We start from the raw sequence: 144,179 nt of genomic DNA, 5'->3' as shown, positions 1-144,179 counted from the left end.
AAAGAGAGGAAGACGCACATGACCCTGAGCAAGATATTCCTGAACAAAATCTACCAGAGCAAAACATCCCTGAGAAAAACATACCATTCCATACACCATTTCAACCTAGGATTAATGCAAGGGAAGAAATCTTCCCTCAGCAAAATAATGCACCTTTGATTGCCCTTACTCAACAAATGCAAATGTTACAAAGACAAATGCAAGAAATGCAACAAGGGACAACAGTACGGTATTCCTTAAATGAAATTTGTCCTTATCCATTTGACAGAAGATTGAACATGGTGCCCTTTCCTCCAAACTCAGATGTTCCCAAATTTGACAAATACGATAGGAAAAGCAATCCTCGTGATCATGTTTGAGAATTCTACACCATGAGTCTTGAATTTTCTCATGATGACACATATTTGACGAGGTTATTCCCAAGAAGCTTGGGAGGACAAACAATGGAATGGTTATCCAAAATCACACCTCTTGTCCGGTCATTTGATGAACTAGTCAACAAATTCATAACTCAATATTCCTATAACATTCAACATGCTATCACCATGCTAGACGTCTGTAACACCAAACAGAAAAACAATGAAACATTCATGGTATTCCTTCAACGTTGGCAGCGTATGGTTTCATGATATCCTTGAGATATCCCTGAAAAAGAGAAAATGGAAATTTTCATCGATAACTTGAATGGTGAGATGAGTTATAGGCTCAAACTCCAACGCATACCATCTTTTGCTAAATTGATTGAGAATGGCATTCAAGTAGAAGAAGCATGTGTCAAGAAAGGAATGCTAAAATTCTTCAAAGAAGGAACAAGTTCATCAAATTACAATAACCAAAACAACAACAACTTGGACAAATCTAGATTCTGGACCAGAAACAAAAACAATGGAAACGAAGTAGGCAAGGAATCACATGATCCAAAATCTAAGCAGCCCGTGCTCGCGTTATCAAGAAATCCTCAAGCTACAAAGAACCCCAAAGGTGCTAACCCAGACACTAACACTTATGCACCAAATACCAATCAAGGTCAACCCAACACCAACAACACCAACAATGCTCAAAACAATCACACAAATTGAGCACCTAATAACAATTCACGAGCCAATAGCAACAATTATAAAAAACGTGTCTACACACCACTGGGACAATCACTGGAGCCAGCATTCAGAGAACTCCTGGTAAACAAAATTATCTCTTTACCAGCAATCAGCAACTATGAACCACAAATCAAACCACCTTGGTGGAATGACTCGCACTTTTTTTATTTTCATCGCAACAAAGGTCATCAAACAAATGATTGCATGAGACTGAAAAACATTGTTCAGGACATGATTGATAGAGGTGATTTAACAATGGATGGTCTCAAGACAAATGGTGACCATGGAGCCTTTAAGAATCCTCTTCCAAACTACAACAAAGATGGAGCTTCAACCTCAAACGATACACGTGGGGCTCGTATCAATCACATCTACAATAACACCATCAATCATATATCAGTTGTAGACAATCATGTGAATGTCATCACAATTAGAGATCTGCATGATCATGAATCTGTCAATGTAACAACCAGAGCTAAAAAATATGTCTTTAAGGGACATACGTCAACAACAAACACCATACCTAAAATTCAATATGATCTAGTCAGCCAACTGCGCAAAACTCCTGCTCAAATATCTATACTAGAGTTGCTGAAAATTTCTCCAAAACACAAAGACATATTAGAACAAGCGCTATTAGAAACAAATGTACCTCAAGATCTGGATGCTGACAAATTCCAGGCCATGGTCGCTCATATGACAAGACCTCATAATCTTACTTATTCTGAGCATGATAATATCTCATTGAGTCATCCACATAATACTCCTCTCCCTATTGAAGGCATAGTCTATAAACATCGAGTAAAACGAGTATTAATAGATGGAGGAGCTGGGCTTAATATATGTACCTTAAAACTTATCCATGCATTAGGCTTCTCGGAGGAGTCTATTGATCCATGCAAAAAGATTACTATAAAGGCATATGATGATGAAGAAAGATCCTCTAAAGGAACAGTGGTGTTGCCAATTCAAGTCGAACCGATACAAAGAGATACTATGTGCTAGGTCTTAGACATAGACCTCACATACAATATCTTATTAGGTAGACCCTGTATACATGAAATGCAAGCAGTGCCTTCTACGTATCACCAGTGTATCAAATTCCCCTATAATGGGCAGGAGGTTTCTATATCTGCCGATCACAATCCATTTCAACATTGTAATGCAATGGGAGTAGCCCAGGACAATTTGGTTCCACATAATAGAGAGAAATAGATTTCCTCACCACCAGATCTTCAACAAGAAAAGCCTCATTCATTACCTAGAGATTTCAAGCAGAAAATGAAAATCAAAGAACAAGGCATGGGGGAATACTCTTTGGAACCCATGTGTTTGGCTAACTTACAACCATCACCTAGATCTCATGGATTACCTACTACATCAACACATCAAGCAACTTAGCCCATCACCAAGTTTGATGGTACATTTATCCAACTCGGCACTCTAGCACATGAATCAGAGGAAAAGGAAATCCTTAGCTAGTTATACAAGGATGAAGAAGAAGATAACAAAGCAGCAACTATAGATGTAGTTATACCAACAACCTATATGAAAAGGGATACTTAATCATGCAACAGATGGGATATAATGGCAAAGGACCTATTGGAAAGCGTAAAGAAGGCATCACAAAACCAATAGATCTTCATTCATAGTTCAGTAGAGACAAAAAGGGATTGAGCTTTGAACTCACTCTACTACCAAGAAGGATACCATGCAAATATCAAAAACCTCAGTAGAAAGCAAAGAAGAAGTACAAAGAAGAATCCTCGCAAGAAGCACTATTTGAGTCAGCAGAGACAATCCGTAAGGAACGTGAACATCAAGAAAGGAAGCAACATCAAGGGGAGCCCATCATTCACAAGAAGACAACATCTACAGAAGTAGATCATATTCAAGAACCAATATCCAACAAAGCCGAATCATCTCCTGATAACATCATTCCTCCCCAAGGAGGGACAATATATGAACAAATACAAAAGGTAGAAGTAGGATCTGACACAGAATCAGAGAAAACTATCAAACTTGTATCAATCATTAAAGACCTATTCTCACCATACAACATACCAGTTCACAGCACTAATAGAATCTAGGATGATACCTCTGAGACTTATTCCAATGAATATGAATGGGGCAGTTGTTCTATATTACTGAAGATATTGCTGAAAATAGCAGTCATACACCCATTTCTAAAGAAGCATGTAGCACAGAATATAGAACACTTGAATTTGGTCCACAAAATATCTATGATGCCAAGGAAAATGAGTAGTGACATTATGAGAAAGTCTATACGAAAAATGATACCATCAAAGACCTCGAAGAAATCCTTGACTTCTTTAACACCAAAACCAATCATGATGAAATCTCTATCCTAACACTTATAGTAGCAGAACTTGATTTGCCAAACGATTCCTTACCACTTGTCTTTCCTGACCTCATAGACTAGGATGAACCTAAAATACATGATATACCAATTTTCCCGAATGATGAATCTATTATCCATTACTTATGTACCGTTAACCCAGAAATAGACTCTACCAGTGAACAAAGTAATAATGTCTACAACCAAGGGAGTGCCAAGTCTCTCAGTCACAAAAATGAACCAAATAAAGGATCTATTGCTGAAAACAGTTCAATGGCAGCTATGGATCACAAAAAAGTAAAAATAAAGGACGCATCTGAGGGTGAAAACCTTTTTAAGGAACCTAAAGATGGGAGACTTGACACTCTTCCTGAATATTATCATGAGTGATCACCCATATTGATTGAGCCCACTCAATCAATCAACATTGGTACTATAGAAGCAGCCAAAAATATACACCTGGCAGAATCTCTGACAGAGGAAGAAAGATTAGAATTTATAAAAAAATTTAAAGAAAAGCAAATCAACTTTGCTTGGTCATACGTAGATATGCCCAGAATTGATCTCCAATTAATCATGTATCACTTATCTATTACTCCAGGAGCTAAGCCAGTTAAGCAAAAATTGCGAAAGATGAATCCACATGTGGCACTCATGGTCAAAGCTAAACTAAAGAAACTATTAGATGTTGGATTTATCCGACCCATCGACTATGCATAATGGATTTCCAACATCGTACCAATATCAAAACCAGATAGCAATATCAAAATATGTACTGACTTCAGAGATGTCAACAAAGCCTGTCCAAAGGACAACTTTCCTTTGCCCAGTATTGACATAATTGTAGACCTCATAGTAGGCCATGCAATGCTCTCACTAATGGATGATTTTTTAGGCTATAATCAAATAAAGATAGCCCCGAAAGATCAAGATAGAACAACGTTTACCTATCCTTGGGGAATGTACTATTGGAATGTTATGCCCTTTGGCTTAAAGAACGCAGGAGCTACTTACCAACGAGCAATAACATGATGCATACCTTCATAAAAGACTATGTGGATGATTTACTATCTAAATCCTTCACCAGAGCGGAACACCTAAGCATCTTAGAAAATATTTTTGATTGATTGGAAAAATTCCAAGTCAGGCTCAACCCTAAGAAGTGTGTCTTTGGGGTTACATCAGGCAAGTTACTAGGCTACATAGTTTCAGCTAAGGGTATTGAAGTGGATCCAGCAAAGGTACAAGCCATTATGGAGATGCCACCACCAAAGAATATCAATCATCTTAGATCTCTACAAGGATGACTCCAATCAATCAGGCGATTCATCACTCAACTAGCAGATAAAAGTCTCCCATTTAATCATTTGCTACATAAAAATGTATCATTCAGATGGGAAACCAAATGTGCAGAATTTTTCTATCAAATCAAACAGTACCTAATGAACGCACCAGTTCTAGTACCACCAATAGCAGGAAAGCCACTCATTCTATACATTTCAACAACAGATATATCACTAGGGGCACTGTTAGCACAAGAAGATCAACAAGGCAAGGAACGAGCTATATACTACATCAACAAGACATTGAACGGATATGAATTAAAGTATACATTCATTGAGAAGGCTTGTCTAACAGTAGTATTCACCTCTCAAAAGTTTTGACATTATATGCTAGCACACACAATTAAGCTAGTTGCAAAAATTGATCCTCTCAAATATATACTCAATAAGGCAGCTCTTACAGGCAGATTGGCTAAATGGGTCATGATTCTCAATGAATTTGATATCCACTACACTGAACGAAGAGCTATCAAAGGACAAGCAATTGCAGATCAGCTGGCTGAAGCACCACTACCTGGAAAACAAACTATGGAAATTGAATTTCCGGACAAGGATGTTCTTGCTATTTCTACCAAACAATGGACCCTATATTTTGATGGATCCTACACGCAACATGGCTTGGGCGCTGGCATTTTGTTCATCACTCCTGAAGGACACACTATACCAAGATCATATAGGCTTATGTTCCCATGCATAAATAATGTGGCTGAATATGAGGCGTTGGTTATAGGCATCAAAATGGCCATAGAATGGAAAATCATAGAGTTAAAGGTCTACGGAGACTCACAACTAGTCGTCAATCAAATCAATAATGACTATCAGACAAAGGACAATAAGCTGCTACCCTACAAGCAAATGGTGGATGACTTCAATCAATATTTTGTACACATCACCTTTGAACAAATACCAAGGTTTGACAACAAAGAAGTCGATACAATGGCTACTATCGCTTCATTACTACAAATCCCAGAGCAACAAAGTCGTTACGAGTTTCGGGTAGAGCAACTGTTCTCCCCAGCCTATGACCACTCTGAATCCCATGTTATATATGCCTTGACTGGTTTGGATTCTCCTTTATATGGATCAATATATGATTATCCTAAGAACAACATCCTACCAATTGATCTATCCCAAAACCAAAAACGTAACTTTATCCGACAAGCCGCCCATTATACCCTTACTGCTGATACTTTGTACTGTCGAGGTCTAGATGGTACTCTTCTTCATTGCCTTAATCGTAATGAATCTGACTCCGCTTTACATGAGCTTCACGAAGGTATTTGTGGCACACATTCAAGGGGGACTACTCTTGCTAAAAAGCTTCTAAGAATGGGATATTACTGGCCAACAATGGAAAAATACTCTTATCACTTTGCAAAGAAGTGTCCTAAATGCCAGATCCATGACAATCGTATACATGCACTAGCATAGGAACTACAACCATTCATGACATCCTGGCCCTTTTGTCAATGGGGACTCGACTTGGTCGGAAAAATTCATCCTTCATCTTCAAATGGACACAAGTTCATTATAACTGCAACGGAATACTTTACCAAATGGATTGAAGCAGTCCCCATGACCATAGTGACTGGGAAACAAATTGCCTCTTTTGTCCTTAATTATCTGATCTACAGATATGGTATTCTAAGTTCCATCATCACCGATAATGGACGACCTTTCAAAAACCAAGATGTATGAGAACTATGTGAAAAATTCAAAATACAACATCGTTTCTCTACACCGTACTACCCACAGGGGAATGGTCAAGCAGAAGCATCCAACAAGACAATATTGAAAATCCTAAAGAAAATAGTGAATGATGCAGGCAAAGATTGGCATGTACAACTCAATCCAGCACTTTGGGCATATAGAACTAGCATCCGCACACCTACAGGAGCTACACCATACTCATTGGTATATGGATCGAAAGCTATTTTACCCCTGGAGGTAGAAATTCCATCTCTCATAGTCTCTCTAAAAGGCTTAATTCCAGATGAAGAGTATCGAGTTAACCGACTGCAAGAACTTGAACTATTAGATGAAAGACGCCAGCATGCTTACATTCATCTCAAAACATATCAATAACGCATGTGCAGAAGCTACAACCACAAGGTCATTCACCAGATTTTTAAAGTTGGTGACCTAGTACTCAAAGAAAATCCTAGAAATCAGAAAGATCGGGAAAAGAAAGAGAAATTTGAACCTAATTGGTTAGGTCCCTATGTCATCATATTAGCCTATGGATTAGGCACTTATCAGCTAACAACTTCAAAAGGAGATGTGCTCGATGAACCAACTAACAGCATCCATCTGAAGAAATACTACACTTGAGTAGTCTAAATGCACGGCAAAGTTAAAAAAGTCAAAAAAATCAAAAAATCAAGAAAAAGAAAATAAAAAGGTACAATAAAAGCAACTGGTGAAAACCTGGTAATAGTCGCTATTGTGAGAGGATGGCTCCTCTATCTATATCCATATCATTATATCCACAATAAAGCACTATTGGCCATCGCCCTACATTTTTATCACAAATGTCCATTCAAGACATACTTAGCATAGTCACTATCCTAATTTATCCATATATTCTTTCACCACATCTCACCATGGCTTAGTAATCACTATACATATCCACATCAAGAGGTACACTTAGCTAGGGGCAATACTCATCAAACACTTGCAGCACGTTCAAGCCATCAAGACTAGTTGCAAACTCAGAACATCATATCTAGCAACCAAAAGCTCACACAATCACAAAGCAAAACATTGATCGCTTAACAAGATTCACAAAAAATGATGGATGATTTTCTGAAGTATCAAATGTTGCATCTTGCATAAAATTTTGACTATTTTGCACTTGAACTTTTTGAATTATTGGATTTTTTGAATTTTTCTCCACAATGCTTCAAAGCTAGAGAACATCAGGAAACTCCAATATTTTCTTAGTTTTCTGTCTGTGAGACGATCATTTGTACTATGTAAATACTTGTCTCAAGTTGTGATTCACAACATATCACTGAAGACATGAATCCACTTTACGCATACAAATGGTTTAATCTTGTCTATTTATACGCAATCCACACTCCGGTCGTCCTCGTTCAATTGTACCTTGACGCTTGTGCTATCTTGCAAAATCAAACATCATGTAAATTTTTCTTGGGTCATTATGGTTTAATTATACCATTATGCTTGTATAAATTTTCAACATATCCCAAAACAAATCAATGCTCAATGATGATACATACAAAGAAAGCAAAAAAATATGTGGCTATACCGGTATGACAAATGTAGAATGAAGATGCTCAAAAACAATTAGTTGCATATCATTTTACAATTAGTTGCATATCATTTTACAATTAGTAGCATATCATATCATACATCTCATTTTTAAGATACATCTCACAGCATATCATATCATACATCTCATTTTCAAGATACATCTCATAACATCATGCATTATTACATCATATTCATTGAATATCACATCACATGCATCTATCTAAGCATTGCATCATCATAGAATAAACAAAAGCATATAGAAAGCATAATCCACAACACATCACATGATCAAAGAAAATGGTGTCATATATATCAACAAATGATCACATATACAAAATTTATCATGTCTATGCCCAGTACAACAAAACAATGATCAAAATACAATGGAGAAAATGTCTCTTAGGTATGACTATCTCTTGAGGGAGACGGTCTCGCTGCAGATGTCCCAGCCCCTAGATCTCCAGGTGGATCATGTCTAGAAGGCCCTGTCACACCTCTACCCTATGTCATCGACGCAGTCTCTTAGGATTGACTGGATCTCAACTATGTGAAACTCTACACTCGGCGCTCCCTAGGCACCACATCCTCATAATGTCTCATGTAGTACTCTGCCTCCCTGACTCTCAAAGCTATCTCTCTCAAGGTGTCTCTCATAGGGCCACCTATCACCGCTTTCTCTAAAACCTCTGCTCGAGCCTCTGCTTGACCCAACCACTCCAAAGTAGTATCTCGCTCTTTAGTCAACTGTGTGATTTGATGCTGTTGTACCAACATCTGTGTCTGCAAATGTTGCACTGACAACTACAGTGATCTAATCTGTGTGTCCTCCACATGTGTAGGAATCTGCATCTGCAGGGGTACCTGTGAAGGGGTACCACCTGTCCCTCTACCTATCCTCAGTGTTGGTGGAGGTAACACATCTGACCTCCTCCTCTAGGTCAGTCGCCGCACATCCTCATACCCTCCCACTACCACTATCACCTCCTAAACATGCTCCTCCTCTCCAGCTCTGATCACCAAACCCCCTCTCCCTCTATCCAATACCACCCGCCGCATAGCTCTCTCTGCCCGTATCCCCCTCCCACCATCATCTCCACCCCTATCTCCTCTCCTCCTCAACTCCAATCTCCCTCTAGCTCCTCGTTGACCTCTACCACCTCCTCTATCATCTTCTCCATCCCCTCCTCCTCCATCACCCCCTCCCTCATCTACCTCCTCATTGTCATCAAATGTTGGAATCATCTCAACTAGATCAGATATCCTGGCTACTGCCTGTGCTACGAAGAGTGCTGCAAACTCATGATTCATCCCTGCATCCACGATCTCAGGGGCATAATCCCAAATCTGGTTAACTAACTGAAAGAACTCCTCTACTGTCACCATATTGTTAATCATAGGCCCCCAATCTAGGATATCCTGTCTCCGTTGAGTATATAAGCATGCTCCCTATGGTATACCCTATTGTCGCCCATACTGCCACAGGACCTGGCTGTGCAAAAACCTCTCTATGACAAAGGGTGTCTGCCCTATCAGATATCTGGACATAAACACATGAGGCATCTCCATCCCATCCTCATCCCATACCTCACACCCTGTATATGGTCGCCAGACGACTGTATCAATGTCATCCAACACTCTCCTCCAATGCTCTAGTTTTCCCAACTTACGCTGGACAACTATCCCTTTGTATCCATATGTGTATGCGCATCCAATAGGCCTATCTCTATCTGCCAGTGGCCTAGCTGCAGGGATATGCTCCCATGCCCATACCTGAAACAGTGTCACACCAGCTGATAAAATGTTGTAACTGAGGTACACTACCTCATGCAAATCCCTGTATAAATGGGCCAGCATAGCCAACCCCCATGCAAATCGGTGACCCTGCATCACCATATCCTCTAGCACCAATCCCCATCCCACAGACAGTCCCTTCGACCTACGGTTGGGACATAGAAAACCACCAATAAAGCCTGCTAGAATTGATGGTAGAGGAGCGTAATCCAAATCCAAAAACTCCTACCAAGGGATCTCATACCCACAAATAGTGTAATCCTGGAATATCCAACGAAGTGCCTCAATCCCACTCTCCTTCGTTTGCTCATAGGGTAGCAGTGCACCTACTACAGGAATCCGCAAAATCCAGTAGCAATCCTTAGGTATCACTGTCATCTCGCTTGTAGCCAAATGAAAGGTGTTCGTATCGCTATGCAACCTCTCTGCCAATGCTATCAATAAACCCTGATTTATGATAAACTGAGGCATCTCTAACAAAGAGGTCAAACCACATCTATCAATAATGTCCCTTTCTCCCTGTGTCAATTGTGGTATCAATGACCACGGTCTCGGAAATCGCTCACGTGACTGTACTACACCAAGACACTCCTACCAAAAACAATGCAAGTCCAATATCAGTTCCCTCATCAACACATGGATATCAAAATCAAAATCATCTCAAAAACTTAAAAACTTTGAACAAATCTAAATCAAGTTAAACATCATATCAATCCATCAAATCATATCAACTTGTAATACAACTCAAGTTTCAAATCATATCAACTTGTAATACAACTCAAGTTTCAAATCATATCAACTTGTAATACAACTCAAGTTTCAAATCATATCAACTTGTAACACAACTCAAGTTCCACAAACATATCAACTTGTAATACAACTCAAGTTCCATATCAGCTTGTAACACAACTCAAGCTCTATAATTCATATCAAACACATTCATATCCAAAACTTGAAAACTTTGAACAAATTTAAATCAAGTTCCACAACATATCAAAATCACCTCAAATCTATATCAACTTGAAACATTGCAAATCAAATTAAGTTGTCTCAAAACTCATATTGGACACACTTATCACATCAATGACAGCAGACACAAAGACTAGCAAAAATTCACTTATCCCAGCAAACCTGACATCAACCTACAAGCTTTTCTCATTCACAAATCCTACTTTACCAACAAATTTTCCTATATGCGCTAACTCATCCTGTCTAAGCGCTAAGCTGCTTCTCATGCACTAACCTATTTTCTCTATGCACCACCCGATCAACCCTATGTTCTAGCAAAACCCTACGTGCTACCCTTTTATTCGAATGCACCCTCTAAAAAACCCTACGTGCTAAAACCTCTATGCGCTATTCTATCCCCTCTATGCGTTACGCACTTAACCCTATGTGCTAGGTCACACCTACGCGCTATCTAGATCTACCCATGCGACCCCCTAGAAGCCCTATGCGCTAACTTTACCTTGTGCGCTACCCATTTTTCCCTCTGCACTACCCTGTACACCCAGTGCGCTAACCTAATCCGATGCGCTACCCTAACCTAACTATGCACTAGCCTAAAATTTTTGGACGCTACCCTATTCACTAAACCCTACGCACTACGAAATTTTTTGTATGCGCTACCCTTTCAACCCGATGCGCTAAAATGAAAAATCCGCATGAAAAATTCAAAAAATTACCAAAAATGACAAAATCAAAAATCCAAAAAGGGTCAAAAAGGTTGACTTACCGATGATCCATATGTAGCGGGCCTCCGATATCACCGCCCGTGCTCGAATTGATGAGTAGAATACAGAATCGACATGTTATTTCTCTCCAAATGTCACTATCTCCAAAGTCAACAAGCACAAATGAGACAAAAAGGAATTATTTTTCCCTTTTATAGGGTAAATCAAAATTAGGGTTCCGTAGAGGAACGTAAAAATCGCTCGTGGTCTCTCATACAAACCTACCCAACATCATTATCAGGAGATAAATCAAATTAATGCATTCAACATAGACCAAAATTTAAAATGCTATTATCCAAATCAAATCAAATTTTCAGAAATTTTGATTCATCTCCCGAGGGGGCATTATCAACATCGATTATCAAAACTGGGGCATGAAATATCTCAAAACGATATAAAAATTGATCATAACCAAATCACGACGACACATCATTTTATTTGAATCAACATGTGCACACAAGCCACTTCAAAGAGGGGCAAAATGTAGACATATAAAAATGACCATATTCCTAAATGAATATTTTATGTTCATTCCTCTATTTAATTAAATCACCCACATTCCCCTATTTAATTAAGTAAATTACTCAGTTTATTTAGTTAAATTCACTAGAACCCCTTTTTACCATTTAATGGGATAAATCATTTTATTCAATTAAATCCCTTCTCTCCACTTTTAATTAAATTCACATGTAATTAAATAGTTTACCCCAAATAAATAAATCTAATTTATTAAATTTCCCAATTTGCAACCAAATTGAAATAAATTAACTTTATTTTAATTAAATTCTATTTTCCTCATCCACTTACAAAATCCTACATCTCCCACTTGCATACTAAACCCTATTCCTAATTTCTTCTAGAATTCATCTAATCCTAATCAATTAACCCTAAACCCATTAATTATCCCTTTTCCCTAAATTTGAGAAGGTCACTTCTCAAATTTGGAGTAAAGTCTCCAAAAGGCATTAAAGCCTTTATCCATTCAACAAGCCAACTTGTTGAATCCCCCCAAACTTGGAAGGACTCTTACAAGTTTGTCCCCAAAGTCTTTAAACCATTAATGGTTAACTAACCCTTAGTGGCATGGTTAGAGACTTTTTGACTAGCTTAACCTCCATGTAACCCAAGGGTCTCATCAAGCATTTATTGCTTTGACCATGGTTATTCCTTTATCCTTTGCACAAGAGTTTACCTCTTGGGTAAAAGCTTTATCCAATGGATAACCTTAACCTAACCTTAACCCTTACCCCCTAAGGTAACCATGAGGTCTTCTCAAGCATTTAATGCTTCTTACATCTCCTCTCAACCAACCTTATATTGCCAATTGTCACCATTTAATTGGTGAAAATTGTAAACATGGATTGATTAACTTTCAAACTTGACCCTTGATTAACTCTTTCAATCCTGGTCATCCATTGCCCTATTTTTTCTATAAATAGAGCTCTCATTTCTCCATTTTAGCATCCATGCAAGCTCTTAGTATCACACCTATGCTCAATTTTAACACATCTAGTCTCTCTTTGCAATAAGAACTAATCTAATAAACATTTTAGACTACTTCTTTCATCATTAGCTTAAATCATATAACTAGTATATCATGTTAGGATAGTATTACTACTAATCTTGTCATCTTATAATCTAGTTTATTGCATTTGTAGAATCATACATAGATAGGATGCATTCTCATGGTAAAATCAATCAAAAGCATCCCTCATTCTTGCATTTTTCATTCCTAAACCGCTTTGCTCAGTGATCTGAGAGAAAAGGCATTGGTTTGAGGGACCTTGTGAGATAGAGAACCATGGAACCAACCTTGGGAAGTTGAGTCATCCTTCATGACTCCATAGCTTGCACCAAGAAGTCTTGTGGGTGTGTGGACAAGTCTCTTTGGGCTTCACTTTTCGTATTTTAAGTTTCATTGACCCACTTTTCCCGCATACACATCAATTTTTGCATTATTGTTGATCATTTCATAAGCACTATTAATGCAAAGACTAGAAACTGAATTAAGTCTATTTGCATGAGTAGTTTTGTAACCTAAAATCATACTTATGAATCTCACATTGATGTCCTTGATGTCATTTACTCTTAGAGATCTACTATCAGATGATGCGTCGGTTAGGGTCATGACTTTTTTGTTAGGAACCTTCTTAGTTTTGTCTGGTCTGTTGTCGATTGAGGGTAAACCCGTTACTGCCCTAATAGCTTGCCGGGTGAATTTGCAGACTGAATCTAACCAAAGAAATTCTCCATGTGCCCTACTTAGGAAAATTCTCACTACTTCCTCCGTAAATTCAGGGATGTTCAAAATTTCCACAAAACCTAAAGTCTCAATAATCTTGTGCTCGGGTTTGACAATGCCATTTTCATCACAAATTATGGTTCTAAACATTTTTAACAACTCCTCAAAACCTAGTTCTTCAATATTGCAGTGAATATAAATCCTAGGGTCTTCAGCATAAGCTACACCTTTAGGAATCTTTGAAAATGTGCCTATGGAATCATCTAGCTTAGCTATCTCGGGAATAATTTTGAATATGGGCCTAGAGAATTTTATGTTTTCCACAATAGTAGGGTTTGCAATAAATTCTGGAGAAGAAGAGGAAGCCATTTGAAAAATACCTTTATCTACCTAATAATGTCTGAATGCTTGAAAGAAATTGCTTCACACCTTCACCTTGATTGCCTTTGCTCAGATTTCGCGCTCTCTGCTAATTTCAATGCTTGGTGAATTAAAAATAAGGGAAAATTGATGATTTATAATGACTTTCCTTTCAACAACTGCATTAAATGCTCGTCGGTTAAGTGAAAACTTAACACATCTGCCAGTAGAGGAGAAATCTATCTTCTCACCATCAACCGAGGGTAATTTGCATGATATTCAATTTTCTACAATACCCCCAAAGGGTTACTTCTCAGTTGGATGAAGAATCTCCTATCGGTGGAGTAATACTCTATTCTACCAGTGAGGAAATAGTCTCATCAACATTCTGATCTGTCTTCCTAATCCATTGTTTTGAAAATTCTTGCTTTACCGCATCTACCTTTTCTTTGCCTTTCAAACTGGATCCTTTATTATTCGTTGGTGAAGCTTTGCTTCTACAAAATTTTGCAATATGTCCAATTTTGTTACAAGCATAACAAGTCACATTATTCTTCTGAATAGCCTTTCCATATCCTATGCCAGATTATGTTTTGCATTGATTAGATAAGTGCCCAAATCTTCCACAAACATAATATCTCACATTCATTCTACAGTTTTCTGAATTATGACCAATTTTGTTGCATTTGGAACATTGATCGATGGGTGCATTAATGCTCTGATTGTTTCTAGATCTACACTAATTTTCTCTATGACCATACTTGTTATAGTTAAAGCATTTCCCATTAAAATTTATAAGCACTAGGTTATCTTACTAGTTTGTTGTGATCATGATTGTTTGTAGTGCCAGAAATTTCTCCAATTTCAAATCCAAGTCCATTAGTATCTCCATTAGGTTTCTGACTTTTTAGCATATCATCAAATTCCTCTGAACTTTTCTTGAATTTCTCTTTGTATTGATTTGCAGTAGCCAACTCATTTTCCATAATTCCCTTTTGTCTCATAAGTTCAGTTTTATCATGTTGCATGTGAATCAAATCTGTCTTCAACATATCATTTTCATGACTGAGTCTTAGATTTTCATTTCCAGCATCATTGAGTCTCCTAGTCAAGTCATCTTCATTCTTCTTTCTATCTTCAATGTCTTTACAAAATCTCATAGTCATATCTTGCATCATTCCTCATAGTATTGTTTTCTTGTCTCAACTTGTTCACAAGTTCATTAAGAGTTTCCTTTTCAACATCATCACTTTGCATCTTCTCATGAAGTTCTTTTCTTTTATTTCGAGCTATAGTAAGATTCTCCTAAAGTCCTTGAATGAATTCCTGAGCAATCCTTAGATCATCTTCAAGTTTGTTATTCTTCAACTTTTCTGCATCATAGTCTACAAGAGCTTCTTCCAATTGTTTTCTTAAGTTCTCCATCTGTGCCAGTGTCAAAATCTTCTTCAAGTTGTTAGGCTTTTAAAAATAGAGGACCAGGCTCTGATACCAATTATTAGGATTAATGATAGTCCCAAAGATACTGAGAGGGGGGGGTGAATCAATATCTAACTAGTTTGTAGAATATCTAACCTTATTAAGAACTTCGCATTCCAAAACAGTGTACTGGTAAATAAGAATTAATGCAGTAAACAGGAACAATAAAGACAACATAGAAACACACCATAACACAAGATGTTTAACGAGGAAACCCGGTGTGGGAAAAACCTTGGTGGGATTTGTGAGCCACAATATTCACTCACTGGCCAATCAATAAATATTACTTACAATGAGGGGTCTGCACATGTAGGAAGGCTAACTGCCTAGAGCTCACTGCTCAATTTACAAGATAGAAATCTCACTGACTTACAAAATGGATTATCAAAATCCAATACAATGTATTGCTTCAAATCAGCATCAACTATGCCAAGTTCAGTACCGGTTTAAGATCATTCTATAACCAAAACCTTCGCTGTCAACTATATCTCCTTCTACAAAATATCATCTATATATTCTCTCCATGCATATACCTTCTCCACAAAATGATCTATAAGATCTCATACATATATATGAGTATTTTACAATATGCCTTGTTGGCTTTACAAAAGATAATTACAATTAAACAAAATTTTATTCCTTGTTGGCTGGGGTGTCAGTATGCATTGTTGCTGCTATCGGTGAAGTGTCTGCCAGTGTATGTAGATGTCTATGCTGGTGCCGGTGGCTTTACCAAATGAGTGCCAAAAGGTTGCCAGAAGGTTGCCAAAAAGTTGCCATCAATGACAACACCATCATTCTCATAAGAGTGTAGAATGCCAACAAAAATAGGGTCTAGGTTGCTTGAGGTACGTTGAGGTCAGGCGCCACTATAAACTAGATCAAATACCCACTTGATCTATTCACCTTAAACAGGGTTTAGTTTGCCTAAGTGATGATAAGATCGAGTGCTTTCTTGACATTAAACAGGGTCGAGGTTTCTTGAGGATTGACAAGGAGAGTGCATGTTTGACCTCAAAGGGCTACAAGGATTGCCCTTCCATGTTTAGGGCCACATTGTATTTCTGGGGTTGCTCTAGCATTGGATTGTCAGAAGGGGCCAAGTTTGATATTTCAAGAGGGATTGGCCAATGATTAGATAATGTTGAGTGAGAATTTTGTAGTCGTGATAGTCCTTTGGGCAGAGAACCAATCTGCTGATAGTAGGATTTTCTCAATATTTTGACTCTTATAAATTCTATCTTTCCTTGAATTGTACCATGTGCAATGTCTATTCACAAACAAATGATGAACTATGGGAAGTTCACTTTGTTATTTGTTAATTTATTTATGTTATTTTCATCTCGTAAGGGCATTAGAGAGCCTTTTTGAAACCTAATCTCAACATACTATGTCTACTGCAATTTGAATTCTCATAAGGGCTTATGTGGACCCATAGCTCATTGCTTGATCATACTAGTAGTTGCTTACTTATGCCTTTTGTGTGAAGCTGCATTCCCATGCACCTTCGAATTTATTGTATGAGAGTTTGAGCAAGGATAGTCTCCCTTAGTCTTCTATCTTGGAGATTGTCAAAAAACAATTGATGGTGTTCTTTTCTTTTGCATTTTTCAATTTCCTAGAGTATGTCTTTGATGTAGCATTCCCTTGTTAAGCTTGTAATTTGAAGAGATTTGCCAACTTCGACAGTAGTGGAGTTTACCTTTTGGTTCAATTGAATTGGAGATGAATGGGAAGAAGAAATTTACTGCTCATTGAGCCCCTTCACTTGGGGTGGGTGTCCCTGAAGATGGCAAAGTTTCCATTAGAGCGAAATGTTCTCGAAGTCAACTATTTCTTCCCGTGTTTGAGAAACATTCCATCACATAGAGGCATTTCTAAATTGATTTTGTCATAAATTCTAGCTATAAAGTGGAAAAATCGAACCCTAGTTGTTCTCCCCTCCCCAACTCCAAGGAGAGAGAAGGGAGAGTCACTAGGGTTGATGGTTTTCACTTAGGAGAGACTTTACATTCAAAAGAGGGGTTGAAACCCACAAGATCCAATCCCACGCAATGCAAGATTAGATTCTAAATGAGTTTCAAGGGTTATGATAGCAAGGATACCCTCTTTTGTAAAGAATGTGGATAGAAAGATTGAACTAGGAATGCATGTAGAAGCAAGAAAGATTCACTTATAAACAGAGATAGGGATATGGGATGAAGCTACGGACCTGGAATTAGTAGTAAAATGTCGAGATGGTGTTGTTCTACAAATTTGAGCGAAAGTTGACAGGACGATGGCGCCCGACATGCACACGGTCCTCCAAAAAATCCGCGAAACGGAGGGGGATCTGTTCGTCTCTGCACAAGGATTCCAGATCTTCAATTACAACCGCGTACCTACAACCTACACACAGAAAAGATAGGACGATTGGGGGGTTAGGGATGAGGGGTTTGCCTTTAGGTCAAACCCCGGTTTTGGAATTAACCAAGAAATGAGAATGTTGTAAATGTAAATGTTTGTAATGTAAACAAGTACCGATACCTTGTTGTAAGAATGTTTGTATTCTTACATGCGAAGGTGTAATGTATGTAGTATGTTGTATGTTGCATGTGATCTCCTCTTCAATGGTTGAATCCTTGTCTTGAATGCAACACTTAGCCTTGAATGGAGACTTAGAATGCTCAATTGCTTGAAGGAATGCTTGAATGCTTGAATGCTTGAATGTTTGAATATTGCTTCCGCGTCTTGTTCTTGCTTATTTCCTTCTTTTTTCCTACCTCCTCAAATGGGAGGGGAAATGTAGTTTATATACTTGTCAATTAGGGCTGATAGACTGATTTTCCTGACCTTAGGCCGACCAGGAAACATTATTTTCCAATTTGCAAACTTAAAGACCTGATGCCCACAAGAGACCAGGCCCAAAATAGGGCCAGGGACCAGGGCGCTAGGCACCATGGTCCTGCCTCCCGGGACAGCAGGGTGCAAGGAGGGATCAGGCCAGGGTGCAGAAAAATGCAGTTTTTGGTGTTATAAACAGGTTTCAGGGTCTCCATTCAGGTTCAACATTGCGCCGCCATCGTGAAGACCCAAATGCAGTCAAAATTGCAAGTGTCACAATTTTAGGACGCTACACTAGCATAATTGAGAGCATCATTCTATCTCGCTCACATTTCATGATTAGTGAATTTTTCATATTTAATGTCACATATGCACAAAATCCATTTTCTAGAACCTGGCCCCTTAGGACAAGCATATAGTGCAGAGGGAGTCTACATGAATGGATTTAAAAATGACTCTAAATCAGTATAAATATTCACCTGATAAGGGGGATACGTCACTAGGGACTATATCTTCTTCTGAGACTCATTGACCTACTTTGTTCAATCATGGATATTAATATAATTTTATTTTTTTCTATCTAAATATTTTTTTAACTCTGAACACCCTCTAAGCAGCAATTATGGCCAGAAGAGCAAGAATTATCCTTCAATCAGGACAAGACAAAAGCTAAAATGAATTGTCCTTCACTTGTGGCACTTGCCATTTTTTTTTGGCAATTGTAAGCTAGTGGTTTCTTATTTATATGAGGTTACTCCTTGGGTTCTTACTTTTCTAAACTTCTCTCCCGGAAGTGATCTATAATTAGTGTGGCTATTCCACTTCATGAATCATTAATATGAATCCTTCCCAATCAAAATACAAATTGACTAAAGAAGTTGTTGTTATATGTGAAAAATTATAGAGAACCTTGTTGACTTACTTCCATTAACTTATCAAAATAAACTTTGAATTACATAAATGACATAAATAATGCCAAAGCATGTTGACCTATCTTAGGAAACTTATTTACATTTTTAATGTTGTTGACATTTACTATTGTTTAAAGCATAGTGAAATTTTACATAGAATCAACAACAAAACAAAAGCACCATGTTTATTACCGAAGTACTACAACTAGATTTTGGTATGTAAGCTTTTTGCATGTGTTTTCATACTTATTTTTTATTTTTGCAAGTCCATTGTTCTCTATCTTTGATTCCTATTTGTATTGGGATGGCCCAATGTTCTCTCTCTAGTACTTAGTTGACAGTCTTGGTCTTGAATGTAAGATTTTATTAATATTAACTTTACCCAATCTAGAATTTCATATTGGGACTTCTACAGAAAACCCTGAAATTTGGATTTTTCATGTTCAAGAAAGCTTATGATTTCCATTTTTCTATTTTCCAGTTGTGAGATAATATTTTTCATTTTTGAGCTGACATGAAAATCGATAATTTTATTTAATGTTCTATTGGGCTTGCAGCTCAATTAATTTAATATATTTGTACTCATTATTGGTTTATCATTTTTTGTGTTAGATGTAGTTCGCATGTCACAGAAAAATGTCTCTTTCTAGTTAGATCCAGTTGAATCAACATGTATAAAAGGATTGAAGGCAGAAAAGGAGTTTGGAAAAAAAATTGGTTCTCAAGACAATTATGAGTGATCACTTCCATCAAAGACTCAGGTGTTACCCACTTTTCCTTCTTTCTATGTGTTCTCTTTGTTTACAGTGTCATGGAGTATAAGAAAGTGAAAAGCATAAACAGTAAACCACTATCTTGTATTGTTATATAAGTGATACATTATTTTTGTGTAAGTTCAGTGTTAAAGCATTTATTCACCGAATATAATAATCAAAATTGGCAATGGCTATATAGTTCTTAGGATGCATCAAACATCTATTACAATGTATTAATAATATATGAAAGGTATTAATATATTGGTGCATCCTAAGGGCTGGATAACCATTTCTGATTATCTTTTGTCATTTAGTTTATTAATTGGATATATATAGTTGAAAATTAAACAACAACAGAACAAAGCCTTTGGTTGCTGGTGCAGTGCCGCTAATTTATAGTATTTATTTGCAAACATTTTGATGGCATTTTTTGAAAACTTGTTAATTTCTATAACCCAACTATAGATTAATTGTTAAACAAATATCACAGAAAAGGAACTGTCTAATTTGTAACAATTAATACACCAAGTTAATTAACAATAATGAACAACAAAAGTAAATTCACTTGAAACCAATCACACAAATGTCGATAACATAGATAACATTGATATACCTAGGAAACCCCAATGTGAGGAAAAACCTACAAATGTTGAATCTTCTATTCATCCTCAAGAGCAAACTTTCCTTTTGAATACCATCCTAGTTGCTACAACAATTTTACATATATTGCCTTCTTGATGAAAAGATCAATTATGAAAGATAAGTGAAACTTTCCTTAGTCAACACAACCTAAGAGAAACAAATGCAAACTGGAACTTTCCTTATATGAAGTGAGAGAAAGGAAACTTGTCTCACACAACTCAAACTATCTCACACATAAAATTGCTTTTGGTGTTAGCCTCACCACCTCAAGAAATATTCTAACTACAGAATAGAAAATATGTTAATGTTGAACATCCAACATGAGCTACACTTAAGCAACTTCCACAACCACACCTTCCGAACTACAGAAAACTCAACACTCCCTTTTAGTGAGGAAGGTATTTTGCACACCAAGTAGTTTATCCCTGAAGAATAGAAACTTGCTCTTCATCAAGGTCTTCATCAAGATTTATGCTATTTGCTCATCCTTATGAATGTATTGTAACTTCACTGTCCCCTTCTCCACACAATCTCAGATGAAGTGATATTTGATCTCAATATGCTTTGACTTGTCATGAAACAATGGATTCTCAAAGAGTTTGATATAATCTTGATTATCACAGTAAATGATTGTCAGATCTAACTCCTGATCAAAGAGCCTAGCTAGAATCTTCCGAATCTAGATAGCCTCACATGTAGCCATACAAGCTGCCATATACTCGACCTCTACATAACTCAGTGCAACAACTTTTTTTTCTTGTTGTACCAAGAAACTACTCCTGATCCCAAGATGAAATAACACCTTGAATTCATCAACATATAACACCAATATGAGAAGCTTTATCTTCACCTAAACATAGTATAGGTTTGGATCAACCTCACTCTTGGTGAAGCCCACACTCTACAAGTAACCATCAATACATGCATACCATGCCCTAGGAGCCTGCTTGTGCCCATACAATTCTCTCTTCAATCTACACACATGAGAATCCCTCCCAGGAACCTCAAAACCCTTTGGTTGTTCTATGTAAATCTATTCCTCAATCACTCCATTGAGAAAGGTTGTCTTCACATCCATCTAGTGAAACCTCCAACCTATCTGTTTTGCTACAATAATGATAGCCCTTATGGATGGGTACTTGGCTACTAGGGCAAAGGTCTCATCATAGTTGATCCCTTCCTTCTAAGAAAACCCCTTAGCCACAAATCATTCTTTGAACTTTTCCACACTACCATCTGCAATATACTCGATCTTATACAACCATCTTGACCCCACCAATGACTTGTTTTCGGGTCATGGCACTACCTCCCACACACTATTCTTCATGATGGAAGAATACTCTTCCACGATGACATCCCTCCATACCTAATGCTTAGATGTTTCTCGAAAGATGGAAGACTCCACCTCAATTAGTTCACTCATGAGTGCAATATAATCAGAATAACGTTTGGGAGCCTCTCTCTGTCTAACGAGATTCTGAGGATCACCAAAATACTCCTGGGCCTCTCTTTGTCTAATGAGATTCTAAGGATCACCAACATACTCTCGGGCCTCTCTCAGTGTTTGCTTAGCTACCTTGTTTCTCCTGCACCATGTGATAGGAGGCAGAGGCTAAGGAATCCTCTGTTCTTCCTCTTTATCAACTGCTCAACCTGCCTGCCTGCTCTGCTCTCCAACTTGTGTGACAGAAGTTTGAGGAATTTGTGCAACCTCAACCTTGGGTGCCTTCTCCTCCTCTTGAACCTCCATCAAGCTTCCAAACTTCTGAAGATCTCTTTCCTCCTCGAACTTCACATCTCTGTGAATAACTATTTTCCTAAGGGAAGGAATGTAAACATGATAGGCCTTAGAATTTTCCCTATATCCAACTAGGATACCCTTCTCTCTAGTTGGTTCCAACTTGGTTCTCTTTTCCATGGGAATATGGCAATACACAAGGCATCCAAAGATGTGAATGTGCTCCAAATTTGGTTTATTCCCAGTGAATGCCTCTTCTAGAGTCAATTTGCCCAGCACTTTGTGTGGGCTCCTGTTCTGCAAATACACAGATGTATTGTAATCTTTTGCCCATAAAAACCAAGGTAGATCTTGATCATGAAGAATGGCCTTGGCTTCTCCAAGTATAGCCTTGTTTTTCCATTCAGCAATCTCGTTCTGTTGAGGGTTGTACAAAACTGTCAACTCATTCTTGATACCTTCCTGAGCACAAAAAACTTTGAAGGCATTTGAGGTATACTCGCCTCCATTATCAGATCTCAATATCTTGATCTTCCTCCCTATTGGGTTCTCCACCAAAGCCTTAAACTCTTTGAACCTACTGAAAACTTCATCTTTATTCTTCTTAATATAGATTTGTGTCTTCCTAGAGAAATCATCAATGAAGGTAACATAATACTCATACCCATTCAAGGATGTTTTTGACATAGGCCAACATACATTTGAGTGTATGAGATCCAAAATCCATTTGAATCTAGTGTCACTGCTTGGAAAATTGGTCTTGGCATATTTCCCAAGCATACAACCCTTGCACACCTCATGCTTTTTGACTTTCATCTTAGGCAGCCCAGTCACTATTTCCTTGAGCACATTATGGTGAAGACGAGTCATCCTCTTCTGCCATAATTCTCCAATCCCTCTACAACTTCTCACCAACACATGTGTTGGCTCAAACTGTAACCGAAAAAAATGCCATGCTTGACTCCAATCACTTTTGCCACTTTAGAGTTCTTAGGATGGATATAGATTTTGCCCTCTTCAAAGTCAAAATGTAACCCTTGTCATCCAAAGTAGAAACAAAGATTAAATTCTTTTTCATGCCAGGGACATACAACACGCCCTCCACCAACAGAGGTTTGTCAGACTCCCTTTGAAACTTGACCATGCCTACACGATTTGCTTGGTACTTGACATTGTCTCTAAGCTTAATATATAAGTCCAACTTCTTCTCTTCCAACTTGAGAGACAAGCAATGAGTGAAAAATCATGCATTGACTCTTGGTACTCCCGTCATGTGGCAAGAAGCCCCACTATCAATATACCATACACTCTTGGCAATTGAACTTGAGAGACAAGCAATGAGTGAAAAATCATTCTCAAACCATGTTGCAAACTCGTCAACCTGTGTTGTAGCAGCAACTTGCTTCTTTTCTTGCCCTTGTTTTTCTTATTCGGGCATTGACTAGTGTGGTGACCCATCTGATGGCAGCAAAAACACTTTATCTTTCTCAAATTGTTCTTCTTCCCATCCTTGCATGAAGACCCTTCAGTTTGCCCTTTTTTGAATTTTTGCTTACCCTTACTTGCAAGAGCAAGATTTTCTTTGTCTTCAACCTTCTTTGTCTAGCCTCCCCGATGAAAATTTTCACGGATCTCTTCCTTGACAAAATCATCCCAAAGACTTGCCCAATCGGGTAGGCGATCTCTGCCAACAACACACTTGACAAATACTTCCCAATTCTTCGAGAAACCATTTAGGGCTATCTACACAAGCTCGTCATTAGCAATCATCTCTCCAACAATAGCTAACTCGTCTTTGACCTAGGTCAATATCGACAAGTAAGATGTCACATCCTTAGACATCTTGGTGATATGCAACTTGTCCTTGAGCATCATCTAATGACTTTGATAGTCGCTCTGATATTTTTGTGAGCGTATCCCACATTTCCGTGGTGATGTCTTTCCGAGATTGATAAGGAATCAAATGATCTTTTATCCCATCAAGAATAATCCTCTGAGCCTTGGCCTCCTTGATTTCATGCGAAACTAGGGTAATAGGATCATTTGGTGGTGGAGTCATTTCTATACTAACATAGGCCCACAACTTGTTCTCCTTGAGGAAAAATGTAATCTGAACCTTCCACTGTAAGAAGTTAGAGGTACCCGCAAGCCTATCCTCATATCGAACATTGGTTGTCACTGCAAAATAAAACCCTCAAAGGAATTGAAAAACTAAAATATGAAGAAATCTATGATACATTGTGATACAAAACTTGGCTTCATATTCAAATTTTAGAGCTCTAATACCATGTTAATTTCTATAATCGAGCTACAGATTAATTGTTCAACAAATATCACAGAAAAGAAACTATCTTATTTGTAACAATTAATACAGTAGGTTAATTAACAATAATGAAAAGTGGAAGCAAACTGACACGAAAACAATCACACAAATGACAATAACATAGATAACGCCAATATACCCAGGAAACCCCAATGGGAGGAAAAACATGCAAAAGTTGAATCTTCTATTCAACCTCAATAGTAAACTTTCCTTCTGAATACCATCCTAGTTGCTACAACAATTTTACATATATAGCCTTCTTGATGAAAACATCAATTATGTATGAGAAGTGAAACTTTCCTCACACAACAAAGCCTAAGAGAAACATTCCTTGCATGATGCAAACTGGAACTTTCCTTACATGAAGTGAAAGAAAGGAAATGTGTCTCACGCAACCAAACTATCTCACACATAAAATTGCTCTTGGTGTTAACCTCGCAACTCTAAGAAATATTCTAATTACAGAATATAAAGTATGGTAATGTTGAACATCCAATACGAACTCCACTTAAGAAAATTACACAACGACACCTTCCAAACTACAAAAAACTTAACAAAAACAATACTGAATACATTTCTATATTGAAAGAAAAATGAAGGTTCAAGGGAATTATTTGTAAGTTTAATACATGAATGTGTTTGCTTCAATTTGTGGTATTGATATCATTTCTAATAGTTAAGGCAATGATACTCCTATCACTCTGGCCAAATCTTTTCTAAATAATTATACCATATGCAAATTTATTTTGGAGAAAATTAAATTTGGAGAAAAATAACCAGATTTTATTTTGGAGAAAAATAAGAAAGTACAAAAACAATATCTGACTCAGAAGCCAAGGCAAAACTGAAAAATGGAACAAGGCAAAATGTGAGAGCACTCAGCAAAATGCCTCACGAGCACCCACAAGATGCCTTGCACCAAAAACCAATTTGATGGCCAATATTAGATGAAAATAAATATTATCTAATTGCAAGAAGTAAACAATAAAAGCAATCTATATTCTACATTGCAAGAATAATAAACAAAATATTAACAATGCTTTTGTTTTTTCAATTTTTTTCAGAATAAGTATAAAATGCATGCAACCAATTTAAAGACAGTTAATTATATTTTTCAAAAAATTTCTTTTCTTTTCTTTAAATACAGGAAAACCTTTTAACTTTTTTTGAACAAGAAATGAAATCTTCTGTGAACCCAAGTTTGTAACAGAGAATCAAATATTCAATGAGAACATGAAATGGAAAGCACTCTAAAAAGAACACTGCAACAAATTTTGCTATTTCAGAAACTGTATGAGAAGATTTAAAGTTAATTTGCAGTGAGGATTTAAACCCTAAATCTTTCAGAAGAAATTACCTTTGAAATTGGTTTTCTAGAAATCCATGGGGGAATCCTCTGGGGAATGTGAATGAAGTGAATCAACACCGCTGATTTGTTATGGTAGTTCTAAGTTAGAAATTGCTTGAAGACAACAGAATAAAGCACCAAATTGCTTGAAGACAACCAAATTTTTTTTTCTTGTGAGGTTTGGATTATACAACTCAATGTTCTGCAGGTTTTGAAATCTAAGAAACAACCTATTCCCAATCAATTTAAATCTAAAAGAAGAAACGAATTATTCTTACATAATAATGCAAACTAATAACACAAAATTTTGATCCATCTTGAGCTAAACAAAGAAACCTACAATAAGAAAAGCTAGAAGTCTAAACAAATTAAAAACAAGAAGTCTAATCTTAGCTAAATATTAAATGCAGCGGATTTGATCAGGTTGTCTAGTATTTAGCTTCAAATCCTCTTCTTATGTTCTTCTCCCTGTGAATAGCTGATTGTGGATGTATCTCCAAAGCAAGGTAGGTAGGATGGGGGAATTTGAGTACTAAGGAATGGGAATGTTTTAGGCATATTCGTATATAAGAAACTAGGAAGAAAGAGAAATGACTTTCTTTTTTTCCTTTTTCCATAAATGTTGTGGATTCTGGATCTTGTTTCTAAGTATCTAGGGCATTTTTACTGTATGATTTGTTGTTTCAGTTTTGACTAAAATTATTTTTCGAGGAAGAATATGCAAATATCATATAATGAATGGTATTTGTTAACATCTGGTTGCAGGCTTCGAAGGATCCTAAAGTTGAACACGAGGAAAAAAGACAAACCGATGCAGTAAACTCTATTCTTCACCTTGTTTGTAGTTTTACAAAAGCATATGGAACTCAACCATAACAAGGGTTGAGTTGGAAGACATGATGAGGGGCCCCAAGTATCCTCTATCCTAGGTCCAACAACAAGACCTTATCCTTTGTGGCCTCATGTGGTCCATAACCGATGGTCTTTAACCATCATCATGAGGTGGCATACCTAGTGAGGGCTTTACACAGTTCCCCTCCATCATATCAACCTCTCATCTCTTATGATTGATTCAATTCAACAATTGATCTATGTAGAGATAGTAGGGAAGACATAATAGGGTGCATTTGACCCTCAACCCTAGGCCAAGGTTAGGACCTTATCCTCCTTGGCCTCATGTGGTCCTTAATCGATGGTCCTCAACCATCATCATGAGGTGGCTCGGTGGTCCTTAACCAATGGTCCTTGACCATCTTTACAAGGCAATGTGCCTAGTGAGGAATCTCTCATCATTCCCTCTATTGTGTCCCTTCTATCACAATTGCAAACAATAATAAAATATACAAATTATGCATCACGATCCTCAAGCATTAAAAAAATTATCAATATTGACAGTGCTTAAATGTTAACAACTTTGTCTAATATTAAACTCATATTAATTTCTCATTCTCATTTCCTTAATCAAGTAGTGCATCTAGATTTGTTTTATATTCGTATGTCTCTTATATAAATTTAGAATTGATTGTTAATAATTATTGTTACAATTGTATTAATAATAATATTAAATTGTATCATTAGTTTTAATCGTATTTGTATTAACAAAATTAAATTGTATCCAAAGTAATGATTGTATCAGTGAAGTTAAACTATATTAATAGTAGCATGCTATATTATCAATTTTCCTCATACTCATACTCGCAAGGTGTTGTTGATATCTCTTATTTCTTCCCATATACTCCTCGTATTCTCTTTTTCCCTTCCTATTCTCCTTTTCCTATCCGTTCATCTCCTCTTTTCTTACTTCCCTTCAGGCCTAGAATTTGACGGTCACCCTTGCCTGTCATATGAATTTTTTATGATGGTTTAGTCATTCTAACGCCTTTTGTTTTACATTTTTTTTTAAATGTGAAGTGTCAAATTTTTTTTTAATTTGGGAATAGTTCAATATAAATTCTTTAAGCTTCACAGAATTTAAAATTCTATTGTCGTGAAAAGATATAATTTCATACAAAAAAATGTAATAATAAAAAAAGGACAATGATTAATTAGTAATGCACTTAAAAAAATCTTCAATTTACTTCTAAGTTTCTAAATTCACACCCAAAATCTTGTTTATTATAAAAATAGTAACTATTTTAGATTTTTTTATTACAATATTTTTAAAAATTAGAAATGATTATATCTTATCATTTCAATTGTTAGAAGTTTCTATATTGATATTTAAGACAATCTTATTAAAAAATATTAAAAAATAAATTTACAAAGTTTCTAAATTTATATAAGAAAAAACATACTAAAAATTCATATAAAAATAATATAAAATTACAAACAATTATATCTTAATCCTACCATGTAAAATATTCTAAATAAATTCATATATTTATAATAAACGTTGTAAAATAATATATATTACCTATTATAATTTTTTATGGCTTATCAATAATTTGAAGTGTCCTATATACAGTTTTTGGAAAAAAAAATAGCCTATCGGTCCACTAATTTTATTAGTTGTCCTATTTAAAGTTTTTCAACAAACATGTCTCTCCCATAAGAAATATTAAAACAAAGCAACCAATTTCGTGCTTCCAAATTAAGCATCAATCAAAATGATATTAGCTATTAATTGATATTATGTGTAAATATTATTTAATAGTAATGTTGCGATTGTAATAAATGAAAATTAATGTTTATGTATTTATTTAATGAGTATTATTAAACATTATTATTGAAATTATTAATGTAAGAATATTTATTGTGGCTACTAATAATTATTGTGAATATTAGTTTTTGATTGAGGATCAAACAGATTTTGAGGGGACTTGAAACCCCTTTGTAATGTCCCCACTCTGAAACATAATTTAATGATAAAATTGAAATATATATATATATATATATATATATATATATATATATATATATATATATATATATATATATATATATATATATATATATATTGTTGTTAATAATGACATAATAATATTCATTGATTATTATTAATAAAGAATATACATTGACCAATATTTAGTAAATTATTATTAATTCATATTAATAATAAAATATTATTCATTAAATAAGGATATTAATGAGGCAAAGCGATAGCAAGGAAGATAATGTTAGCAAGACAATAAGAATCATTAAATGACAATATAGATAAACAAGACTAAGCGGATAACATCCCTTAACCAATCATATTGATTCAACTAATTAATGATTAGTAACAACATAAGATATCGATATTGATTATAATAATCTACATCATTATAGATGGAATTAATATTAATGAAGAGGCATGATAGTATATCATGGTTAAGTTTCGAGGAGGCATCAACGATTACAAGTGTGGATTATAGCACCATTATTTGCATACTACAAAGGAATGAACATGCACAGTAATTAATTATCATCACTATAGCTGACAAGAAGAAGACTGAGGACATAAGTATACAGTCATATCAGAAACAACAGAAAGGTATTTCATAATATACAGTCATTGCATTATTCTCACCCTAATATCAAACATAGCAAAGATATTACATCATATCAATTTGATAAGGATTATAGATATTACAAATTGTGAACATCATATCCACTATATGAAATGAAAGTTGTCAAGTATATATATTGTTCCAGATATCAATTACACCAAGTTAGAGAAATAGATATATTCAAATAGCAGACTGTGACTTATAATTCTAATTATAAGTGGTATTTACTATTATCTATTACAAGGTTGGTGTTAAATACTTAGAAAAGTAGTCACTTGTGATTAAAGTGCTAGTTAATAGTCTCCACTTTCCAAGTAATTAAATAGGGGACATTACACCCTTACAACAACTTTTAAAGAGACTTGAAACCCTTAGATTTTGCACGGATCGGGAACCCAAAGAAGAACATTGCTAAAAGATACCTTAACCTAAGTATAATCATTGAAGAACCAATTGAAAAAAAGAAAAAGGCCAAAGCCATACACCGGGAAACTCAAAACAAACATGACCATAGGGATTTTCCAGGCTCCCTCAACCTTAACAATGGGTTTTAGCAAGGCTCCCATAACCTTAATCTTGAGATTAAACAACACTGAGTTCATCATACCCACCAAGATCTCCACCTCAATAGGAAATAAAGGTAAGAAATCAATAAAAAGAGTAGCCTCGGTTCCCATACAACCAAGAGATAGGGCATCATCAACTCCCCAACAACACCTTTCAGCATCAACCGCAACATCCAACTCCACCTCAATGGAAGAAAGGTCATCTCCAACACCATCCATCTCCACCTCAAAAGAAGATAGGGCCACCTCTATAGGAAAAACCAAAGAAAACCAAAAATGTTGAGATAGAAGCAGAATAGACAAAGCTGAAGGAACAAGAAGGGGGAAACCAACAACAAGGCCAAGAAAGATAGAGACAACCATAATAGCCTCCAAGGAAGGCACATCAAACACCATGAAAGAAAAAGTGGAAACATAATATAGGCAAGAAAGGTCTACACCCTCCAAGAATAGAGCAATAGCTTTAGGAGCCACAAAATGGGGGGTACTTAGATAAGAGAAAGCTCCCAAAAGGCATAGCAAAACAAACCCCAAAACACAGTCTCCATAGAAGCTCCAGGTCCAAAAATCAAAGAAAGGTCAAACCCACACAGGGCCCAAAGAAACCACTAAGCTACCACAAAGGGACCTAGCCCTAGCAAAGTATCCATAGAAAGAGAGGGCCCGAGAAATACAGCCAACCCCATCAAAAGCATCAGCCCCCACAAAGCAAGAAACCAAAACAAAGCCCAAACCAAAGAAGGGGCCACACAAAGGAAGAAGTCATCAAAGAAACGATTGGACCAAAGGTGACACCACTCCCTTAAAGCTGTAGAAACACACCAAGTGACCATTCACCACCAACCGCTCCCATGACAATGAGAAAAAAATGGATGACATCATGCTCCAACAAAGACAACCCCATAGCGAGAAACCCGCAAGGCTGAGGGGAGAAACAACACAAGCCCCCAAAACAAGGCACAAAACATGACCGAATAGGAACATGACAGGCCACCAAAAGAGACCTCTACCCAAGGAAGAAAGACCGTGTACTCTTGGCCCATCAACCTCACCATCCTCATCCCCATCACCTAAATCCTCAGCTTCCTCCGCTAAAACCCTAGCTTTGCACCTTCGCCCGCTCCCATGCTCCATGTTGAATGTTACCATAGAATTGTGAATATTAGTTAATAATAAATATTGATTGTGATTATAAATGCAAATCAATTTTATTTAATAATTATTGTGAATAAGGGTTAATAGTAATATACATGAGCAAATAGTTTAGATCCTCTTCAAATAGTAAGTAAATACTCAAAATATAAGGGATATTACATCACTGGACATAAATCTCAAGGACTGGTGCTAGCCAGAGCAACAATTGATATAGGTAAAACAAAAAGACAAGGCTTAACTTTTACAATTGTATCAATTATCAAGAAAAAGGAGGAGTACTGACTACACGCTAGCTTTTAGGTTTTCATATATAAGTTGTTCACAAAATAAAATACATACACTAATAATATTCAAACCTAATTACAAATTTTCCCCTAAAACATTTTGAGACCACAAATTTGTTTCAATTTTTTCTTTGTTGATGAGAACAAACCCAATCCTTGTGACATACATAGGCAATGATTATAAATTTATGAGGATCTCCAGCATAATAAAATGGGTGAACAGAATGTATAGTTGTCTCAATCTCTATGTTAGGTTTCATTGTCATAATTCCACTCAGCAAAAATGTATCCTCTTCTTTGAACGATTCTACCTACTTGTTTTAAATTTTGATGACGATTCTAATGAATTTGTAGCGTAATAGAGGATCATATTAGGTCTCAAAGCTTTTATGTGCTTGTTTAGATAGCGGTTTTCATTTGTCTCTACCACAATACAAACAGGTGTACAGAATGTAAAATTACAGAAATCTCTGTGTTTTTATTGTATTACCACAATTGAAATAATATCAGAATCATGTTTAGTGACTCTCTAATTTTAAACAAAAATCACTAAATTCAATCCAAAACAGTGCATGAGCTGACTGCATCCCCGCCAAGATTTACAGAGAGCCTAAATAGATTTAGTGAATTTTACAACATTAAAGGTAGGAGATATGTCTGGTAAAGAGTTGTCAGTATGTGAGGGTTTGTGGTTGTTTGCAGAGAAAGACAGAGGGCGTAGAGAGAATGAAAACAAATAAAAGAAGTGGGTAGTAGAGGTTACCTGTTTCAGGATTGGGGGAGATACAGAAAACTAAATATATAAGAAGTGATAAAATAGAGATAGATAGAGGAACAAGTAAAAGGGTAGAGAGAGATGGAGAGATAATGATACATAGATTAAGGGAGAGATGAAAGAATAAATATGGAGAGATAGAGAGGCAAAGAGATATGTATATGGAGGTCTAAAAAGAGGAGGAGAGGTAAAATAGAGATAGAGATGACGATAAAATGAGAGAAGAAGAGGGAGATAAGTAGATAGAGAGATAGAGGTAGAGGAAGAGATAAGGAGAGGGAGATGGAGATGGAGAGATATAGAGGAAGAGGGACATACACATATAAGGAGATATAGAGATGGGGGGAGAGATGGAAACATAGAGTTAGGAAAACAAAAAGAAGTAGAAATGGACAAATAGAGAGGGAGAGAGAAATAGGGAAGATATACACACGGGGAGAGAAATAGGGAGAGAGAGAGAGAGAGAGGGGGGGGGGGGGGACAAGGAGGGAGTGTTCATGTTGTTAATGTGTAATGGTGTTGAGATGCCCTAGAGAATGCTAGTTATGAGATGTTATTTATTTCCGCTTGAGTAATTATGTGCTTATGTTCATGCTTAAGTTGGAAGAAATGCTCATCGGTAGAGTAAAACCAATATTACGAGTAACCCACGCTCTTATAAATATATATAGACTACATAAAGATATAATAGATAATTTACAAGATAATTATAGATAGAAATAATAATATATATAGTTTACTCCCTATATCTTGATAACTCATCAATACCCATGTTAATAAATAATGAGACAGTCTATAAAGTAATATACAAAAATTAAACTATATTAAACTTAATAATATCTTTATATATTATAATAAAACTATCTAAGTATCAAGATATTAATAACCTGTATATTAGTAATTATAATAGAAATTTAAAAATATAAATGTAAATATATTTATTTATTACAAATAACTTAGTTTACTAATATAAACAATAATATATAGTCTATAATTATTATTTATATAGACTATTAGTATGTCAATATATATCTTAGAAATGCATAGTTGATTTAAGTCTATCACATGTCTCCATTGAAATATTTACTAAGTTTAGCCTACTACATATTATATATAATTTGAAAAGTTTGCTAAGTAATCTAGACATAATGTTTCTATATATATATATCAGTTCGTAAAAAATCATTCAATTATTTTCATATATACCTTTATATATATTTCTCCCTCCCTATATCTTTTATATTTTACTCCATAGTATGCCCAAAATGTTCTATAGTGTGCCCAAAAAGTATCTATAATGTATAAGAAAGGATGAAATAATTCCAAATTGTATAGATCCATTTAAATAGATTACTTGAAGAAGTCATGTGTGAAGTAAATCACGAGATTGGAGCCAACTTACCTATCAATTAAATTTCTAGATTAGAAGCAATTATATAGAAAGTCATTCTTCCATACACTTTGTTCACCGTGGTAGAATTTCATAAATCTACTTTAATATATGAAAGTTTTATGATTAAGGTTGTTCTATGAATATTAATCTTGAGCAAAAAATGTATACACAAAATTTATATATTAAAGATATAAAGCAGTTAAAATCTATAATATTCAATTGAAATTGAAAAATAGGATGTAGAGGATATTACTCACATAATATGTTAGATAGTAATGTCTAGTTTTTTTAGCATTGAGAGTATGGAATATAGTGACTCTAAAATGAATTCAATACAAATAGTAAAATTAAAATTCATTGAGAAATCTGCTTATCGGGAAGTTGGTCATCTTTGGTAATATCATAGTTATTGAATATATTAGATTTCAACAAATTTATCACACTATTTAGTATTTTGGCACTTGATTTAATTATATGGGTTTCTCTATAGTGATATTTGAGTTGACAATTTCACACAACATATAATGTATCAGGCTGTTTTATTTCTCTGTAGTGAGGTTTGAGCTGAGAGTTTTTACTAGTAGTGTTTCAACGAGGTTTGAGTTGATAGTTTTTATTGGTAGTGTTTCAATGTATCTTTGTGGTGTTAACATTTCATGACCAAGGGCCTCAATAGATCCCTTACTGTTGTATCCAAAAGAATACTGACCTTTTATTACAAAATTAAAACTTTATTATAATCATGTTCTTATTTATTAAATGTATATAATGAGTCTAGCAAATGAAAATGACAAAAACATGAAAAAATTGAAATATAAGTACTAATTTTGTGGACATGGTGGGAAATAAGTAGCCCTCATATTAATAGGTCTAAAGGCGTGACATTCAATAACATTTAATAAACATGGCCAAATTTCAAGAAAAATGAGCTTATGTAGGATCTGTCATTTGAGATTCTTTATGGCATGAAGGTTTGAAAATATGAGTAGCAAAGAGAATAAGTGAAATCTACATTAATGGTGTAAATTATGACAAAATTAAATTCAAAGGAGGATGAAATTATATGTTTGTTTGAAAGTCGGTGATGAGCTAGAGAAAAGGCCTTGTTGTGCGCTTCACTAATTTTGATTTTGTGTTCTATAATTATATTTTTCTTATATTAATATACTTAAACAAAGGTTTGGATTATTTCAACCAAAACTGAAATAGGTTGTTTGCTAATTGACATAGCTAGGGTTCATTCAAGCTACTTCTACATTTTTTACTTTAATAAAAAACAATGAAACACACAATAAAATTGTGGTAATTTTGGCGAGGATTTTTCAAAGCTGAGCATAGAAATATTTTTTGTTTAGGTCAAGCAAAGCTTTGCGTTATTTCAAGAGGAGAAAAGCCAAGATTTATGTTAATTGAGCAAAGCTACAATTCGTTGAAGCCTTTGCAGATCAAGAGGGTTTGTTCAATGTTAAAGCATCTAGAATATTTGAAAAAAAACTACATCATTACATAACATAAAAACTCTCGTGCCAACAAATTGTGCTTGGACCTGAGCATGGTACATAAGTAGATACCTCTGGTCTTATTAAATAAAACAAATAATGCAATAAATAATTTTAATATAAATAGAGTTGAGACATGTAAATTAGATTTCTAAATGAGTGTTCATTCTAGTTAGGGTCGATTTCATTCATTTGAACACTCAAAATTTAAATTACTATATATTTAGTTTCATCTTTTAAAATTTACAATTTAATTTACTATGTTTCTTGGTTCGTTATCAATTGTTAATTATATGATGTTCAAAAAGTTGGTTTCTATTATTAATGTCTCATTTTCTCAAAAAAATTATGAGTACAGTGGTCAAGGCAATGATACCGATCTTCAAATTGCACTCCAAAACTAGTTGAATAATATGTAACCGATCTTCTTTATACCTATGTATATAGTATATAATAATAAAGTGGTAATGTGATGTTCGCTATCTATGCATCCTTTTGCACCTTTCTAGACTGTTGCACACTCATGAAAACTATGGCAAAAGAAAAAGTCCTCACACTAAAGTTTATTTTTTGAAGTGTGTGTGTGTGTGTGTGTATCATGGTTTCAACTTTGTTTCCAATATATATTTGTGGTTTAAACTATATTTCCAATATATATTTCTTAAACTCCAATATTATAGCTTACATTCACAACATAATACTTGTGAAATTGATGTATATTTTATAAAGAAAATTAACCCCCTGAGTGAAAATGCATTCTTTGACTAAAAATGCAATCAAAATAATCAATGATGGGGACCCACAATTACAACCACATCTTAAGGAATTATGGTGTAACTCTTCTGCTTGTGTTATCGTGCATGTTGTGTGTTATGCACTTATTATGTTTATACTTAAAAAAAATAAAATTGTTTCACCCTTGTTATGGGTTTTTCTTTGGGGTTCCTGGCAGGGCATTACAAAGGTGATGAGAATTCTTGTGCTTTTTTAAGTGCTTATATCATCATCGAGCTTATTATAGTAAAAGGATAAACTCATTTGGATGTAGATAAGACCCAAATGAATCGTCGTACTAATTGCATGTAAGAAACACATTAGTTAGTCAAGGAATTCCCTAGTTCACAAGAGACCCATATGTCCTCGATGATCTTAGATGATCATGTCCTAAGACGAGTCATTATATTACTAAGGAACAATCCACAAGCAGCAAATAGGTGAAGATAGTCAAAGACATCTTGAAGATAAAATGTCTAGTCAGAGACATCCTAGAAAAGCTAAAAGATATGTCACCAAAAAGAAAATCTGAAACAATCAAAAGACATAACCAATCACACAGACATTATGTTTTATGTTATAGTGATTGTTGTTCTCAGGTAATGTGTTCGGTCTGATAAGTTGATTGAATATTGTAATGTCTGCTCAATTGTAGTCTCATCATGTCATGATTTTGTTGAAGTCCAAAGTTGCACGCTCGTCTGAAGTGTTTGTGTTTTCACAATGTTTATTACATGTTTTTGGATTTTTATGATTTTTAGGGTTTTATAAGTGTTTTAATTTTTTAAGGGTTTTTTAGGATTTTTAATGATTTTTTCAGGACATTTTATGATTTTTATGACTTTCAAGATATTTTACGATGTTTAGGATTTTTTGAGGATATTTTATGATTTTTACGATTTTTTTCAGGACATTTTATGATTTTTATGATTTTTTCATTTTATGATTTTTTCAGGACATTTTATTATTTTTATTTTTTATGATTTTTTAATGTTTGCCCCTAGTGTCTAGCAAGGTAAAAGGGATTTGGAGTGGATGAATGAATGGATGGGATAGAAAAGGATAACTGAATGATGGAGGAAGTTTATGTGATTTTGAAGGGCTATCTCACAATAGGATAACATGTTAACCCAAGCAAAAGGACCGGATATAGAAATATAAAGCAAGGATATGGTGTAACTAATTTCATATGGTCCAAAGAAATGACCATGTCAAGAGGTTTTTTTTTCAAAAACATGTTTTGCATTTTGTCCTTAGTTTTGATCAAGATCAAGAGATGGGTTTTGGATAGAGGGAAAATAGGATAAGCAAGATCAAAGGTGGTAATGAAGGATAAAAGCAAGAAATGGATAAAATAATGGATAGGAGCTAAAGGGTGTGGACCAAGTGTAATAAATAGGACACACTAAGCTTGCAAAGATCCTTAACCTTGTTAAGATCAAATGTGGAAAATGGATACATATTTAGGTTGAGTGAATGAGGGATAATAGATGACAATAGATGGATGTGGTGGATAAGATAGCATGGATGAAACTTGCCCCTAGTGAATAGTGCAAGAAGATAATGGATTATGCATGACACCTGTTTGCCAAGTTTTCATCATGGTACTTACCCAAGGTGCCACAAGAAGTGGTTTTCACACATGGATGAATTAATTTTTCTGCTTACTTTTTTTTGTTTCTTTTTTGCTTTTTTTTCATTTTTTATTTTCTTTTTTCTCTTTTTCATTTTTTTCTTTTCTTTTTTTCTTCTTTTTTTTCTCATTTTGACTTTTTCGAACTTTATGGAAGATAATGGATACATGATGGGAAATATGACATAGGAATCAAGGTGTTCTTTGGATAGTACATCTAAAAGATGTTCTATAATGATTCTGTTGAAATGTGGCAACTGATTAGCAAAGTATTGTACACTCAGGACGTATCATCGCTTTTCTTGCGTACAATCAGCCCCCGAGAAAAAAAAATTTGGGTTTTTTTATTTTTTTGATGAAAACCGACATTGTAATAAAACCCTAAAAAGGCCGACTTTGTTTTTGCCCTAAAAACACATGTTATAAGTGGCTAGGATGCTTAAGGCATTGTAAAGTTGATGTACTATTTTTGTTGGATAATAAGAAAGATTGGATGGCTGTGTATGGTGGACGTAACCCATTCTGGGTGAACCACGTTAAATCTCTATGTTATTTGTGTCCTGTTTTATTTCTTTATCTTTTGTATTTAAATCTGCATATAATTGTTAGTTCATATTTGCTTTGGATCTGCTTGAAACCCTAACAATTGGTATTAGAACGAGGTTTTCTATAAATTGGCAGGACTTTCAAATTTGAGTGGGAGCAATGGAGGATTCCAAATTCAAGGTCGAAAAGTTTAACGGCCAGAATTATCAGTTATGGAAAATGCAGATGGAGGATTACCTGTATCAAAAGAATTTGTGGTGGCCATTGGAAGGAAAAGCAAAGAAACCGACCACAATGTCAAATGAAGAGTGGGACATTTTAGATAGAAAAGCACTGGGATCCATTCGATTGTGTCTTGCACCGTCTGTAGCATTCAATATAACAAAAGCAAAAATGACTGTAGATTTGATGGCGACATTGACTAAGTTGTATGAGAAACCCTCGGCTTCGAATAAGGTATTTCTTATGAAGCGTCCGTTTAATTTGAAAATGAGTAAGGGAGGATCTGTAGCGGAGCACTTAAATGAATTTAATACAATTACCAGTCAATTGTCTTCGGTAAAAATTACTTTTGCAGAAGAGGTTAGGGCTCTCTTGATTTTATGTTCTTTGCCAGAAAGCTGGAATAGTTTGGTTATGACTGTAAGTAACTCTGTCTCTGGTAAAAATACTTTGGTATTTGATGATATTGTTGGTGTTATCCTAAGCGAGGAAATGTGAAGGAAAAGCACAGGTGAGACTCCAATATCATCGGGTAGTGTTTTGAATGTGGAGAACATAGGAAGATCAAAGGAAAGAGGAAAAGGCCCTAGGAATGAGAAGTCATGAGGGAAGTCAAAGAAAGGATGCTCTCAATCTAGAGGAAAGAAAGATTGCTGGTATTGCGGAAATCTTGGTCATCTAAAGAAAGATTGTTGGTCTCGAAAAAACAAAAAAGGAGACATAAATGAAAATGACAGTAAGGAAGCTAATATTACAAGTAATACTTTACAAGATGCTTTAATCTTATGTTTGGATAATGTTAATGATTCCTGGGTAATAGATTCTGGGACTTCATTTCATGCTACACCCCATAGAAAATATTTTCTAGATTATGTTCTTGAGGTGATTTTGGACAGGTATATTTGGGTGATGAAGCCCTGTCAAATTGTTGGAAAAGGAGAGATAAAGATCAAGTTGCAGAATGGAAATGATTGGTTTCTGCAGGAGGTAAGACATGTTCCTAATTTAAGAAGAAATTTAATTTATGCAGGGCAACTAGGTAGTGAAGGTTGCATAGTTACCCTCTCAGACAGTATGTAGAAGGTCGCTAAAGGATCATTAGTAATAGCTAAAGGTGCAAAGGTAGGCACATTATATCCGTGTACAGGTAACACTTACTCTACCCTAGCTGCTACAGATAAAGTTACTGTAGGAACAACAACAATAAATGTTGCAAGAACATATTCGATAATGTGGCACCATAGGCTTGGGCACATGAGTGAGAAAGGGATGAAAACCCTTCATTCCAAAAATCTATTGCCAGGACTAAAGAAGATTGATTTAGAGTTCTATGAAAACTGTGTTTATGGTAAACAGAAAAGAATCAGATTTCTCAAAGTTGGGAAAGAGAAGAAGAGTGAGAAGTTAGAGCTTGTACATTCAAATGTATGGGGACCAGCTCAGGTATCATCTCTTGGTGGCTCTTGTTATTATGTTATTTTTATTGATAACTCAACCAGAAAAACATGGGTATATTTCCTAAAACAAAAATGAGATGTTTTTGAAACTTTTAAGAAATGGAAAGCTTTGGTTGAGAATGAGACAGGAAAAAGTTGAAGTGTCTCAAATCGGATAATGGAGGTGAGTATTGCAGCAAAGCATTTGAAGATTATTGCTCCTTAAATGGGATTCGAAAGTAGAAGACAGTTCCAGGAACTCCAGAGGAAAATGGTGTGTCAGAGAGAATTAATAGGACTATCATGGAACGTGCGAGGAGTATGAGATTGCATGCTGGATTGCCCTTACATTTTTGGGCAGATGTTGTACATACTGTTGTCTATTTGATAAATAGAGGACCTTCAACCCCTTTGGATGGTGGTATTCTAGAGGAGGCATGGACTGGTAAAAAGGTAAATTATTCTTTTTTTAAAACTTTTGGTTGCGAAGCTTTTGTCCATGTTGATAATGAAAATAGAACCAAGCTTGATGCTAAATCTCATAAATGTACCTTCATTGGATATGAGATAGATGAATATGGCTATCAGTTATGGGATTTTGAAAATAAGAAAATAATTAGAAGTAGAGATGTTATATTCAATGAGAAGGTCATGTATAAAGAACAGATGCAGGAAAAGAAGCATGAACAAGACAAACAAGAATATGTGGTGTTGGATGAGATTCCTGAAAATGAAATGCCACAGGTACCTGATGCTCAGCAACAACAAATTGTCCCACAAACTCCTGCAAGTGTTAGACGTTCTACGAGGACAAGTAGACCCCCTGAAAGATTTTCTCCTTCTTTATATTCTATTTTATTAACAGATTCTGGTGAACCAGAAGAATATGAAGAAGCAATGCAGGTAGATGCCAAACAACAGTGGGAGTTAGGCATGAAAGAGGAGATGGACTCTTTGATGAAAAATAAGACTTGGGACTTAGTCCCTTTACCTACAGAAAAAAGAGTTTTGCCTAAAAAATGGGTTTATAAGTTGAAGGAGGAGGAAGGAGGTCAGAAAAGATATAAGGCCAGACTTGTGGTAAAAGGTTTTGCATAGAAAAAGGGTATAGATTATGATGAAATATTTTCTCCAATTGTAAAAATGACTTCAATTAGAACTGTACTTAGTCTTGTGGCTGCAAATGATTTACATCTTGAAGAATTAGATGTCAAAACAGCTTTTCTCCATGGAGATTTGGAGGAGGAAATTTACATGTTGCAACCACAGGGATATGAGGTCAAAGGTAAGGAGAACTTGGTGTGCAGGTTGAAGAAAAGTTTGTATGGCCTAAAGCAAGCACCCCGACAATGGTATTTAAAATTTGATAGTTTCATGACTGAACACGGTTATCATAGATGTCATTCTGATCATTGTGTATATTTTAAGAGATTGGATAATGACAGTTATATTATCCTGTTGCTTTATGTTCATGACATGCTTGTTGTTGGTTCTAACATAGAACACATAAATGATCTTAAACAAAAATTAGCCAGGTCATTTGCTATGAAGGATTTGGGTGCAGCTAAGCAAATTCTCGGTATGAGGATTACACGGGACAGGAAAAATAGAACCTTGAATTTGTCCCAAAGTGAATATATAAAGAAGGTGTTGAAAAGATTTAACATGCAGGATGCAAAAGCAGTTAGTACACCTTTGGCTAGTCATTTCAAATTGATTAAGGAGATGTGCCCAAAGGCACAAGAAGAGGTTAAAAAAATGTCTAACATCCTGTATTCATCAGTTGTTGGCAATCTGATGTATGCAATGGTATGCACAAGGCCAGATATTGCACATGCAGTGGGAGTTGTGAGCAGGTTTATGAGTAGTCCGGGTATGGAACATTGGAATGCTGTGAAATGGATTCTTTGGTATTTGAAAGGAACTACTACGAAGGCATTATGTTTCAAAGGATCTAATATTGATCTGAGTGGATTTGTTGACTTTGATCTGGCGGGTGATATTGATTCACGGAGGAGTACTACAGGGTATGTTTTTACTATAGGGGGAACTGGAGTCAGTTGGATTTCTAGGCTGCAAAAGGTTGTTGCACTTTCAACCACTGAAGCTGAGTATGTTGCTGCTACAGAAGCCAGCAAGGAGATGATTTGGTTGCAATGTTTTCTAGAGGAATTGGGTCAGACACAAGAGGATAGCCCATTGTATATTGATAGCTAGAGTGTCATTCATCTTGCGAAGAACTCTGCTTTTCATTCAAGGACAAAGCACATTCAGCTCAGGCACCACTTCATCCGGACTGTTTTGGAGGAGGGTCAGTTACGACTTGAGAAGATTCACATAGTGAGAATCCTGCCAATATGTTCACGAAAGCAGTTCCACGGGAGAAGCTGATTTCTTCATCAGTTTTTGTTGGTCTTCTTGATTGATAATTGTGGAATTTATACCAGTCGAGTCCTAGTGTTTTATCCAGCGGATGTTGCATGTATAGTGGTGTCATGTAGTATCAATCTCCAAGTGGGAGATTGTTGAAATTTGGTGACTGATCAACAAAGTACTGTACACTCAGCACGTATCCTCACTTTTCTTACGTACACTCAGCCCCTGAGAAAAAAAGTTTTGGGTATTTTTTTTTTTGATGAAAACCGACATTGTAATAAAACCCTAAAAAGGTCGACTTTGTTTTTGCCTTAAAAACGCATGTTATAAGCGTCTGGGATGCTTAAGGCATTGTAAGGTTGATGTACTGTTTTTGCTGGATAATAAGAAAGATTGGACGGTTGTGTATGGTGGACGTAACATGGTTCTTGAATTTCATTTTTTTTTGATACTTTAGAACACATTTCCTCGATGTAAGACTTAGGAAGCCATACACATTTTAACTTTTTTTGTTTCTTTGTGGGCCTTTGTGACCTTTTGGACATTTCTTTTTCTTTATGGATCAAATTTTTCTTTGTTTTTGCATGTCGTTTATATGGGACATGTTGATCCTTTGATTCATGTGGATTTTTAAATATTGGAATTTTATGCTTGGCATCCAAGTTGATTCCAATGGCATTAGGATTCATGGATGGATATGAATGATATGGAGAGTTCATGTGGGTAGGTTTTTGGAAGGTTCTCAAGGATGTGTCTTTGTTGATCTTGGCTTATGGTAAGGTTAGTGGATTGAAAGCTAGGGGTAGCATGGATAGGAGATTGAGGGATATAGGGACCCAAGATAGATGAAAGGTTTGAAGGATTTGATTTTGGTATATAAGGACCCAAAATAGGTTTGGAGGATCCAAAAGGTGTGCATTTGGATTTAACTGTAGAAATGTAGGATTTATGAGGGGTACCGACATCTTGAGAGTGAGCAATGTAGCCATTACAATCAAGATTTAATTTTATATCAGGGGGTTCTAATATACCTTGTTCATGAATGTCTAAACCTTTTCTTTGATAATGTATGCTTTGGAAGATCTTTTTAACAAAGGGTTTCTTCTTACTTTTGATGCCAGAGGCAAGTCCATTTTGAGGTGGAGGTGGAATGTAAGGAATGATAGGATCATTAGAGGGCTTTGTAGGCATGATGGATCCTTGAGGTGAACATGGAGGATTATGACAAGGAGATGAAGGGATACTTTGATCTTGACATGGAAGAGGACCATTGGATAGAGTAGGAAGGGTGTTTGACTCTTCATTTTGAATAGGATCATTTGAAAAGGTGGAAGAGGCATCATGATCTTGCTTAGGAAGTGGATTAGGAATGGTATTTGGAAGGATGCTTTTCTCTTGAGATGGAAGGGGATCATCTTGGAAGAAATGGAAAGGTATAAGGGGATCATCATGGGATTATAGGGAGGTAGGATCTTTTTCAACCATTGGATGAGATTGAAGAGTTTTGGTGTCTTGATCTTGATTTATGATAGGACTTGTTTCTTCATTTTTCAGATTATCCTCTTGACATGGAGCCACTTCTAAGGAAGGGGTAGTATTTTTTATATGTATGGGGGATTATTGGAAGGTGTTCATGTTTTTGTATGATGGGGAAGCATTTTGGATGGGGCCTTCTAGAGTGGGTATGATTGGAATTGGAGTGCATGATAGCATAAGATCTAAGATATCCGAATCATATAAAGGATTTGTATAATAAATGGATTAGCTTGGATTTGTACCATTGATAGCCCTTGAGGGTCAACATGAGAAGTTTCATCATTAGGTTCATTGTTTGAGGGATATGGTATGGATTGTTGTTGAGAACCCTTAGGAGATGGAGCCATAATGGAAGAGATGGAGCCTACATGTGGAGCCTTGCTAGACATAGGTATATGTTTTTGATCATTTTTAGGAGTAGTTCCTTGTTTCTTTTTAGGCGAGTCATTAGGATCTTCAATTTCGAGACACCATTATCGAGGAGGTCTTGAATCTTATGTTTAAATTTCACGCAATTTGAAGTCTTATGTTTGTTTTGTCTATGATATGCACAATAGTTACTCAAAAATTTACATCCTCGTGGAGTTGTGTTAGGATATGCACAATAGTTACTCAATAGATTGCCCCAAAGGTGTAAACTATCTATCTAGAGGATACTTGGAGGAAATATCTTTATGTCTTGGTGAAGGTGTCTTGTGATCTTGTTTGAGATTTGGCTTTTGATTTTCAATTACTTGTTCCACCTTATAGAGTCATTTTAACATTCCTTGAAGTCTGTTGTTCTTTATATCATGGAATTGTATCTCAAGAGGGGTCATTGAATCTTTTTGTTGGACTTGAATGTCATATATTTCTCTCTTGAGATCTTGAATTTGTTGGGCCAAGGTAGTCATGGAGATTTATGATAGTTTGGATCTTTGACCTAGGACAATGTATGAGACTCTAGATGGAATGCAAACCCTAAAAATGCATACTCAACTATATGATATGAGTGAGATTAGCATGTAACTAAGGATCAATGCAAAGATTAAGGTGCAAACTATGTGATAGGAAGGTGAGATTGGGATATGATAAGGATCAATGGGAAATGCAATCTATGCGATATGATTGAGATGGGAATGTGCTAAAGGATTGATGCAAAATGTGATTTATATGATAGGAAAGTGATGTGCAGCTAAACCCTAGGATACTCTAGGTTTAAAAATATTTGCAACGTGAGGTTTGACTTGTGCTATGATGGATAGACACAAGGATTAGTGATAAAAAAGAAGGCATTCTATGATATGAGATGATGAACACCAAGCGGAATACCAACTCAAATACACTGATAAGTTCCCTAACTCAAGGTAGATGCACCTCATGTGATAAGGGTAATTCATGATCGAAATTTGATGTATGAAGATGCACCTCAAGTGATAAGGGTGATTGATGATCAAAATTTGATGTCAAACCTAAGACGATAAATCCTAAGTGCAAGCAATGTTTTTGGTTTTTTTTATTGAAGTATGCAAGAGGTGGGATTATGTCCTAAAGAGAGATGGGGATGTGCAAGAATTTAGGTATGACCTAATGAAGGTATGTAAGGATCAAGGGTGTGTCCTAAGAAAATGGTGTAAGGCTATGCAAAGATTATGGGTATGATCTAAGGGAATTATGCAAGGGTATAACCTAATGGTGGTGTTCAAAGCTTTTACCTAAGGACATAAGGAAAGGATAAGACCTAAATAAAGTATGCAAGGGTGTGATCTAAAGGTGGTATGCAAGGACTAATTAACCAAGTCTAATTAACAAAAATATAAAATCTAATTAACAATCTAACTAATTAACCAAATTTAAATCTAATTTAAAAACTAAATTAAAATCTAATTAACAAAACTAATTATAAAAAATCTAAAACTAAATAAATTAATTAAAAAAAAAACTAATTTAAAACCAAATTAAAAATCTAATAAAAAATCTAAATTAAAAGCCAATTCTAAAAACCAAATTAAAAACTAATTCTAAAAAAGTAACTTAAAACTCACGTAAAAACTAACTTAAAAAGAACTAAAACTAAAACTATCTTAAAAACTAAGAAAAATTAGAAAAAAACAAGGCTCACGCAGCCCACACAATAGAAACATGGCTGCAAACTATGATATCAGCAGGAACAGTTCAATATACCAAGCAGAACAATATAGAGAATCACATTATATGAAACAAAACATTCTGGAGACAAACACCAAACCTGCAATGAAAATATGAAACAATCCAAAACAATATGGTAACAGTCTGTAAATGTAAACTAAATGTTTTCTACCAAACGAAAACCGAATCTATGAAGGGACAAGGCTAGTCCCACCAGGTGTGTCAAATTTAGGTGAGATAATTTTTCTCACCCAACAATGAAATATCTGCAAAGAAACACACATGCAAAACAAAAATCAAAACTGACACACACATGCATGCTACACAATCTTACTCCATTGCTCTCTTACTATCAAGATCTTGTGTTCAAATAATAAGTGCTCTCAGAAAGCACATGCACAAGAAGCTATGAAAGATGGAGATTTGAGGAAAATTATTAAAATGCAAGAAATGGATGCAAGCAACTGATTTTGAATGCAAAAGTTGTGGATCCCAAAATGGAAGAGGGGCTGTGCTTAAATAGGCATCCTCGGGTGAATCTAGATTATGGGATAAATATGGGGTAAAGAATAGGGCTTGAAAGTTTAATCCCACGTGTGAGGTGGATGAAAATAGGATAGAGGGAAAAACATAAATGAGTGATGCAAATGCTTATGCATCTATTTGTGAAAATGGATAAGTAATAATATTATTAAATGATAAATGGAATATGAGATAATAATAATATTTAACGGATAATGACGAATAATAGATGGAATAATGCATGAAAATGAAGTTGATCCATCCGGAATAAAAATGACAAATTTTATGTGTCTACATATATGAGTTTGATGTTGAAACAGAGTTTACTCGACAGATATTATAATTTATTCATATTGTGCTAGTTAATGGAGTGAACTTGCATGTTAAAACTTGAAAATGTATGACCAAACATTGGATTTTGATGACAAGAAAAAATAATCTCATGACAACTAGCTTTAGCTTATTTCAAAACTGTCATCCAAAATATGAATAACACTTCGTGTCATGGGATTTGGCAGCAAATATTTCTTGAGATGAAAAAAAATCTAATAGTACAATAAAATTCGAGACCAACTTGACTCATAAATGACATCTCACTCAAAGATATTTCAGAACTAGTTTATGAACACTAGTCTACTTATCCGTGACAAAAAGGGCACTGGAGTCGATCAGAACCAACAATTAATAGTAACTTACCATCCCACTTGAGCAATCTAAGCCATGTGCGTTGTTAATATCAAACTATCCACTCAATAGTCCACTGTCAATGCTGAAACAGAACTCATGTATCTGGAGCCTTTTCCATAAAGATGAACCCATGTAAGAGAATCAAAATTTTAATTTTTGTATTGTGTTCACCTTCAAATAAACTTTTGAATAGCCACTGAATTTGATCAACACAACCTTCTTGTATACAGTTTATAGGGAACATAAAATATTTTGTCTGAATCATTCATTCCTTGTAGATATTCAATGCTACATATCCTGTTTCACAAAACTGATCTTGTAATAAAAGTCTCCAGCAATTTCTAAAAGAAAGAAGGTTGAATGATACTTTCACAAAACTGATCTTGTAATAAAAGTCTCCAGCAATTTCTAAAAGAAAGAAGGTTGAATGATACTTTCACAAAACTGATCTTGTAATAAAAGTCTCCAGCCATTTCTAAAAGAAAAGAAGGTTGAATGATACTTTCTTGAATATTCATGACAGATTTTCCAAACAGTATGGTCTTTGAAATGATAAAGCTTCAAGATTTATTTAAGTTGTCTTGAGACAGACTCAATTGTTCTAGTCAGGGGAAGGAGCAGGACAACGATTGCGAAAACATGTCAAGTTTCAAATTGGAAAAAATGGTTAAAATCGTTTTAAATTGCCAATCTATCACTCCTCATGTTTGCAGTGGGATTGAGAGTTGTTGAGATTCGGACGGTCAGTCTTTAAAAAAGAATGGTTATGAATGTGCAGGACCTCTCTATATATGTTCAATTATGAATCATGATTAGAATATTGTATTAGCTGTAACAGACACTATAGAATTATCTATACATTTACTCATTTAACTTGTCTTAATATACTTCATATTATATAAAGGTATGAAAAGATTTAATCCTATTTAGAAGTGCAATGCTTAAGGTAAGGTCAGTGCAACCATTGAATAAAATGAAATCGTTTAGCACAGAAATGAACGAAAGTAAGTTATAAGTAACATTATCCAACTTTCCAGTCTTCAAATCAAAGTAAGTTATCACATATCCATCATAGAAAGACCCTCAAATTGAGGACGCAACTTCATACAATGAGAAAAGAAATATACGTGAGTGACTTCAACAATCTATCACTCTCAAGTTATGAGTATCAAGAAATAATAGAAGCTTTGCTATTTGCAAAGTCTTTTAATTTTTCTATTTGACCAACATCAATCAGCCAGCAGACTATCTCAACGGTCTTATCACTTGGATCACAGCCTTGCTTCTGCATTTGATCTATTAAAAAAAGAGTTTTTTTCCAAGTCACATCTTTTGCAAGCACCTGAAAATAATGTGTTGTATGTGACCTCATTTGGAACCAAACCTTTTGCTCTCATTTGATCTAACATTGATAAAGCAGCATCAAGTTTGTCTTCTTTGCATAACGTGGCAATTAGCGTGTTATAGGTTACAACATTTGGAATAATGCCAACCATTTCCATGCTTTTAAAAAGCTTTAAAGCCTCACCCATTTGACCAATTTTACAATGACCATTAATCAGAGAGTTGTAAGCCATTACATCAGGGACCTTGCCTTCATCAAGTATCTTATTCATTAAGATATGAGCGCTAGCAAGATCACCTGCTTTACACAAACCATCAATGATTGTGCTGCATGTCACTTTATCAGGTTCCAAACCCTTTCTTGTCATTTTTTCTAACATTTGAAATGCCATGCCCATGTGTCCTGTTCTACAGAATGCAGCAATCACAGAGGTGTATGTAAAAACATCTGGGTGTAAACCCTTTCTTGACATGATTTGAAAACAATCCCATGCCTTGTCCATCTGTCCATCTTTGCATAACCCATTAATAACTGCATTGAATACCACTTGATTGGGAAAAGGACCAAACTCTATCATTTGTAGAAACACATTATACGCCTCCTCTGTTTTTCCAGCTTTGAAAAAGGCATCTATCAAGATGTTACAAGTGTAAGTGTCAGGTAAATAGCCATTTTGTATCATTTTGCATACTAATGCTAGAGCTTCATTTACGCTTCCTACTTTGAAGAAACTATCAATCAGACTGTTATATGTAATAATATCTGGAGAACAATGAGAACGTCTCATTCCAATGAATAAGCCGATATCTTCATCTTCCCTACCCACCTTGCAAAGACCATTGATTAGGGTATTGTATAAAAAAAGTATTTGGACAAAGGCCATCTTGTATCACGTGAGCCACCAATACTAAAGCTTCATCTACCCTACCTTTCTTGCAGAGAGCGTCAATTAAGGTGTTGTTGGTAACAATATTAGGAAAACAATGGTTATTCCTCATTTCGTGCAAGAGCTCGTGTGCTTCCTCAAGTTTACCCCATATACACAAAGACTTTATGAGAATGCTGTAAGTGATGACATTTTGAATGGATGCCCGTATCTTCCATTTCAGCGAGGAGAGGGTAAATTCTACGGAGGTCGCCGTCATTGGATTACATTGAAGGTTACAAGAGTGAGTGGAAGAAATCCCATGCCTTGTTTGTGTTGCCCGATTTACAGAGAGCCTGAATGGATTTATTGAATTGTACAACATTAAAGGTAGGAGATATGTCTGTTAAAGACTTGCCAGTATGTGAGGGTTTGTGGTTGTTTGCAGAGCACGACAGAGGGCGTAGAGAGAATGAAAACAAATATATGTATATTAAAAAATATTAATTTAATATATTCAAAAAACATAAACTTTATTTTATTTTATATTATAAAATAAGTATTTAACTTTATTATAATATATAAATTATTCATTTTATATATTTGACATTAAAATTATATAAAACTTGTAATATTTAAATTATATATCAAATAATTATATATTTAAATTAAAAATTAAAAATTATAATTAATCAAAGAATTAATCAAATTTAATTGTATCTTTGAAAAATTAAAATTTAATAGATAATTTTTTAAATCTAAATTATAGAAGTAAATATTTTTTAATGTTTTTATAGGATTGCACTGTCTTCTTAAGTCTTGAGTCGATCAAGATGCAAATAATAATGTGGTCTTGTATCTGCCCCCAAGTTATTGTATCTGGGTTTAGGTTTGGGCGATTTTTTGTCTGGTTGGAGGGGAGGGGTTTGGGGTTGAATCACATACTCTCATTATAAATTTATATAATTAATAAAATTTAGTGGTTTCTACCACTTTTATCAAATATATATATATATATATATATATATATATATATATATATATATATATATATATATATATATATAAATGATTTATATAAAAATAATAATATTTAATATTTATTAAAAAACATATGTTTAAATATCTTTGTAATTTACATATTTATAGTATTTAATTTATATATTTGATTATACATAATATACTTATAAATAAAAAAGATTAATCATAAATTAATATTTCATTTTTATATATTCATATAATTTAGATATTTAATTCTTTTAAAGATATAAATAATTAAAAATTATTTTTCGTAAAATTATTAATTCTTAAATATATTTATTATAATCATAAAATATATTTGATATTAAAACTATATAAAATAACCTATTATAAATGCAACTTTTAATATCTAAACTATATAATATTTTTTAATCTAAATTATATGTTTTTGATTAAGGAAAATCAGGTTTTAGGGGACCCGAAACCCGCTTACATTACGAAAGATGAGCATGAAAGAAACTAGAGAAGATAAGACCTAGATAGTAAAGCTGCAAAAAACCAGCATAAGAACCAGCGACTAGGAAAAAAGGACAACACAGAGCCAACGAGAAACTGGCAACTAATCTAAATTATATGTTTGAAAAGCTTTAATTTAATATTTAAAACTTATCCCTTAGAACGGAAAAAAAAAGCTCTACAACTTGCATGTGTTGGAGGTGGTACTGGGATGTCAAAGGGGGGAGATTGATATAGAAAAACTCATTATCCTTTGGGAAAGATTGTTACTTTGGAGAGAGATTGATTACTCTCTGTATCTATATTTTGATTTATGGTTAATGATCTCTTTGGGAAATTGTTGATATTTGGTTTTTGGCATTTATGTTTTGTCACTTTGATGGTTTTTCCATCTTGTGTTGCCATCAATGCCAAAGGGGGAGATTGTTGGTATTTTGGATATGTTGATATGGTTTTGTCATTGATGTCAACACTTATCAACACTTGGAGATTCGGTTATGTTAACCGACAAGTTAGTGACTTATGCACAGTCACTGGTATTTGGTTCACCAACAGGTTATATTGTTCACCGGTACTTGGAATGATTTGAAGACTACTTGGTTATTTCGAAGACATTGTTTAGACACTTTGTCTTGATGATTTGTTCATTAGTTTGATCGGGTTTGCATAATTGTTGTTACCGACAAATAGGTCCAGGTTATGCACCGACAAGCTTATCTATTCCAGATCAGCACGACACATCATGAAGATAAGTTATTATTATTGTAAATGCATTGATCTGACATCATGCATCGGATATTGTTTCATTTTTAATTGATTTTATTGTAATATCTTTTAGTGAGCCGACCTACTCAATTGGTCTTATGTTATGGTATAAATGTAAGATCTCATTTGTGAGATTAATATATGCAAGGATAGGATTGAAAAGGGATTGTAATAAGGTATATGTGAATATAAGCAGAGCTATACACGCAGACATCATTCAAGATTGAAGGAAGGATTGAAGAAGGCACATTAGAGCTAAACCGGTATTGAATCCAGCATATGAAGATGCTATTTTGAGCAGTACATTATCATTGGATTTAACCATCCAATTGTAGTCAGTGTGACTCTTATTTTGTGATTGAGCAGTGAGCTCTAGGCACTTGGCCTTTCTGCATGTGCAGACCCCCTATTGTACACACATACTATCTGCAGTAGTATCATCTGATTGTGGGTAAGGTTTCCCACCGTGGTTTTTTCCCTTACAAGGTTTCCACGTACAAATATTGGTGTTATGTGTTGTGGATGTTATTGTCTTTCTATTTCATGCATTAATCTTTACCGACACTGCATTTAACTGATAAATTGTCTACCGGCATAAAGTTTGGTTTACCAGTATTAAGCATTAAGTTTTGGTTAAGTTGATTTTGGTTTGAATTTATTTGACAACTGATTCACCCCCCCTCCCGCCCCCCTCTCAGTTGTCTCCGGGACCTAACATGTGCATTCCCCATTGTAATACTTCTGATAGAGTATACCTATTTTGTGGGTTTCCCCATCGTGGTTTTTTCCCTAATAGGGTTTTCCACATACAAAAATCTTGGTGTTATGTGTGTTTATATTGTGTTGTTGATTTATGCTTTCATGTTTAATTACCAAATCTAAGAATAAGTTTAAGTTGTGTGAGTTTTTGTGGCAACTGATTCACCCCCCCTCTCAATTGTCTTCCCTATTTCCATAACTTACCACATGGGTTTTGGTATACTTTCTTCGCATCCTTTCCATGTAATATTTTAAATGTGAAACATAATGAAATTCTCTTCTTATATGCTCTACCATTTCATTTATCATCTACATGGTATGCCAATTCATATTGGACATTCTTAAACTAATTCATGATAGAGGCTTGCAAGTTATATATCATGTTGTGTTTTACAATATGAAAAAAGTTAATTTCATGGATGATATGAGGTGCACTAGATGGCCTTTGATGTACATTTCCTGAAATGATTCACATGATTTGAGAAACTATTTACTTAAGTAAACGATGTTTGTTCACCCCTTTAAAAAATCGTCTCTATGTAGTTAGCTATATGGCTACAATGTTGGATTCACGGAATACGTAAACATGAAATTATTAGTCATTGATAAATTGTAATTTGGCAACCCCATTAAATAATGTATCATTTATTTTATGTTGTTGGCTACATTATACCCATAGTTTTTAGGATTGCATTCATTTCTATGCTTTGTTTATTTATGTGAAATATTAATTCCATAATTTTTGTAGAGATGTCAATGGTTTCTTTCATATCTGAGGTTGCTTGCAGAAATGGTACTCATTTCACATTATTGGAAAGGATTCAGATGGTTTCATAGTATTTGTCATTTGGTGAAATTGGCCATAGGGCTAGGATCTTGCATTCATTGTATATGTATATTTAAGGTTTTTATTCCATGAAAAAATCAAGGTTGTCAGACCCAATAAACAATGTATTCTTTAGAATATGTTGATGTGGGGTGGCCAATTCCCCCAAATTGTAAATTCCATCGTGCATTATGTATAACAATAAGTGATCTTCAACTTACACACCTTCTACACACAATTTGTAGGATTTCATTAATTTCCATGCTTTCTTTATTTCTCTCAAACACTGATTCAACATTTTTTTGTACAGGTGGCAACAATTTCTCTTATCCAATATTGCCTTCACGAATAGAACCACATACTTATGCAACATCTTCATAACACATCTGAACATTGATATTGTTATGTAAGGTTCACTATAGGCTTGGAGTGAAATATTTCAACGATGGAGGATATGAGTACATTCATGGTTAAAGAATAATACATTATTGAAATACCTCTTACCAACTATTCCAATTTGTTAATGAATTAGTATAGTCACATCTTCAACTTACTTTTTAAATATTTTTTTCCTTTGTGAATTAATAAGTTTTGTTATTCATGAGAAGCTTGTCACATGAATGTTATTAGGATGGCGAGACAACACAAATGGAGAATCTTAATGGACTTGAAAGTGTAAGATGTTGGCAATAGGGTCAGTTATTTCTCAGTCAATAATCTCCACTAGAGTCCAATTGTCATTGAATTTTATGATGATACTGACCATTATGCAATAATTCCACTTTATAGATTAGATGATTTCCTTACAGGGGAAGCTTTGGTTGAAAGTATGAAAGACACATTTATCTGCATGCATCATAGAGAGAACCACAATACATGCTTAAAAGAGCACTCAATGAATATGTATTCTTGGTTAGTACATTGAATCATTCATTCAATATGTACATAATATTTTCTTACTCTTTAGATTGGTAGTTGACAACATGATAATATAAATTTCATTTATTGGTGTGCATTTGGACCAAAGGACCATAGGAATGATCCTCCCATAAAGGAATGTGTAATGAACTTTAGAAAAAATGGGGTTGTCAATGCCACATTATTATTAAGGTGTCGAAAGGTAGACCAGATGTAGCAATCTTGATATTCAATCAAAGGTTTCATGTAGATGAAAAGGGTGTATTTTTTCATGGTGTTGATGATATAATGAATGAGCCACATTCCCAATTTGCTCCAAACCTTTCAGTTGAATGCAAAAGTTATGTTGAGAGCTTGTTGCTAATGGATGTTAGTGTTGATGATATCATGGATAGACACCTTTCTGATCCTTTTTTTTCTATCATGTTGAGGAGGAGAGATGAATTCCTAACACATAAGGACGTCATGAATGCATGGAGAAGGGTGAAGTCCAACTGCTCGCAAAAGCATGTCCATGATGCCACTAGTATAATGTTATGACAATTAGAAGATGCAGCTAATTTTTTTATTTTCAACAACCTCAAGGTGTCGACAAGCCTTTCATTATAAGGATCTCGACTCCATGGATGCTCAATATGATGGTTCAACACTCCCATGATTTGATTATTTCCATGGATTCAATGTTTGTGACCAATAAATATGGGGTGATATCCTCACAATCCTTTGTATGCATTCTTATCTCTATTTTTGACAACATTGATGCCTTTATAGTTGCTAATGATTGTGGTTGGTTGATTTCCAGATAATACTAATTGTATTCCCTACTATTTTTTGATGAGTAGTAAGTTGGGTGCCTATTGCATGGGTAGTGTGCTCATGAAACAAGAGCGAGAACATTTAGGTTTGGTTGGTAGAGGTGAAATGATGAGGAAAGTAGGTCAAAAATGATTGGAGGGTCAATTTGTTCTTTACTGATGATTCCACTGCAAAAATACAAGCCATACAATGCATCATCTTTGCAGGATTTTGCCAAGATCAAGGGCACAATGAAAAGCATAAAAAGAGAGACAATAGAATGATAAGAACAAACTGTATTCTCATTAATATGCAAATGATCAACTAGATTAACCAATACAATGAATATAGGCCTACTTATATAGGCAAGGCCATATGGATGTACGAGCACACAATTATGACATGTGGCTCAATGAGAAACAAGGGTAGGTAAGAAATACTAGGGGTAGGTAGGAGAAATAATATAATATTCCACAAGAGATGGATGAGCCACCGAATGTGGAGTGTAACAGCAAAATAAGACCACAAAAGGTGGAATTTCTCCTACAAAGCTCTATCCTTATGTGCACACTTCCCTAAGTGTCTCAAATCCAAACTATGAAGAGATGCATTATCCTAAGTTAACTTAAGTAAAGTGTAATAATATCCAAAATGAATATTTATTTACACCAACACCCCCCCTTAAGTGCAACTCAGGGGAATGAAGACTCAAGTCAACAATGCAAGATGGGTCCCGGCTACTAAGCCATGATAGGTACCCATGTACAATATGCAAATGCAAGAAAAAACTATGCAATGCAATCTCTCACAAACGGAGAAAAGGAGAAAAATCAGTGGGAAAAAACTCCCCCCCAAAAGAGAGATGAAAGTACAAAAGACTCACAAAAAAGAAGGACAAAACCTCAAAGAGGAAAAAGTCCCCCCCATAAGAGAGGAAGGAGAAGTTAGCTGACCCCCCTAATGACACATCCCACACTCCCAAGAGAGCTCGCAACTACTGGAACTTACTCTCGGTGAAAGGTTTGGTGAATATGTCAGCAACCTGCTCCGCTGTAGGACAATACTGCAAATCAATGACCTACTCCTGAATGAGCTCTCGGATATAGTGCATATGAATCTCGATGTGTTTGGTCCGCTGGTGTTGGACCGGGTTCTTCGAGATTGCAATAGCACTCTGATTGTTGCAATGTAGAATTGTCGGCCGTGGAGTGGTGAATCCAAACTCTGTGAGAATCTGCTGGAGCCAAATGGTCTTAGTCGCTACGTTAACAACGCCTCGATACTCAGCCTCAGTCAAAGAGAGAGAAATAGCATGTTGCTTCTTGCTCTGCCAACAAATGGAGCTCGAACCAAGGTGAAAACTGTAACCAGAAGTAGACTTACGATCATCAAGATCACCAGCCCAATCGGAGTCTGTGTAACCAACCAAGCGAAGTCCTGTGCCTGCTGCATAGTGAATCCCATAGTGATGTGTACCCTGGATGTAATGAAGGATGCGTTTGGTGGCTTTCCAATGAAGCTCATGTGGTTCCTACATGAAGCCGGAAACCATGCCAACTGCAGATGAAATATCAGGGTGTGTATGGGTCAAGTAGATGAGACTACCCACAAGCTGACGATACAAAGTGGCATCAACTGGTGGAGAAGAACACCGAGCCTCAAGCTTGACTCCTGAAAGAAAGGGAGTCGGGGCAGGCTTACAATTAGTCATATGAAAGCATGCAAGTAGATCAAGAGCATACTTGGGCTGCGATAGTGTAATCCTGGAAGGTGACTATGAAATCTCTATCCCGAGAAAGTAGTGCAAAAGACCCAAGTCAGTCATAGCAAATCTGTCATGCAAAGCAGATTTGACCCTGCTAATGATGGATGCGGTACTCCCTGTAATGATCAAGTCATCAACATAGAGCACAAGTATCAAGTGAGAGTCATCCTGTCGCAAAATGTAGACATTCAGATCAGAATGACACCTAGTGAACCCTGCTGAGAGAAGAAAGGAATCCATCTTGGCGTACCAAGCCCTGGGGGCCTGCTTAAGGCCATAGAGAGATTTCCTTAGTCTGCAAACCAAAGAAGTATCCTGGATGAAACCCTATGGCTGCTCCATATAAATCTCCTCATCAAGATCACCATGAAGAAAAACACTCTTCACATCCATCTGATGTACAACCCAACCATGAGCTGCAGCAATAGCAAGTGTCAAACGAATGGAGTTCATCTTGGCTACGGGTGCAAAGGTTTCAGTATAGTCAACACCTGCTACCTGGGAGAAACCTTTCGCAACAAGCTGAGCCTTATACTTATCCACACTACCATCCACTGCAAACTTGGTCTGATAGATCCACTTACATCAAACCATCTTTCTCCCCTTAGGGAGATGGACTAAATCCCATGTGTTGTTCCTCATCAAGGAACTATACTCTTCCTCCATAGCTTGGTCCCACTTAGGAACCCCTAATGCTTCCCTAAATGTCTGTGGATCAAAAGTGGTAGCAATGAATGCATGTGGTAGATCCTGATGTTGTGATCGAGTTCTCCGTGTATCTGAAGGATCCCCAACAAGAGAACTCATGGACTCAAGTGTCTGTCGAGCCCAACGAGGTCTAGGTGGAGCTGGAGAATGAGACTCCTCAACTGCAAGTGGACCTTGCGGAGGTGTAACCCTACGAGTCAGAGTTGAAGGAGTCTCATCATCTGAATCACTAGCATCACTATCCACAATGGAGGGAGGTGGAGGAGGTAGAGAGGCTAAGCTAGGAGAGCTTTCCTCAAAGTGAACACTCCTCTCAATGAACACCTCATGTGTCTCAGGATCCATCAATCTGTATGCCTTAACACCCTCAGGATATCCAACAAATATGCAAGGTCAACTCTGTGGTTCCAATGCGTTGCGTTTCTGCGGAGGGATGTGAGCCCATGCTGGACACCCAAAGACTCTGAAATGTCTCACAATCTGTTTCCTACCAGCCCAAGCCTCAAAAGGAGTAATACCTTGCAAAGCTTTGTGAGGAACCCGATTCTGGATGTGTGTGGCACAACTGATAGCCTCTGCCCAAAAGGCGGGATCAAGAGAACGTGCATGTATCATATAGCTAGCCATTTCTTTGAGAGTTCGATTCTTGCATTCTGCAACTCCGTTCTGCTGTAGAGTGTATGCAACAGAATGCTGAAGATCAATCCCCTCAAATGTACAAAAATCCTCAAGTCTTTTGTTCACATATTCCCTTCCATTATCTGTACGAAGAATCTTGACCATTTTCCCGGATTGCTTCTCCACACGAGTCTTGAAGTCCTGAAATCTATCAAATACTTCACTCTTATGAATAAGAAAGTAGACCCAAGTGAAGCGGGAGTAGTCATCAATGAAGGTGAGGACATAGTGGGCCTTGCTAAATGAAGGTGTTGGAAATGGACCTGCTACATCGCTGTGAATAAGTTGAAGAACTTCCAAAGCTCTCCAAGCTTTCCCCTTATCAAACTTCTCCTCGGGATGCTTGCCCATGGAACAACCTGAACATACACCCTCTGAAAAACTGATTCGAGGTAGACCTGTGACCATGTCTTTAGTGCTGAGCTGCTAAAGATAGCGGTAGTTGAGGTGACCAAACCGCTCATGCCATAGCTTACTTTCTGAATTTGAATGAGTAAGCAAGGCCCTAGAAGGTGAACTTGGCACAAAGTGGGAGAATGAATAAAGCCTTGACTTGTCATTGACTTGTCCCACTGCTACCAAGGCACCATCATCAAGTTCCTTTACCACAACTGAATCTGGTGTAAACTCAACCTTTTTCCCATTCCCATAGTGAGTGATTTGGTAGATAGAGAGAAGGTTGGTAGACAAGTTAGGAACATAGAGAACATTCTCAATGTTCCATTATCCATGTCAACTGAACCTTTCCCTTCAACCTCAACTTGTGTATCACCACCTATGTAAATGTGAGGTACTTTAGATGGCTCCAATAAAGAAAACTACTCCTTTGTAGAACCCATGTGATATGAGGCACCCAAGTCAAGTATCCATTGCTGTGAAGAACCTGTTTGTAGCCACAAATGCTTGCCCTTTTCCCTTAGAATGTGAGGAAGAGGAAGGAGATGAATCCTTCTTTGTGTAGGCGGATGGCAAGTTGATGTTGTTTTTCTTAAGAAGATTAGTTAACTCATCAACTTGCTTTGCGTGGCATCGATGCTCATCATGACCATACTTCTTGCAATATGCACAAGTTGGTTTATCCTTCTTAGGTGGTGTCCCCTTCTTGGAAGAGGATGAAAAATCACCTTGTGATGGAGAGGATGATTGTCCTTTTTCCTGGTGTGGCTTAGAATTGGATTGCTTCTTCTTCTTCTTGGAATCTTTGCCTTGACTTCCTTGATTCCCTTGATTAGCCACCAAAGCCTTGGACTTTGAAGACTTGAGAAGTCCCATGTTCAACAACTTAGATTGTTCCAATATCAACATTTCTGTGAAAGCATCAAATGAAGGCATAACATAGGAACTCCCCACTGTCAAACGATGAGTTTGGAAGCTAGACACAAATGTTGCATATTCTGGTGCAAGCTTGTCCAACAAGTTGAATATCAACTGAGCATCCTTTTTGTGAATTCCACAATCCTTAAGCTTTGCTCTTAGCTCATTTGCTTTGGTGATATAATCTTGGATTGTATCAAAACTCTTGGGATCCAAGTTGGTGATCTCATTGACAATCTTATAATTTCTGATTTCATCAACTTGACCATACAATTTCTGAAACATATCCCAAGCATCTTTGATTGTGGTACACTTTTCAATATGAAAGATGAGGTCATCTGATACATACTTGCGCAAAGTTCCAAGAGCCATACAATTCTTAGTGAGCCATTCTAATTGAACATTAGGATCAGCCTTAGGATCAGGTGGTGCTACTATTGTTCCATCTATGTAATGCGTGAGACCCTTTTCCATTAATTTACTCCATACATTAATTTTCCATGATGCATAATTATGTGGAGTTAAAGGTGGAAATTTATGAGGACTCATTGCAACAAAAATGAAAGAGCACAAAGAGAGGCACAATCACACAAGACACCCCCCCAAATTCACTCAATCAAAGAACCCCCCCAAAAGTGATGATTTGACACTTTATAATTAGTGCGTATACAATGGGCCACTTGCAACAAATGGCAAAGTGGGCTTCTGATTTCAATTTTACAACTGCTTCAATAAGGCCAAAAGAGACTCAAACTAATAATGCAAGAGATCTAAACTAAGATCCAAGCACTTTACAAGTACCTAATAGACCAAATAAGACCAATATCTGAAAGTACAACTTCCACTCAAAATCTCTAAAATCTGATCATAGATTATGAAAGTAGACAAAAAAACATGCACTTTCAAAAAAAAGGCACTTGAAAAAGAGGTCGTATGAGCTCAAATGAGGCCTTTAAAGTTGCAGAATTAAGGATTGGAAAGGTACAGCTGAGAGAATCTGAAAATTCTGAAAAACCTGTGTACCAAAATGAGAAAATAACCACACCACTGCGAAGATTACAAAATTTTAGCCCATTTCAAAAAAAATTGAACCAAAAAAGGAGCAAAAATGAGCAAGATATGGCCTTTCAAAGTTGAACTGCAAAACTGAAAAGCTAAATGAAGAGGGGGTCAAAAAATTTCAAAAGTCTGTTGATGTGGTGCTGACGTCAACAAATGATGGGCTTAAATTTGACGCTTGTATGACCATCAAAAAAACTTCACCCCTGCCTGTGTGGCATCCATACTGTACGGACACGCTGATGTGGCAAAAAAAAAGGTGACGTGGTGGCCTGTGTCTACTCTACATGGCGGGGTCTGCGTGGGAGTTGGCGGCCGGTGCCAGAGGAGCCGCCGGTGCCGGATGTGCCGCCGGTGCTAGATGTGTCGCCGGTGACGGAGGTCGGTCGTGGGGGGAGCCGCCGGTGCCTGGAGGAGAACCTGCAGCAACGATGCACAGCGGCGACGGGAGGCTCCGGAGCTGCAGATGGCGGTGGCCAAGGAGAGTACGGGGCGGCAGCGGCGGTACGGTTGACGACGACGGACCTGCAGACAACGTAGGGTACGGAGAGCATGGGGGGGTCTGTGGACCCCCAAAAACAAAACAAAAAAATTTGATTTTTTTTTTTGATTTTTCCTTTTTTTTTTTGGAAAATAATAATTTTTTTTTTTTAAATTTCGGAATCCGTACAAAAATTTCTCACCAAAATAGGTCAACTTTATAGTCAAAATTCATGGAAATGGCCTCCCGGATTCAACCGTGATGTCCAAATCGCTATACGACGCCCCCAAAAAATGAAGATCCCCAAATCTAAAAATTGAAGCTTCCAAAATGTCTCCAAAAGACTAATCAATGAAGCCCTATAGGCTCTGATACCATGTAGGATTTTGCCAAGATCAAGGGCACAATGAAAAGTATAAAAAGAGAGACAATAGAATGATAAGAACAAACTGTATTCTCATCAATATGCAAATGATCAACTAGATTAACCAATACAATGAATATAGGCCTACTTATATAGGCAAGGCCATATGGATGTACGAGCACACAATTATGACATGTGGCTCAATGAGAAACAAGGGTAGGTAAGAAATACTAGGGGTTGTTGAAAATATTCAGGACTAACCAAGTTACTGAGAGGGGAGGGGTGAATCAATAACGCTTAAAACTTTTAATTCATTTCTGCACTTGCATATATTAAACCATTCATTCATTTAATCTACTGCATGCATGAAAATATAATCATTCACAACACATAACACAAAGATTTGGTGACCCAGAAACCTTCCAAATAGAAAGTAAAACTGGGGTGGGGATGGTACCCACAAAACTTTGGTACTGTAGTAAAAGTTGGCCGGTTAAGGCTTACAATGATCACTTCTGATGATCTGCCCTGTTAGAAGCAAATTTGGACTACTAGGTCCACCTTGTTAGAGGATTTACAAACATACAATGAAGTATGCACTCGGTTAAGAGATTTACAAAAGACTGTTAAGTCTACCCGGTAAAAGGATTTACAAACTGATTCAACTGTTAGGATGAAACAGTAGATCTTGACTTACAACTTTATTGCTGATAAGATCCTTTGAGTATTGATCTCCTTCTGAGATAGATATGTCAATTCTGCTCCTTTACTGACTCTACGAAAATGTTCTGGTCTGCTGCCTTAATGCAGTTTCTGCTCTGCTCTTTCTAATTTCGCATATCCATACATCTTACGTTTTTCATTCTTACTACAGATGGTATAATACATCACATATATATACCGTCCATAATTACATTACATTTCATAAAGTCAGCCTCATACAAATTAATAACATAAACTAATTCTTAAGTCGGCCTTACATAGGTGAACAAAATATTACTGAGTCGGTAGATACTCGGTTCCTCAAGCTGGCTCGGTGATCTTCTGATACACGGCGTCCACTACAGTACTCGGCATCGTCATGCTCTCGGTAAGAGTAGAAGCTCGGTCCATACTAGTCCCGAAGTGTAGCTTGGAACTCGGTAGCTGTGGTGACTCGGTAGATATAGTGTCACTCGGTAATCACTGGTGACTCGGTTTGAACTGACTTCTCGGTAACTGCTGTTTGTCTCACATGCTCGGTGACAGTCTTACTGCTCGGTTTGAACTGTTTAATTGGTGAGCTTTACTGAATGCTCGGTATAGGTTGTGGACTGAGAGATGAGCTCGGTAAGCATTCAAAATCGAATAAGTGTTTTCACTAAGTGTTATTCACTAATGACAAATATATCATTATTCCAACAATCTCCCCCTTTGGCATTAGTGACAAAAACACTTATGAGACAAAAATGAATCTGTCATGCTGACTTGATTCTTCAAAATTGATACCAATTGTAGATTGCTGTATATACCTGTATATCTCACTGTACATAACTCCCCCATAGAATATACATATGATTCTATACACTTATCTCTATACCAATTGTTATTTACATTCTCCCTTGATCATTCTCCCTTTGTCTCTAATATGTTCCATATTCTCCCCCTTTTTGACAATAATGCCAAAGAATAGATAACTCAAATAGAAATATTAAAGTGTGAGATAAACTCTGAGTTTACTTGTTTGATATGAGCCAAGGTCTTATCCCAATTTTCTTGCAAAATTGTGCAAATAGACAATGCAACTTGAACTTTGGCTGATAGTTCAATTACATGCTCTGCAACTGAAAAACTGTTATCATGGATCAATGTTTTGGAATGTGTAATGTGTTTCTGCATTGTATCCATGTTAGGAAGGATCATATTCTGAATATCTAATAATGTAGACCGGATCCTTGCATCTTCCCTGAGCAATTCTGATTGCTTATCTGATAGGAATCTGATGTTTGAATGGTGAGTTGAGCTTGAGTTGGGGTCAAGCTGCAACTGTTGTGCACTTGCTTTCAGATCATCATCAATTTTCTTCAGTTTATCTCTGATTCCTTTTGTGAACTCGGTAACATCACATAACTTTACAAAAAATGAAGTTACATTATTAAAAGAATTTTCTAACTTGGCCAAAATAGTGGTCAATTCAACTTGTTTTATTGCTATCTGCTGAGCAATGTGCTCAAGCACCTTGTTATCAAATTTCTTCTCGGTTCTTTCTATCAGTTTCTCTTCTCCTGATGAGTCCTCATTGAATCTATTCACAGCCTCTTCGAGTTGTAGCAAAGTGTGTTGAGAGGGATCAACTTTTATACCTAAGGCATCTGTGAGAATGGTCTTTGCACCGTTTATGATGTTGAATTCCCTGTCTCTCTCACTTCTTAGTTGTTTTTGTTTTGCTTTCTGTTCTAACAAATGGCTGATCAATCTCATTTCATCAATTGATGCAGTATTGAGGTCTATTTGTGGAATGACAATCTCTTTATCCAGATCTATATCATCCTCTATAGCCTTGCCGGTAAGCAGAAGTTTTAAAGGTGTCTTTTGTATTACTTATGTGCTTACTTCCTTATCTTTTGATGTAGTTACAATGGTTGATAAGGTTGGAGTAGCTGTTATAACTGGAATGGGATTTACTAGAGGAAGACTCATGGATGTACCGACTGTTCCCAAAATTGATGTACATGCAGGAGTGCTGATTGGTGTGATCATTTGTGCTAAAGAATGTGTCAAAACTGGAGAGGTTGCAAAACTTACTATACATGCTGCAGGAGAAGTTGTGATCTCGGTGACTAAAGAAGTCACTTGTTGCACGGTAGAGGCAACACTCTGCATCCTGGTAGATAATGACATGCTCTGCAGCTTGATGGATGAGGTAATTGTTGGGGTCTGGAGCTGAGAGGTGATTGGCAAGGATTGAGCAATAGATGTAGCTACTGTGCTCACAATCCTACTGGCTGAAGCTGATGATGCAACGCCTTTCTGCAGTGAGTGAGGAAGAGATGCAATGACTTCTGCTGCTACCTATTCAGGATCATCTTCTTCATCACCTATTATCACCATGTCACCTTCTTCATCATCTATTATTACCGTGTCACCTTCTTCCTCATCTGCTTCTTCTTCTTCCTTCTCCTCTTCATCCTCTTCAACATCTTTATCACCCTCAATTGTTACCGTGGGGTCAGATGGCATTGGCAGATTATATATCCTTTTCCACACAATTGTGGCATTATTTACTATTGCTTCTATCTGCTTGGAGAGAACTAAGAAGGTATGAAACCTAAGTGTCATTTGGTGTTCATTCTTCTTTAATGCCTCTTTTACTTCTTTATATGTCAGGTTCGGTAACAACTGTTTTAAGGTTTGTGCATAAATGTCTTTGACAGTTTGCACTGCTGAAGTCCATCTTGGTCTAATCCTGACTAGAAGCTCATTTGGAATTTGAGAACTGATATCATCTGGGGTATATTTCCATTTACCCATTTTGTTCAGTAAAAGTTCCTCGATTTGCATCTTTTCTGCATCTGATCTGCTTTCATACTTCAGTGCCTTGAAGTTAGACATGCCAGATCCTTGTTCCAACTGTTTCAATTTTTCTTCGAAGGTAGGAGGGGGTCTCCTGAATACAACTTCACTTTCTTTCTGCCCTTTCCTGGTTCTCCTTGTGAACACTGCAGTTCTAGGTTTGGGCTTGGTGATTACTACTTTGCCTTTCTTCTTTGGTGTTTCTGCTTCCTCTTCTGATTCCTCTTCTGTTTCTTCTGTTTTAGCTGCCTTTCTCTTGGTACTGGTGATGGCCTTTGGAAGCTTGATTTCAAGCTCAATTCTGGCTTTGGCCTCATCATAAGTGCCAAATGCAGGGGTGTTGGGAATGGCTAGTTCATTTATCAGGGCTTCTATTATATCCCTTGCTTCATCTATGTTAATTTCATAGGGTAATGGTTTTACCCATGCCACTCGGGGTATGGCTGCCTGGATGTAAACTTTATCACAGTCTACCATGAAGCATATATCATCCTTGTAATCTTTTACCAACTTAGGAGGAATCCTGAACCTGTTGTTCATTTTGTCCTTAAATTCTTCAAAATAATTATCCATTATTGTCTCAAAATTCTGACCTATTTCTGCTATAAACTCATTTATCTGATACAAAATTGGAGTATCCTTCCTCCATACTACCGTGCCTTTAGAAGGGAAAAAGTTTTGTACATAGAAAAATATACAAATCAACAAAGAACCAAATTTGCATGGATTATTCTTTGATGTCCTTATACTGTCCATGTTCTTGTTGAATTGTGTTAGTAAAACCTCTGCTAGGTCAAAATCCATGTTCTTCTTTACTACCTTGTAGGCAAGGTCTATTGCCTCACATGCCACACTATTTAGCCTACTGGAACTATACAGCTTATATGCAATGATAATAATACCAAATTTAAGTTCAACATCAGATACATTGTTAATTTTCAATCCTCTGCCATCCCACTCAGCAAGAGTTAACTCCTGCAGTTCGTCCCGACCTAGGGTTTTGGTGGATTTTGCTTTGTCTGACATCGGTAAACCTATGATTCTATGAATCATCTTCTTTGTTATTAAGATAGGTTGATCTAACCATAGTTGCTCATCATGTACACGGCTCAATACATATCTAATCCATTTCACTTGAAAGTTTCTTGGTAGGTGTGGGATATGGGTCAAACCTTTGATTTCCAAATGTCTATGCTCGGGTTTTAGGGTTTTGTCAACACATAGCTGACTTAGGGCATTGTCCATTTCTAAAGTCCCTAACTCCTGAATAGTGCATTTGAAATGAGTACGAATGTCATTGATAAGAAGTACCTTGGAAGGAATTCTGGACTGTGCTCCACTTGGGTCGAGTGATTCTGCGATTGCTGGAACGAGTTTGAAGTTCGACGCTGTCCATTTAACTCCTTTCACTAACATATTGGAAGTCTTCTTCGCCTTGCTCCTGCTGGTGGTGCTAGTGGAAGTCATTGCTGAATGGAACGAGTTCTTTTTAGATCCTTCACTGCAAATTCGTCTTAAATCTCCTTAAGCACTTTGAAAACCTAAGCTCTTCGAATGCTGAATAACGCGGTGAAGAATGAAGTCGATTTTGCCCTTTTTATTAAAATTCTATCATTAATGCTTGATAAGTGGGTAGGTGAGATGACTTAATGACTTTAGCGATTGCTCGGTAAGACTGACCTAACTCGGTGTTCTTATTTTTGACCTAACTCGGTAAGGTCTGCAGTTTTACCATGCTCGGTAACATTCAACTCGGTAAGTGACTTTTCTGTATGTATCGGAAATACTGATTTCATCGATTATGCTTTTGTATTTTGGAACTACTTATGGTAAGGCTTTGAAGATGCAGTTCCTTATCTTCTTTAATGGATCTAATTTGTAATGGTGGGGTCACCCAATTCTTGAGTGACAGGACCATTGCTTGAATTATCCTGCTCGGTAGATTTAGGAACCCACTGCTGTCTCATCTGTTTTCGAATGTTGTCAGCTTTAGCTTTCTTTTCATCTTCAACCTTCTTTGTGTTCATGCAGTTCTTGGCTATATGTCCGAGTTCAGTGCATGTATAACATCTTATGGTTGTATCTTTCTTCCTTAGATGATGCCTTGTACAATTTAACCCAATGTGTCCATATTCTCCACAATAATGACATCTGCACCAGGTATTGTAATCCCAACCAAATATTGCTTTGACAATTTGTTCTGCTGGAGTGAATGTCTTTGTTCTACATTCTGATGCCTTGTGACCTTGTTTCTTGCATTTGTGACATTTGCCTTCAAATTTTGGTTTCTCCTTGCATTCACTAGCCTTGTGACCATGCTGATTACAGTTGTAGCATTTGCCTTTGAATCTTGTCTTTCCATTGCTCCAACATTTGTTTGATGTGTGACCTGTCTTACCACAGTAATTGCATGTAGGTCTTTTATTTCTTTGGCTACCTTGCTCGGAAGATTCACCTTCTTCATTGTAACCAAGACCAGCTTTATCTTTTTGTTTGTGAAGATTTTGCTCATTTAATTGATCCAAGTCTGTTTGAGATTTCATCATCCTTTCATTTGCTTGCTTTTGAATATCTAGCTCATTTTTCAAACTTTCATTCTGTTCTTTGAGAATTCTGATCTCTTCATTTGCATTGGAGAGTTGCTCGGTGAGATCTTCATGCTGTACAATTTCATTGTTTCTTCCTTCTATTTCATTTTGCATTTTATTCCTTTGTTCCAGGATTTCACAAAATCTTGCAGACTGAATTTCTTGTTCTCTTCTTAGCATCCTTACTTCTTTTTGCAGTAATCCATTTTTTTCTAGGAGTTCTTTGATTGCATTGTTTGCTTCATCTACTTCATTTGAACTACTTGTAGGAAAGAGATCTTCAATTTTTGTTTCAACATACTCATGATCATTTATTTCTTTTGCTAGTTCCTTTCTTCTTTTTAGGGATTGGGAAAGATGTTCTCTTGCTTCTTTGAGTTGTGCTATGGCCATTTCCAGATCTAGCTTTTCATTCTCAATAGCTTTGTCAAGTCTGAATATCTCCATTGTCTTGATCTTTTCTCAAGCTGTCAAACTTTTACTCTGAGAACCACAAAGCTCTGATACCAATTGTTGAAAATATTCAGGACTAACCAAGTTACTGAGAGGGGAGGGGTGAATCAGTAACGCTTAAAACTTTTAATTCATTTCTGCACTTGCATATATTAAACCATTCATTCATTTAATCTACTGCATGCATGAAAATATAATCATTCACAACACATAACACAAAGATTTGGTGACCCAGAAACCTTCCAAATAGAAAGTAAAACTGGGGTGGGGATGGTACCCACAAAACTTTGGTACTGCAGTAAAAGTTGGCCGGTTAAGGCTTACAATGATCACTTCTGATGATCTGCCCTGTTAGAAGCAAATTTGGACTGCTAGGTCCACCTTGTTAGAGGATTTACAAACATACAATGAAGTATGCACTCGGTTAAGAAATTTACAAAAGACTGTTAAGTCTACCCGGTAAAAGGATTTACAAACTGATTCAACTATTAGGATGAAACAGTAGATCTTGACTTACAACTTTATTGCTGATAAGATCCTTTGAGTATTGATCTCCTTTTGAGATAGATATGTCGATTCTGCTCCTTTACTGACTCTGTGAAAATGTTCTGGTCTGCTGCCTTAATGCAGTTTCTGCTCTGCTCTTTCTAATTTCGCATATCCATACATCTTACGTTTTTCATTCTTACTACAGATGGTATAATACATCACATATATATACCATCCATAATTACATTACATTTCATAAAGTCGGCCTCATACAAATTAATAACATAAACTCATTCTTAAGTCGGCCTTACATAGGTGAACAAAATATTATTGAGTCGGTAGATACTCGGTTCCTCAAGCTGGCTCGGTGATCTTCTGATACACGGCGTCCACTACAGTACTCAGCATCGTCATGCTCTCAGTAAGAGTAGAAGCTCGGTCCATACTAGTCCCGAAGTGTAGCTTGGAACTCGGTAGCTGTGGTGACTCGGTAGATATAGTGTCACTCGGTAATCACTGGTGACTCGGTTTGAACTGACTTCTCGGTAATTGTTGTTTGTCTCACATGCTCGGTGACAGTCTTACTGCTCGATTTGAACTGTTTAATCGGTGAGCTTTACTGAATGCTCGGTATAGGCTGTGGACTGAGTGATGAGCTCGGTAAGCATTCAAAATCGAATAAGTGTTTTCACTAAGTGTTATTCACTAATGACAAATATATCATTATTCCAACAGGGGTAGGTAGGATAAATAATATAATATTCCACAAGAGGTGGATGACCCACTAAATGTGGAGTGTAATAGCAAAATAAGACCACAAAAGGTGAAATTTCTCCTACAAGCTCTATCCTTATGTGCACACTTCCCTAAGTGTCTCAAATCCAAACTTTGAAGAGATGCATTATCCTAAGTTAACTTAAGTAAAGTGTAATAATATCCAAAATGAATATTTATTTACACCAACAATCTTTTATTAGTTATAGTCTTCATTGAAATTCTTATGACATGTCACATTGTGCTTTGATGTCTTTGTTATGACCTTTTGTTGTCTTTACACAAGGGTTGTATATGGATGTTGCTTTTTGCTTTTTATTTGGCATGTGTGTCACACGTGGTTGAAGAACGTGTACAAGTATGTTGTGAAGGATAGGACAATGGATATAATTTAGTGTCTAGGGATGATTATGATGGTAATGGATGATAGTGAAGATAGCACTATCCACCTTTTGCATAATTTCTTTAATGAGTTTAGTGACCAATCCCATTTTCTTGACTACTTCAATAGAACTTGATGCTAAGAGAATGGCCATATAGGTGAGCTATGCCTTTGGATTGTGTACTTTTACATCATCTAATGGTACATGTCACACATTTACATTCATAGTTGCTAGCTTTATGGTTTGCAGCAATGTTCAACAATACATCAAACAATATGTAGCAAACAATCTGATAAACAATGCAACAATGATATATAGTGAAACAATATGTAGCAAACCATCCCATAATATCAAGGTCACATCAAACACACATCAAGGAGACATTAGCCTTTGGAAATTATAGTTTGCAGTCAAGGCATAAAAGAAGCAACAATACATCAAGGAGACAACAATCAAGGAAAGCCCTAAATCATTGTTAAGATACCATAAGACAAAAATTAACTATACAAAATCATAAGACAAATTATAAACAATAATGGAATTTTATGAACCTTTTGGGCAAAATTTATCAAGCATAGTTGAAGGGGATGAATAATTATTATCATCCCTTTGCTAGCTCAAGAGTGTATAGGGATGTAAGAAGGGATAAATTTCTATCATTGGCTATGAAATAATGGTCATTATCAATGAGACTATAAAAAATTATGGTGACTTAATTGTTAGAAGAGAGTCCAAAATCTATTTATCGCTAAATATTTTGTAAAAAAAATATACATACCAATGTTTAAAATCTTTGTAAAACTATTCTAGACTAGTCCATACCAATATTTGAAATCTTTGTAACACTATTCTAGACTTAAGTGTTAGAAGCGATGGAAGGTATAGTCTATACCAATGTTTGAAATCTTTCTAACACTATTCTAGACTAGTCCAAATCAAGAGGATTATGAGAGCTACATCAACATATGCATATTTATGTTCTCAATTTTTTGTTTCTTAGAGATGCCATAGTAGACAATATCCTTTCTAGCATGATCATATATGTACAATCGCAATCCCATCCTTTAGCTGTGAATGTTTCCTATGCATCTTCAACCTCTTTACTGTTGGTGTTGGAAATAAGCCACACCCGGACCGACGATGGACTGGTCCAAAAGGGGCCAGTAGCTCAGTGGTAGAGCACTCCAGCAGCGTACGGAAGGTCCTAGGTTCGAGTCCTAGTTGGTCCATGTCTCAACATGGTATCAGAGCTAGGTCCAGGCTAGGATCCCCAAGCACACGCGAGGTGTGGCTTAAGGGGGGGTGTTGGTGTTGGAAATAAGCCACACCCGAACCAATGATGGACTGGTCCTAGAGGGGCCAGTAGCTCAGTGGTAAAGCACTCTAGCAACATATGGAAGGTCCTAGGTTTGAGTCCTAGCTGGTCCATGTCTCAACATTTACAATATTTCTTAAATCAAAATTATTCTATATAGAATAGTGGTTTTCTACACACATTTAGAGCTTGTCTTGATGAGGTTGAACAACAACACTTTCTCAATAACAATCAGACCCCCACAAAAGATTTGAGAGATTACGGATTAGAACCTTGAAAACAATTCACAATGGATATGAAAGTATGTCGCAATATCTTTGTGAGGGTGTGAGTGTAGTGATGAAATGTTTTTGAAACCTATGTTTTGGTATGTGTTATTTGTTATTTGTGGTTTGTTTTTTCTTCTCTCTATGTTATCATGTGTCTTTTTTGCTTATTTTATCATTATGTATTCATTCCTTTGTTTTTTATTTGTTAAGCATAAAATGAAAAAGTATTACAAATGTAATCAAATACAAACTCATCCTTAGGATAAAACTACAAACATGATAGCATAAAACAAAACAAAAAGACATAAGTATGAAAAAGATTAATTATAATACAAAGTGCAAATTCAAAGACAATCACTCTAAGAAACAATTAAAAATAATCGTCGTTATATTTTCCATACAAAAGCAAGAAAAATGCAAAATAATTGAATTCCTATTGAGAGGTAACATTTCAACCTCTCAAAACATTGAATAAAATATAACACTTTCATGCTCACATAATTTTGCTTAAGATGAATGGTGATTACAACCTAACATTTCCACTTGTATGGGAGTATATATCTTTTCCCAATCATAAACTTATTTCATTTTAAAATGATTACATGATAAATAATCACAATGTACACAAACAAATCACAACACCCTCCTCTCATATGGGACATTACATGGCAATGTTTTTGAGGAGCTCCAGTACTACTAATTTATCAAGCAATGTTGGGATTGCTCCTTTCTTTGTTGTTGTAATTGCACCACACCCATTTGAAAATCTAAGAGCCTCTTTAAATTTCTATTCATCCTAAGAATGCAAGAAAAATCCAACAACATCTCCTAGACCTATTGTGTCAATTCCCTTCAGCGGAATACTAACCACCATTCCACTAAAAGATTGGAAAACAACCAAAAAATGCCAAGACTTGAAAAATGTCAGATGGTAAATTATTAACTTTTATATATAAACTTTATAAAGAATCCAAATTATAGGTCATACTCTAAAAGTAAACCAAAAATAAATTTCTAATACTTAGATGGTACCCTACTTTTCATAGAGGAAAACATTTTCCAGTAGGTTCAGATCTTTAAAGAATTATAATTGGAAACATTATTTGATAGAATATTAGCATGTAAACTCAGAGTTGGATTACAGGGGGAGAAATCACCTTTATCAAGTTTTCCTTATCCCATATACTCAAGACCCCTTTTCATTCTTTCTCTACATATAATTGATCCATAGTGAAATATTGATGCCTGCATATAATTAGAGCAATCACAAGACATATTATAACCAACCCCGACATAGTATTGTATGCGGGAAAAGCGGGTCGATAGAACTCAATATGTGAAAAATGTTCCAAAAAGACTTGTCCACACACACACACACACATGACTTCTTGGTGCAAGCTATGGAGTAATGAAGTATTACTCAGCTTCCCAAGGTGGGTCCCATGGTTCTCTATCTTACAATGTCCCTCAAACCAATATTTTTGCTCTCAGATCACTAAACAAAATGGTTTAGGGATGGCAAATGCAAGAATGAGGGATGCTTTGATAGATTTTAGAATGAAATGCATCCTAAGCTAGGCATGATCTTAGAAATGCAATAAACTAGATGATAAGATGATAAGGTTAGTATGAGTACTATCCTAACATGATATATTTAGTTTATGATTGAGCTAAATGATAAAGAAAATATTCTAAACATGCATATTTAGACTAATTCCTAATTTAAAAGAGGCTAAAATGATATATGAAAGCTTGAATGTATTTGAGAATAAGTATGATACTACAAATTTTGAGGATGTTTAAAATGGAGGAATGAGAGCTCTATTTATAGCAAAAACAGGGCAATGGATGGTCAGGATTGAAAGAGTTGATCAAGGGCTGAGTTTGAAAGTTGCGGATCCATGTTTGTAATTTGCACCAATGAAATGGTGACAAGTGTCAACATAGGGTTGGGTTGAGAGAAGGAGGTTAAGACATTAAATTCCTGGAAAGACCTTATGGTTATCTAGAGGGTAAGGGTTAAGTTTAAGTTAAGATTACCCATTTGATTAAGAGTTAATCCAAGGATAAACCCTTGTGCAAATGATTAAGAGATAATCATGGTCAAAGCATTAAAGGCTTGATGAGACCCTTGGGTTGGAAGAAGGTTGAGTTAAAAGAAATTCTTTAACCATGTAAGAGGGTTTGAGTTAACCATTAATGGTTATGAAGACTTTGGGGATATTAAGTGGTTGAAGATTTGAAGCCTTTAATGGTTATCAAAGACTTTAAGGTTTTGAGAAGTGACCTCCCCTTGCTTAGGGATGTGACAAAGTTTAGAAGATGGGTTAGGCTAATTAGAAGCGATTAGAAGAGTCTAGAAGGGATTAGAAAGGGGTTTTGGAAGGTAAGTGGGAGATGTAGGATTTTGCAAGTGGATGGAGGGATAATAGGATTTAATTGAAATAAAGTTAATTTAATTCAATTTGGTTGCAATTTGGGGAAATTAAATAAATTAGATTTATTAAATTTAGGATAACTATTTAATTAAATTTGAATTTAATTAAAAGTGGATAGGGGGAATTTAATTGAATAAAATGATTTATTCATTAAATGGGTATAGTGAATTTAATTGAATAATTTACTTAATTAAATAGAGGAATGCGAGTAATTTTAATTAAATTGGATTTAATTAAATAGAGAAATGAACATAAAATATTCATTTAAGAATATGGTCATTTTTATATGTCTACATTTTGCCCCTCTTTGAAGTGACGTGTGTGCACATGTTATTTCAAAGAAAATGATGCGTTATCATGATTTATGATCAAATGCAATTTTTGTGTCGCTCTTGCAAGTTGTGCCCCAGATTTGATTTGATGCATGATGCCCCCTCGGGAGATGAATCAATATTTTGAAATTTTTTGATTTGATTTGATGAGTAGGATTTCATCTATGTGAAAGGTGGGTAAATTGATTCATCTCCCGATAAGTTACAAATTTTAGGGTATAAGGGAGACCGCGACCAAATTACAGGTCCGTTTGGCTAACCCTAATTTCATTTTCCTCTTATAAAAAGGGAAAAGTGGTTCAATTAGATTCATTTGCTCATTGTTGACTTTGGAGAAAGACAATTTGGTCTGAAGAGAAAATGCTTATTCCATATTCCAGACACCGTTTCAAGCACGTTCGGAGGTATCGGAGACCTGCAGCATATGTACCACCAGTAAGTCAACATTTTTGACCCTCTTTTGATTTTTGATTTGGTCGTTTTTAGTCATTTTTTGATTTTTAAAAGTCGGTTTTAGCGTTTTAGCATGTCAAAGTCATAGATTAGCATATACAAAGTTTTAAGTAGCACATCAAGTCAATTTTTAGGATCGCATCCAAAATAAAATAGGGTAGCGCATAGGAAATATAGGTTAGCGCATAGACATAAAATAGCGCATGGCGATAGTCGGGTACCGCATCAAGTCAGTAGGTTAGCGCGTAGGGTAGAGCTAGGGCATAGGGGTCACAGGGGTTCGCATGGGTAAGGGGGTTTAGCTCGTAGGGTTAACCTAGCGCATAGGGTCAAATAGGTAGCACCCGAGAGGTATAGATTAGCGCGTGGGTAGGGGTTAGCGCATAGGGTTGGTTAGGTGGTGCATGGGGTGAAAAGATTAGTGCATAGAGTCAGTCTAGCACATAGGGTGAGTAGTTTAGCGCGTAGGAAAGACAGCCTAGCGCGTGGGTGAATTTTAGCACAGCGGGAGTCTGTTTTAGTGCATCTGGAAAATTTTTTGCAAGATGAGGTGGTTTGTAAATTTGTTGTGTCGTGCTGTCATGATTTTTATGGATTTGTCCAATATGAGTGTCGATATAACTTGTTTTGATATGCAATATATCAAGTTATGTATAGATATCAATGTGGTGTTTTGATCAAAATATGATTTATTTGCGTACCCTGTTTCAAGTTCAATGTGTGAAGCCCGATTTGTGTTACAAGCTGATATGGGTTGGAAACTTGAGTTGTTTTACAAGCTGATATGGGTGGGAAACTTGAGTTGTTTTACAAGTTTATGTGATTGTGGAGACTTGAGTTGTGTTACAAGTTTTGATATGGGTTTTGAGAACTTGAGTTGTTTTACAAGTTGATATGAAATGATAGGATTTTGAACTTGATGTAGATGAGCAAATTGTTTCATGTTGTTGATGTGAGTTTGATTTTGATATCTTTGTTTTGATGTGGAAACTAATATTGGATTTGTGTTGCTTGTTAACAAGAGTGATTGGGTGTGGTTCAGTCGCGGGAGAGATTTCTGAGACCGTGGTCATTGATACCGCAGTTGACCCAGGCTGATCTGGACATTATTGAGAGATGTGGTTTGACCTCCCTTTTGGATATGCCCTGATTCACTGTGAATTGGGGGCTATTGATAGCACTTGCAGAGAGGTGGCACAGCGACACGAACACCTTTCATTTTGAGACCGAAGAGATGACAGTCACACTAGAGGACTGTTACAGGATCCTACGCATTCCCGTAGTAGGTGCACTACTACCGTATGAGCAGTCAGAGGAGGGTGGTACAGAGGCTCTTCGTCATATTTTCCATGATGAGACGGTATGCGGTTATGAGATCCCGTGGCAGGAGTTCTTAGACCTGGATTACACACCACTGCCATCTATACTAGCAGGGTTCATTGGTGTATTCCTTTGTCCTGATCACAGGTCAAAGGGATTCTCCGTGGGATGGGGATTGGTATTAGAGAAGATGGTCACATAGGGCCAGAGGTTTTCATGGGGATCAGCTATGCTGGCCCATCTATACAGGGGCCTACATGAGGTGGTATACCTTGGTTACGGTAGTTTGTCAGCTAGCGTGACATTGTTATAGGTATGGTGCTGGGAGCACATTCTAGCTGCAAGGCCATTAGCAGACAGAGACAGGCCCATTGGAACGACATATGCTTATGGATATAGGGGTCTGGTTGTCCAGCGGAAGCTGGGCAAACTAGAGCATTGGAGGAGAGTGTTAGATGATATTCATACAGTCACATGGCGACCGTATATAGGATGCACGGAGGACGGGCTGGAGATACCCTTTGTATTTATGACTAGATACCTGATCGGGAGGACCCCTTTTGTTATAGAGGGGTTTGTGGTGACCCGAGTTTTGAGACAGTTTGGGCACCAGCAGGGTATTCCGCAGGGAGCTTGCTTATATGCATGTCGGAGGCAGGATGTAGTTGATTGGGGTCCGACCATTGATAGCGCAGTGGTGGTGGAGGAGTTTGTCGGGTTGGTAGGGAAAATATGGGATTATGCCCCAGATATTCTGGATGCGGGCATGACCGATGAGTTTGCCAGATTGTTTGCTGTGCGGGCGGTGGCCAGGATATCTGATCCGGAGGAGATGCGGCCAGCTTTTGATTCTAATGATGAGGAGGGAGAGGGAGATGATGATGATGATGGAGAGGATGGAGGACGAGGACGAGGGAGAGGAGTCAGAGGGAGACGAGGAGAGAGAGGGATGAGAGGAGATAGGGGTGCGGAGAGAGCGGTGAGACAGGGGGTGATAGATAGGGGGAGAGGTGGATTGGCTATTGGAGCCAGTGGAGAGGGGAGAGTGGGGGATGTGTTAGCTGCAGTGGGGGGTACTAATGAGGTGAGGTGACCAGCACAGAGGAGGAGAAGGGATGTGCTCCCACCTCCAGCACCGAGGACAGGCAAGGTTGGAGGGGTTGCCCCTGCATAGGTACCACTACAGGTTCGGGTCCCTACACATGTTGAGGATGTGCAGATCCGGACCCTACAGGTGACTATACAGTAGCTGCAGGCATAGGTTTTGACATATCCATGGTAGATTACGTAGTTGACTACTGAGCGAGATACCGAGATAGAGCGGAGGGGGCGAGCGGAGGAGCTGGTATCCAGTATGCAGAGAGCAGCGGCGGGTGGTTCGACGAGAGACACCCTAAGAGAGCTAGCATTGAGAGCTCAGGAGGTGGAGTATTATCGACGACACTATGAGGCGGTGGTACCCAGGGATTGTCGAGTACAGAGCTTTCCACAGTCGAGATCCAGTCGATCTCGAGATACTGGGTCGCGATCTGAGAGCCGAGGTGTCACAGGGCCACTGAGACAGGACCCTCCTGGAGATCCAGGGGCGGGTACATTTGGAGCCAGACCATCTCCATCAAGGGATAGTCATACTTGAGAGACGGGGTCTCTGTTGTATTTTTTATCATTGTATTCTTTGTACTGGACACAGTGATGATATATTTTGTACATTTTGATCATTTTGATATATATATATATACGACACCATTTTCGTTGATCATGTGGTGTGTTTATATGGATGCATGTTATGTGGGTTATTTCTTCATAATGATGCAATGCTTTAAATGTATGTATGATGCAGGATGTATGCTTTTATATGTTGTGAGATGTATCTTGAAAATGAGATTTATGATAATGATATGCAACTAAATGTAAAAAGATATGCAAATATGTTAAAATGATATGCAATTAATTGTAAAATGATATGCAACTAATTGTAAAATGATATGCAACTATGTTTTTGGTAGCATCCTCATTCTGGATTTGCCATCTGATATAGCCATATGTTGTTTGCTTTCTTTGTAGATATCATCATTGAGCATTGATTTGTTTTAGGATATGTTGAAAATTTATACAAGCATAATGGTATAATTGAACCATAATGACCTGAGAAAAATTTACATGATGTTTGATTTTGCAAGATAGCACAAGCGTCAAGGTATAATTGAACCAGGATGACCTGAGTGCGGATTGCGTAAATAGACAAGATTAAATCATTTGTATGCATGAAGTGGAACCAGGCCTTTAGTGATATTCAATGTATCACATCTCGAGCCAAGTATTCACACAGTACAAGTGATCGCCTCCTAGACAAAAGACTAAAAAAATATTGGAAGTTCCTCATGATCTCCAGCTTTGAACCATTTAGTGAGAAAAGGAAGAGAATCCAATAATTAAAAAGTTCAAAATGCAAAACTAGTCAAGATTTTTATGCGATAATGCAACATTCAGTACTTCAGAAAATCATCCATCCTTGGTATTTCTGTGAATTGTGTTGTTTTGTTTTGCAATGAAGCGTAGTTTTCGGTTGTTGGATGTCATGCTTTTGAGTTTTGCAAATAGCTTTGATGTCTGGAATGTTTGCAATATTTAGATGATTTGAATGCCCCTAGCTGAGTGTGCCTCTTGATGTGAATATGTATAGTGATTTCCAAGCCATGGTGGATTTGTGGTAAGAGGATATATATGGATAAACCAGGATAGTGGCTACGCTAAGTGTGTCCTGAATGGATATGTGCTAAGTGTCAGGAGATGGCTGATAGTGTTTGTATGGATAAAATGGTATGGAGATAGATAGAGGAGCCATTCTTTCACAAGAGCGCCTTTTTACCACGTTTTCACCATTTGTTTTTATTGTACTTTAGGTTTTTGCTTTTTCTGGATTTTTTTTTTTTTGCTTGTTTTTGGCTTTTTCCGTGCACTAGGTTACTTAAGTGTAGTATTTCTTCAGATGGATGCTATTAGTTGGTTCGTCGAGCACATCTCCTTCTGAAGTTGTTAGCTGATAGGCACCTGATCCATAGACTGATATGATAACATAGGGACCCAACCAGTTAGATTCAAATTTCCCTTTCTTTTCTCGATCTTGCTGATTTCTTGGTATTTCTTTGAGGACTAGGTCACCAACTTTGAAGTTGCGGGGGATGACCTTGTGATTGTAGCTCCTGCACATGCGTTGTTGATATGCTTTGAGATGAGTGTAAGCATGTTGGCGTCTTTCATCTAATAGTTCAAGTTCTTGCAGTCGGTTAACTCGATACTCTTCATCTGGGATGAATCCTCTCAAAGAGACTCTGAGAGATGGGATTTCTACTTCCAGGGGTAAAATGGCTTCTGATCCATATACCAATGAGTATGGTGTTGCTCCTGTAGGTGTGCGGATGCTGGTTCTGTATGCCCAAAGTGCAGGATTGAGTTGTACGTGCCAATCTTTGCCTGCATCATTCACTGTTTTCTTGAGGATTTTCAGTATAGTTTTGGTAGATGCTTCCGCTTGACCATTTCCCTATGGGTAGTATGGTGTAGAGAACCTATGTTGGATTTTGAATTTTACACATAGTTCTTATACATCTTGGTTTTTGAAAGGCCGTCCATTATCTGTGATGATTGAACTTGGAATACCATATCTGCAGATCAGATAATTGAGAATAAAAGAGGCAATTTGTTTCCCGGACACTGTGGTCATGGGAACAACTTCTATCCATTTGGTAAAGTATTCTGTTGCTGTTATAATGAACTTGTGTCTGTTTGAAGATGAAGGATGAATTTTGCCCACTAAGTCCAGTCCCCACTGACAAAAGGGCCAGGATGTTGTAAATGGTTGTAGTTCCTGTGCTGGTGCATGTATCAAATTACCATGGATCTGGCATTTAGGACATTTCTTAGCGAAGTGATATGAGTCTTTCTCCATTGTAGGCCAATAGTATCCTATCCTTAGAAGCTTTTTAGCAAGAGTAATACCACTTGAATGTGTGCCACAAATACCTTCGTGAAGCTCGTGTAAAGTAGAATCAGAATCATTATGATCAAGGCAAAGAAGAAGAGTACCATCTAGACCTCGATGATACAAAGTATCAGTGGTAAGGGTGTAACGGGCAGCTTGTCAGATAAAGCTACATTTTTGGTTACGGGATTGGTCAATTGGTAAGATATTGTGCTTGAGGTAGTCATATATCGATTCATATAACGGAGAATCTGAACCAGTCAAGGCATAGATAACTTGGGATTCAGAGTGGTCATAGGCGGGGGAGAACAGTTGCTCTACCAGGAACTCGTAACGACTCTGTTGCTCTGGAATTTGTAGTAATGAAGCGTTGGTAGCCATTGCATCGGCTGCTTTGTTGTTCAATCTTGGTATTTGCTCGAAGGTGATGTGTACAAAATACTGTTTGAAGTCATCCACCATTCGCTTATAGGGTAGTAGCTTGTCATCCTTTGTCTGATAGTTGTTGTTGATTTGATGGATGACCAGTTGCGAATCCCCATAGACTTTTAACTCTATGATTTTCCATTCTACGACCATTTTGATACTTATAACCAATGCCTCATATTCAGCCACATTATTTGTACAGGGAAACATAAGCCTATATGATCTTGGTATAGTGTGTCCTTCAAGAGTGATGAACAGAATGCTAGCACCTGAACCATGTTGTGTATAGGATCTGTCAAAGTATAGGGTCCATTGTTTGGTAGAAAGAGCAAGAACGTCCCTGTCTGGAAATTCAATCTCCATGGTGTGTTTGCCTGGTAGCGGTGCTTCAGCTAGCTGATCTGCAATTATTTGTCCTTTGATGGCTCATCTTTCTATGTATTGGATGTCAAATTCACTGAGAATCACGACCCATTTAGCCAATCGGCTTGTAAGAGCTGCTTTACTGAGTAGATATTTGAGAGGACCAATTTTTGTGACTAGCTTAATGGTGTGTGCTAGCATATAATGCCGGAACTTCTGAGATGCGAAGACCACTGTTAGGCAAGCCTTTTCAATGAATGTATAGTTGAGTTCATAGTCATTCAATGTCCTACTGATGTAATATATGGCCCATTCCTTTCCTTGTTGATCTTCTTGCACCAATAGTGCCCCCAGCGATAGATCTGTTGTTGAGATATATAGAATAAGTGGTTTTTCTGCGGCTGGTGGTACTAGAACTGGTGGATTCATCAGGTACTGTTTGATTTGGTAAAAAGATTCTACACACTTAGTCTCCCATCTGAATGGTACATTTTTGTGTAGTAAATGGTTAAATGGTAGACTTTTATCTGCTAGTTGAGCGATGAATTGCCTGATTGATTGAAGTCGTCCTTGTAGAGATCTGAGTTGACTGATATTCTGTGGTGGTGGCATGTCCATAATGGCTTGTACCTTTGCTAGATCTACTTCAATACCTTTAGCTAAGACAATGTAGCCTAGTAACTTGCTTGATGTAACCCCGAAGACACACTTCTTAGGGTTGAGCCGGACTTGGAATTTCTCCAATCCATCAAATATCTTTGTTAGGATGCTAAGATGTTCTACTCTGGTAAAGGATTTAGCTAGTAAATCATCCACGTAGTCTTCTATAAATGTGTGCATCATGTCATGGAATATTGTTGTCATTGCTCTTTGATAGGTGGCCCCTGCATTCTTTAAGCCAAAAGGCATAACATTCCAACAGTACGTTCCCCAAGGATAGGTGAACGCGGTTTTATCTTGATCTTCTGGGGCTATTTTGATTCGATTATAGCCTGAGAAACTATCCATTAGTGAGAGCATTGCATGGCCTGCTATGAGATCTACAATTATGTCGATATTGGGTAGAGGAAAGTTGTCTTTTGGATAAGCTTTGTTGACGTCTATGAAGTCAGTGCATATTCTGATACTACCATCTGGTTTTGATACTGGAACGATGTTGGAAATCCATTCTGCATAGTCAATGGGTCAGATGAATCCGACATCTAATAATTTCTTTAGTTCAGTTTTGACCATGAGTGCCACCTGTGGATTCATCTTTCGTAGCTTTTGCTTGACTAGTTTAACTCCTGAAGACATGGATAAGTGATGCATGATTAAGTGTGGATCCACTCTAGGCATATCAGCAAGTGATTCATCTTTCATAGCTTTTGCTTGACTGGTTTAACTCCTGAAGAGATGGATAAGTGATGCATGATTAAGTGTGGATCCACTCCAGGCATATCAGCATATGTCACACATTTACATTCATAGTTGCTAGCTTTATGGTTTGCAACAATGTTCAACAATACATCAAACAATATGTAGCAAACAATCTGATAAACAATGCAACAATGATATATAGTGAAACAATATGTAGCAAACCATCCCATAATATCGAGGTCACATCAAACACACATCAAGGAGACATTAGCCTTTGGAAATTATAGTTTGCAGTCAAGGCATAAAAGAAGCAACAATACATCAAGGAGACAACAATCAAGGAAAGCCCTAAATCATTGTTAAGATAGCATAAGACAAAAATCAACTATACAAAATCATAAGACAAATTATAAACAATAATGGAATTTTATGAACTTCTTGGGCAAAATTTATCAAGCATAGTTGAAAGGGATGAATAATTATTATCATCCCTTTGCTAGCTCAAGAGTGTATAGGGATGTAAGAAGGGATAAATTTCTATCATTGGCTATGAAATAATGGTCATTATCAATGAGACTATAAAAAAATATGGTGACTTAACTGTTAGAAGAGAGTCCAAAATCTATTTATCGCTAAATATTTTGTAAAAAAAATACACATAACAATGTTTAAAATCTTTGTAACACTATTCTAGACTAGTCCATACCAATATTTGAAATCTTTGTAACACTATTCTAGACTAGTCCAAATCAAGAGGATTATGAGAGCTACATCAACATATGCATATTTATGTTCTCAATTTTTTGTTTCTTAGAGATGCCATAGTAGACAATATCCTTTCTAGCATGATCATATATGTACAATCGCAATCCCATCCTTTAGTTGTGAATGTTTCCTATGCATCTTCAACCTCTTTACTATTGGTGTTGGAAATAAGCCACACCCGGACCGACGATGGACTGGTCCAAAAGGGGCCAGTAGCTCAGTGGTAGAGCACTCCAGCAGCGTATGGAAGGTCCTAGGTTCGAGTCCTAGCTAGTCCATGTCTCAACATGGTATCAGAGCCAGGTCTAGGCTAGGAGCCCCAAGCACACACGAGGTGTGGCTTAAGGGGGGGTGTTGGTGTTGGAAATAAGCCACACCCGAACCGATGATGGACTGGTCCAAGAGGGGCCAGTAGCTCAGTGGTAAAGCACTCTAGCAACGTATGGAAGGTCCTAGGTTCGAGTCCTAGCTGGTCCATGTCTCAACATTTACAATATTTCTTAAATCAAAATTATTCTATATAGAATAGTGGTTTTCTACACACATTTAGAGCTTGTCTTGATGAGGTTGAACAACAACACTTTCTCAATAACAATCAGACCGCCACAAAAGATTTGAGAGATTACAGATTAGAACCTTGAAAACAATTCACAATGGATATGAGAGTATGTCGCTATATCTTTGTGAGGGTGTGAGTGTAGTGATGAAATGTCTTTGAAACCTATGGTTTGGTATGTGTTATTTGTTATTTGTGGTTTGTTTTTTCTTCTCTCTATGTTATCATGTGTCTTTTTTGCTTATTTTATCATTATGTATTCATTCCTTTGTTTTTTATTTGTTAAGCATAAAATGAAAAAGTATTACAAATGTAATCAAATACAAACTCATCCTTAGGATAAAACTACAAACATGATAGCATAAAACAAAACAAAAAGACATAAGTATGAAAAAGATTAATTATAATACAAAGTGCAAATTCAAAGACAATCACTCTAAGAAACAATTAAAAATAATCGTCATTATATTTTCCATAAAAAAGCAAGAAAAATGCAAAATAATTGAATTCCTATTGAGAGGTAACATTTCAACCTCTCAAAACATTGAATAAAATATAACACTTTCATGCTCACATAATTTTGCTTAAGTGAATGGTGATTACAACATAACATTTCCACTTGTATGGGAGTATATATCTTTTCCCAATCATAAATTTATTTCATTTTAAAATGATTACATGATAAAGAATCACAATATATACAAACAAATCACAACACCCTCCTCTCAAATGGGACATTACATGGCAATGTTTTTGAGGAGCTCCAGTACTACTAATTTATCAAGCAATGTTGGGATTGCTCCTTTCTTTGTTGTTGTAATTGCACCACACCCATTTGAAAATCTAAGAGCCTCTTTAATTTTCTATTCATCCTAAGAATGCAAGAAAAATCCAACAACATCTCCTGGACCTATTGTGTCAATTCCCTTCAGCGGAATACTAACCACCATTCCACTAAAAGATTGGAAAACAACCAAAAAATGTCAAGACTTGAAAAAAGTCAGATGGTAAATTATTAACTTTTATATATAAACTTTATAAAGAATCCAAATTATAGGTCATACTCTAAAAGTAAACCAAGATTAAATTTCTAATGCTTAGATGGTACCCTACTTTTCATAGAGGAAAACATTTTCCAGTTGGTTCAGATCTTTAAAGAATTATAATTGGAAACATTATTTGATAGAATATTAGCATGTAAACTCAGAGTTGGATTACAGGGGGAGAAATCACCAATATCAAGTTTTCCTTATCCCATATACTCAAGACCCCTTTGCATTCTTTCTCTGCATATAATTGATCCATAGTGAAATATTGATGCCTGCATATAATTAGAGCAATCACAAGACATATTATAACCAACCCCGACATAGTATTGTATGCGGGAAAAGCGGGTCGATAGAAATCAATATGTGAAAAATGTTCCAAAAAGACTTGTCCACACACACACACATGACTTCTTGGTGCAAGCTACGGAGTAATGAAGTATTACTCAACTTCCCAAGGTGGGTCCCATGGTTCTCTATCTTACAATGTCCCTCAAACCAATATTTTTGCTCTCAGATCACTAAACAAAATGGTTTAGGGATGGCAAATGCAAGAATGAGGGATGCTTTGATAGATTTTAGAATGAAATGCATCCTAAGCTAGGCATGATCTTAGAAATGCAATAAACTAGATGATAAGATGATAAGGTTAGTATGAGTACTATCCTAACATGATATATTTAGTTTATGATTGAGCTAAATGATAAAGAAAATATTCTAAACATGCATATTTAGACTAATTCCTGATTTAAAAGAGGCTAAAATGATATATGAAAGCTTGAATGTATTTGAGCATAAGTATGATACTACAAATTTTGAGGATGTTTAAAATGGAGGAATGAGAGCTCTATTTATAGCAAAAACAGGGCAATGGATGGTCAGGATTGAAAGAGTTGATCAAGGGCTGAGTTTGAAAGTTGGGGATCCATGTTTGCAATTTCCACCAATGAAATGGTGACAAGTGTCAACATAGGGTTGGGTTGAGAGAAGGGGTTAGAGACATTAAATGCCTGAAAAGACCTTATGGTTATCTTGAGGGTAAGGGTTAAGTTTAAGTTAAGATTACCCATTTGATTAAGAGTTAATCCAAGGATAAACCCTTGTGCAAATGATTAAGATATAATCATGGTCAAAGCATTAAAGGCTTGATGAGACCCTTGGGTTGGAAGAAGGTTGAGTTAAAAGAAATTTTTTAACCATGTAAGAGGGTTTGAGTTAACCACTAATGGTTATGAAGACTTTGGGGATATTAAGTGGTTGAAGATTTGAAGCCTTTAATGGTTATCAAAGACTCTAAGGTTTTGAGAAGTGACCTCCCCTTGCTTAGGGATGTGACAAAGTTTAGAAGATGGGTTAGGCTAATTAGAAGCGATTAGAAGAGTCTAGAAGGGATTAGAAAGGGGTTTTGGAAGGTAAGTGGGAGATGTAGGATTTTGCAAGTGGATGGAGGGATAATAGGATTTAATTGAAATAAAGTTAATTTAATTCAATTTGGTTGCAATTTGGGGAAATTAAATAAATTAGATTTATTAAATTTAGGATAACTATTTAATTAAATTTGAATTTAATTAAAAGTGGATAGGGGGAATTTAATTGAATAAAATGATTTATTCATTAAATGGGTATAGTGAATTTAATTGAGTAATTTACTTAATTAAATAGAGGAATGCGGGTAATTTTAATTTAATTGGATTTAATTAAATAGAGAAATGAACATAAAATATTCATTTAAGGATATGGTCATTTTTATACGTCTACATTTTGCCCCTCTTTGAAGTGACGTGTGTGCACATGTTATTTCAAAGAAAATGATGCGTTATCATGATTTATGATCAAATGCAATTTTTGTGTCGCTCTTGCAAGTTGTGCCCCAGATTTGATTTGATGCATGATGCCCCCTCAGGAGATGAATCAATATTTTGAAAATTTTTGATTTGATTTGATGAGTAGGATTTCGTCTATGTGAAAGGTGGGTAAATTGATTCATCTCTCGATAAGTTACAAATTTTAGGGTATAAGGGAGGCCGCGACCATATTACAGGTCCGTTTGGCTAACCCTAATTTCATTTTCCTCGTATAAAAGGGGAAAAGTGGTTCAATTAGATTCATTTGCTCATTGTTGACTTTGGAGAAAGAGAATTTGGTCTAAAGAGAAAATGCCTATTCTGTATTCCAGACACCGTTTCAAGCATGTTCGGAGGTACCGAAGACCTACAGCGTATGGACCACCAGTAAGTCAAAAATTTTGACCCTCTTTGGATTTTTGATTTGGTTGTTTTTAGTCATTTTTTTATTTTTAAAAGTCGGTTTTTGCGTTTTAGCACGTCGAAGTCATAGATTAGCGCATACAAAGTTTTAAGTAGTGCATCAAGTCGATTTTTAGGGTTGCGTCCAAAATAAAATACGATAGCGCATAGGAAATATAGGTTAGCGCATAGACGTAAAATAGCGCATGGCGATAGTCGGGTAGCGCATCAGGTCAGTAGGTTAGCGCGTAGGGTAGACCTAGCACATAGGGGTCACAGGGGTTCGCATGGGTAAGGGGGTTTAGCGCGTAGGGTTAACCTAGCGCATAAGGTCAAATAGGTAGCACCTGGGAGGTATAGATTCGCGCGTGGGTAGAGGTTAGCGCATAGGGTGGGTTAGGTGGCACATGGGGCGAAAAGATTAGCGCATAGAGTCAATCTAGCGCATAGGATGAGTAGTTTAGCGCGTAGGAAAGACAGCCTAGCGCGTGGGTGAATTTTAGCGCAGCGGGAGTCTGTTTTAGCGCATCTGGAAATTTTTTTGCAAGATGAGGTGGTTTGTAAATTTGTTGTGTCGTGCTGTCATGATTTTTATGGATTTGTCCAATATGAGTGTTGATATAACTTGTTTTGATATGCGATATATCAAGTTATGTATAGGTATCAATGTGGTGTTTTGATCAAAATATGATTTATTTGCGTACCCTGTTTCAAGTTCAATGTGTGAAGCCCGATTTGTGTTACAAGTTGATATGGGTTGGAAACTTGAGTTGTTTTACAAGCTGATATGGGTGGGAAACTTGAGTTATTTTACAAGTTTATGTGATTGTGGAGACTTGAGTTGTGTTACAAGTTTTGATATGGGTTTTGAGAACTTGAGTTGTTTTACAAGTTGATATGAAATGATAGGATTTTGAACTTGATGTAGATGAGCAAATTGTTTCATGTTGTTGATGTGAGTTTGATTTTGATATCTTTGTTTTGATGTGGAAACTGATATTGGATTTGTGTTACTTGTTAATAGGAGCGATTGGGTGTGGTTCAGTCATGGGAGAGATTTCCGAGACCGTGGTCATTGATACCTCAGTTGACCCAGGCTGATCTGGACATTGTTGAGAGATGTGGTTTGACCTCCCTTTTGGATATGCCCCGATTCACTGTGAACTGGGGGCTATTGATAGCATTTGCAGAGAGGTGGCATAGCGACACGAACACCTTTCATTTTGCGACCAGAGAGATGACAGTCACACCAAAGGACTGTTACAGGATCCTATGCATTCTCGTAGTAGGTGCACTACTACCGTATGAGCAGTCAGAGGAGGGTGGTATAGAGGCTCTTCGTCGTATTTTCAATGATGAGACGGTCTGCGGTTATGAGATCCCGTGGCAGGAGTTCTTAGACCTGGATTACGCACCATTGCTATCTGTACTAGCAGGGTTCATTGGTGGATTCCTTTGTCCTGATCACAGGTCAAAGGGATTCTCTGTGGGATGGGGATTGGTATTAGAGGAGATGGTCACACAGGGCCGGAGGTTTTCATGGGGATCAGCTATGCTGGCCCATCTATACAGGGGCCTACATGAGGTGGTATACCTTGGTTACGGCAGTTTGTCAGCTGGCGTGACATTGTTACAAGTATGTTGCTGGGAGCACATTCCAGCTGCAAGGCCATTAGCAAACAGAGACAGGCCCGTTGGAACGGCATATGCTTATGGATACAGGGGTCTGGTTGTCCAGCGGAAGCTGGGCAAACTAGAGCATTGGAGGAGAGTGTTAGATGATATTGATACGGTCACATGGCGACCGTATATAGGATGCATGGAAGACTGGCTGGAGATGCCCTTTGTATTTATGACCAGATACCTGATCGGGAGGACCCCTTTTGTTATAGAGAGGTTTGTGGTGACCCAAGTTTGGAGACAGTTTGGGCGCCAGCAGGGTATTGCGCAGGGAGCTTGCCTATATGCACGTCGGATGCAGGATGTAGCTGATTGGGGTCCGACCATTGATAGCGCAGTGGCGGTGGAGGAGTTTGTCGGGTTGGCAGGGTAGATATGGGATTATGCCCTGGATATTCTGGATGCGGGCATGACCGATGAGTTTTCCAGATTGTTTGCTACGCGGGTGGTGGCCAGAATATCTGATCCGGAGGAGATGCAGCCAGCTTTTGATTCTGATGATGAGGAGGGAGAGGGAGATGAGAATGATGATGGAGAGGATGGAGGAGGAGGACGAGGGAGAGGAGTTAGAGGGAGACGGGGAGAGAGAGGGAAGAGAGGAGATAGGGGTGTGGAGAGAGCGGTGAGACAAGGGGTGATAGACAGAGGGAGAGGTGGATTGGCTATTGGAGCCGGTGGAGAGGGGAGAGTGGGGGAGGTGTTAGCTGCAGTGAGGGGTACTGATGAGGCAAGGTGACCAGCGTAGAGGAGGAGGAGGGATGTGTTCCCACCTCCAGCACCGAGGACAAGCAAGGTTGGAGGGGTTGCCCCTGCACAGGTACCGCTACGGGTTCGAGTCCCTACACATATTGAGGATGGATAGATCTGGACCCTACAGGTGACTGTACAGCAGCTGCAGGCACAGGTTTTGACATATCAGTGACAGATTGCGCAGTTGACTACTGAGCGAGATATCGAGATAGAGCAGAAGGGGCGAAGGGAGGAGCTGGTATCCAGTATGCAGAGAGCAGCGGTGGGTGGTCCGATGAGAGACACCCTAAGAGAGATAGCATTGAGAGCTTAGGAGGCAGAGTATTATCGACGACACTATGAGGCGGCGGTACCTAGGGATCGTCGAGTATAGAGCTTTGCACAGTCGAGATCCAGTCAATCTCGAGATACTGGGTCGCGATTTGAGAGCCGAGGTGTCACAGGGCCACCGAGATGGGACCCTCCTGGAGATCCAGGGGTGGGTACATTTGGAGCCAGACCATCTCCGTCAGGGGATAGTCATACTTGAGAGACGGGGTCTCTGTTGTATTTTTGATCATTGTATTCTTTGTACTAGACACGGTGATGATATTTTTTGTACATTTTGATCATTTTGATATATATATATATATATATATATATATATATATATACGACACCATTTTCGTTGATCATGTGGTGTGTTTATATGGATGCATGTTATGTGGGTTATTTCTTCATGATTATGCAATGCTTTAAATGTATGTATGATGCAGGATGTATGCTTTTATATGCTGTGAGATGTATCTTGAAAATGAGATTTATGATAATGATATGCAACTAAATGTAAAATGATATGCAAATATGTTAAAATGATATGCAATTAATTGTAAAATGATATGCAACTAATTGTAAAATGATATGCAACTATGTTTTTGGTAGCGTCCTCATTCTGTATTTGCCATCTGATATAGCCATATGTTGTTTCCTTTCTTTGTAGATATCATCATTGAGCATTGATTTGTTTTAGGATATGTTGAAAATTTATACAAGCATAATGGTATAATTGAACCATAATGACCTGAGAAAAATTTACATGATGTTTGATTTTGCAAGATAGCACAAGTGTCAAGGTATAATTGAACCAGGACGACCTGAGTGCGGATTGCGTAAACAGACAAGATTAAATCATTTGTATGCGTGAAGTGGAACCAGGCCTTTAGTGATATTCGATGTATCACGTCTCGAGGCAAGTATTCACATAGTACAAGTGATCGCCTCCCAGACAGAAGACTTAAAAAATATTGGAAGTTCCTCATGATCTCCAGCTTTGAACCATTTAGTGAGAAAAGGAAGAGAATCCAATAATTAAAAAGTTCAAAATGCAAAACTAGTCAAGATTTTTATGTGATAATGAAACATTCAGTACTTCAGAAAATCATCCATCCTTGGTATTTCTATGAATTGTGTTGTTTTGTTTTGCAATGAAGCGTAGTTTTCGGTTGTTGGATGTCATGCTTTTGAGTTTTGCAAATAGCTTTGATGTCTGGAATGTTTGCAATATTTAGATGATTTGAACGCCCCTAGCTAGGTGTGCCTCTTGATGTGAATATGTATAGTGATTTCCAAGCCATGGTAGATATTTGGTAAGAGGATATATATGGATAAACCAGGATAGTGGCTACACTAAGTGTGTCCTGAATGGATATGTGCTAAGTGTCGGGAGATGGCCGATAGTGTTTTTATGGATAAAATGGTATGGAGATAGATAGAGGAGCCATTCTTTCACAAGAGCGCCTGTTTACCAAGTTTTCACCATTTATTTTTATTGTACTTTAGGTTTTTGCTTTTTCTGGATTTTTTTATTTTTTTGCTTGTTTTTGGCTTTTTCCGTGCGCTAGGTTACTTAAGTGTAGTATTTCTTCAGATGGATGCTATTAGTTGGTTCGTCGAGCACATCTCCTTCTGAAGTTGTTAGCTGATAGGCACCTGATCCATAGACTGATATGATAACATAGGGACCCAACCAGTTAGGTTCAAATTTCCCTTTCTTTTCTCGATCTTGCTAATTTCTTGGATTTTCTTTGAGGACTAGGTCACCAACTTTGAAGTTGCGGGGGATGACCTTGTGATTGTAGCTCCTGCACATGCATTGTTGATATGCTTTGAGATGAGTGTAAGCATGTTGGCGTCTTTCATCTAATAGTTCAAGTTCTTGTAGGCGGTTAACTCGATACTCTTCATCTGGGATGAATCCTTTCAAAGAGACTCTGAGAGATGGGATTTCTACTTCTAGGGGTAAAATGGCTTCTGATCCATATACCAATGGTATGGTGTTGCTCCTGTAGGTGTGCAGATGCTGGTTTTGTATGCCCAAAGTGCTGGATTGAGTTGTACGTGCCAATCTTTGCCTGCATCATTCAGTATTTTCTTGAGGATTTTCAGTATAGTTTTGTTAGATGCTTCCGCTTGACCATTTCCCTATGGGTAGTATGGTGTAGAGAACCTATGTTGGATTTTGAATTTTGCACATAGTTCTTATACATCTTGGTTTTTGAAAGGCCGTCCATTATGTGTGATGATTGAACTTGGAATACCATATCTGCAGATCAGATAATTGAGAATAAAAGAGGCAATTTGTTTCCCGGTCACTGTGGTCATGGGAACAACTTCTATCCATTTGGTAAAGTATTCTGTTGCTGTTATAATGAACTTGTGTCTGTTTGAAGATGAAGGATGAATTTTGCCCACTAAGTCCAGTCCCCACTGACAAAAGGGCCAGGATGTTGTAAATGGTTGTAGTTCCTGTGCTGGTGCATGTATCAGATTACCATGGATATGACATTTAGGACATTTCTTAGCGAAGTGATATGAGTCTTTCTCCATTGTAGGCCAATAGTATCCCATCCTTAGAAGCTTTTTAGCAAGAGTAATACCACTTGAATGTGTGCCACAAATACTTTCGTGAAGCTCGTGTAAAGCAAAATCAGAATCATTATGATCAAGGCAACGAAGAAGAGTACCATCTAGACCTCGACGATACAAAGTATCAGCGGTAAGGGTGTAAGGGGCAGCTTGTCGGATAAAGTTACATTTTTGGTTACGGGATTGGTCAATTGGTAAGATATTGTGCTTGAGGTAGTCGTATATCGATCCATATAACAAAGAATCTGAACCAGTCAAGGCATAGATAACCTGGGATTCAGAGTGGTCATAGGCGGGGGAGAACAGTTGCTCTGCGAGGAACTCGTAACGACTCTGTTGCTCTTGAATTTGTAGTAATGAAGCGATGGTATCCATTGCATCGGTTGCTTTGTTGTTCAATCTTGGTATTTGCTCGAAGGTGATGTGTACAAAATATTGTTTGAAGTCATCCACCATTCGCTTGTAGGGTAGTAGCTTGTCATCCTTTGCCTGATAGTTGTTGTTGATTTGATGGATGACCAGTTGCGAGTCCCTATAGACTTTTAACTCTATGATTTTCCATTCTACGGCCATTTTGATACCTATAACTAATGCCTCATATTCAACCACATTATTTGTGCAGGGAAACATAAGCCTATATGATCTTGGTATAGTGTGTCCTTCAGGAGTGATGGACAGAATGCCATCACCTGAACCATGTTGTGTATATGATCCGTCAAAGTATAGGGTCCATTGTTTGGTAGAAAGAGCAAGAACGTCCCTGTCTGAAAATTCAATCTCCATGGTGTGTTTGCCTGGTAGCGGTGCTTCAGCTAGCTGATCTGCAATTATTTGTCCTTTGATGGCTCATCTTTCTATGTATTGGATGTCAAATTCACTGAGAATCACGACCCATTTAGCCAATTGGCTTGTAAGAGCTGCTTTACTGAGTAGATATTTGAGAGGATCAATTTTTGTGACTAGCTTAATGGTGTGTGCTAGCATATAATGTCGGAACTTCTAAGATGTGAAGACCACTGTTAGGCAAGCCTTTTCAATGAATGTATAGTTGAGTTCATAGCCATTCAATGTCCTACTGATTTAATATATGGCCCATTCCTTTCCTTGTTGATCTTCTTTCACCAATAGTGCCCCCAACGATATATCTGTTGTTGAGATATATAGAATAAGTGGCTTTCCGGCGACTGGTGGTACTAGAACTGGTGGATTCATCAGGTATTGTTTGATTTGGTAAAAAGATTCTGCACACTTAGTCTCCCATCTGAATGGTACATTTTTGTGTAGTAAATGGTTAAATGGTAGACTTTTATCTGCTAGTTGAGCGATGAATCGCCTGATTGATTGAAGTCATCCTTGTAGAGATCTGAGTTGACTGATATTCTATGGTGGTGGCATGTCCATAATGGCTTGTACCTTTGCTGGATCTACTTCAGTACTTTTAGCTGAGACAATGTAGCCTAGTAACTTGCCTGATGTAACCCCGAAGACACACTTCTTAGGGTTGAGCCAGACTTGGAATTTCTCCAATCGATCAAATATCTTTGTTAGGATGCTGAGATGTTCTACTCTGGTAAAGGATTTAGCTAGTAAATCATCCACATAGTCTTCCATAAATGTGTGCATCATGTCATGGAATATTGTTGTCATTGCTCTTTGATAGGTGGCCCCTGCATTCTTTAAGCCAAAAGGCATAATATTCCAACAGTACGTTCCCCAAGGACAGGTGAACGCGGTTTTATCTTGATCTTCTGGGGCTATTTTGATTCGATTATAGCCTGAGAAACCATCCATTAGTCAGAGCATTGCATGGCCTGCTGTGAGATCTACAATTATGGCGATACTGGGCAGAGGAAAGTTGTCTTTTGGACAAGCTTTGTTGACGTCTATGAAGTCAGTGCATATTCTGATACTACCATCTGGTTTTGATACTAGAACGATGTTGGAAATCCATTCTGCATAGTCAATGGGTCGGATGAATCCGACATCTAATAATTTCTTTAGTTCAGTTTTGATCATGAGTGCCACCTGTGGATTCATCTTTCGTAGCTTTTGCTTGACTGGTTTAACTCCTGAAGAGATGGATAAGTGATGCATGATTAAGTGTGGATCCACTCCAGGCATATCAGCATATGACCAAGCAAAGTTAATTTGTTGTTCTTTAAAGAAAATGATGAATGCTGATGTTTCTTCCTCTGTCAAAGATTCTGCAAGGTGTAGGTTTCTGACTGCTTCTGTGGTACCAATGTTGATTGATTGAGTGGGCTCAATCAATATGGGTGATCGCTCATGAAAGTGCTCAGGAAGAGTGTCAAGTCTCCCATCGTTAGGTGCTTTAAAAAGGTTTTCACCCTTAGATGCATCCTTTATTTTTACTTTTTTGTGATCTAGAGCTGCCATTGACTGGTTTTCAGCATCGGATCTTTTACTTGGTTCATTTTTGCGACTGAGAGACTTGGCACTCCCTAGTTTGTAGACATTGTTACTTTGTTCATTGGTAGAGCCTGTTTCCGGATTTATGGTACATATGTAATGGATAATAGATTCATCATCTGGGAAAATTGGTATATCATGGATTTCAGGTTCATCCCAATCGATGAGGTCAGGAAAGACAAGCAATAAGGAATCGTTAGGTGGATCAAGTTCGGCTACTGTGAGTGTTAGGACAAAGTTTTCATCGTGATTGTTCTTGGTTTTAAAGAAGTCCAGGATTTCATCGAGGTCTTCGATGGTATTATCTTCCACATAGACTTGTTCATAATGTTTTTGTTCGCTTTCCTTGGCGTCATAGATATTCTGCGGTCCAAATTCAAGAGGTCTATCTCTTGCGTTATGTTCTTCTTGAGAAAAAGATATAGAATCAGTATCATTAGGGATATCTGTAGTAGCATTGGAGCAGGTACCCCATTCATATTCATTGGAATCAGTCTCCGAGGCATCATCCCATATTCTATCAGTGTTGTAAACTGGTATGTTGTATGGTGAAAACAAATATTTGATGATAGATACCATTTTGATAGTTTTTGTTGATTCTGTGTCAGATCCGTCTTCTATTTTATGTATTTGTTCATAGATTGTGCTTCCTTGGGGAGAAACAAAGGTATCCAGAGATGAATTTATTTGTTCTTGAGATATTGGTGTTTGAATATGAGCTACTGCTACAGATATGGCCCTTTTGTATTTTAGAAGCTTTTCCTTTTGTAACTTCTGATCTTGACATTCCTGTGCCTTGCGGATTGTTTCTGCTGATTCAAAGAGTGCTTCCTGCCAGGATTCTTCTTTGTACTTCGTCTTTACTTTCCATTGAGGTTTTGTAGTTAGGTGGGGTGGCCTTTTTAATAGGAAAGTGAGTTCACAACCCAATCCTGCTTTGTTTCCATTGGGTTGTGAAGGAAGATCTATAGGTTCAGTGACTCCTTCCTTGCGTTTCCCAATAGGTCCTTTACCGTCATATCCCATTTGCTGCATGATTACGTATCCTTTTCCATATAGGTGTGTAGGTAGAACAATGTCCAGAGCAGCTGCTCTATTATCTTCTTTCTCATCTTTGTATAACCAGCTAAGAATATCCTTGTCTTCTGATTCATGTGCCATAGTGCCCAATTGGATGAAGGTACCATCAAATTTGGTGATGGGCTGAGTGACCAGATGTGTTGATGTAGTAGGCAATCCATGAGATTTAGGTGATGTTGGCAATTTGGCCAAACATAAAGGCTCCAAAGAGTATTCTCCTATGCCTTGGTCTTTGATTTGCATTTTCTGTTTGAAGTCTCCCCATAAGGAGTTGGATTTTGTTGTTTGTCGATCTGATGTTGAAGATCACTGCTTTTCTCTATTATAAGGAACCAAACTGTCTTGGGCTGCCCCCATTGCGTTGCAATGTTGAAATGGATTGTGATCAACAGATATGGAAACTTTTTGTCCGTCATAAGGAAATTTGACACACTGGTGATATGTGGAAGGTATTGCTTACATTTCATGTATCCAGGATCGCCCTAACAAAATATTGTAGGTGAGATCTATGTCTAAGACCTGACACATAGTATCTTTTTGCACTAGTCCTACTTGAATGGGTAACATCACAGTTCCTTTTGAGGACCTTTCCTCATCATCTTATGCCTTTATGGTAATCTTCTTGCAGGGATCAATAGATTCTTCTGAGAAGCCTAATGCACAGATAAGCTTTAAAGTACATATATTAAGTCCGGCTCCTCCATCTATTAAGACTCTTTTTACTCGGTGTTTGCAAACAATGACTTCGATATAGAGAGGAGTATTATGCGGATGGCTTAAGGAAACATCGTCATGTTCTGAGAAGGTGAGGTTATGAGGTCCAGTCATATGGGCGACCATGGCTTGAAATCTATCTGTATCCAAATTTTGAGGTACATTGGTTCCCAATAGCGCTTGTTCTAATATGTCTTTGTGCTTTGGTGATAGTTTTAGCAATTCTAGTATAGATATCTGTGCTGGAGTTTTACATAGTTGGCTAACCAAGTCATATCGGATTTTTGGTGTGATAGTTGTAGGTGCAGTATGTCCTTTGAAGACATATTTCTGAGTTCAGGTTGTTACATTGACAGATTCATGATCACACTTATTTTGGATGGTGATGACATTTACTTGATGATCTTCAGCTGATATGAGATTTATGGTGTTGTTGTAGATATGGTTGACACGAGCTCCGCATGTATTATCCGAGGTTGAAGCTCCATCTTTGTAATTTGGAAGAGGATTTTTAAAGGCTCCATGATCACCATTTGTTTTGAGACCATCTATTGTTAAGTCACCTTGATCAATCATATCTTGAACCACATGCTTTAACCTCATGCAATCATTCGTCTGATGACCCTTGTTACGATGATAATCACAATAGTGTGAATATTTCCACCAAGGCGGTTTGATTTGGGGTTCATAGTTGTTGATTGGAGGCAAAGAAAGAATCTTGTGTGCCAAAAGTTCTCTGAATGCTGATTCTAGTGATTGCCCTAGTGGTGTGAAGATACGCTTTTAGAAATTGTTTGTGTTGTTGCGTGAATTGTTGTTAGGTCGTGGATTCATGTTTTTGTTTTGAGTATCATTGGTGTTGTTTGTGTTGAGTTGTCCTTGATCAGTGTTTGGTGCATATGTGTTAGCATTTGGATTAGCATTCTTAGGATTTTTTGTGTTTTGAGGATTCCTGGATAATGCGAGCACTGGTTGCTTAGATTTGGGATCATATGATTCATTGTTGCCTTTGTTTTTGTTTCGAGTCCAAAATCGAGATTCGTCAAGGTTGGTGTTGTTCTGGTTATGGTAGTTTGATGAGTTTGTTCCTTCCTTGTAAAATTTGAGTGTTCCCTTTTTGACACATGCTTCCTCTACTTGAATGCCATTCTCAATTAATTTAGCGAAAGATGGTATGCATTGAAGTTTTAATCTGTAACTCATTTCACTATTCAAGTTATCAATGAAGATTTCCATTTTCTCCTTTTCGGGAATATCTCGAGGATATTTGGAGACCATACGTTGCCAACGTTGAAGGAACACCATGAATGTTTCGTTGTTCTTTTGTTTGGTGTTGCAAACATCTAGCATGGTTATGGCATGTTGGATGTTATAGGAATATTGGGTTATGAATTTGTTAACCAATTCATCAAATGATCTGATAGGTGGTGTAATTTTGGATAACCATTCCATTGTTTTCCCTCCCAAGCTTCTTGGGAATAACCTCATCAAATAGGTGTCATCATGAGAAAATTCAAGGCTCATGGTGCAAAATTCTCGAACATGATCTCGGGGATCACTTTTCCCATCATATTTATCAAATTTGGGAACATCTAAGTTGGGAGGAAAAGGCACCATGTTCAATCTTTTGTCAAATGGATAAGGACAGATTTCGTTTAAAGAGTACCGCACTGTTGTCCCTTGTTGCATATCCTGTATTTGTCTTTGCAACATTTGCATTTGTTGAGTAAGGGCAGCCAAAGGTATATTGTCTTGTCGAGGGAAAAGTTCTTCCCTTGTATTTGTTCTCAGTTGAAAAGGTGTGGTAAATGGTATATTTTGCTCTGGTGTTTCTAGTTCGAGTATACGCATTTTTGGTATGCATTGTTCTGGAATGTGTTGCTCAGGTATGTGTTGTTCAAAGTTATGAGTTTCGTCTTCTCTTTGTTGCTCTTGATATGCATATTGTCGAGATCCAGTTTTAAAGATGTTTGAGTCTAAATCTTCAAGAAGTTTAACGCCTTTACTTGTAAGCATGAGTAGATATTTTTCTTTGTCATTTTCCATGAGCCTTTCTATAAGCTTTTGGAATGAAGGGTTTTCACGACATTCCTGAAGAAGTGCTTCAGAAATTTCAGGTTCTTCTAAGTGTGGAACTTCAAAAGGATTTGACAATCTTCGATTCATACTAGACTCGGCGTGTGTCTTGCTTTGTTGGTTTCTTTGAGAGCGAGTAACAGGCATTTTAGTAGAAACTTTCAATGATGAAAGGGACAAAAGCCTCATTGATATGTTGCTCGGGGGTGGGTGGTTCTGGTCGAGATGTGTTATAAGTGATACACTCGTCGGGCAAGAATGCTGGATTGATTTTTTCGCCGCGGTTTATGATTTGATTAAAACCAGACTTTTGACAGTAGGCTCTTGTCTTCAAGGGTTCTTTGTCAAATTCGTTGGATTTGTTTTGGATATAATGTTTGACGTGATGAAGGAATACCCGATGAGATTTGAAGAGTTGACGATTGATGTATAAAAACTTGTTTCTCTTGATGAATTTGGAAAAACTAGGTTGTTGTTTCTTCAAAGTGATGTTACGATAAAGGTTCTTTCTTCTCAGAATATGAGGATTAGTCATGCATGAGTGACCAATGGTTTCCTTTGATTTGTTTGGATTTAGTTGATCTTGTTTGAAAAATTTCAAATCTTATTTTATCAAAGTGAAGGTTTAGACACCCCTTCACGACAAAGTGTGTCAAATGATATGGATAAAAGCCTCCCGATATGGAAACTTGATTTGACAACTTGAAAATTTTAAACAAGTGTTTTTGTGATATAAAATCTGTAAGATGGTAAAGGATTCTGTTGATACTAATGATGAGGTTTTCAGATTATGATAAGATAGACATGTTTTATCATGCGATTCGTTTAGGATTTTACAACGTTTGTTTTGACACAAATTTAGCTCAAGAAATAGTCTTAACGGTATGTTTTGGCTATTCTGTTTTGATGAAAAATGTTGTTGGTAATGAGAGGCTTTTGAAAATGTTTTCAAAAATTTTAAAATTTTTCACTGTTCTGCCCTCTGTTTTTATGTTTTGGATCATGCACTAAAACAGAGACTATATGCGCTACAAAATTTACCCCACGTGCTAAAATAATGACCACACATGCTAGGTTTCCCCCAGACACGCGCTAAAGTTTTGACTGCTCAAAATTGTTTTCTATTTGTTTTAAAAAATCTATGCGCTACCCTGGGCCTGCAACGCGCTAACCTGTGAACCTGATGTGCTAATGTTTAGCCTCCACGCGCTAAACTGTTTCTTTGATGTGCTAAATGATTTCACACTATTTTGCTTTGAGATGAAACGCTACTGTTTGGAACCGACATGCTAATTTAATGGTTGGATGCACTAACAAAAAGTCCTCACGTGCTAAGAAGTTGCTCTTATGCGCTAAATTGTCATGATTTTTCTTTTGGTTTTTTTTTTTTTTTTGTGAATTTTGAATTTTTGTTGTGAATTTTTCAAGTTTGATGGATGATTTTCTGAAGTAGTAAATGCAAGCATGGCACAAAAAGTACAACCATTTTGCCTAATCTAACAAAAAGTGTATGTTCTGTGAGGATGTGTTCGAATCCCCAATGTTTTAACAGGTTTGGATACGAATAATACACTTCAGAAAGACTCTTTAGTTAAGGGTCATAAATAACATCATAGCCCACTAGTCTCGATACTCCGTCAGCTCAAACAGCCATGTCACCCCCTAGAGGGCACCCCTTTTTTTGCCTTTTGCCAGAAATTAACCCAAAGTGAATCGCTTCACAGTTGAGTAGTTATCTTGGGAGATATATGGTGAGTAATCTTGGGGGCGGATTCTTCCCCACCCTTGCACTATGATGTTATAAATGTCTAGTCACTGACTTGGTTCAAAGCTTCTATTTCTATGGTTTGTAATCAAGCTTCTCGTTCGGCCGTCAGTAATAAACTCTCTCAGGAGGCTTCTCAACCTTTAGAACAAAGGTTTTACGTATCTCAAGGATACTGGGGGAAGGCTAATCGCTGCACGCAACCGTTGAAAAGGACTTTCGCCACTTTCTACTTTTGATTATAGTGGGTTGGAATTCTTGGCATCAAAGTCGTTCCCCATTTAGGTCGTTCCCTTCACACCGGCCATAAACGACTTTAAGAGTTGATTTCAACTCCTCGGGAAGGCAGGCCTGCTAAAGGATTTATTGCTTGAAGTAAAGAAAGTTTTAAGAGTGGTTTGGATTTTTGATCACCCAGTTAAGGGGAGAGCATATTCCTTCTACTTTCGAGACAGGGCAATCAAATTGTTCTTTTTAGCCTTCAATTCAGTGATTTGCTAATCTCTACTTGGAGATGTTGCTCCAACAAGCATGATGTTCTTTTTAACTTTTCATAGCAAAGTGTGTATTTCCAAAAAAATAAGCTTTAGTCAACAAAATAAATCATGATTTGGTCAGCAAAATGAAAATCATGATTTGGTCAACAAAATTAAAGTCGAGAGGGGAAGAATTTCCCTCTTTGCTTTTCACAAATAAAGATGAGATTCTTTTTCCTTTGCAAAATAAAATGGATCCTTTTAGACACCAAAGGAAGGTGAGGTTCGTTTTAAGCTTTGCAAAAAGTAAATTTGCTTGTTCTTTTTAGAGCTTCCAAAAGAAGTGTTTTTCCTAACTTCCAGGAATGAAAAGTTTGCTTTGTTGTTCTTTTTAACATGCAATAAAGAAAGATGAATTCTTTTTTACTAACTTTGAAAGAAAGCAAAGAAAACTAGAGTGATCTCGTTTGTTCCTGCATAAAATGTTAGAACCTGCACACAGTCAGTTAGCAGAAAGAAAATCAAATCATCATGGTGGGCTTCACAAGCCTAATTTTTATCTTTCAGTTACAAATTATATTCTATCTGCGATGCGCTATAGAAAAGACTGTATGCACTACAATATAACCTAGATGTGCTAAAATAATGTCTCAATGCGCTACATTGTTTTCTGGATGCGCTACTCTGTGCCCCGAAAGAGCTGCTTTGTTTTTCTCCCGTGCTGAGACCTACAGGAAAATTAGTGATTTGATGCGCTAAAATATAGACTTCACGCGCTAGATGATGGACTCTACGTGCTGAATAGTAAACTGTATGCGCTAGGCTGTTAACCAGATGCGCTAAATAGTGAACTTAACACGCTAATTCATTTTTCCCGCATGCCTGCAAAAGTGGTTAGATTTAAAAACCGATTTGATATATGGGGTTGGGCCCCATGGTGGACGCCAGAAATGTATGCAGGAAAAGTGGGTCGATAGAACTCAATATGTGAAAAATGTTCCAAAAAGACTTGTCCACACACACACACAGGACTTCTTGGTGCAAGCTATGGAGTAATGAAGTATTACTCAGCTTCCCAAGGTGGCTCCCATGGTTCTCTATCTTACAATGTCCCTCAAACCAATATTTTTGCTCTCAGATCACTGAGCAAAATGGTTTACGGATGGTAAATGCAAGAACGAGGGATGCTTTGATAGATTTTAGAATGAAATGCATCCTAAGCTAGGCATGATCTTAGAAATGCAATAAACTAGATGATAAGATGACAAGGTTAGTATGATTACTATCCTAACATGATATATTTAGTTTATGATTGAGCTAAATGATAAAGAAAATATTCTAAACATGCATATTTAGACTAATTCCTGATTTAAAAGAGGCTAAAATGATGAGCATAAAAATGATATATGAAAGCTTGAATGTATTTGAGCATAAGTATGATACTACAAATTTTGAGGATGTTTAAAATGGAGGAATGAGAGCTCTATTTATAGCAAAAACAAGGCAATGGATGGTCAGGATTGAAAGAGTTGATCAAGGATTGAGTTTGAAAGTTGGGGATCTATGTTTGCAATTTGCATCAATGAAATGGTGACAAGTGTCAACATAGGGTTGGGTTGAGAGAAGGGGTTGGAGACATTAAATGCCTGAGAAGACCTTATGGTTATCTAGAGGGTAAGGGTTAAGTTTAAGTTAAGATTACCCATTGGATTAAGAGTTAATCCAAGGATAAACCCTTGTGCAAATGATTAAGAGATAATCATGGTCAAAGCATTAAAGGCTTGATGAGACCCTTGGGTTGGAAGAAGGTTGAGTTAAAAGAAATTCTTTAACCATGTAAGAGGGTTTGAGTTAACCATTAATGGTTATGAACTTTGGGGATATTAAGTGGTTGAAGATTTGAAGCCTTTAATGGTTATCAAAGACTTTAAGGTTTTGAGAAGTGACCTCCCCTTGCTTAGGGATGTGACAAAGTTTAAAAGATGGGTTAGGCTAATTAGAAGCGATTAGAAGAGTCTAGAAGGGATTAGAAAGGGGTTTTGGAAGGTAAGTGGGAGATGTAGGATTTTGCAAGTGGATGGAGGGATAATAGGATTTAATTGAAATAAAGTTAATTTAATTCAATTTGGTTGCAATTTGGGGAAATTAAATAAATTAGATTTATTAAATTTAGGATAACTATTTAATTAAATTTGAATTTAATTAAAAGTGGATAGGGGGAATTTAATTGAATAAAATGATTTATTCATTAAATGGGTATAGTGAATTTAATTGAGTAATTTACTTAATTAAATAGAGGAATGCGGGTAATTTTAATTTAATTGGATTTAATTAAATAGAGAAATGAACATAAAATATTCATTTAAGAATATGGTCATTTTTATACGTCTACAAGTATAGTTGGTCACTATCATAGTAACCTTAATTTTCTGCATCACAAGACATAAAAAGAGGGATTCGATCAAAAAATATAAAAGGAGCAGAGCAATTCCAAGAGAAAAATCTTATTAAATTGCCCCGCAACCTTGGATTTCAGTCTTCAACATTGAGGAAATCGCAATCATCTTCCAAACCAATAAATTCTAAATCTTTTCTCACATAATCAACAATCATCACTGCAATACATGAATTCCTCAGAAGATAGAGCATCCTCTAATTTCATCAAAATCAAAGTCCAGATTTCACAATAATAACATAGCATCTTATTTTCTAGTATATACAAAATTTTACCTTTATAAGAAAAATTTCCTAAGAGGCATTCAATGACTTTTCTATCCACATGATTGTCATCAACAACAAGTAACAAAACTTGACATGTAATACATGAATTCGAGAATATACTGATATGTAAACCAAGAATAGTTCCACAAAACACAATGTGTTTCTCACACATGAATGCAAAACAAAATGTGTTTCTCATACATGAATGCAAGAATATACTATTATGCAAGAATGCAAGAATATATTGTTATGTAAACCAACAATAGTTCACCTTTGCAAGACTGCAAGAATATACTCTTGAAGCAAGAGAAAACTAACATTATAATAGAGAATATATTGCTATGCAAGAATATACTGATATGCAAACAATAAGATTGCATACATGATAGTAAAGTTCAAACATATTACCAAATTATTCTGGCATACTAAGTAAACAATGCTCAGTAATGTTCAACCATGTAATAAAACAAAGCTACACAATTATATGGAATTCTCATCATCTCATTCGCTATCTAGCTTGTGCAATGGAGAAGATGCCTTCGTAAAATATATTTCTTTTATTTGGGTTATTGTGTAACTCAAGAGGCATGCTCCCAACGGATCAAAGCCTTAAGCTTGATCATCTTTGTACAATAGGCTACTTAACAGATGCTTTCTTCCCATTGGTATTTTTGAGGTGTTCATCTTACAAGAATATATAGATGATATAGATGAGTGGCACCATTATAATAGGAACTTGCCCAATGCATATGCTGGTACAATATGCATACAGGAAATTGTGACACATACAATAGGGTGCTCAACATTTATAGATGATATAGATGAGTGGTACCATTATAATAGGAACTTGCCCAATGCATATGTTGGTACAATAGGCATAAAGAAAATTGTGACAAATACAATAGGCTGGTCAACAGACACTTTCTTCACCTTGGCATTATCGAGGTGTTCATCTTGCAAGAATCCACATACGATATTGATGAGTGGTGCCAGTATAATAGGGACTTGCCCAATGCACATATGTTGGTATAGTTGATAAAGAGAAAATTATGACACGTGCCATTTGAAAGGATCTTTCACGACCATTAACTTGTACTGGAGAGGTAGGATGAGCCAAGTTTGAGATGTTTCATATCTCAAATGAGTCCAATGAATCAGACAAGACATCTGAGAAAGGATGTTGATAAGGCAAGTTGAGATCTGCATCAATCACCTCAACAATATGAACTTTGACACAAACCCATGGCAGTGGAATATTGTGGAAAACTACACCCCTTCCCACAGTAGCCACTTTGCTTTTTCCAACCAAAACTCACTTCAATCGAAGGTCAACATGATACCAACAACATAAGTGTCACTTTCATCATGTTCATATTGGCATTATATGAACCGGTATGAGGACATAATGATAATGACATTGTATGTTGTCATTGATGTCAATATGCTGAAGAGGTGAGAATCGGCATATGTGAGAACTGGTATAACACTGTGAACTGACATTTGTACCAAAGTGAAGCGGTGTGTTTGTTCAAGGTGAACCGGCATATGGTTATGGGAACCGGCACATGAAAGCATTGTATGACTACCAGTTGGTAATCTCAACTTTAGGGTTTCCGGTTGAAGCGCTTCAAGCCTATGTGGCTCAACCGATGACTTTGTATGATGAGTTAGTACTGTAATGAAAAACAGATCGTGTTGCCACGTATGCCTTGTGTGCGTGAAGGATCTTGCATGAAGGAGATTGTTCCTATCTACCTCGGGAATGTGTGAAGTCTGTAAACGGTGATAACGTGTGATGGGTTATCAGCCGCCATGAAATCAGTGGAAAACGAATGATGGAGATTAATGCAGTATGCTCAACGGTCAGGATTGAACCATTTGAATTCCTTAACCTAATAGGTTAGGGTTTAGGGTTTATGCTACCGACCTATCTGTTTTTCCTATAAGGTCGATGTTGTGATTCTTTCTAGGGTTGTTGGCAAAAGGTTGTGTGTGCGTATCCAAGGGAAGAGATACGTGATTCTTGCCAGACCAAAGGAGAGAAGTGATACCTGTAGAGTGTAAGTGTAGAAGGTGAAGAGGAGCTTAAGCGGATCTGCATTGGCATTGAGTGTTGTTACCAGATCATTGTAATACATGTTGATCTCTAACTACTTCAATAGTTGAGAAATCCTTTAACAGGGTAGCTTTAACCGGCTTTCTATAAATCTTTTAACAGGGTGACTCAAAACCATTGAGTTCTTGAAATCCTCTAACAAGGTAACCTTTAACAGGGTTTAACCCTTAACCGAGTATTCTAGCCATCCCTTAACCGGATGATCCCTAATAGGATCGGTTCCTAACAGAACCTATTGTATCAGTCTTTAACCGGACAAGGCTCCTAACAGAGTGGACTTCTAAAGAGTTCAAAAACAAGCTTGTGGGTATTCATCCCCACCATGCTTTTTCCCAGTTGGGTTTCCATGTGAAAAATAAGTGTGTCATGTGTGATGTCTTCTTCATGTGATGCTATGTTGTTTTTTGTCAAGCGGTGAATCATGTTGATCTAGTTGCTTATATGTATATCTTTGATGGTAGATTACTTGTTCATGCATTAGAGTGAAATGAAAATGAAGTGTTAGATTGTATGAGAAGATAAGTGTCAACCGGTTTATGCTTGTCTCAATTATTCTAGGTTTTGCCGGTTGTACTCTGTTTAAGGACCGGTGTTACTGTTTGTCTGTCAATGCACAGTGTCTGCAGACAAACCGGTTCAAGAGTGTATTTTTGTTTGTACTGATTCACTCCCCCCCCCCTCTCAGTATTGGTTTGGTACTATTCGTTCATCATTGAGTTATCAGTTCACTCTTCTCATCCATAGGGTTTGGCTCCAATGGAACGCACAAACTAGCTTAAATAAAAAAAACTTTAACTTTTCATACATCATAATGGTTTTCCTATTAATTTCCATTAGAAACAAACAACACTTTTCAATTTCATACATCATAATAGTTTTCATACAATTGAATCAGATAATAATTTACCTTCTCTTTCAAACTCACCTCCATCGATCTTGACCTTTTCTTCTTCCTCTCATTTGTGGATTGCACTACATGAGAGGACCCCATTGCAAATATCTCCTATGGAGTTCATAATTGAAGAGATGATGCATCTACCAATTCCATAGCACCATGCTTAGTTGCACTAGGTACTGCTTCGGAAGCACCTTCTTAGAATACGAGCATGAATGCTAGCTATGAATTTCCTATGAATACGAGTTGTGAATGTTAGCTACGAATGTTAGCTATGAATTTGTAGAACAATAAAATTTAAACTATTATCCAATTAATAATCTTCAAATCGAAACCTAAAAATAATAGCAACTAAAGCAAAAAGTAATGCAACCACACAAGGAACAAAGCACAAGATTACGTGGAAACAAAGGTTTGCAAAACTATTAAAGTTATACCTGAATGTCTAAAATAGAACATAAATGAAAATATATTGTTTAAATTCTTTCTCACGCATATTATTTGTCTTAATCAATAGTCTTTCATTCATATTGCAAAATTCTTGACTACCAATCTACTTATCTTTCTTGAGAGATTTTGAACCACATATTCTTTTGACATTTCACATCAATATGTGCATCAACAAACATAATATATTCATAATTTACTTGAAGAGCATATCGCCAAAATGTTAGTTGTATTCAACCCTTGCATCATATATCTTGACATATCCATTCTTCGAACATTGTTGAAGAAGTTAGAAGACCTCTTCCTTTTTCATATGAGACACAACAACGCACACTTCACACACACTCGAAATAACACATACATACTCTTATGTAATGGACCACCAATCAGGCAAAAATTGTTGTGAAACAATTGTAACTATTCTCAACTACTTCTGCAACTACCTTCTAATTCAAACTTCTTATTCAATTTTTAAAGATTTTGTCCCTTTTAACACATTCATAAGTCATCAATCTGAATAGTTTATGACTATTTATAAAGATGTTCTTTTGGTTATAAGTCTTCATAACCAAAATCAATCAACTTCTATTGTTATTTCAAAAAGTTGATAGCTTGTTTTGCAAACATCGAAGAACTCCAGTAATGCTTCTATCAATAGAACTACATGACAAGACTAAGAAGAAAGGTATGAAGAGTCTTCCATATTATTTTTACTATCATTCATTTTACGAGTTTAAACAACATAGATTAAATCTAATAAAGTCCATGTGAGCATGAAAATGTCCAGGACATATGTTATAGACCACACAATTACTTATTGTTATTGTATTTCATATCTAGGAGTGTGTAAGCATTGGATCTCCAAACTAAGGCAATCATAAATTTTCTACAGACGAAGGAATTTCTCTTCTACAAATACAATGAACTCAATGACAAACAAAAATGCTAATAGAATTTACTTTCTCTTTCCTCAAACCTAACCTTTTTTTCTTCTTTCCCTTCTTGTGCTCTATATCATATGACTGAATTGCAGTTTGTCATGTGGTTTTTAGAGTCACGAGGTGATGCATCTCCCAATTCAACAACACCATGATCATGCAAACTATGTATTGCTTTAGAAGCAGCTTATCAACATACAAGTATGAATGTTAGCTATGCATTTACCTTCTCTTTTTTCTTCTTTCCTCCTTATACTTTGTATTAGATGACCACCTCGCAGGTTCATCATACAGTTTTCTATAGTCACACTGATCTTTGTCTCCCAATTCCTCACCAGCCTACTGGAGTACAACAAGAACTCAGTCGAGGGTATGTATGCAATCCAAACACTTCATATAACAAATAAAACAAAATAGTAATTGGTATGTATGCAAGTTACCAAAGGTTTCAATTTCTTCATCCTTAGTAACTTCAATATCTTGTTTCTTCTCTCCTTATTTTTGTTGAATTTGTACTCATACATCGCTACTTTTATCTCTTAGGCATTTTTACTTTGGGCCAAGAAAACCAGTTCAATTACAATCCTTTCTTGTGCATTGTACCACACTCTCATATCGCCCTCCTTTCTGTGTACTCTTCAAATTTCTCAAGAAAATGAGGTAGTTGCTTTTGTTTTCTAGATAGAGATCGCCCATGCTTACATGGCTCGATGAAATAAAGATTGTGTTTGATCAATCTATGCACATTAAGCACCTATAGATCCCAAAATCTAACCTTTGCAACTTTGGCATAAGTACCATACTCATAGAAATATGATAGTCTGTTATCCAGCCATTCAATTCTATATTCAGACAAGACTTGCTCTCACATTTCCACATTAAAAAGTAACATGTTATGCACATTAAAAAAGTCACATACCATACTACAACAATAGGACTATAAAACAACCAATACCTGTCCTCCATTTGGACCATTCTCTTCTATTTTCTTAGCATTGTCACCATCATATTGACTCCCATCTACATGAGGCCCATCTTCATCATCAAAACAAGCCTTGCTATCCTTGTCGTCGCTAGAAGATTTTGTTAGATTTCTTGGTTGTGAAACATGTCATACTAGTTTCAACTTAGCTCAAGGTAGTAAAACATTCCTGTCGATTGTGATTTTTTGGATGATAGTGGAGAAAAGGATGTTCATTCACAATTATACCCCAAAAATAACCCCAACTGTTTCAAAAAGGAGTCATTTAAAACAAAAAAAAAGATGTCCCTTTCACAACCCCAAAATAAAAATAAATAACCATCTGGAACTAAATTTGAAAATAAAAAAGTTTAAATTTTTTACTCACTGTTTTTGACAATCGCAATTCTTACTATCCACCATCCACTCGAAACTTTCTCTTTCATGTGGTCACATAGTACATATATATGTGTATGGGAAAAACACCACGGGTTATGTATATGTATGTGTGTGTGTGTGTGTACACACACAAATATGCCCAATAGTGCTATTTTTTTTGTAGAGAATAGCCCCCATTATTTGGGATTCACCCAATTCCATTGTATAAAATTTCAAATAAATTTAACTATCAATGTCAAAATGCGTTCAAAACAATCACATTCAAACACACACACACACATGCCCAATAGTGCTATTTTGCATATAGAATAGCCCCCACTATTTGCAATTCACACAGCTCCACTTTGCCTTCTTTTCAAAGTCACAACACATCAAACCCCTCGTGTTTTGGCCAAAATCACACTCGCCTCCTCTAAGACACACTGTGTTTTCCACATAGCTCAAGGTAGTAAAACATTCCTGTCAATTATGATTTTTTGGATAATGGTATAGTTTCTTGTTGCTTCATGTTGACGATTTGGATGTTGCCAACTTACCTTTTTCCAATGGTCAAAGTCCTATTTTGGCATTTTTCACATTGATGATTTTCACGTTTGTATGGTGATGCATATGTGTTTTGTACAATGCAAACACCACATTTCAAGCCACATATGTATGACAATGCACATTTTTTTATGGGAATGCTATTTTGTGTGGAGAATAGCCACTTAGTGGGGGGAAGTAGGTATTGTCCACACAAAATAGCACTATTAGGTATATATGTATATGTATATATGTATGCCTATGTGTGTGTGTATACAATGGACATGAATTGATTTTTTGTGTGGAGAATAGTCACTTCCTTGATGTCAAAATGCATTCAAAACAATCGCATTCAAATTACCAATCAATACTTATCCTTTGTCAATGTCAAAATGTGTTCAAATTAGTCACATCAAGAAAATGAGGCAAAAAAAATTACGGTCATTAAACACTGATTTTCCACTTACCACCTGTCTCTACAACATCTGCAAAAGATTGTGAAGACTATTTGAAGACTTTGCAAAAGATTGTGCTTCCTCTCAAAAAATTTAAGGTGCCCTTGACAACCAACAACGACGATATGTAGCTTTAGAATCCCTCGTTAGGTGGAAATCATGTAAAAATGATATCGCATTGTGTTTTTCTCCCTCCCCTTTCCATCATTGCTTTTGCTCCGCACCTTTGTGGATTCCAAATTTATTATTTGTATTTTCAAAATCACCTACCGCCTGGGGACTCTGCCGGAAAGTCTATTTCAGAGGATATCACTAGCTAAGATCAATGTCAATATGTGTTCAAAATAGTCACATTCAAACTACCAATCAATTCTTGTCTATTGTCAATTTCAAAATGCATTTAAAACACTCACATTCAAATTTGGAAGCGGTTATTCTCCAGACAAAATAGCACACCCGTACAAAACATGCATATTGCCATACATACTTGGCTTGAAACATGGCTTTTGCAACAGAAGGAACATTTATAGTTAATGGAAGCGGCTATTCTACACACAAAAAAAAAAAACAATTCCTATCCATTGTGTGTGTGTACACACACACACACACAGAGGAATACATATATCCCCAATAGTGCTATTTTGTCTAGAGTATAGCCCCCACTATTTGGGATTCCCACAACTACATTGTATGCAATTCCAACTAAATTTACTGTCAATGTCAAAATGTGTTCAAAATAGTCTCTCTCTCTCTCTCTCTCTCTCTCTCTCTCTCTCTCTCTCTCTATATATATATATATATATATATATATATATATATATATATATATGTCGAATAGTGGTATGTAGAGAATAGCCCCCACTATTTACAATTCACACAATTTCATTGTATGCAATTTCAAATAAATTTAACTGTCAATGTCAAAATGCATTCAAAACAACCACATTCAAACTACCAATCAATTACTCCAATGTATACTTTTCAAAATTTAGTAAATGTCAATGGCATAATGCCTACACAACATTCACATTCAAAGCACGACCACTTACTATTTGATATTCTCATTGCTCTATTATGCATTTTCAAACATTTAAAATATCAGTGGCATAATGCCTACTAGTCAGTCAAATTCATAGGAAAGTGCAATTCAAGGTGGCCAACAAAAACATTTGCTACTTAAGCCATATAATATAAAGCTTTATAAAGTCCACTACTACTAAAAAGTATACAAATTTGACCCTCCAGCCAACCATACAACTCAAACTAGTCACAACAAATGTAGAAAACAAGAAAGACAAAAAATCCTTATTGCCCAAACCACCTAATACAAGGTCTGCAAAAACATCTTGTTTTTTTAACACCCTCACACAACTTAATGAAGTTTCTAAAACTGTTGTGTTTATAAACCATCTGGGCATTTTGTGCCAGGGGGATGACTTGGATGGTACAAGAGGAATGTTATTGCATTTGTAGCATCCTCCAATGCATTAAACATACCCTCTTGCATTCTCCCCCCATGTGTATCCAATACATTGTCCAATTTCTCTTCTTTGGTGGAAGTTATACTCTCCATTTATGATTTCATTATAATTCTAATAGGTCTATTTTCTTGAGCCATTTTGTGAGGAACAATTCTTCTAACAGTAGCCTCCCCTTTATACAGGTCATAAGCCTTGACAGCTTCATCCAAGGTATTCCCAGGAATGTATCGTTCTTGCATATTATTCACTGCAATTTGTCGAAGGTTGCCATAAGACTGCAGACCATGCATTATCATAGGAAAATTGATAGCAACTGCAATGGATATATGAATTGCATTTGCACACTAAGAAGATCCTTGCCAATGATTGTTGTAATCCATTCTCAAATGTGAGAGCAATCACATATAAACTAGTAATGCAAATTTGTTCAAGGAATTGCATCATCTATAGAAACTTCCCCTTCCAGAATAAGGATACTGATACAATAGTTTTGGAGTGTCAATGCCATTGACTCAGAAAGACAAATCAAATATTTATGTCTATATCATCATGCAAACACAACTACAAAGTCATATTCATATAAAGATTACTTAATGGAATGAGAAGAAAGTAACTGAATATTTCTTAATGAAACAAAGATTTATTTTAGTGACAAATAAGAAGCAATCACCTATAAGAGAAAATTTGTGGGCAATGGCTATGCAACATTATATCTAGCAACTTACTACTTTCCAAATTTTCCAAAATGATTTATCAATAGGTTTCAAACACACACATTTTTTCAAAGTCAATTGTTCAAAAACCCATCACATTCAATAAATCATTTTAATAGAATATGTGTTTTTTAGACATATAAAAATTAGTTTGAAAATTTGTAAAACACATAAGTTGCTAAATATAATGTTGGATAGTCATTTGCGAATTTCTGACCATGGATAGTGATTTTGTACACATTGTTGTTGTTCAAGGAGAGGCAACTTCCACTATTGCACTAAGTGGTCTATCACTTTACAACATAGTCATGCTTGGTCACAATCTATTGAAAAATTAGAAATTAAGAAGTTGGACTATGAGGAAATTAACACACCAAAGCCACAATCTAAAGAAAAGGTTTTAGAAATTACTATCGTTGTTTTTGAGTTTGTTGGAATTCTTAGATGAACAACTAATGATAAGGAATTTGGGAATGCTCAAACTGATTAAGAATTAAAAAATAATGAATTTAGAAGACCAATATTCAAAATTAGACCAATGTAAATGGTGTGAATGGGAAATTAATTTCCAATTTGATAATAAGAATAATGTTTAGTTTTCCAATTGGGTTACAAATAACCTACTTTTTGAGATGGATGCAAATCAATTTGCCCACTGAGATAAACCACTTTTTGAAATGGAGGTAGAGACATCTCCTAGTTCAAGTACTGATAATATCAAAGTAGTGAAATGGAAATTAAATAGTGAAATTGTTATTTATAAAAAGTAACCCTCAAGAAAGAAATTGCAAAGACAGAGGAATTAGTAGAGTTGGGTATGATATAGAATCTTTGCAAGGAAATATGGATAGTCAAGCAAAGTTGTTTGAAGACAAGCAATATAAGGTCGTTAACAAATCACATCAACAAGACTTAGCAACACATAGGTAGTTAACTAGATACATTGCATCATTAGAGAGATTCAAATTATTTCTAAGATTGATGTGGGATCTTGGTATCTTCAAAAAGACTCAACCAAGTGGATAAGAAATTATCCAGCTGAATTTTAAGAAGAAAAAAAAAATCGATTCAAGGGGGAATCTATGATAAATTGATAACCAATTTCTTTTTCTAATAATCAATCTAGAAGTGACTATTCTCCACACAAAATAGCATGCAATTACAAAAATATGCATCGACATACATATGTGGCCGCAAATGAACCCAATTCTAACTTAAGCCCATTTGCACATATCTTGAAATAAAGCAAAAATTTGTTGAATACATGGCTATGGATCTTATATAGATTTCAAGATTCATTATTATGATTTTATCAATAAAATTTTGCAAAACATATTTTCACTGCATTTGCTTGTAGGTCGAAACTATATTTATCTTTGATAGCTTATGCTCATATAAATGTTTCAATCATATATAACGAGTTTATTTTTGCTACCCACAAATGATAAACATACCAAATTCATTTCAATGTGTTGTATTCTCAACATGATTAGAGGACTCTGCAAGCTTACCTTTCTGTAGAAAAGTAGATCCCATTAAAAAACATAGACCTTCTATCGATAGTAGATTTTTTTCCTTTATTCGATAACCAGTGGCACCAGCTTTATACATTAACAATTCAGCAATGTGCTCAACGACATCTTTCCTTCAACATCATATGTATGGAATGCTTATATTTATGCACATTTATCCAGTGACGACAATTATTTAAATTGACAAGAGGTTCTACGTATAAACAAAAATTCATGATGCTTAAGGCTGAAATTCAACCCACCGACTTTAGATGCCACCACACAAAACAACATGGCATGCAATGATGACGACTTGGATGACAAGAAGTCCATTTTTTATTTCAAAATGTAGAGGGACTACTTGTAGAATGTCCAAGTTGAAACTAGACTTGTTATTCATAATGTTGAATAATTATTATGGAATTAATTATTACGGTAATGATTAATCATTAAAAAATTTATCTACTTATTAATTAGATAATTATCTAATAAGTTGGTAAATTGTTAATCATATTACCTACTTATGAATTAGATAATCATCTAAGGAAATAAGTTGACAAAATATTAATCATTACATTTCATCATTATTACATTATAGAATAGACCATAAAATAGATAGTATAACAACCCTCGTGTTTTTGTTAACCCACCTCAACAAGATAGTATAATGTTCAAAACTTTCATGTTATCTACATGGCCATTCTGTGTAGATGTGAAAAACTATTGTGTTTTTCACCATACCTAGACCGGATACTACATAGTGCAAAACCATTGTGTTTTTCATATGGCCAATCTGGATGTGTGCAAAATAGTCGTGACTTTTACCAAGCTGATCCAAAAGTGTGCAAAACCATTGTGATTTTTACTAACCCAGACCAGATTGTATACTGTGCAAAATTTTTGTATCTTTTAACATTCCCAATTCAGACAGGTGGGTCAAAAAATGCATCCACACAAAGCACACATACAGACTAGGTATATTTCAAAACTTCCAATTTTTAAGACTATTTTGAAAACCCTAGTCCGCTCCCCAAATTTATTACAAACCCTAGAAACATTACAAAACTGAAAATTTCTCTTCCATAGTCCCTAACAACATGGCAAAATGGCAAAACATAATGGTAAATATACATACCTATCAAGAGGATGCCACCCTCGCACTTAAAATCTCCACGACTCTGCCTCCAAAACCCCAACGCCCATTTGCTTGCATACGCTGCAAACTACAAAAAACAATGGATAAATAGGATTACAGATAAAGCAAATGCAACAAAAAAAATTACGACCATTAAACATTGATTTTCCACACTTACCACCCGTTTCTGCAAACTTTGCGAAAAATTGCGAAAACTGTCTAAAGAGTCTATGAAATATTGTAAAGACTGTTTAAAGACTCTCCAAAATATTACAAAGACTTTCCTTTCAAAAACGTATGACACCCTCGACAACCACCAACAACAGTATAAAGCTTCAAAATTCCTTACTAGGTGGAAATCATGCAAAATGACCATGCATCATGTTTTTCTCCCTCCCCTTTTGGTTGTGGCTTTTGTTGAGCCCATTCGTGAATTCCAAAATTATTATTTGTATTTTCAAAATTATCTTGTCGTCTAAGGACCTTGCCAGAAAGTCCATTTTAAAGCATACTACTGATCGTGACTTCCCGCCACGACACAATTGGTCGTCTTCTCACCGCTGCCACCCCGTGCCTCTTACAACCATGTTGTTTTGTGTAGAGAATAGCAAGTAGCATTCTTTTGTATTATGAAGGCCTTAAGAAATACCCACTTAGTTGTATGAAGCCTAAAGTAGATGAAGACAATTCTCTATGTTATCATTCAGCCTAAGACTATCCACCTTCTTAACATTAAATTTTTGTTTTTTTTTCCTAATGTTGATCTTCCCATTAAATTGGTGATTGGTGATGAGGAGATCTCCCACAAAGTGAATTCTATAATTTTAAGTGCCAACAATAAGTTTCAAAACTTTCAATCCAATGAAAAAAGAAAAATTTCATAAGCAACTAATTATTTGAAATAGTGTATGAGAGATTAATTAGTTCATTAAATTTTATATCTTTAGATTACTTGTTATGGATGAGTTATGTGAGTTACAAGATTTATCTATGAAAAAGAGGAATCTCAACTTTGTTTAGACTAATTTCATTTTATAATACCTTGTTAAAATCAATGAGGTTTTCTTCAAAGATACGGTACACCTTCCTTAAATTCCAATTTATTTTTATTTTTCCATTCAAACATAAGATCTAATTTATTCCAATTTATCTAACATATATGATATTCAAGATAAATAGAAAAAAAATAACTATTACAACTCAAGAAAAGACTTATCACACGAACAATATTTAGCTCATCAAAAAATTTCAATAGATTATAGCAAGCATTGCTTCTTAAAAAAAATAGAATTCCTTATTATCCATGTAAACATGTAATCAATAATTTATACACACTCCATCTCCTGATTTGATTTGTTGTGAGGCTATTTCCATGTAACAGCAAGAGCAGTGGAGTTAATCAGAACCTGCAATTAATCCCACAAGCAATCCATCAGTTGGTGAATGAAGAGAAGTTTATGAACACTAGGCTATTTCCATCCGTAACAACAAGAACCTGCAGTGGAGTCAATCAGAACCTGCAGTGGTGTCAGTCAGAGCCAACAAGCAATCTAAGCCAGATGTGTTGTCTATATCAAACTATCCACCACTCAATAGTCCACTGTGAATGCCGAAACAGAGCTCACAAACTTCAAATTAATATGCTTTATTTCAATTTTAAGACCAAAAAGTTTGTTTTCTGATAGTCTCCATGAGCTGCCGAACAAGACTCTTCACCGTAAGGAAACAAAAGGACAAAGATTTTTGCAGCAAATGAGGGAATAAAGGGCGAACATTCTTTCAAAAAATTTCCAAAGCAACAGAAGAAAACAGTCAAAATCCAAGTATTTTTTGTGTCTGGATCTTTTTCCCTTAAGGGATTTTTCATGTTTCATTTCTTTGCCATTGTTGTGATAATTTACTTAGGGATCTTGGTTATTCATAATTTTTTACATTATTTAAGATTTTTAAATTCAATCCAAAATAGCAAAAGAAACCCCAATCACAGTGCATGAGCTTTGCTTTCCCTTACATTGGCTCACAGCTGACTGCATCCCCGCCAAGATTCAATAATCAATAACATTTTGATTCTACCTATTTTAGTTTGACATTATTAATAACATTTCATCTGTTGTCAAGAGCTAAACCCACCTAAGTCTGATATCAAAGGTGGGACCTTTCAAATCTAATGGTGATTGTGAGATGAGTTGTATTAGAGATTAATGATCAAGTGGGTGAATATTTGCATTAGGATATTTAAGATCTGGTTGAAGTTTGCTAACTGTGTCTCTTCAATTCCATGAACGGTAGCATTAATGGATGTCTAGCAACCGTGTTCTAAATTTTATTCTGAATGATGTTCGAGACATTTCTGGAAGTGCCTGTAATATATTGTTGCAACTTCCGAAAAAATATTGCTGCAGGCTTCTGTCTAAAGTTCTTAATTAATTAGTATTCAAATCAGGAGGCAAATGACTTGGCCAAAGAGATTCTAGCCTTGAAGCTTTCCTCAATGCAAAATCCTGTGTATGTGTTCTTTTAATCATTAATAATATTGAGCTTCACCTTAACAAACTTTTGAAGCCACCGAATTTTACCTACACAACTTTCTTGTATACAGTTTATAGGGAACATAAAATATTTTGTCAGTTGTTGAGATTCGGACAGTCGGTCTCTTACTACTCATCAATGTGCAGTGGGATTGAGAGTTGTTGAGAATGGTTATATATGTCAAAAAATACTGGATTACCTGTAGCAGACACTATAGAATTATGTATACATTTACTCATTTAAATTGTCTTAATATACTTCATACAATGAGAAAAGAAACATACAGGAGTGACTTCAACAATCTGTCACTCTCAAGGTATCGGAACTATTGTAGCTTAGAAATAATAAAAGCTTTACCATTTGCAAAGTCTTTTAATTTTTCTATTTGACCAACATCAATCAGCCAGCAGAAGAGTATCTTAACAGTCTTATCACTTGGAACACAGCCTTGCTTCTGCATTTGATCCATTAAAAAAAAGTTTTTTCCAATTCACATCTTTTGCGAGCACCCCGAAATAATGTGCAGTATGTGACCTATTCGGAACCAAACCTTTTGCTCTCATTTCATCTAACAATAATAAAGCAGCATCAAGTTTGTCTTCTTTGCATAACGTGGCAATTAGCGTGGTATAGGTTACAACATTTGGAATAATGCCAACCATTTCCATGCTTTTAAAAAGCTTTAAAGCCTCACCCATTTGACCAATTTTACAATGACCATTAATCAGAGAGTTGTAAGCTATTACATCAGGGGCCTTGCCTTCATCAAGTATCTTATTCATTAGGATATGAGCACTAGCAAGATCACCTACTTTACACAAACCATAGATGATCGTGTTGCAAGTCACTTTATCAGGTTCCAAACCCTTTCTTGTCATTTTTTCTAACATTTGAAATGCCATGCCCATGTGTCCTGTTCTACAGAATGCAGCAATCACAGAATTGTATGTAAAAACATCTGGTGATAAACCCTTTCTCGACATGATTTGAAAACAATCCCACGCCTTGTCCATCTGTCCATCTTTGCATAGCCCATTAATAACTGCATTGAATGCCACTTGATTGGGGAAATAACCATTTTGTATCATTTTACATATTAATGCTAGAGCTTCATTTACTCTTCTTACTTTGAAGAAACTATCAATCAGACCGTTATATGTAATAATATCTGGAGAACAATGGGAACGTCTCATTCCAATAAATAAGCCGATAGCTTCATCTTCCCTACCCACCTTGCAAAGACCATTAATTAGGGCATTGTATGAAAAAATATCTGGAAAAATGCCATCTTGTATCACTTGAGCTACCAATACTAAAGCTTCATCTTCCCTACCTTTCTTGCAGAGAGCGTCAATTAAGGTGTTGTAGGAAACAATATCAGGAAAACAATGGATATTCCTCATTTGGTGCAAGAGCTCGTGTGCCTCCTCAATTTTACCCCATGTACACACAATCTTTATGAGGGTGTTGTAAGTATATACATCTTGAGGGATGCCCATCTCTTCCATTTCAACGAGGAGAGAGTAAATTCTACGGCGGTCGCCGTCATTCCCAAGACCATCCAAAAGCACATTGAAGGTTACAAGAGTGAGAGGAAGGCGTTTAGCAATGGCTGAGTGAAAGAAATCCCACGCCTTGTTTGTGTTGCTCGATTTACAGAGGGCCTTGATGGATTTATTGAATTGTACAACATTAAAGGTAGGAGATATGTCTGGTAAAGACTTGTCAGTATGTGAGGGTTTGTGTTTGTTTGCAGAGAAAGACAGAGGGCGTAGAGAGAGTGAAAACAAATAAAAGAAGTGGGTAGTAGAGGTTACCTGTTTCAAGATTGGGAGTGGGCATTTCATGGTGATGTTGGTAGCACAGAGGCTGATCTACGCCTTCAAATTTTCTTCTCATCCAAAATGAAACCCTAACATATCTCTCATAACCCGCGAAAGCCATACTATTAATGTCTTATAACATTAATAAACCCCTCAACATAATTGGGCAACGGCTATCCGACGCTTTAAAAAGAGGGGCAACTCCACCACCGTAATTATAATTAATCGAATTTAATTGCATCTTTTTGAAAAGTTTTAATTTAATAGATAACTTCTTTAATCTAAATTATATAAGTAAATATTTTTAATGATTTATATATAAATATTAATATATAACATTTATTAAATAATATATTTTTAAATTTCTTTATAATTTTGATATTATAGTATTTAATTTATATATTTGGTTATATATAATATAATTGATATATAAAAATGATTAATTATAAATTAATATTTAATTTTTTATATATTCATATAGTTTATATAATTAAGTCTTTTAAAGATATAAATAATTAAAAAATATTTTTTCATAAATATTAATATTTAACATTTATTAAATAATATATTTTTAAATATCTTTATAATTTTGATATTATAGTATTTAATTTATATATTTGATTATATATAATATAATTGATATATAAAAATGATTAATTATAAAAAAAAAATTATATTAGAGATCGAGAGACCGATAAAAGAGTTTATACAAAAGAGTCCAGGGGAGGCAGGGCCTCAACCGTCAAGCAGTGAAACCAAAAAGATTTAATCGAGTAGCATATACAATGACCTACAAAAACTCAGAAAAAGGAAAGACTGAGGAGTAAATATAGTTATGTTGTTGTCATAAGGCACTAGTGCAGGATTTCATCCTGGTCCTCTAGCCATGTGGTCCAGCCCTAAGGTCCTTCCATCCAGACCACCTTTTTCCTCTCCATGATCTGTGTACACATCTCTAACCTATTGAGGGGGGAACTCTGGTATCTTGAAGTTCCTTAATCAGTTTCTTTACTGCATCCTCAAAGGCGGTTTGGTTCTCTGCGATCCTGGCCCATTCATATCCATCTTGCATTTCGTAGATAAACATGGTGGCTCGGCCATCTTTGAGGAACCGCAACAGTTTGTTTCTCTCAACGTTCATCAGAAAGAAAACCTGTACAAAATTTTTTTAATGTGTGAGTTTTTAAAAAAAACTAGTAAGCTCCCTAACATTACTTTGAAACTTCTCATTTTTGAGTTTCCAAATAAACCAAAGCATGAAAGAAGACAGAATTTGCCAGATTAAGTTAGCATCCTTTTTAAGTCTATGGACAAAACCAACAACTATATCATAAGTAAAGACATGTTCAGTAATAGAGATTCCAAACATTAACAAGATCTCCCTATCAAAAGGGCAGTCAAGGAAGATGTGTCGAGCAGTCTCAGGCTTTTTGCAAACAAAGCAAAGGTCGTATGCAGCCAAATTATTTCTAATAGGTAGTCTATCTAGTAAGAGTTGCCATCTGAAGCATTTAATCTTAGGGGGGATGGGAGATTTCCAAAGCTTCTCAAAAGTTTTTTGTCAAGCGGTGGGGTTATGGTCAACATTCCACAATGTATTAACATGATCGATCACCGAGGTGTCTTGGTTAAGCAAGTTATAAATAACCTTGGCTTTAATTTTGGGGAGGGGGGAACCATCCTTCCATAGGAATGAGAGGTATCTGTGAGCGTCTACATGAATGTTTTTGGGAAGGTTGAGGTATTACATGCACTTCTAATCATGTTGTAGGTCCTCTTATGCAAAGCAAGGAGATCACACTTATTACTAAGGTCCTCCCAGCTGATGAGGTTATCATGTTCCAAAATATCCATAAGATACTTGACTCCCTTATTATGCCAGTATCTAGCAGAGCAGCCTTGGGTTAAGGCTAGAGGCTTAGAGTTATGGTAAAGGTTCCACCATGGAGAGTGTTATCACATTCAATGCTAGAGTTGACAATAAGTCTACGCACATGCTCCCAGGCTTTCCAGATGGACTTAAACACCTAGGTGCCTTGGACAGACACAGAGAAACTACCAGCAACTAAATCACTAAATGAGAGGGCTTTCCATGATTTGGCAGCCTTGGGGACACCATTTATATGTTGTTTTTGATGAGAATGTTCCAAGTTTCTTGCCCTTCTAGTCCATGGAATATCCACTTGGCACCAAGGGAGATTCCTTGCATTCTAAGATCCTTAAGGCCCAACCCACCAAGTTTTTTGTCTAAGTGGCACCGGGCCCATTTTATCGCATGGGCCTTTCTTTTGCCCTTACCATCAGACCATAGGAAACGTCTAATAGCCTTTTGGATTTTAAAAACTTGGTAATTGTTGAACATCCAAGCCGAGGAGTAGTAGATACTATACGAGGAGAGGATTTTTTGGTAGACTTGAATCCTACCGGCTAGGGAGAGGATCCTATTGTTCCATTTGTTAAGCTTCCTATCTATTTTTCCTTTGACCCAAATCCACATGTCTCGAAGAGAGGGAGATATAGAGAAGGGGATACTGAGATACCTAACTATCGTATTAGGTCCTCCCTATGAGTATTTGAACTGCTGAAACCAGTCCGGTGGTTCATCTTCCCATCCAAGTAGGATAGATTTGGAGCTGGATATCCGGTCTCCAGAGGCTTTACCAAAGGTGTCAAGTTTTAGATTGAGGGAGTCGATACTATGCCTAGAGAGCTCCAGGAAGAGAGAGGTATCATCGACAAACTGGATATTGAGCAATTCAGAATCATCCGACATCTTAATTCCATGAACTCTAGGAGATAGGGTGTCATCTCTAAGGAGATAGAATAGAGCATTTGAGGCAATAACAAATAGAGCAGGGGCAAGAGGGCAACCCTGCCTAATGGATCTAGAGAGAGGAATAGGTTGGGACAGAGATCCATTAACTTCAATTAGGGTGGAAGCATCTTTGAGGAGGATTTAGATATACTCACAGAATTCATTAGGGAAGCCAAAAGCTTGGAGCATCATGAGGATGAAGTCCCACTCCACCCTATCATAGGCTTTTTCAAAGTCAACAAGGAACATGGCTGAGTCTTGGTTAGAGGTTCTGGCCCATTCCATAGATTCCCAGCTAGTGACAAGGTTTTCCAATATATACCTGTCTTTAATGAAACCAATTTGGGTAGAGCAGATGAATTTGGGAAGAATCTTTTCAAGGCAGGAAGCTAAGGCTTTGGCTAGAATTTTATATGAGACGTTAAGGAGGGTGATTCGTCTCCAGTTTTTTTATGAGTGCTTTGTCCCCTTCTTTAGGGATGAGTTTAACAATACCCTTATTTATGAGTTCCCCCAGGGTGCCAGTGTCAAGAGCTTCATTGTATATGTCATAGAGGTCATTAGTGACCCAATCAATATTGGCTTTGTAGAATTCTGCAGGGAGTCCATCGGGGCCTGGGGCCTTATTATCCTTGAGAGCCTTAATGGCATCAACAATTTCTTGTATAGAGATCCTAGTTTTGAGAAGGAGAGTATCATCCTCAAAGATCCTTTTAGGGATAACGGTACTACATTTATGTCGAGCATCTTTCGAGGCTTCATTATCCTCAGAGGTAAAGAGAGTCCTATAGAACATTTCGAAGGCCTCTTTGATATCATTGAATTCCAAGAGTTCCTTATTGTCTACTGTTATTCTATCGATTTTTTCTTTGTTCTGCTTCTGTTTAAGGAGATTAAAGAAGATTTTGGAGCCTTTATCTCCAAATTGGAGCCAATGGTTATGGGCTCTAATGAAGGCGCCCTTGATTTTGACTTGGTGATGTTTTCTGAGGATGTCTCTGGCCTTAGAGACTTGCTTAGCCAAGGTAGGGGAAGAGGGTTGAGATTGGATATCTTGTTCTAAGGAATGGAGGCGATGGGTGAGAGTTTTTTCTAGGGCTCTAAAGTCCTTGGCTTTCTTCTGGCCAATAGTTTGGAGAACTTTCTACCAGGAGGAGACGTTTCTTATCCACCTAAGGGTGTGGGATTGGGGAAGTTGAGGCTGCATGTTGAAGAGCCTAACCATCATAATGGCACCTAAGACATCTCTATTTTTTAGTAGGAAGGTGTTGAGTATAAACTTCTTATTACAGGAGTTGTTGTTAGGGATGGCATTTCTAGTGTTAATGACAACTAGGATAGGAAAATGATCAAATAGGGTTACAGGTAGGACAACCACCGCATTCCCCAAGTGATTAGGGGAGAAGGAGAAGAAGTCATTATTAACATAGAACCTGTCTAATCTAGAGTAGATTCGATTGGGGCCTTGCTAAAAGTTGCACAAAGTGTACCACATGTTAGAGGCAACAGCTTTAGCGCCCTCAAGGGGGTCAAATAACTGTAGTTTTTGTTTAAACTTGTCCCAGTGAGGTTTTTCTAAATTCTTCCATTCAAAAGGAAGTCCCCCAGCCTTGTCATCATGGTGCTCAGTTATATTGAAGTCACCAGCCACAACCCAAGGGATACTTGGGAGGGATGCCAACCAATTCCAGAGGGAGATTCTTTCCTTGTAGTCATTAGGTGCATATATGGAGCATACGCCAAAGCAGGAGCCCCTAATATCTAGGGTAGCCTAGGCTGCTCTATTACATGGGGAGATTCCCTTATCCCTAATGTTACTTGCCCACTTAGGGGAAATAAGAAGGCCAACTCCCCCTTTCCTTTCGGGTGCTTGGTGCAAATTTTGATTACGTCTCTCCAGATAAAGTCAAGTGAATAGTCGAGAGGGAACCCCATGGCTTTAATTTCTTGCAGCATCAAAAAATCTAGGTTCTTATTGTTAGAGTATTCAGGTATTTACTTGATTAATTAAACATTCTTTGTTTAATTATTTAAGTTCCCTTTATCTCTTTTACACTTAAGCTAACTTTAGGTGCATATAATTAATTGTTTTAATTAATTATTATGTGCAAACCTAGGTTTTCCCTTTTTAGGGTTTCTTGACCTATTAAAGGTTGAGTTCTTTCTTTTCATTGTAAGAATCACATTACATATTTTTGTGAATATTGAGCTCTCTCTTTTTGAGCATATTCTTTGTGTTTTGTATGTTCTTCAGATTTTGCTTCATTGCTTCTCCTTGTAACAGGTTATTCGGCTTGCAGAAGATCTTCAGGCTCCTATGGTGTTGTATTTTCTCAACTCCTATATGGTATCAGAGCGTGGATCTGCAGCTGCCTGTTCTTGTTTTTGAGTTTTTTGGCTTTGGAAGCAGATCTAGGGTTTCAGGAATTTTTTTGTGTACCTAGGGTTTGAGATTTTTCTGAGCACTTTGGGCCTAAATGGACCTCACCATCATACTCAAAAGGCTCGAAAATCCCTATGGTCATATAAAATTTGACCTATTTTGGTTCCTGAGCCTCTGGGAGCTATTTTTTTCTTCGATCCAGGCCGTACGACCTTGGCACGCATATCAAGAAAAAAATTTCAAAAAAATAAAAAATTTGCCTTTTTACGGCATGCAGGCCGAAATTTGTTCTTCAAAAAAAATTCTTTCAAAAAAAACGAAAAAAAAAAATAAATAAATTTTTTTTTGGGCAAAAAGTTTTTGGGGGCCCCCATGGTACGCAGGGTACCGTGGGGCCCCTGCGTTGTTGTAGGCTGTCGTCGTCACCTTGGGCCCCGCACTTGCCTGTTTCCGGACCCCGACCCCTACCGGCCTCGACTTCCGCTCTCGCTGGCAGTTCTCCGTCCCCGCCGACCGCTTCTCCACGCCGGCCGTTGCAGGTCCCTGGCCGCCGTTTCTCCCCGTCGGCCACCACTTCCCTACTGGCCACCGGTCTCCCTGCACTGCCGGCTGCCTGGCCCGCTGCTGCCTGCCGCCGCTGGTCTCCCCGCCTGCAGCTCCGCCCGCTCCCCGCTTAGCTTGTTGTGCTCAGCCCTGGCCCCGCCGCCTCTGCCCGGCCTGTTTTCTGGCCAGCCACCGCTCCGCCACCCGACTGCCACCTAGCCACCGGAGCTCCACCCGGCCGCCACCAGTGTGCCACTGGAGCTCCGCTCCCTGGCCACCGGACCACCCATTGGCCACCAGACCCCCTTTTTTGGCCTTTTCAAGGGGGGGTTTGGTTTTTTGGCCCTATCTTGGGCATACGGAGTCGGATTTTGGCGAACGAATAGGTGTCGGAAAGCTAGTTCCGAGGCCAACCTCATGGTGTTGGTAATTTTTTCCAATTTTGTTGTTTGACTATTTTTTTTTACAGTCAACGTGAGGTCTCCTTTTTGCACTTCGGGAGACGTAGAATGAGCATCCGACCTCCGTTTTTTGAAAAATTTATATTTTTGGAAAGCGTGTTCTGTGTACTTTCCAGAAATATGGGTTTTATTTCTAGCTTCTGCTCCATGCATATTTTCTTCAGTTTTTTTCTTTTCAGCACTCTGGTGGATATCGTGGTTATTTCAGGTCCTGGGATCTCTTTTCTGAGTAGGGTGTCTCTGTTTTGATTCTCGTTTCTATTTCCAGTCTTCTTATCATTGTAGCTTGTAATTATGCAAACACACTGAGATAAAGTGCCATCATGCATTGTTTACTTGGAATCTTGCATATCTTGTGTCTTGTTGTACATGCACTGTTGATCAAGTGCCATGAGGGGGTTGATGTTTGCCTTTGTTTGCCATCTTCCTTTGTCAAGTGAGTGTTCCTTCCACGACATTCGCCTCATAATGATGTGTCTCAGCACCTTTGATGTTCTTGGTTCTTCGTCATGCAGTTGTTTTTGGCTGTCCTTTTCAGTGTTCCTATCCCTCTCCCACTTCCGCATTATGGGGAGGTTTATCCTGTTGGTTCTAATGCTTCTGTGGTTCTATTGATCAACTCTTTAGGCTTTGGTTTCTTATGCCATCTGTATCTTCGATTTCGGTTGTTTTGCCTTGTTTGCCTCTTGATTCGAGTAGTGTCATTTGAGGGCACTCATGCAGATTACAGTCTTCTCTACCTGGTCATGTTCTAGTTCAGTGGAGGTTCTTCAGATCAACAGTTATTCTTCGACAGAGTTTGCAGGGTCATCATGCTTCAGTGATATTCTTTTCCATCTCTTTTTGGAGTAGAGTTTTGTTCCCATGTGGTTTTCTCTATTTCTCTAGTTCATAGAGATTTCATTGTATTTGGGTACCTGATCAGGCCTTGTTGCCGGGACCCATCTTTATTGCTTTCAGTAGCTGTTCTAGGTTTTAGCTTCTCCCTAAGTCTAGCTTAAGTGGGGGTGTTAGAGTATTCAGGTATTTACTTGATTAATTAAACATTCTTTGTTTAATTATTTAAGTTCCCTTTATCTCTTTTACACTTAAGCTAACTTTAGGTGCATATAATTAATTGTTTTAATTAATTATTATGTGCAAACCTAGGTTTTCCCTTTTTAGGGTTTCTTGACCTATTAAAGGTTGAGTTCTTTCTTTTCATTGTAAGAATCACATTACATATTTTTGTGAATATTGAGCTCTCTCTTTTTGAGCATATTCTCTGTGTTTTGTATGTTCTTCAGATTTTGCTTCATTGCTTCTCCTTGTAACAGGTTATTTGGCTTGCAGAAGATCTTCAGGCTCCTGTAGTGTTGTATTTTCTCAACTCCTATACTTATGATAGTTCAAAGATCTTTTGATAACAAACTTCCTATCAGGCGACTCAAGGCCTCTAATGTTCCAAGAGATGTATTTCATCAGAGAGGAGGATTAAGAAGGGCATATAGGGAGACTGCATGGATCTCCAAACTTCTTCTTATTCTTGGAGCCCATAGGCCTACCTTTCTTCTTAGCCAAGGAGGATCCTTTCATAAGGTCATCCTCATCTTCACTAACTTCGGATGGTTTAGTCTTACTATCTGCATTTCCTCCTATGTCAGACCCAGACATCTGGGAGCCTGGAAAGCCAAGGAGCATCGTGCTAGACCTAATTTCATCTAGACCCTTATTGGCATAGATCACTTCAATAACATGAATGCCCTCTATCTCATTGAGCATAGATGCTGTCGAGGGGTTGGTGGTGTTAACCTCAGGGGTAAGTCCTGCAGGTGATGAAGAGTTTGAGCTTTTGGGAGTTCCAAACCTGAGCATCAATTTTGTAGGGTTATCACTGGTGCTAACATCGCCAACACCCCAACTAGGGTTCTCAAGATTTTTACCCATTTTTTTAACTACAGAGTTAGCTGGGGTTTGAGAGGTAGTGGGTGTGATATTATTTGCAGGGAGGGGGTAATCATTATTGCACATCAATTGGTTGGTGATTGGGACACTAGAGTGGATTTGATTTGAGGCATTCAGGTGGGGAATTTTTTGCCTTCACTTTCTTGAGGTGACCAACTGAAAGCAGTCAGAAGGCAATTCTTCAGGACCATTTGGGGGGTCGGAAACAGGAACGAGGGGTTCAGAAACAAGGGGCACGTGATCAATATCCATAGGGTTTAATTCCACTGGATTGGTGTCGAGTACAGTTGTTTCTTCATTAGCAGAGTGAAGGGTGGATGAATCTTGATTAATATTGGTTCTAGGGTTTGTGGATGTATTAGTTAAATTTTAATGTTAAGTTTTTATTTTCTACGATTAATGATTGGACAATTTTTCTAAAGATGCCCTTCTTTCTTGCAGAGAAAGAAGGCATTCAAACCTCCAAGAATTTCAATAGAGAAAACAAAGGTATCTCCATTGATATTTAGGATTAGAGACATAGGGATATCAATCCCTGGCTTAATCGATACAAGCATTCTGGCATCAAGGTTTGGCACCAAGCGGGTTGTCTCATCAATGCAAATTGTTTTTCCAAATTGCTCCATTAACTAGGGAAGAAAACACCAAATAAAGGGACATCTTTAAGGATGACCCATCTGGGGGAGGATAGCGCGAGAACCTCCTCATTAACTGCCTCCGGAGACCAGGCTAGGGCACGAAAGGAGGTATTCCCAACTATCCAATATTGACATTTCAGTGCCTCAATTTGAGCTTCATGAGTGTTAAAGAAGATAAGGTAGAGACCCTTCTGTATTTGCCTGCAGAATGATATCTTAAGCCCTAATTTCAAATTCCAGAGATTATGAAACCAATCATCTAAGAATTTCCTAGGAGGACATTTTTCAATATCAACACATGCAAAGAAAATGGCAGTGTCACTTAACCTAGCCTTTTCCAAAGCAATTTCATTCATCATTTCATTAATTAGCGAGATGCAGAAGGAGTCTGAAGAAATGCTAGGGCACTTACCTTCCTCACTAGGTCGTTCATTTCCAGGAGCCTTAAGAAATCGTGCGCAAGGGTTGATTCCATTCGCAGGTGGGGCGACAGTTTTGGCGAAGGATTTTTTTAGAGGAGGGTTTGTTTGAGCAGTGGATTTAGGGCCATTAATGGCACTGCCATCCGATTCAGGCTCCATAGGGACCCAAGGTTAGGTCGCACGAGCAACAAGGTAGGCGGTGACGTTTAGGATTAAATGAAGCTCAGAGCATTAAATTTGCAGAGTTAAAGATAAAAGAAAAACAAAGCAACAGGGAAGGGATTCCAAATCGGGTGGAGGAGATTAACCCCTCCATAGAGATGCCGAGGTGTCCATGTCACTTGGTTGCCTTGAAAGGTCCGCTTACTGCCAGTTCAAAAGTTCACAAACACCGAAATTCACAGTAACCAAAATTCGCCCATCCATTAATTATAAATTAATATTTAAGCTTTATATATTCATATAATTTATAAATTTAACTCTTTTAAAGATATAAATAATTAAAAATATTTTTCATAAATATTAATTTATTTTTTTTTTTTGATAAAAGTGGGCAAGCCACTAGACTTATATTTTATTAATTTTGAATTTTGAAAATACAAACGGGTTCAAAGGGCATACCGGCAGGAAATAACCCACAAGAAAACCTCCGGTTGTGGCCCAAAAAGAGTAAATTTAAAACCCCATATACCCAATTACATATCTGATTTTGATCACCCTCCCATTACATAGCTTTCAAAGATATACATATCATTATCCAAAAAACCCCATAAACCCAATTACAAATTTGATATTGATCACCCTCCCATTACATGGCTTTTCGAAGATATACATATCATTATCTATATGACCCAAAAAATTATGAGGAGTAAACTGTAGAAGAGGTAGACAGCCACAAGGCTTCCCAAGCTTGCCAAAAAGATATATCAACCGATTAGAACCCTGCATCAAAAAAACATCAACATATCTGCACACATAGTTAATTCTGAAACCAAGAACTTGAGCTCTTAACAGGGGGCTCTCTATCCATGTTCAAAGGAGGAATGATCTCCAAGGGAGATTCTAACCATGGAGGAGCTAAGGCCAAAAAACCAAAAGAGAGAAGAGAATGTAAACCCATAAGCACCACTAAGGCTTTATCCACAAACTATGAGGGAACTGATTCTAGCAAGGATTCAAAAGCATGCAAGGTATCCCCCAATCTATCACATAATAACCCCATTCTCAACTTGAACAATAATACTCCACAATTCCCATTATCCAATAGATCAGAGTGAGGAAGAAAACCCTCGTAATAAAAAGAGCCCAGCTCAAAATGATAATTATCCAATGTAGAACTAACAAGCTCCTAGGAGAAAATCGAGGGAGAGATAAATGTATGAACCAAGAGATGGAGTAAATCCTTATCAAGCAAACTGTCATAGCAAACAGTAAGAAATTGAGACAAAATCTCAGAGCCAGAAAAGGAAAGACCAGACTGCAACTAGAGAGATCCTAGCAACCTACGAACCTCAAAATCCACCTGAGGAGTAAGCAAACAGAACACTTCCCCAAGCATTTCAGAATTATTACTGGAAGCCTCATTTTCCCTCTCAATCGGGCATTCGACAATGACCCTATATCTGGAAAGAGAAAAAGCACTCGACATATGAAACAGAGCTCGAACAAGAATAATTCAAGTATTTACTGTTGTATTGAGAACAAAATAGTCTTTTAAAGACCAGTCGCCACCAAAAATGTGAACCGAGATAATCATGGTACTTCATAATTATAAGTAAAGCCAATTAAAGCAAGATTAAAGCTCACACAAGATAACTCATAAATAATGGACTTCGCACGAGGGTGGCAGCTGAAACCGGTACATCATATCCCAGTCAGTGCCACATAACAAGCTACACACTCCTTATCATAATGGCTTCATAAAAAACCATGAATGATTACAACTGAAGCACATTTCCTTCGTACTTCATAAAATAGTATAACCTTTATAATACATGAGTGAGGACAAAGCAGATCAAAAATACCAAATCATAATAACCCATATTGAAACCAATCTGCTGACAGGGCGCCACCTTAATACCATAACAGGTACCACCCTTGCTGCTTATGACAGATCATAAGCATACTCAATAGCCAACTAGGAATTGCCTACTAAGCATGCTTACCACCTACGCATAAACCCCAAACATGTTTCCCTCTCAAGGCATAAGGGTGCTAAAAGATTTTTTATGAGAACATAATTAAGGAAAACCAAGAAGATTTAATGCAAATGCTTCAGAAGGGAAGGCATGATCTCATCCATACTTATATCCCGCAAGTTTGCATTAGTGTCAATGGCTAAGTTTGCCAAAAAATCCGCTATTATATTAATTTCTCTGAAGCAATGAGTGATCAAGAAGGAATCAAAGAAAGCCAACTATTGTAAAATTAACTCCAGAACATATTGTAATTTCCAACAATTAGATTTCTTCTTCATAACACATTGGATGGTTACCATCGAATCCTCTTCAATTACAAGATTCTTGATGCCCAAGGATATAGCCATGTCCAAGCCCAGTGACAGGGCCTTAAATTCTGCGAAATTATTGGACTTAATATTTAAAATTTATTGAATAATATATTTTTAAATATCTTTATAATTTTGATATTATAATATTTAATTTATATATAATATAATTGATATATAAAAATTATTAATTATAAATTAATATTTAATTTGTTATATATTCATATAATTTATATATTTAACTCTTTTAAAGATATAAATAATTAAAAAATATTTTTTCATAAAATTATTAATTATTAAAATATATTTATTGTAATCGTAAAATATGTTTGATATTAAAATTATATAAAATAACTTATTAAAAATGTAACTTTTAATATGTAAATTCTATAACAATTTTTTTTATCTAAATGATATGTTTGAAAAGCTTAAATTTAATATCTAAATTATATTTAAATATTTTAAATTTAATAGATAACGTTTTTATCGTATTAAATTGTTTTCTCCTTAAATTATTAATACTTAAATTCATATATTAAAATACTAATATGTATATGTAAATAATTAAAAAATATTTACTCATATAATTTAGAACAAAAATGTTATCTATTTAAAAATATTTTTAATATATAATTTTTTTCCTAGATTATATAAATAAATATTTTTTTAAAGATATTTTACCACATATATAATCATATCTAATTTATAAATATTTAAAACTAGCAATTACACCTTAGTGCAGAATAAATTTGTGATTTATTTTTTGCAATAGTGAGAGAAGGAGAAAGAGGAATAGACAAGGATAGAAAAAGAGAGAGATGAGAGGGAAGAGTTTGGGAGAGAGGGGACAAGGATATATACATAGAGAGGAAGATAGAGATGGAGATGGAGAAGGAAAAGAATAGGGAGAGAGAGAGAGAGAGAGAGAGAGAGAGAGAGAGAGAGAGAGAGAGAGAGAGAGAGAGAGAGAGAGAGAGAGAGAGAGAGAGAGAGAGCTAAATATATAAGAAGTGATAAAATAGAGATAGATAGAGGAACAAGTAAAAGGGTAGAGAGAGAAGGAGAGATAATGAGACATAGATTAAGGGAGAGATGAAAGAATAAATATGGAGAGATAGAGAGGCAAAGAGATATGTATATGGAGGTCTAAAAAGAGGGGGAGAGGTAAAATAGAGATGGATATGAAGGGGTAAAAGTACAAACCTGTGTCACACTTTTACAAAGGAAAAGGTTAACACAACAATAACTGTTCAATTTCGTCGCCATAAAAGTGTCATCTGTATTTTGAATTTGAAGATGATGTAAACTGATGAAATGTGTAATTTTTTTTGAAGTTTAAGTCTACTATTTTTTGAAATTTTTTTGTCAATAATTTATATGTTTTTTTAGCTTTAAAGTCCATTTTTTATTGCTGAAAAACAGGGGGTTTGGTTCCCACCTCACAAGTAAATGTAAATCAACTTCTTTTTCTCATTTTGATATTAGTTATAGATCACATATTTATATAGTGCATGAAAAAAAAAATTGATGTATATTTTATTTGTAATAGCATTTGGAAGTCGAATACACCAGAATTTGATAGTTTTTGTTTCCCACCACAATTTGTCTATTCAATTTAGGGTATGTGTACAAAAATGGTGGTCAGAAAAGTGGACACCACCCAAAAAAAATATGGAAAAACAAGCAATGCATACGTGGTACTAAAATTTGAAATGACCGCGTATGCGCTTAGGTTTGTTGTTCCCGAGCCTAGATAAGGTAGCGCGTACGCGCTACCTCTAGGAAAATGAGCGCGTACACACTCATAGGAAAATGAGCGCATACGCGATCTTATTTTCCCATGAAAGGTGCATTTTTAGTTCATTTTTTCTTCATTTTCTCTCTTAAACCACGAACAGGGTGCTAGATTTCTCCTCTAGACACTATGGATCAAGGTTAGTTTTTGTTAATTTTTGTCTTTCTTTCCCGTTTGTTCAATTTATTTTACATTTTGAATTTAATTTCATTAAATTCTGATTAGATTTTTTCATTTTTTGTTTCAAAAACTAGACTCTTCTATTCCACAACAAGAACAACCAAATGCACCTCCTGAAAACCCACAAGATACACCCCCAATTCCTCCTTTTGACCGCACACCTGAAACACGAGAGCAATTAATTAATCAGTTAGGACAAAATATGTCTAAAATCAATAGACTGATTAATAAATTGAAAACATCCGAACTTGAGCATCATCAATCTCTCGCCACTAGCCTAGAAACATTAGCTAGTGGTGCCATAGTTGTTTCCACACAAATTACCAAATGGGGAAACTTTAGGGATAGGTGTCATCAATTCTACGCCGATGGGCTATCATACGAGGGAGTGAAAAATAAAAATATTAGTAAACAAGAAATATGTGCCCTTCTCGTTGATCCCAAAACTAGCCAGTCCTTACCTCTTAATGCAAAGAGGTTTCCCATACATTGGTGTACCAATGTGCAGATGAAGAATTTTTTTCAGCAGAGGTGGTTGATGGTCTTTGATGATCCACCTTGTAATAATTATGAGGTGCCATTGTATTTTTTGAGAAAAGTATATTGTAAGTTTGTGCTCAATGTGCACCCAAACTATTTTGACATGAGAGAGTTCTATGGTAGAGGTGGCGACTTTGCCCAAGATAGACCTGGAGCCTGTAGGCAATTACCTGCAGAGAGTCTCTACCCCTTAGCACCCAAACCCAAGGTGCATCAGGCTGTCCCAGTAGAGTTGAAAGAGTCGATGGAGCTATAGACTCTTCAGGTGGCCATAGCATTGATTGGTGCCATCATCCAACATGGGACGTCATTAGCACACCCTATTGTATTGGATGATGAGTTGTTACTTGCTCCAGGTGGTGACAGAGAGCCCATCCAGCATATGTGTGTCAGTTGCTCGAGGATATATTCAGGGATAGATGATGTAGCCGGTGCATATGGATCCACATCTCATCTGTGCATGATTTCTAGGAGTAGATGTCAGGCCCGCATGACTGACGATTTTGCGCTGATAGATGAGTTGATGGACATGGTGTTTGCCCATCAACAACAGACACAGGTGTGTTGATTTGAATTCATAGCATTTTATTTATCAGTCACTTTAAATTTATAATTACATAAATTAATTTTCATTTATACATCGATTTAAATTGAAACAAATAATATGCATTTCAGGATGCAACAGTGGTATCCCATACTCCTCCCCCAGTTACTACAGCTGCAACTTTCATGCCTGAGGTATAAATTTTGTAACATGTTAAAATAGAATAGCACACTTTGAATTCAAAAAAAAATACAAGATATACTAACTATCTTTAATGTTTGGTCCAATTTTTGGTTTGAAGGTGTTGACAGGGGACCAAATGTCCCAGATTGATGACATCACGCTCTCAACAATCGATTTTGGCCTACAAAGCTATAGGGTAAGTGCACAAAGATGGTGGTAAAAAAAAGGGGTATAAGTGGACACTTTTTTTTTGAAATCAGGTAAACCTGAACTTGGAGGAAAAATTTGAAAGTCATCCACTCAAGATATGAAGATAATCAAAGAACAAATATTGTAGTACTCTAAATCTAGTTTCCAAACTACTAAACTTTTTCATAATTGGATAAGATTAAGGGGGTCAAATCCTTCACACACAAAAAATTGACCCTGATTTTTTCTGAAAAACATAACATAGTGTCTGACGTGCGCATCAAAAAAGTCATAGTTAGATTTAGTATTTTGACAAATCCTTTGGCAGAAAGATAGCTAAGAGTGAGCACTAGAAGATGTGTATTTTTTGTAATTTTTTGTTGAGTATTTTTTATTTTTATTTTTTAATGAGTTTTCCAATCGAGAACATCCTGAAAATTAGGTACCTATTCATGCACGAAACATAAGTTGCACTAAACAAATCGAAAAATACATTTTTAAAAAAAATTATAAAGAATCAAGTGCACTACAATAATATATAAATTTTTTAAATTTGGATAATTATATCAAAAGTTATTCAAAAATGGTGCACCTATGTCTGTGAGAACTATGGAGACACTGGTAAAAGAAATTCAATAATAATATGTTATTGTTGTTCAAATTGAAAAAAAATTATATGGTTAGAAAGGTAAGAAGATGGGTGAAAATATGGTGGCAATTTTAGAAATACCCACTTGATGAAGTGTAAACTTGATGATGACAAAGTCGATAAAATAAAACACGTCAAAAATGAGAGAAATGGAGGGAAATCAAACTTCCAAACTATAGCTTTGTCATCCAGGCCTATTTCCAAGCCTAAACAGTCAAAAGCGCATATGGGGTACTTATGGTTTAAAAAGCATGTACAAGGTACTTATAGTGTAAGCAACGCATATGCACTATTGTATAATATGATATTATATATATAATATGTGTAAAATATAATGTGTATAATATGAATTTGTATATATAATATGTTTATATACATATAATATATGTATATACATAATATATTAAACATATATATACACAAGTGTATTGTCTCCCCCTCTCAAACGCATATAAGGTGCCTCTCTCTCTCTCTCTCTCTCTCTCTCTCTCTCTCTCTCTCCCCCCTTCCCCCTTCCTCCATACCCCATCCCTCTTTCTCTTCTTCTCTCCCTCCCTCCCTCCATACCCCACTACAACTGTGTCTATACTTCTATAGAAGTAAGTGAATTTATTTCTTGTCTGCAACTTCCTCTTTGATTTTTATCATGTATGCTCTCCTAAGAAAATTGACTGATGGATTTGTGTGTGTATATTGAATAGGAGGAATAGGGTTTGAAATTGAACCATGGGTGTATAACCATGACAAACAAGGAAACCTGTAGCAATATTCTTCTCAAATGTGTTTTTAATGAGCAGAGCAGATGTGGAAAATAGTGTCAACAAAGCATAATGATGAGTTAGAGTACCTGCAATATGTTTTTCAGAAGGAAACAACAGGTAGGAAGAGAAAGAGGGAGAGTAACACAGATGATGTCATGTAGAATGATAGTGGTGGGTATGCGACAGTTCCCATATTGTTACACAACGCCTGTCACCTAAAGAAATTAAAGTTTGTTGTATGCATGGTAGTGGTAGTATATGATGATCATCACTTGTCAAATAGCTTGGAACGGTACATTCCCATGAAAGAAATCAAGTGTGTAATTCCTATAGTCACAATTGAGATCAGTCTTATAACCTTGAAAATTTAATAGCATCATATGTTTTAGAACTTAGGCAGTACTCTTAGGGTTAGGTTGAGCTCTTACACTTGCTTTTTAGCGAAGCCTCATTTTTTGTTCACTAGGAGTCTCGATGACTGATGGATTTGTGTGTGTATATTGAATAGGAGGAATAGGGTTTGAAATTGAACCACGAGTGTATTACCATGACAAACAAGGAAACCTGTAGCAATATTCTTCTCGAATGTGTTTTTAATGAGCAGAGTAGATGTGGAAAATAGTGTCAACAAAGCAACATGATGAGTTAGAGTACCTGCAATATGTTTTTCAGAAGGAAATAATAGGTAGGAAGAGAAAGAGGGAGAGTAACACAGATGATGTCCTATAGAATGATAGTGGTGGGTATGCAAGAGTTCCCATGTTGTTACACAATGCCTGTCACCTAAAGAAATTAAAGTTTGTTGTATGCATGGCAGTGGTAGTATATGATGATCATCACTTGTCAAACAACTTGGAATGGTACATACCCATGAAAGAAATCAAGTGTGTAATTCCTATAGTCACAATCGAAATCAGTCTTATAACCTTGGAAATTTAATAGCATCATATGTTTTAGAACTTAGGCAGTACTCTTAGGGTTAGGTCAAGCTCTTACACTTGCGTTTTAGCGAAGCCTCGTTGTTTATTTGCTTGGAGTCTCATTATATGATGTTCTATTCATAACTTTAAATTTAATATATCATTTTATTAGCCCATCATATGACCCCTTAGGTGTCATTAGAGGTTGTATTGTTTCCTAAGAGGTCATATGGTATCCTGTGATCCCTTAAGACCCCTCCCCCTACTCTCCCCCCTCTCCCTCTCTCTCTCTCTCTCTCTCCATCCTTCCCTCTCTCCCTTCCTTTCTTTTCTCCCACCCCCCTCTTCTCTCCCTCTCTCCCTCCCTCTAGCTCTCTCCTCTCCCTCCCTCTCCCTCCCTCCCTCTCTCTCTCTCCCTCTCCCCTCTCCTCTTCCTCCCTCCCCCCTTCTCTCCCTCTCCCTTCTTCTCTCCCACCCTCCCCCCTCTTCTCTCCCTCTCCCTCCCCCCTCTCTCTCTCTCCCTCTCCTGTCTCCTCTCCCTCCCTCCCCCTACTCTCCCTCTCCCTTCCTCCATACCCCTTCTTCTCTCCCACCCCCCTTCTCTCTCTCTCTCTCCCTCCCTCTACCTCTCTCCCTCTCTCTACCTTCCCTCCCCACTCTTCTCTCCCTCTCTCCCTCCCTCTGCCTCTTCCTTCCCCCCCTCCTCTCCCTCTTTCCCCCTCTCTCCCTCTCCCTCCTTCCTTCTCTCCCTCTCCCTTCCTCCATACCCCTTCTTCTCTCCCACCCCACTCTTCTCTCTCTCTCTCTCTCTCTCTATCTCCCACCCTCCCCCTGATGAATACTAAGAGGGGTGGTGAATTAGTATACAGAAAAACATTGTATTAAAATACTTAAACAGTCTAGTGATAAACCGGTAAAACAATTTAATAGACAAACTGGTTAACACACATGCAAACCAAAATGCAAATAAGACATTCACCCACAGAGCAATAACACCATAACACAATATATTTGATGTGGAAACCAAAATGGGAAAAACTACGGTGAGATGAAACTCACAAGTAACTATTTGCAGAATAGGAACCAGACCAGTTAAGGTCAGACTGGTTAAGGTCATACAATGTTCTTTACTAGAACATATCCTATTAGGAATCTCAATCTTTGTTAGGAGATAAGTCCGATCAAAGACTACCTTGCTAGAGGATTTTAGATCCATAGATGTGAACCACCTTGTTAGAGGATTTACAATAAGGCTTTATGGGCCTACCTGGTTAAGGGCTTTAGACTTGTAAAAGATGTAAGTAATCAGCAAGTGAATGATCTAGCAAATAGCATAGATTGCTTGGTTTGATCCACTATGGCTCATAGCTAATGCATTCAAGCATTACTTCAGTCTTCAGTAACTCTCACTCTGTTACACCTGACATACTTGATCTTCTCAGTTTAGATCGCATTCGCAAAAACTCATCAACCACCTTAAACCCTAGCAATAACCTAAAACCCTAGACATGATGTCCTTATAAAGGAATCTTATTTCATGTTGGTCCAATAGGTTTACAATCCAATTTCCTAGGTTCAATGCATCTAGACATACTCGGTAACATGACACAAAAAGCACCACCCAAGTGTCGGCACCGTCAAACAATCGATGGATGGTAACTCATCACAGAGTATTACCAGTTCATACAAAATACCGGTTGCCGGTTTGACAAAAATGAAGATTGGGAAATATGTGTTTTGCCGCTTTGATTGCTTGTATTCCTTGAGATCCATGAACCGCTTGGGGTCGACATACCGCTTCAGACTGGTAAACACATTCTGCAAAACACCAATAGTCTAAAGACTATAATACATCATACCGGTTGCAACGAATTCCGGTTGAGCTTTAACTCATACATATAAAAGTGATCTTAATGCAAGTGTGTGTCCATCAATGACAATCACAACATAATCATCAAAGATGCCAACAATCTCCCCCTTTGGCATTGATGGCAACACTTAGGAAAATTTTTTTTGACATCTAAGTGTTTTACAACAAAATCATGCCATAAGCAAAATTGCTCCCCTTAAGCATATACACTATCCCTTTAGCTAATCAATACAATGTATAACTATTTGCATACAGAGATAGACATGAAGATATACAGAGCATACATCAAAATTTTAAATACCAAAATACTTCTCCCCTTTTGCCAATAATGACAAAGTTTATCTGAACAACCCTTGTTTTCATTTGGTATTAAAATAATAAGAGTTTATGATAACAAAGAATAAAAATTGTCAAAAACTAATTTAAAGTCCTATAAAAATTGTTTCATAGATAAAGACCAGGAGTCAAGTAGGGAGGTGGCTACTTCTTTCTCTATCTGCATCTGGGAGACCTGCTCTTCCATGGCGTCTATTGTGCTCATCTCTTGTGTCACCGTTAAGGTATCTAGATTGAGATAGCATTTCTGAAGTATTTGCAGGCGTGGAAGTAGAACCAGTTGTAGTTCCTGCAAATCTCAAGTCCGGGTGCTAATTTCCAACTCTAGTTTGGCAGACTAGATATGAAACTGGTGAATGATTTGCCCATAAGCTGTAAAAGAGTCATATGGTGGCTTGAAGGTGCTCATATATGACTGCAAATCTGATTGTAGCTTTTTCTTCTATATAAGCACATCATCACAGAAGAGATGGGGTTGGCAAATCTTACTAAGTAGTAGATTTCCCTCATCCAGAGCGTCCTTTATATCTTTTTGAGCCTTTTGCAGATCGAACCGGAGCTCATTTAGCTTTTTCACCAGAGCAATATTCAGAGCTTTTTGATGCTCTTTCTTGGCATTTGCCTCTGCTACCTCTTCTAGGCTCTACACCTGATCATCCACTACTATGCATAGGAGCTTCAATTGAGCCAGTGATGAGTCAGTATTGGGGAGGTTTGTACCGGGTATCAAACTGGTAAGAGTGTCCACCACAGCTTGGATCACATCTTGCTCCTTTTTCCTCCGTATCACTTCAAGGCATTCTTGAGCAACCTTGACGCTCTGCAACAACTCCATTTCACTTGCAGACTAGAGGTCAATAGGACTGGTGAGGTCAGCCAGTTTGGCTTGACTACCGGTTGGCTTTGGAGTCTCCATTTGTGTGCTCTTTGCCGCTTCTACTTACTTATCCTCCTCTGCTTTCTTCTTCTCCACTTCTTTTCTCTTTTCCTCTTCCTTATCCTCCTCTGCTTTCTTCTTCTCCGCTTCTCTTCTCTTTCCTCTTCCTTATCCTCTGCTGCCTTCTTCTTCTCTACTTCCTTCCACTTTTCCTCTTCCTTTTCTTTCTCTTTCTTCTTCTTCTCTGCTTCCTTCCACTTCTCCCCTTCCTTTTCTTCCTCTTCCTTCTTCTTTTCTGCTTCCTTTCTCTTCCCCTCTTTCTTATCCTCTTCTTCTTTCTTCTTCTTTGCATCTTCTTGTTTCTTTTTCTCTCCTTCCTCTTCTTTTCTTTTCTTCTCATCCTCTTTTCTCTTTTCCTCCTCTTTCCATTTCTCCTCATCTTCTTCCTTCTTCTTCTTCTCCACTTGCTTCTTTGCTTCTTCCTATTTGTCCTCTGCTTGCTTTTCTACCTGTTCGGCTTGCTTCTCCCATCCTGTTGCTTCTGATGGTGTGCCTTGAGCAATATCCTCTACATCTAGAGCATTGACATCAATAGTGTCTATAGGTTCAACAACCGGATTTCCTTCATCATCAAACATTTCATCCGGTTTTGTTATTGCCAGTTCTTGCTTAGCCTTCTTGTTGGCTTGAAGCACTTTGTGCATGTGAACCACAATTGTCATATGCAGGTGAGTGTCCTTTCCGATATCATCAATTCTTCCTTCCAATAACCAGAGTCTTCTTCTTCTAGTGAAGAAGAGTCCTTTATTTTGATTTATGACTTCAAATAGCTATGAATTGGACAGGTTGGGAAAGTGTTGAGCAAAGACTTTCTCCCTTATTTCCTGTTCCTTTTCTATGGCAATGCGCCATTTATTGTCTAAGGACTTATACAAAGAATTCGGTGTCTCAGATCTAATTTCAAAAGGCGACTGGTCATTAGCACATAAATACTTTATAATTTCTTGCTCTACTTCTTCCTTTTCTTCATCATTAAAATCATCAAAATGATCTACCAAATCATTTAATAGTTTTCTCCTAATATTTTTAATTGTTCTTTGACAATGTGTCAAAGGTTTGTAGGAAGAAATATCAATATTTACCGGTGCAGATGATGCTGATTCGTTCTTTGTCTTTTTCCTTGTTTGTCTCATCTTCTTGGGCTTTTCCTCAGACATAGTTTCCTCTGAGTCTGGTGAATTGGTTTTTATCTTCCTCTTCCTCTTGAAGACTTTGGCAGGTGCTGCTTCTGGTTTCTTCTTAGCCGATGACCACTTGGTCACTTTAGGATTGGCTATAGTAACCGGTGCCAATGCTAAAGGCACTGCCTTTCCTTTCTTTGCTGATGGTCTATAACCGATGTAACCCTTTCAAGATAGGTGCTAGTTCTCTTCTTCTTTGGGTTAAGAGGTGAGGCAATAAGGGTAGAGGCATACCCATCCAGCATATCATACATCACCTCATAGCCCATAGGCTCCACTTCTTCCTGTCTGGGCTCAACGACCTCCATTATGCATTCATCCACTTTGATGATAAAGCAGATGTCCTCTTCATATTTCTTGACTATGTCACTGGATATCCTCATCCTTAGGCTCATCTTGCTTCTGAACTCATCAAAGTACTTGTTCAGAACTTTAGGGTAACTAGTTCCAACTACTTGCAGGCTTTCTTTGATCTACTTGGTAATCGGTTGGTCCGCAGACCACTGAATATCTCCCACTCCCGAGAAGTAACCTTGGAAGTAAAAGAATAATCTGACAAGTAGTTGTCAAAACTTGAATTTCAATGCATTATCCTATTTGATTGATTTAAGATTCAATAGGAGTTGTCTTTGCATACTGGTGCACAGATCAAATGATGCATCTTCCTTGATCATCCGGTAAGCGACATTTACCGCTGCAGCAGATATAGAGTTAATTCTGCTGGCATGGAATGTCCCGTATCCTATCACCATGCATGCATATTTGACAAGGTCATCCTTGATGGAATTGATAGTCATTCCTTGTGAGTTGCTCACTGAACTGGTGAGCTTGGTCATTTTAGTCTTGATGATCTTCCTCAGGGCTGGCACTTCACCGACGTTGCAGAAACTGGTGACAACATGAACAACTTGCAGTGTGATATCATGCGTTCTTTCAAGATACATCTTGTCACCATGAACTCTGCTCAGGATGATTCTAATGTGGTCATCTATGAAATCCTCTAGGAAGTAAACTACATTATGAAGCTTCTTCTTCTCCAAGATGCTATACTCCAGTTTGATCTTTTTACCCTTCCCGCACAATAGACCTAGTTGCGAGTGAATTGCGAGAGACCCTAGGTCTTCAATCTTACAATCTATATAATCAGAAATGCCTTCTTCTACTATTACTCCAACAGGAACTTGTGATAGGGTATTGTATTTGGACTTGCGTTGAATGAAGTTTACTGAATCGACAGATGCACTAGAGCTAGTATGAGATCCAGAAGCCATGATAAAAATAGAAAACTCAAGAAATACCTTTCAGAAATTGAGAATTTAGGGCTTTTAGATTCTACTTCGCCTCACACTTTGTCAGTTGCAGAATCACCGCTTTGAGTTCTTCTCTTGACCGTTTGCAATTTTCTTCTGAATCTCCTTCAAGGTTTCTAAATTTCTCTGAATCGCAGCACAAGTCACTTTTTCTTCACTCTGCACTTTGAAAAACTTCTTCACTTGAAAAATGATAGTGAGAAATGATTTGAAAATTCCTTTTAAGCATATTCCTCACCTATCGTAATTAATGCTCCATCATTAGGGCATAAACCCTAATTTGCCTTTTACTGTTTCTGGTCTTCCACCAAATGACAGGTATCACATACCAGTTGAGGTCTTTTACTGGTGTAAACTGGGGGTTCAAAACATTTCACCATTTGCTCCCCCTAAGCTTTTCTGAAGCTTAGTTTGCTAGTTCCGTGATTTCCACACTAGGTGCAGAAACTAGTTCTTCTTGCAACATTGTTGGTTTCTTCTTCTAGGTTTTGTTCATATCCACTTGAACTATTTCAACATCAATTTTTCCTTCTGGAGTGACCGGTATATCATCCAATATACTCTTTCTACTTCTACAGAATCTTCCTAAATGACCCGGTTTGTTGCAATGATAGCAAACCATTTCAGGTGCTCTCCAAGGTCCATTATTCATGTTTCCATTCTTCCTTCTACATGTTGCAGCAGTGTGACCATAACCATGACATATCCAATAGTTTTCTCTCCGTCTGATTGCTGGTAGATAGCCACTACTACCTGACTGATGATTGTAGGTATTAAACTAGTTGGGGTTCCGGTTCACAAAAGATTCCGAACCAACTCCTTGAGTCCTCTGAGGATATCTTCCAGTGTTGTTCATAACAGACCTGCATTTAGATGCTCTATGCCCAAACTTGTTGCATGCATAACAATTACCATTGAACTTATTGGATCTAGGTACATTGTTTATGAAGTAAGGAAAATTATTATAGGCTTTGCTCCTACATACATTGGCAATATGTCCTTCTTTAAGATAGTTAAAGCAAACAGGTTTGAAGTTTTTCTTACCTTTACCTTTGAATGCTGGTTGCTTCTTTGATGCTTCTACATTTGCACCTGAGGTCTCACCTTCCTCATGACCAGAGAAACCAAGTCCATTGGTATTCTCTACCAGTTTGGCCGATTCAAGCTTTTCTCTAGCTTAACAGTACCCTTGTTGAACTTAGCAAGTATTTCCTTTGACTTAGAGAGTTCTTTGGAAATGGCAACATTTGTCTCCATCAAGTTTGCATTCTCAAAGATGGCTATGTTCAGTTCACCTTGTACTTCTTCTTTTTCCATTCTACTCTCATGAAGGTGAGCAATAAGTACACTGATCTCTTGCTTCAACTTGGAGATGTCATGATCTTTGTCCTTCACCAGATCTTCAGCTTTCCTCCGGTTCTCAAGCTCTTGACACATTTGGATAGTCATGCCTTCTAGCTCCTTTCTTAGGTTGGAGTTTGATTCATTCATCTTTTCTACTTCTTGAATTAGGGCTTCCGTATCTGCTTCATCAAAAGAACTATTTTTCAGATAGCTCCATCAGTTTTTTAGCATGTTCTCTCCTTTTTGCTTGAGAGGCCTTATATTTTACCATGAGTTCATCATAGGCTTGCTTAGATTGAGTGAGCCGTGAGTAAGTTCCCTCACATTATATTCCCCCATATCTCTTTCCAAGTGGTTAGACTTATAGAAAGATTGGCTTTGATACCAATTGATGAATACTAAGAGGGGGGGGGGGTGAATTAGTATATAGAAAAACACTGTATTAAAATACTTAAACAGTCTAGTGATAAACCAGTAAAATAGTTTAACAGACAGACCGGTTAACACACATGCAAACCAAAATGCAAATAAGACATTCACCCACAGGAGCAATAACACCATAACACAAGATATTTGACGTGGAAACCCAAATGGAAAAAACCACGGTGAGATGAAATTCACAAGTAACTATCTACAAAATAGGAACCAGACTGATTAAAATCAGACTAGTTAAGGTCATACAATGTTCTTTACTAGAACATATCCTGTTAGGAATCTCAA

General features: G+C 36.9%; 1 protein-coding gene across 1 annotated transcript; it reads right to left on the bottom strand.

Moving 5' to 3' along the window:
- Positions 1 to 48,271: 48,271 nt before the first annotated feature.
- On the bottom strand, positions 48,272 to 119,145 carry LOC131069639 (pentatricopeptide repeat-containing protein At1g63130, mitochondrial-like). Its single transcript, XM_059214548.1, has 5 exons — positions 117,621 to 119,145; positions 114,675 to 114,744; positions 111,478 to 111,572; positions 49,411 to 49,805; positions 48,272 to 49,214 (listed from the first exon to the last, which is right to left on the bottom strand). The coding sequence occupies exons 1-5, from the start codon at positions 119,030 to 119,032 to the stop codon at positions 48,511 to 48,513; spliced, it is 2,676 nt and encodes an 891-aa protein (XP_059070531.1). The 5' UTR covers positions 119,033 to 119,145; the 3' UTR covers positions 48,272 to 48,510.
- Positions 119,146 to 144,179: the final 25,034 nt, after the last annotated feature.

The sequence above is a fragment of the Cryptomeria japonica genome, chromosome 11, assembly GCF_030272615.1.
Source record: "Cryptomeria japonica chromosome 11, Sugi_1.0, whole genome shotgun sequence".
NCBI classification, from domain to species: domain Eukaryota; kingdom Viridiplantae; phylum Streptophyta; class Pinopsida; order Cupressales; family Cupressaceae; genus Cryptomeria; species Cryptomeria japonica.
Note: the sequence above shows the minus strand (reverse complement) of the source record. Positions and strands in the feature narration are given on the sequence as shown.

What these genes read in the sequence shown, in the direction of transcription:
- LOC131069639 (XM_059214548.1), bottom strand. Translation starts at nt 119,032, where the DNA reads ATGAAATGCCCACTCCCAATCTTGAAACAGGTAACCTCTACTACCCAC. An exon ending in TGGAGATTTTAAGTGCGAGG is followed by an intron (nt 111,573 to 114,674) that starts GTGGCATCCTCT and finishes CATGGTCTGCAG; the next exon opens with TCTTATGGCAACCTTCGACA. An exon ending in GCTGTCAAGGCTTATGACCT is followed by an intron (nt 49,806 to 111,477) that starts GTATAAAGGGGA and finishes AAATCCATTCAG; the next exon opens with GCTCTCTGTAAATCGGGCAA.